Genomic DNA, 121,896 nt, shown 5'->3' with positions numbered 1-121,896 from the left:
TTCCATCATTCATCTTGCAATTATATTTTTTATTATTTTATTCAAGCATCACTTTTAGGATTGTGGGATTCTCGGCTTCCTTTAATTAAAATGAAGAGGTTTTCAGCAACTAACATTATAAACTGGAAAATCTCAAACCTCAAGCCTCAAAAATGAAAAACCAAACCAAAACATGGGATGAAACAAAAAGTCTTAGGATTAAAATCCTTATCACCATTTTCAGTTGACTCATGGGCATCGAACCTGTGAAACTGGCTTCACTGCACACTCTACTAGCAACTCAAGATGACATGACATATATCAGTTAGAAGTCATTTTTGGAATCTGAAGAGCCAGCAATTTAAAAGATAGTGCTGTGAACAAGCCACAGCAACTCCCATAAAGTAAAAAGAAAAAAGCACTGGAAGTTTGAAAAAAATGTTTGGAAAACATGATCGTGCCTGAAAATTCATGGGGTCTACATGAAAGATTTTTGCATCACTGTAATCTAATAAAGTGCTATCCTTGGATTTTTTGTACCAGAAGAAGTTATTCCTCTGTGCTGTGTTAGAATGAAGCCGAGCTTGCAGCAAGCCATAGTGTGGTTTAGTTTTACTTGTGCAGTGCATCAGCCCCAGGGCTGGCATCCTAATGAGGACAAGAACTATGCTTTCATACAAAGAGGACTAGTTCCCCCTCCAGTCTGTTCAAAAAATTGTTCCCTGCTACGCGCACACCATAGCTACAGACCCTACTTATTCCTCGCAGTAACCAGTACAAGTGATAGGAGGTGTAAGTCGGTATGCTCAACGTTCGGTGACTTGATTCCACATCACAGTAACTACTCTTGATTATTTACAAGAATCGCCACCTTTCAGTTTACTAGCGCTCCCTGCCTTCAGCCTGCCGTTGTCTTTGTGCTTTGGAGAACCGCTAACAAAAAGCCCAGCGACCTGCCCTGCATCTGCCCCGTGTCATTCCTCAGAGCTCGGCTCTGCTGTGGGGTACACCCGGGGCCTGTGTCTGCTTACAGCAGGCTGCCAGCAACGAGCCATACATCATTTCTTATATGTACAACATGACTGTCTCAGTGCACCCCAAAGCTTTTGTCTTCACAGTCTGCTTGTTCCAGCATTGGTGTCCGGGATTTTAAATCCCCAGGCCAGGGGCTAGCCTGGAGGGAAATTATTTCAAAGGACCCAAGTATAAGTGTTCGCCACTGAGACCCCAAGCATATCACAGCTAGGTATTGCCTTGACTAAAAATGCCCAGTAGTAGAAGGTTGACGTAGCAGCGGTTAGCGCGTTTCCGTACTGTAACAGGAGTTGTTCCATATAACAGCTATCTCGGCTCAAGGTAGAGCTAGACAAGAACTGTAAGAAAACAGATTCATCTGCATGAAAAGGGTTCCCAGGAATACGGCTCTCTCATGGGCACTGCTCGCAGGAAAAGCTCCTCAGCTTCAGGGTGGCAGTCCCTAGCAAGACAGATGACAAGCAGAGAAGAACCATGTGATTATGACGCACACCTGGAATACAAGAGCTCTTCTGGGCTGTGTTACGTGAAAAACTTCCAACAATCTACATTTTGGCAGGGCATGGGGAAAAAAATTGACATAACAAAAGCTTTTGTTTTGTTTTTTTCGGGAGAAAACTCACCCCATTTCTATACTAAAGCTTCCATTACAAACGGGGAGAGAGAATTGAAGTCATGGAGGAGAAGGGAGAAAAGGCAGGTGGCTTTTCCACAGGGAGAACAACAACGTATCAAACATTTGCCATACTGAGGGACCATCCCCTCTGCCTTGGGTTCTTGGCGTCTTCCTGGTCTCAACGGACCCGCTACTCATTTCTGCCAGCATGTTAATGACAAAACTGTGTGCATGACACTGGGAGTTTAGATGCAACAAAATAAGCTGGTCAGTGCCCCAGAGTTTATGAGAAGGGACAGAGCATCTTGACTGTACTACAGAGCAGTTAAATCACAAGGAAAACAAGATTATTATATGTTGTTTCTATTTCAGCCTGGGCAGGGCTAGATTACAGCAAGTCTTGACAACCCTCCTTGTTCAAACACAGGTCTATTTGCTTTAATTAAAACATAGGCTAGGGAAAGAGTTAAAACTATGAAATTGTTGGCTGAGGATGAATCTATGTCCTTGTTTCTCTCTTTACTGCTCTCCTATTACTCTCATCCTGGATAATTGTTCTATTAAATACTTTACATTTAGACTGAGGAGCGGGTACTGAGGGTCTTAGTCCCTTCTTCCCATTTGGGAGACTGCTGTGACAGAAAAAGGGATGTCCTACGCTAATACCTCACTACAGGAATTCAGCAGGCACCCTCTAAGCCGCTAATCTGAACATAATCCGGCTATACCTTGGAGCAGCACCACAAAGGCAAAGCAGGGGTATTCATCCTCACCAATACATGTGCATTTATTTGAGTATTAGCTGGGAAATTATATAGGTTCACAAAATCACTGTTTCCTGAATAGCAGCAAATCCACACATGCAAAGATCGGGAGACTGTTGTGCAATTTGATTTACTTTATTGAGTAATAGTCTGATAGCTACAATGGTGAATTAGAAGAAAAGGGAAAAAAAAAAGGAAAAAAGAAAAAAAGAGAAAAACCAAAACCAATCCCCTCCAAAAACAACCCCAAATCCGTATTTCCCCACATTTTGGGAAACAAGCTGAAGAAAACATTCTACACTGTAGAAGACAGCTGTAACTGCTGATATCCATGTTTTGGATTGGAACTCAGCAACTGCAAGTCTGCAGCATACAGTCCTAAAGCCTCAACCAAAAGAGGCTTAATAGTAATAACATGGATATATCACCACTGGGAAGATGTTAACATGTTAACAAACATTCTGGGATACCAATCTGGTATAATCAGCAACATACTGGGTTCCTATGAAAGATGCGGCATTTCTCCTTAAGGTCAGCTTTTAGAGAACTTTGAAAAACAATGTTTTAAACTGATTACTTACAGTACTCCTTTGCTTGCAGAAAAGCACAAGAATTATAGTTCAATAAAAACTGAATAGATGATCACTTTTTTGACTGGATTTGATTAGTTGCATAACTTTGGCAGATTATCACAGTGTGATCCAGTTAAACTTTCAGGATTATACGAACACCAGCACCAAATTAATCTTGGAATCAGACAACTGAGATACTTATGGACTCTCATACATCTGACCACTTCTGTAGTCTCTTCCAGTCTCACTGCTTCAGTTAGCATTTGATAGTGCAGTATTTTATGCCATTGACAAAGCAACACAATCTGGACAGATTCCTGGCTTCTCTCTCCTCGCAAGAATAGCGTGCCACCTTGTCGAACTCCCGAGGATGCAATCTGGGATCATTCCACATAAAGTCACCCTTTGTGGCATCTGAAATAAAAACCTTTCCCCCAGAACTGCCACTGTTTTGATAGGGAATTCCATGCCGAGTTGTACAACTGGTTACTCAGTTCTTTGGCTGATTTTAAGAATTGCATTTAAAAGTTACTCTACATTAGAGGCATTTAGAAGAGATATTTATACCTGGTATTGGTACTCTTTCAAGTACTCTTTTAGTCTTGTTGGTAAAGGCAGCTCCCAGATCTGATTTGTACATTTGTTTATAGTTATTCTGCAGCGGTGTTGCAGAGATGGAGCAGACATATAGAGAGGTTTGTTCAAGTAAAGATGAACAGTTCCGTTTGAAGGCGTTTCGGTTCTGTCCTTGCACATAAGAACATAGTACTCAATCAAATGCACAACACTGTTGAACTGTTTAAGTCTAGACCTGACACAAGTGATAGAGTCCAGTCTAAACTTGCCATCTTGGTATTCTATACGTAAATTGGTCGGTCCTGCTGATGTTTTTACCGAAATAGTCAGTAGATACTCTGAATGTGAACTATCCCTAACCAAGAAGGTCCCTTCGGGGGCATCCTGTAATCTCTCCTTGGCTTCAGCAACAGTCATGTTGCCCCAGTACCACCCTGTTAAAAGAGGAGACAAAGAAGGGTTTTGTTTATTCCTGTTTGCTTAAAAAGCTGTTCTTTGGCTGATACGCTTGTAATAACCCGTTTCCTTTATTGTTTGAAAGCTACAGTCCTGCAGGCATAGTAAGTTTTTATTTGCTATTTAAATTAATTTGCTTTACAATGCGTCTCGTTTTGACGGAGCCTTTCAGGTCACTGTTTATTTTCATATCTGCCCATACACACGCACAAACTTTCCTGCAGCTTCCTGCGAGGCTAATGCCGAAGCCGCCGACCCCACGGACCGCCCGTGAGGTAACGGGGACGCGCCCCGCGGCTCCGCGCTGCGCACACGCCGGGGCGAGCGCTGCGCCCGCATGGCACACGCCGGCAGCCCGCAAAAAGCCCGCTTTTGGTAACTCTAGGTAGGCTGTTGTTGAAATGAGCTTCGTTTAACATCGTAAGCAGAGAAGGGTAAGAAAACAACTTCGGCGGTGTGGATGCGGTCCTAGCGGGAAGACGATGAAGAAAAAAGCCCTTCCCTCCGCCCGCGGACAAGCCCCGCGTCCTGCGGGGCCGGGCGAGCCGCCGCCACGCCGGCGAGAGAAGCGCAGGTACGCAGGGCCGAGGGGATGCGGCGGCGGCGCCGCCCGCTCCCCGTGCCGCGGCCGCTCCAGCCGGCAGCAGCGCCCGGTCCTTGCCCGGCCGGCGATCCAGGGCTGCCGCCGGGGCGCGGCGCTGCCGCTGCGGGCGCTGCTTTCGCTTCGGCCGCCACAGCCCGCGGAAGGTCGGAGCCGCCGCTGCCCCTCGCCGCCGCGGGGCCGCGACCCCGCAGCGCCCGGCGGCGACGGCCAGCGTCACCCCGCCGCCTACTCCGCCCTCCCGGCCCGGCGGGGCTGCCCGCCGCCCCGCTCCGCCTCCCCCGGGACCGCGGCGCGGCGGCAAGCCGGACACTTCGGCGAGCGCCGCCGCCCTGGGCGCTCCCCCCTTCCCCACCGGCCGCCCGGGCTTACCTGCCCGCCGCAGCTCCTCCATAGCCGTGGCCAGCTGCGCCGCCTCACGGGACTCCTCGGCAACGGGCGCCGCCGCCGCGGGCTGCCCCCAGCGCGCCCGGGAGCCCTCGGCGCTCTCCAGGGACCCGGTGGAGCGCAGGGTCATGGGGGGCGGCGGCGGCGGCGGGCGCGGCCCCGCTCGCACGCAGGTCGGGGGCTGCCCGTGGGGAGAGGGCTCCGCTTGGCCGCCGCGGTCCTCAGCGCCGCGCCGGGTGCATGGCCCCGGTCCCCGGCCCGGGCGCCGCCTGCGAGCGGAGAGAGAGCGTGGTTAGCAGCGAGCCCCGCGAGAGGAGCTCCCGACGCAGCCCGTGCGTTTCTGGCGCTCCCGCTTCGGAACTTCCCAGCATCCAGAGGAGGGACCCGAGGCAAGAGATCACCTCCCGGCGGAGCGGGGGAGGGACATCTCCTCCCCACCCCCCGCCGCCCAGCCTGCCCCCGGCTCCCCTCCGCCGGGGACGAGGCGGAGGCAGCGGCCCGCGAAGGTGGGCTCGCTTTAACGCAAGGGCAAACCCGCTGATGCGCCGCTCCCTCGGACGCGGTAGGCGAGCCCGGCCGGCAGCGCTGGGGAAGGGGCGTCTGGGGAGGGACGAGGTCGCGGGGCAGAACCGAGCAAGTAAAGGTGCGAGTGGGGAGGGGTAACCGAGGAGCAGGGCAGGTCCCAGCGCCGGAGCGCAGGAACGGCACGGCACCGGGACGCCTTTCAGTAAGGTCATACGCTAAGTCGTACCTCTAGGAACGGGACCCCGGCGTCGGCCGCGCTCCCGGGGTGGGAGCGAGCCTCTCCCGGGCAGCGGCGGGCCCGGGGGCTGCAGGGCGGCTGCGCGGACAACGCCGGCTACCGGGGCTCGGTGGCCGGTTGGGCAAGGGAAGGGGTAGCGCAGCGGAGGCCGCGATATATTTAGCGCAGGGCAGGAAACGTGCTTTTCCCGTTCCATTAAATGCTGATACTATAAAAAAAATTACCTTTCCGCTCGGCTGGATAGGGACGGGAGGGACAAAAACAGCCTCTCGCTCTCCCACCGTCACGCGAAGCCGGGCAGCGCCAGCGAGGGGGAGCCGAGCCGGCTTGGCCGGGGCCGGGGAAGGGGCTCACGGGGAAGACCGGGACCCCCGCCGGTGCTTGCGAAGCGGGCAGAGTTTCTACCCCCAGGTAAGCAGCAGCCGCAGGTGAGGGGTTATGCCGAGGTGGCTCCTCCCGTCACAAGTTCCGCGGCGGCGCTCAGAAAACTTTTCCAAATTAAACTTTATTGGCAGCCGATAGGTTGCTCTGCCGGGTTTCTATCGCAACATATGCGAGCACACACACGGCAACCCCCCGACAAAGCCCATCCCAGTCCCCATCTCCCCCGCGCTGGACCTGCCGCCGCCGTCTCGGGGACCGGGCACAGGTGCGTCTGTCACCGGAGCGGCGGCGGGCGCGGGGCCGCCGGTCGCAAGAGCCCCGGCGCAGGTGGAAGCAGCCTTGCCGGGGATGCCCGGGCGCGACCCGTTGTGAAAGGAGCTTGGCGGGGACAGAGGGTTTGCGAGGCGGTGGCAGCTAGCTGCGGCGGGGCGTCCCCCAGAAGGGACGACGAGCGCCGGAGCAGCTTGCCTCCGGCGTCGGGGAAACCACCATCCCGCCTGCCGGCAGCTCCGTCCCGGAGGCAGGGCGGCGGGCTCCCCACTCTCGAGGAGCGGCGGGGCACCGGGCGCAAGGGGACGGCGACGACGGGACTCACCCGGGCTCGGCGGTACGGCGTTTGGGGCCGCCGCTGCCGCCGCCTGGAGGTGTGGGGGGAGTCAGGTTGTTCTCGCTCCCGGCGGCGTTAAGGGGTTGGGGGGGCGAAGCGGGGCGGGCGGGGAAGAAGCGTTGGGGCTGCGCTCGGGCAGACAGACAGGCTGCCGCTGCCCGAGGAGGATGGTGCTCCTGGGGAAACAACACCCTCCTCTCCCCCACTCCTCCTCTCCCCGGCGCGGGCGGTCTGTTCGCCTTTGATTGCGAGGCGAGGGCATCCTCCCCCCGCCGCTTCCCCCCCCCCCCCCGCCCCCCCCTTCCCCTCCGCCTTTCCCGGGATGGCTACATACAAAGGCTGCTTTCCAGGAACTTTCCAGGAACCGCATCATGTGACAGGACCCGCTTCGGCGCCTCCACCGCGATCGCGGCCAGCCCGCCGGCCGACGCACCGAGCCACCGCCCCTGTCACGCCGGGGCAGCGCTCGCCTAACCCTCCCCCCAACCCCGGAGCTTCCCCCCACCCCCTCCTTCCCTGCCGCCGCCGCGCCCCCCCCTCCTCCCCTTCACCTCCGCCCGCGGAGCCGCGGCAGCGAACAGGTCAGTGGCCGGGACCGCTGAGGTACCGGCGCGCGGGCGGCCGTTGGAGCCAGCCGGCGGGGCCGTGCCTCGCGGGGTGGCGCACGCCACCCCGCGAGGCACGGCCCCGCCGGCGGGCTCCAACGGCCGCTCGCGCGCGGGCCGCGCGGCACCTCCTGAGGTAACCGGGCGAGCGCGGGAACGCCATTCCCCCCCTCTGCGCCTCGGTCTATGGCGGGGTGAGGGCGAGAGGTTGCCGGCCGACGCTTTGTAGCCGCGGACTGAGGTCGAGGGGCTGGACGGCCTGCCCCGGTAGCGGCGGGCACCTGAGCACGGTGGTGGTGGTGGGGCCCGCCCTCAGGGCCGAGGAGCCCGTCAAGGGCCGGTGCCAGGAGCTGCGTGCCAGGGACTTGCGGCGGCCGAAGCTCCTGGGACACCCCACCCTGGTCTCCACCCCCCTTCACCCTCCGGCGCTAAATACCTCGTTGCTACAAACAGCCATTACCCGCCGATGCGCGCGCCGCTCCTTCCCCCCCCCCCACTTCCCCTCCGCGATTTTTTTTTTTAATTATTTTTATTTCTTTTTTTTTTTTTTTTTAATAAACCCGAAGCTGTGTTTCGGCGCAGAGATGATTGATTGCACCGCGGGTGCTGCTCGGTAAACCAGCCGCCTTCCGCCGCTGCCCGGGCGGCCTCGAGGAGCCGACTTTAGGAAGAGGGGGAGAACAAACAAAAAAAAAAAAAAAAAAAAGGGAAAAAAAAAAAGAGGGGAAACAAAGCAAGAGTAGCCGCATTAGTCTCACCTCTGCCCCTGGCAGCAGGTCAAGGCTCCCTGCAAATTGCACGGGGGCGTTTGGGAGGGAGTATTTTTCGGGTTTGACGAGAGAAGGATTAAGGAGTAGCTTTTTAAAGTCCTCGGGAAACAAAAAAGAATATAAAATGATACAAAAGAATCTCTGTAAAAATCCGGGGGGGTGGAGGGGAGCCTTTGTTATCATAGAGATAAATGAATATGTATTAGGCTGGACGGTCTGGCTGAGGAGCGGGGCAGCACCGGCACGCCGGCTCCCCTGCACCGCAGGGAGAGCTCCCAGAGGTACATCCCTGTCTGGGGTCGTAGTCCCCAGTAACTCCTGGAAATCAACGTTTCTTTCCCCCTCCCCAAAAAAAAAAAAAAAAAAAAGGACTGTGGAGGACAGTTCCTGAAGGCTTTTGTAATAGATATTATCTAGAATTTTCAAACATAAAGTAAAGAACATTTAGAGTTAATAGTTCTAAAAAATAAGTGCTGTATTTAGTAATTAAGCAGATTCATCTGAGGGGAAAAAAATAATCTACTTTGTTCAAAGTGAATTGGTCAGTATGGTTTCATCTGTTTGTAATGCCTGGGTGCTTTTGAATTTAATTTATTTGGTTTATGAAAAAAGGTGGTTTTAATCACTGACAGTATGGCAGATTTAAAATGAGGTTTGAGAAACAAACGTGGGCTTTCTTACTTAAGCATTCTCAGAAATGGTTTAAAACAATTTAGGTCTTGAAGGTCTTTCTTGTTCCTGTTTTCATCCGTGCAGTTTGGATAGCCTCAGATTCAGCCTCCAGTGACTTTTGTGGAATCCCCACAAACTTTTAATTGGATAGATGTGAAGATGGGAGAGAATAAGTCTGTGTCCTTTGAAATGTAGTTGACAGTTCTGCTACCTATGACATGAGAGATTGCATAAAATCTGATTTACTTTTTCAGAATTGCACTGGCTTCACTATGCTCAGAAGAGCAAAAAAAAAAGGAATACAGAGCTACTTTTATTACTAAAATAATTCCCTATATGTGTACACAGACAGAGCTTTTGCTCAAAAATATGTTATTTTGATAAATAGTGTTCAGATTAGGGCTGTCCCTTCAAAGTTCACTAATTCATCTTGGAGAAATGGAATGCATCTTGTCTAGATACAGAGCTGCTCTTTTACAGCTTTGCTGTAGTTCCTCTTCCCCTGTGTTATTTATTAATGGCATTTTTATGTGGATAGTATCTCAAGACTTCCTTTGCTTCTGCTGTTTATTCGTCACTTGAAGTCATAATAATTTGTTTCTAAAACCACAGCTGGCTGCTATAAAGGCAGAGAGAGGAAGACCATGATTTATGTGGTGAATGAGAAACAAGAACAGAAGAATGTAATAAATATTTGTTACTTAAAACTTCAGGTATTGTTATGAAAAAGGCAGAATAAAAATTAAATAGGCAGTATATCAGCAGGATCTTTCCTAAACAGAGTTCTGTCAATTTATTTTCATGAGAAGTTAATGTCTTTTAAAAATAGTACTAAAGATCTGATAAATTTACAAGAGTAATGAAATTCAAACTTAAAAACTGCGAATCGATTTGCAGTTTTTAAATGACACTTTTGGCACCTCATAAGAGTACTTTGGTTCACAGTTACCTTTATTCTGTGGTATGAGACTTCCCTAAGTACTATAGGCTCGGTGGAATAAGTATTTCACTATTTCTTTCAACAATGTTAGTTAGTTGGTTTTCTCCTCTGTCTGTGTGAGTCTCTCGCACAGTCACAGGGGAGAAAAAAAATAATTTTTAAGTGTAAGAAAAGGTGATTAAATTAAATTACTTTTGGGATTATGGGCCACATGTGGTGAATTAAACTACTTTAAGCTACTTTTTAGCTTCTTTGGCATTAGGATGTTTAATACATACTTGGTCTGCCTTAAGTGTTTTACTGTATAAAAAATTAGAATGGAGTAGGAGAAAGATGTGAAATGGAGAAAGAGAAAATAAGCATCACGGAGATGTCAGACTGTGAAAACTTAGCTCTCCATCATGTAAACAAAACAAGGTTTTTTCATTTGCCATATAACAAACAGTAATTCTTCTAAACAGAGTCACTGATATGAAGAGAAAATTAGTATATACAAATCAGGATGTAAAATTTCTAAGTACAGTTCAAGACAAGTTCTTTATTTATTTTTAGTCTGTATGTTTCGGGGTAGCAATTCTAGGACAAATAATGCCTGTATGTATACAGTTATGAATTTTTCTGAGCCAGTTTTAGAGGCGTATCATCCAACTGGAGATGAAAGGCACAAACTTAAGGAATCTCTGATTTCTTTTCCAGATACTTTCTACTGTGCCTGAATGTTTTGCTTTGGGCAGTATATCATCTATATATTAGATATTTTTAATCGAGATTTATACTAGTAGTGAAAACATGAACATTAAGAGTTCTTGAAAATGACAAGCAGAATTTATTATGTTTCTGACTTGTTTTCAAACGTGTGTGCTCAAAAAGAGAAGGGGAGGGACAAGTGGATTTATTTTTTATTTTTCTTTTAGGCAAAAATCCCTTTCATGACCAAGGAAGGAGGCAGCAACATTTTTACAATTGCCTGAAGTGCCTGTTGCTAGAAATGCTTTTCACTTTGTTCCTGAAAAGTATGCCAAATTTACTGGAGAGCTAGCACACTGATTTATTTATATAATATGCCGTGAGTGGAGGAGGGGGTAATGCATTTTTGCCTCAGCTGCTTTTGCTAAATTTGCTTTGATTTGCTGAAAAGGTTTACTGATTTATTTATCTAGATTTATCTAGCTACCTGAAGGAAAACAAGGGGCCTTTCCTTGCTCTCTGCATCCTCACTGATGCAGAGAGCAAGGAAATGCAAGATGCAGCACAGAGTATCCATTATCCATACCATTTGGTCAGATAAAATCCGCTTTAGTTAAAAGACCAGCTATTGCTTATCACATATGTCTATTTATTGACCATATTTTGACAACTGTTTACCTGAACTGATCTAAATAACAATGTATTACTGCCACGGTTCCTCCCTCTCCTGTGATTACAGTGGCCAGGCAGCATGTCTGGTTGTTGAGCAAAGAAATATGAATATTGAGTTTTTATCTCAAGCAAATTAGAACAAGTTAATTGTAGCTCTGCACCACAAACAAGGTCCACAGTGCGAGCCCTTAGAGATTTTTTCACTCAGCAGTCAGGAGGAAGGTTTGCTTATTTCACAGAGTTCCTAAAACATAATACAGCAGAGAGAAGACAAGTATTTTCGTAAATGGGATCACTTGGCTCTTTCCAGCTCCCCAAAGAACAGAATGTTTTGATTAAATAAATTATGATGTATACCAAACAATTTTACTCTTAACCAGCTGCCACCTTATTTCCTGCCATTTTTATCTATTCAGATGTGAATGCTTTGTCTTTCCTGAGAAAATACATTTGGTAAAAGAAAATAATCAAAAAATTCAGTGAATAATTTCTATGAATCAATGGTGTTCTAAAAGAAAACCAGCACTTGTAATTTAAAAGCAAACCATCAAGCGATAGCACTCTGAGAGCAGTACTTTGAAATAACATCCAGATTATTTTCTTTCAGGGACGGTCGAGAAAAAGAAGGACCATTTGGTTTAGTTCAATGGATAATGTAGATGGATAATCACTGGCAAGCATGCAACTCTGACCATAGAAAGGTGGCATTTAAGTCCCGCTCTCATCTCGTCATGTGCTTTATACTATTTAAAACTTACGGTAACATCTGAAGGCCTCAACCGCATTGAATACGAGGTTATCTAGCCACACTTAGCATCTTTAATTAAAAACATTAAATGTAGTGCTTTTATAATTTCCCTGATTATTTACAATTTAAAGAAAAAAAAATAATTTGGCTGGACTTGTTAAGGAAAGGTGGAATGTGGCAACACAGATTATGAAGTATAAAAAAGATAATTTACACAGCAGTTTTCACCTTATACTATGTTAGGCTTCTTTATAAACAGTGAGCAGAGTTCTGTTCTGTCACTGTTATTCTGTGAACTATGCAGTTTCACTCTGACTACAACTAGCTAAATATTGCTGAAAGTTACCCCAGGATCATTTGTAAACATACATGCTTTGACAGCATTTTCTTCCATATCATGCTTCCTTTTTATGAGCACGATAGAAAAAAAGACTACGTGCAAGAACCATTTTGATAGCAGTCATTTAAAAAAACTTCTAGGAGAATATTTGCTATGGATTTTAATATTCAGATTATAGTATAAGATGCCGTGACTGTAATATTTATTTACCTTGGTTTTTTGGCTGAGAAAGTGTCTATATGCCTGAGAAAGAGTGTATAGATGCATATATACACATATACCTATATGTACACATGTCCAAAACCACCCTCTTTGAAGTTCTGGATTTTTGGAGAAATGTACACTCTGGTCTTTGTTTTAGAAAAATCCTAGAGATAGCACAGCTGAAAGCACTCTGAAATCTTGCATTCTCGTCCTAGGTGCTGCCAGAAAAAACAAGCCTTTTATGCCTGAGGAGGCTTGAGATGTTTTCTTGCCAGTTGCGAGTCCTACTTCTCAAAGTCAAAGAGAGCGAGTAATGTCTGTGAAAAACGTTTTGCTGAGACGGCATGCAGGCAGCAATCCTGTGCTCTGCCAGTCCATAAGTAATTAAAGTTCCTTTGTTGCTGAAGAGTCAGTTCTGAAACTAACATGGAAAATTAAAACAGGTGATGCAGCGGCTATCTCCAAAGGAGAGTTTTGAGTGCAAAGTTAAATGAAGATGAAACTGTGTTATACGTCTCTGAATAAATAGTCTCTCATCAGAAAAAGATTAATTTTAAATCACTGTTCTAGTTCTATTATTAAAGATGGTTTAATTCACCCAGAGCTATTTGGCCTTGAGGATGAATTCCTACAATTAAGTGTTTATGATTGAAAGTGCTGCCATGGAAAGCAGACAGATGAATATCATTTCAGGAGTACTGTGAATCATTAAATGAGTTGTAGAACCTTTTCCTGGGCATGAGCCACTTTTAAATTTCAGACTAAGGCTATAATAGACTTGAGCATAAGGCCTGGCGTGTTGCTGTGTTTAGGAGTTTGAATAACAGGATAATCAACATGTACTAATGTGTTTATGTAATTTTAAACTTCTTATAGTTAATAGAAAATATGCTGCCCATGGTATGTCTATATGCTGCTCGGATCAAATAAATTTTTCAGATTAGCGCATTAAGTGTTAGTGTCAGGCAATGAACTTAACCTGACTCTGACGCGTTGGCTTCTTTTGGCTCAAGACAGGCATGGCTGCTTTCCCCGCTGCAGCATGAAGAGAGGCTGGACATGGAACGTCATACAAACCTGAACAGATGACAAGAAAACACTGCTAGCTGCCAACTACCTTCTCTCTCTTTATTTATCACGATTGGTGCTTGTTTCTTGTCAGGAAGGCTCAAGGCACCATCCTAGAACTGACTGGCATGTTGGGAGGACGTAAACTGAAATACAGGCCCGACAGACAGACTGGCATTTTTGGGGCTCAACAGAGGAAACAGACACAGAGCTACTCTTCCTGGTTAAGGAAAGAGCATTGGTCCACAGCCTGCCTTTTCTTGGCACTGCCTGCCCATTCCCAGGATTGCTCGCCCTTCCTGTAAGCAGTTTTGCCAGGTAAGTGCAAATTAAAGCTCAAAGAGTACTAGATAAAATTGAATAGACTGCTTGAGGCAGTAGTATCTCCCCTTATACTGTACCCGAACCATCCTTCCTGTGGCTCTGACAGAGTGCTGCCTGCAGCAGGGACGAGAAATTAACTCGCGCATCTCCTGCTAAACAACTCCAGCTTTCAGGCTGGCATGTTAAGATCAATCCCAGTTTCAGTGTAGCTCAGAACTGCAGTCATTCAGGAGCGGCTTCACGAGCTGTTTGGTCGTGAGGTGGCAAATTCTGTCACGGGGTGGGGTGAATGGTTGAGGATGAGAGTAGTAACTCCTTCAGCCATCTGATTTTAATCCCTTACCATATGTGACTTGAAGTCCTTAGATGCCCTCTACTGCCATATACCAGAATTAACAGATGGCTCTATGTAACCGAATTCAGATTTGCTGAAGTTTGTTATTATCTCTCTGTCTTCGTAAATGAATGGGGGAGGGGAAATAATAGCCCTAATTATTACAAAATACACAAAGCCTTTTTATAAAGTGTGAGTTTGGGCTAGACATCTTTTCTGACTTTCAGTGCCATTGCCCTGTATTTCAAAATTTTAACACTATTTTTAGCATTCTCATCAGAGCTCACTTCTCTGATAAATTATCCCTCAGGGAATAAATTTGATCCAGAAAGATGCCTGAGGCACAGCAGAATTTCCTCCCCGGCATTTCAGGCTGCATCATGCTAGACAGAAGGAAGCTGCAAAACCTGCTGCTGTAGATCAGTCTCTGTTCTGGGAAGGAACTAAAGGATGCAATTAGCCATTGGATGTGTCGTTTGCATAAGACAGAACAGCAGGCGGGAGTCTGTATCTAAAATGGAACAAAAATGAAATTCCTGTCCCGTGTTTGCCTGTGTTATGGACAGGTTTTGTGTGCTGGCAGACACAAAGCAATCCCAGGTCAAACAGAACTAATCCTGGAGGGAATCACTCTACAGGCTCTAAGAATCAAGTGTTTCTGTGGTGCTTGAACTTTAGCTGTGTTGATTGTATCAGCTCCTTTTCCCCTCTATAAGGAAACCCAGCAAAACAATCCCACCTTTAATTCCCCATCCCACATTCCTAGTGCTGATGTGACTGAATGGGTTTGGTCCAAATAAAATTAGCAGCTATGTTTTGTGTACATTTTTAAACACGCCTAACCTTTTCTGAGGACAGTCTATCGCTGTTCGTTTTACTCTAGGTGGTTGCCAGTGATGTTACAGATAGAAGCAGCCACGGCGGGAGGGAGCGTGAGCTTTCCAGGGGAACACGTGGCAGCGGGGATCTGCTGCAGGTAAGCGAAGGGGGACGTGTACAGGGGACATGCAGAAGGGCCTCTGCCAGGCGAATACAAAGATAAAGCCTGGGTTCATTGAAGGAGTGAGCTTTCACACTGTGCTTTCTTTTCCCTCCAGCACAGTCCTCCACTTTCAGGCACACTCATCTAGAATATGCTACTTACATTTTTCAGGAGCTTTTGTAATTTTTCCAGAACCTAATCTCCAACTAACGGAGGTCCATAGCAAAATCTTGTTGTGAAAGGGGGCTTTGTTCTGTGAGACTATTTCTGAAAACGCCTGACGCTCTGTGAACCATTGCATAAAAGGCTGAAGCATGAATTTGTTCATATGCTTTTGTTTTCAGCGTGTTCATTCCTTCAACTCCCCGCCTTTCTTCAAGAAACAACGTGAAGCTCTTCAAATCCTTCTGGCAGGTGGGCTATATATTGTTACGGTGGTAAATCTGTGAAGCTATACCGATTTATACCATTCGGCAATGTGGTCCATTGCATATATTTTTACTAGATCCATATTTTTCCAATTTCTTCATGTTCTTTCAGTGGCATTTATTTTTCTGTCCATCAGGGAGTGGAATCCTGTACCCAGAGAATGTAAATAACAGCTGTTTCCACTCAATTTACATTTAAATACTTAACACTTCAAAATAGATTATTTCTAGAAGCTTTCACAATCTAGTCAAAATTCCTACTTAGTCAGAGGTACTAGTGAGATGTTAATGAAATCCCTTTGGACTGGTTGATGGAAAAGATGCAGCAACAACAATGAAATTCCCCAAACGACTGATCAGTTATGCTTCTGACAGTTAATCTTCAACAATCAATTGAAGCTTGTCTTTTAATCTCCTTGGGTATTTTCAGGATCAGTTCCTTGGGCTGTTCTAAGGGGGCGAGAATATGCCAGGTAAGGAGATGAATTGTTAAAAAAACTATGCTGAACGGGTAGTGTATTTCTAGCAAAATTAATTTATCGTATGAGTACAGCTGAAAAGCAAAAAAACCCCCAACACCAGGCAAGCTATTTAAAGTGAACAGCTTATTTGCCAGTGTTAGAGATTTTTAAATAAATAAATCCCTCTGTCCTGAGAATAACAGAAAAACAGCTTTGGTTTTTATACCACTGTTTTCTTTTGTTGACATTTCACTAGCCCTGAAATGGAAACACAACATTTTTATTTAGTAATGCCTAAGTGAAGATTTTAAGAATTGTGTCCAATTACTGCTTTTTTTCCTCCAGAAAACTTTGAAAGCCTTTCACCTCATTATTTTGCCAAATGCCTCAACTTGAACTATTTCTTTAGATTTCTTTGATCCTCTGAAGGCTGAGAATTACAGAACATTGACATTTAGTGACCTTTGGTATGGTTCATTTACTCCAATGTGGACTGTTCAAGAAGATGCTTGCTCCTAAATCCAGATTTTGTTTGAAGTTATAGAAATGCATTTTCTTCTCTGCATGTTTAATTTTGTTTATTCAGAAGAAAAATCCTTTTGTTTTTACAGGAGTCTCAACTGGAGCACCTCTGAACTGGATTGGACAATCTTGATGACTCAAGTTGCTTAGAGAGAACAGTAATTATGTGTGTGTTGCTGGTTTTGCATATCTCGATAAGCCTGTACCAGACTCATTCAGATTTAGTAGCCTCAACAAGGACAATCTGAGCTCAGGTTATCTATAAAAATGATGTGGGTCCCAACTACCTGATTTCAGAGGGCATGCTTGTGTTTCTAAATAAAAAAAGTCCCCGAGGCCAAGGCTAGGCTTGTATTCACACTAACTGGAGCTAGTTCCCTCAGGAGCAGACTCCTGTATTTGGATCCCACAGTTCTCATTGGACTCTTCCCGCTGCCCAACATGTAATTCTAATTTTTTGTGTATCTTTTTCAGTTTGAAGTATCTGAAATTATGTGAAACTGCACTGCAGCCCGTGAGAACGGTGCTTTCCTAGCATGAGGGTGTGGGTATGTATTACATGTTTTGGAACGTGTTAATGTTTGAGGGCACACAGTCAGCTTGAGCAGTTTAGAAGAGCACATGGGGTAAAATCAAACAAGATGTGATCTTGGGAGCAGTGCTTGGTGTGAACTCTCCCTGCAGCACTGTGCAGCCATTGCTTTAAAGAGGGATAGGCGGAACAGAGGGAAGGAAGAGGTGTGGGGATCAGCAGCCGGAGCCTGAGGTTGCTCCCCAGCCTCCAGCAGTAGGGATGTACTCAGAGGGACCCCGAGTATCACTCTGCTGCTGGAGACCACCTGCCTGAGGTAAAGCGTAGACACAGGTATTTTGACTGCAGGATAAACGCTTCACTCTTACAGAAATTTAAGTCTTCTCATGTATCATCTCCACAAAGTCATGAGTTAAAATCTTGGTCATACCGAAGCAGAACACTCACCCAGTTCCAGCGATCCAAAGTTTTGCCCTCGGTCTGGACAAGGGCTGGCTAAGCACTGTGTAGGTACTAACCACAGCTGCTCTCCATCAGGACTGCCACTGCTCTTCTCTGCACAGACCATTGTGTCACCTTTCAGCCGTGCCAGTGGCCTCTTTGGGCTCATTTCAAGTATTTTTCTTCAACAAATATGGCCATATAAAGTCAATGAATTGTAACCCATGCAGCCAACATATGGCGTGTTTATTTTAGATTCGAACATACAAATACACGCTCCAGAAAGAGAATTTCTCTGCTATTTTTCTTATCTCTGCTTATGCTGCAGTTACCATGAATTTTGTTCGCACTGTGCCTTTACTCTGAATAGGAAATCCTTTTTCTTAATCCAATTCTAAAATTTGTAGAAGATGCTGCCACCCTCAGTTTCCTCATCACTAATGCCAGGATTTTAACTGTATGAAAAACAGCACAGGGGAAAGATATGAGGTGTCCTTGCAAAATAACAAGTGAACCCATATTTAAACCAGACAGGATTAAAAATTACAAAATAACAAAAAATACAAAGAGGGATGTGAAGCCTTATGCGACTGTATACCGACCGATTGTTAACTAATGAGGGAGGGGTCAAGGAAAATTTTTTCCTGGCATTAGTTTATTATTCAATTGAAATCCTCAGTGTGTCTTAACTAAAGCAGAAGGTGAAGAGGATGAAGCTCTGATCCAGTGTAACTCCTACAGATGTTGACTTCAGAAAAATGCTACTGGCTTATTATTTGTTTAAACAAACGCAACATAAATTTGAATAACGAGAAAGACTAGCGGTATTTAAGAAACACTAATCTTTACAGGAAATGTATTATGAATTTACATGAATTGTTAGCAACAACTCACTTATTAGCATCAGTGAGTACGAAAATATATGTTTGTACAGTAGGCTCATGCTTTAATAGCTTTATCTTTTGCTTGGGTTAATTTTTATTCTACACGATAATGGCTTAATGCAGTAGCCTAATTTAACAGTCACTTTTCACTGTTCATTTATGTTTTCTGTGATACATGGTTAAACTTTCATTAGCTTTGGCAGAAGAGATGTTAGAAAACAGCTCTTCCAGATTTTTTTATTTCTATGCTATCTCATATTTTGCTGGTAGGGAGATTCTTTTGATGAGGAATTGTAAACTTTGGTAGCAGTCAAAGCTGGTCTTAAAATGGTAAACTGCCTCTGACCCAAGACTGTTTTTCATCTTGACAAGCAGTAAAGCTGAATATAAGCACAACTGCCTTCTGTATTTAATACTTATTTAATATTTCAGAAAGACTAGTTGGCAACGTTTCTCGGTTTTATTGGCCATTCCAACCTCCTGTGGTGCCTCTAGGTGATGAGCAGCTGTGTGATACATTGATTATCATTTCTCACCTACATCATGACAGCGAATAAAGTGGTACTCCAGGCCATAAACTTCTACTTCTCCAGGAGCCATCCATTGCACCGTTGCTGACCAAACACCCTCTTTGGCTCATGCAGCTTCCATGCAGCTCCCGCCTTCTGACATGCAGTGTCCTAACTGCTGTAGTTAAATACAGTGGAGTTAAAGCTGTAGTTAAATGCAGTGGGACTAACACTCTGTGTAAGTTGTATTTAAATTTTCAAATAATTCTGTGCAGATTACCCAGTAAATTATCATTTATTGTGTTCATTTTTGTAGAAGTACGTAGAGGTAACAGTTGGGATCATGAGCTCATTAAGAGGTGCTACAAAGATACATAAAATAAGTAACTACCTTATTTCTCCTGTGACTACACAGTGAATGAAACAAAAAAAAGTCATGCTTGAGTATTATCTTTTAGCATTGGAGGGTTGATTACATAAAAGGTGAGATTAAAATCCTATACATGATTTATTCAAAATTACAAATTAAATGTGTGTGAATGAATCTCCACAGAAAACAAAGAGTTCCTATATATAGACTACCTCCTATTGCAGGCTAGCAGAAACAGCAACTATGTTTTTATCTTAAGTATTTTACATATATGCTTTCTTAAATTAAAAAAAAACCCACAAAACAAAAACCAAAAAACAAATTGTAAGACTGCTTTCATTTACTCTGATACAGGCATCTGAATCTCAACTAAACTTCATCCTCCCTTCATAAAAGGAAAGGGAAGGAAAGAGCACCTCCAGAGAACAATGTGCACAACACATTCTAGAAAATAAAATCTTAAAATAAAATCAACAGCCTTGTGTAGGTACTTTTTTGTGTCAGTTAACTGAAGGGAGCCTACGAAGACTAACGCAGCCTTAGCTGTCTCAATCTTATCAATGAATTCAACTTTTATGTATTGTAGGTACACAATTTGCCTGACGTTTATTCTAATGACTGGTGGGCTTTCAGTCAATTTTGTTATATTGTAGCATTAAAACAAAATATACATCCCCATTACAGCAGAGGAATGGCGTCTACATCTATTTGATGTCTTCATTATAGAACTTTGTACTCATTTTGAGGCTGGAATGAGCATGTGAGAAATTACAGCGGAGCAGCTGCTGAAATTCATAAAGATGGGAGTAACTGAGAAAAGCCGTGTTGGCTTTAAATAGCCATCATTACTGTGACTTAGAGTGGAGCTGCAGCAATGATTTCTTCTGGTACAGCAGAATTTAGATGCAGCAGCTGAAATTCAGACCTATTACAACAGTAAATGGACAAGGAGGGAACTTCCCGCAAAGGCTGGATAACTGGAGGGCCATGAAGGGATGGATGGATGGATAGTTGCTCCTTCCGTAACAGTCATGAGGAACTGAGGCATGAAGACATGGCGCTTGTCACCCAGGTGTATTTGGCAGTCATGTCCCATTACTGCTCCACTGCTGGCTCACTTTTTTCAAAACTGTGAGGATGAGGCTTTTTTTGTTTAAGCCAACATCCATCTGTGCTACACGTTACAAAAATCAGTCAGTTAAAGCAAACAGGCAAGTCCTGCGAAAGAACCTCTGACCCTTTGAATTCAACCAGTTCCAGACCTGCTAGGGAGTTCATTTTACAAATTTAATCAAAAAACAGCTAATGCATGTCTCTCGTAGCGTTAAATTTGATGAGATAGCGAAATCCTCTACAGTTTCAGCGAAATCCAGTTGAGTTATTGTGCAAGATTGCCTCCTGGTGGTAGCACCAAGAAGCCGCAGAACAACATAATTTGCACATAGAAAAGGCAAAAACCTGTTTTAAAAGCACAATTCCTTTTTAAATTCAGGTCTAACTAGGAGTGAAAGAACTTTCCTTTCGCTAGAACATCAAGATAAACTGAACTGCCATGAATTGACGACAAAGTTTTCTAATGGCACACTAGCAAACAAAGCCCAAGACGACTTTTAGCCAGACATTTAAAAAAAAAAAAAAATCAGTAAGATGCACCCAACTGTATATTATCCACAGTAATGAGCCTAATAAGGTCCAAAACACTTAACTACTGGACACAAAGCAAATGGCCAAGTGCCTAAAATTGGATACAAAGACACCAGAGCAGACCTAACGTTGTGAATTTTATGCAACTAAAGTTTTCAATTACAAAGAACAAGAGTGACAGGCAACAGAAATCCCCCAAATTCACTTTCCTGCATAAAAGCTGGACAAGAATCAAATCGATGGATTTCTAGTTCCAAGTTTTCAAGTGAAGAGAAACAGATAAAGGCAGCTTTATGTAGTTGTTCAAGACCTAGAAAATCAGGAGGGCAGCTTGGAATTACTGCGAGAGGAGGATTTTAATTAGGTCATGCTTCAGATGACCCAGGAGAAAGATTTAGTAGAACAGAACATTGAAAGATTGAGAGTGGCAGCACAATGCAGGGAAAGATTTTAAAATACCAGTTTTATGAATTAACGTAATAACAAAATGGCAGAGGGTACATGTAGTGAACATGTGTTTTAAGCTCAGTTTCCAGTGACTGGTCAGAAGAGGAAGTACTCTGAAGATAGCAGTCCAGCACATCATAGATTTTTAGCCCTCAAAATGCCTGAAAAGCATCCAAAAATGTTTGGGAAAACATTGAGAAATCCAATATTTCTACAGTGACTGTGGATGTTTGATCATAAACAGGGTCAGACAGGCAAGAACAGACAACTGTGATAACAGAAGGTTTCTGTAACGCAAAATGCCTTAATAGTATTAGGCAGAAATAAGTGAAAGCATCGGAGAGAAGGAGGGGGGAAAAGGAAATGAAAGTTTAAACTAATCCAAGGATACCTTTTCTTACACTGGAGTAAAGTCAAACAGTGACAAATTAGGTCTCAGCTTTCCAAAAATAAAAGGGGCTTGATTTTATGCAGTGGAACATAACAAAACACTGAACGTGAGCTGTAAGCTTCTCACTTACGGACCAGTGTCAGTACCAGGCACCATGAATTGATGAAAATACTAAAATTTGTTGTATTACAAATTACTAGAAACTATTTTAAAAGGCAGATTCTAGGCAGAAAAAAACCCAACAGTTATTTTCATGCAACTGAACTTGCAGCGTAAGCAGCGATCCTTTCCACAGACACAATAGACATTCCTTCCCGATGGCATGTTTGTTGTCACACAAGCAACACATCATATAATAAGGAGCCAAAAATCACTTGGCTGATGTGGGCTTAAATATGGACTGGACTGTCTTACAAGCAGAACAGAGAGAAAAAGCAAAACGATGTCATGCTCTGCCATGACAAACCGTTGTCAGCTAACTGGCATTCGGATTCAAAAATGCATTTTTCAAAATACTACCAACATAAATACTTAGACTAGCTTTATGTAAAATTTTCCAGAAATATTTAAAGGCAGTCTTTTTACATACATGCAATATTATTTTGTCACAATTGAAGGAAATTTGAGGAAAAAAGTTTATTTAGTAATAACTTTAGAAAAGTAAGTGTCCTTTATACTAACAATGACCAGGATTAGAGACTTTATATGGTACTCCACTTCTTGCAAAATGTGTGGATAACACATGCTGGCAAAATGACATTAGGCTAACACAAGAAACAAGAACCTGCCTGTCTTATCCAAGCTGCTTTGGAACGGAAATGCAATCAACATGTGTGACACATACAGGATAATTATTTTCTGATTATTTATTAGGATCTGTTAAGAAGGCTTAATGAAGTCACTGGGATCTCCGCAGAGGCACAGTGTTCCAAGCTAGCCCTTTCTATCAGATGGCTGATGCCTAAAGCTGTAGACTGGAGTAACGAATCTCCTTTTCCTGAGAAAAAATGCTAGATGACATCAAATATTTTAATAGCAGAAGCGTTTAAGCACTACAAAACGCTATAGCTATGAAGTAGAATCCAGCCACATTAATTTAAAGTATTTTATGTAATAAAGGGCAAATCCCTCCCCTTACGTAAGCTAGAAAGAGCTGGGAGTCTTCATGGATTACCGTGCTGAGGCCAAGAACTCTTCCTCCCCTGAGCTACAGCTATTCTGATTTATATATGAACATGCCATCCTCACTGAATGGTAGTTGGGGTGGGGTTAAAAAAAACAGAACAACAAAAAAACCAAACAAACCCACAAACCACAACTGCACACAGAAGTTATCTAAGATATTTGGGAATGCTGGGTGATTTAGAAGGGTGAGTTAATTATTATGCCTTGGAAGCTATAACTTAACCAAGTTGGCCAGTTTTCAGTACGTGACGATAGGCTTAAATACAATCACTCGGCTGATGTAGGCTTAAACATGGAATCAAATATTTCACAAGTGTAATAGAAGAAGCAAAACTATTTTGTTTTCATGAATACCTCATATTATTTTTCATAAATACTATTTCATTAATACCTCAGTATTCTAGCTCACCAGCATTTCAGTTACTACATTTCTAAAAAAAAAAATAATAAAAAATTACCCCCCAAAATAACACCAAACCCTAACGTGTCCAGTTCTTGACTTCCCATTTTGAAATAAGACTTCTATGCATTCACTCTACCAATGCCAAGTCTCTGACCGAGTTTAACCGGAGCAGGCCATCACCCAGTTCTAACACCAGCACCTTCCCTGACCGTGCATGTGCAACAGCCTTCACTGGATCCTTGTTTCATTAGTGCAGTTTTGTTGTTTTTCTGTTAACTAGTTGAAGTAGAAAATAACAGTGAAATTTACTCAAGCGTGTTATAGCACTCACACAGAATTGCCAAACATCTCACTTTCTGTAATTTTTATTTCCAATGAAGATTAATAGCAAAGTGATGATGAACAAGAAGTTATCTTAATTATCGGTCTTTAGGAGGATTAGGATTCTTGCGTCTTCTATGATACCTAGAATTAAAAAAGGCTGCAGTGAATGCAAGCTTTGGACAGTCTTTGACTCTCCTGACATTCCCCCCCCCGCCCCGCCCCGGTGAGAGGTCTGGAGGTTACACAAATAAGCAAAAGACAAGATGCACAAGCAGAACCCATCACCGCTCATTAGATGTCATCTCTGTTGTTCACAGAGTTACATAACGCTACTCATTTCTACCGCTACATCTGCTACAAGCACGCAATAATCCAATCCGTTCTACAGCTGAGTAGGTACAACGGCTGCTGTTTATTCTTAATCCTTTGTGTGAAGTTAATTTTATTACGTGGTCAGCTTTTCCTTCAGCTAAAATGATTGCTACAGAACAAAGAGGCTTGATGTTTAAAGGAGTTATGCCAGACTGTACGTTAAATAGTGTAATATTTTGCAGGCAAACTGAAAAACAAATTCTTCACACCAAAAGCGATCCCTACTTTCCTCTTAATTACCCACCCTGAAACAAGGAGGATCCTGTTTGATGCTCATTAGAACAACAGCTACCCTTTGGCCACAGAAAGTTCTACCATTTCACTCCTTTTATCTACTCCTAAAACACAGTAACTAAAATGTTGCCTGTGGACAGAAAAAAAATTAAATAATTCTGCCTGTATCAAGTCTCCATAGCTATAAATTAGCAGCTACCAAAAGGTGGAGTAACACAGATTGGAAAGGAGTAAGACAAATTTGAATGCCATGTGTTTCCAGTGGTGTATCTGAATGTATATAGTTCCTCTTCAAGCTCAGTCATGCACATTTGTATCTCTCCTTCTCGCTTTCAGAGTACAAGGTGCACCAAGGTGCACTTTTCACCATTTCAAATGAAAAACCTCTACTATTCTTAAGTCTGAGAATCATCCTCAAGTTTTTTTCTGAAAAGTTGTTCAGGAATAGACAATGCATGTTTCCAGGCTCTATTTGGTTATATCCGTTGAGGGTATTTTACATACTAGATTCTCTTATGCCGATTTATGTAACTTTAATAAATCACCTGAACCAGTAGCTAACTAGATGCTATGACAAATTTCTACTCTGTGACATATTTTACCAAAAAAAAAGTTGCAAAGTCTACCAAGGGGACAGTGTTAAAAAAAAAACCTTACGAAATACAGACGTCCATTTACACAACACTGCATTTAAGATTTTATTTAGTAGCCCATGGGCTAAGAGTATCTTGCGTCATGTGACTTCTCCTAGGTTGAATCTAGTCATTACATTATTCCTGTACCTCCTTTTACATCCCAAAGGAACAAACATTGAAAAGACAATACTTACTGTCCCACCGGATACCAGCGATGTTTTGTTGTGTAAAACATTTTGCTGAGCTCCTCAATTGTAGGACCTCTATTGTTCTTCAGCTCTTTTTCATTCAATCTGGATTTCAGAACTTGATCAAGGTTTTCTTCTTTATTATTCACTGGATCTGGCCGTGGTATGGGCTATAAAAACAATAGTGTATATATTTCCTTTTTCTCCCTTTTTTTTTTTATTTTGGAGAAAAATCAAGAAGCCAAGCTACATAGATAGCATTACAATTTACTCTTGACAGATAAAACTGAAAGCACACAGAAGAATGCCTGTTTAACACACACACCTCCCCAGCCCACCCTGAACAAAACCACAGCACTGTGCAGCACATGTCTGGAAACCTCTACCTACCTCAGGTACTACAGCTGATTACCCTACCCCTAAAATCAGCACTGCTGTCATCATTATTGCTGATCTCATCCTTACAATTCACTAGCTGAATCATAAGCTTCAATCCTACTCATACAAAAGTACTCATGCTATTCCTACTTAGAAATTTATTCATAGTGACGATCATCGTTGCTAAAAAAGCTTTTAGATAATTTGTACCCTGGAGAAGAATGTCACTTCCTAATTGTTTGTGCATCTGCTTAGATCAAGACGTTTGCACTAAACCTGAAACCTACTAGCACAGTTACAAATATTTTTCCTTGTTTTAGTCTTTTACACCTGTTTTTCCTGAGACACACAACTGAAAAATTTAAAAATATTGATACGTAGCTTGCAGACAAAGAGTGCTAAACCGTTTTCACTTTTCAACAGAGAATTTTCACATTGGGTTCTTCAGCAACCTAGCTACCATTTGCAGTATTTTACTAGCATGTGAGAACTGGAAATTGAAACAAAAAGTGTATGCTAGAAAAGTCTATCATCAGTGTACAGAACACACTGAAATTACTACTGATAGATAGAAATTCAATATTTAAATTTTTTTGTGGCGTTTATGAACCCAGAGTGCTGAATGGAATGTAAAGCTCCAGTTGAAAACTGCAGCACTTCTTTATATCCTCTTGCCCAAACTGCTGCATCTGTACGCAGTAGGACGTGTGAACTATAACCTGCATTTCAAACATCCTCTTTGCGAATAATGCTCATAGACAGACACTAATTTTATTTATAATGCACAAGTATTTGAGTGCCTCATTTAATTCTATTTGAGTTACTATATGCTGTGTTGTCTGGGTATTTCTTACTCTGCAACTTTCCCTGAATTCAGCTAAGAATAAAGTCCCTCTCATGGCAGCAGCTATATTCATCATTCACTCACTTCACAGATACGCTGATCACAGACTAAAAAGCACCTCGGTATTTCAAATTAAAAAAACATGCCCTAAAGACTCAAAATTACAAACTACTCATGCCTTTACAAGAGTAAGAAATATAAATGTGTACATTTGGACATACTTTTGTATGCTCGTATGGAATCTCAAGTGAAGGGTGGTAGCAGACGATGGTCTTCAAATCTGATGTCACTGCAAGTTCCACTTTGCTATAAAAATAAAAACTTACACTCTTAAATATATCCCTTACAATTTTCAGAAATGCTGAGCAACTGAGCAGCCCGAGTCCCAGAGAAAACTAGATTTGACCCTGCATTTATGAATCCTTAAGAATCTTCTATAAAATAAACCCTTGTAAAATAAAGGTCACAAATACTTGATCTGAACTAACTTCCTTCTCTTTTTTTTCCAGCCATCTTCATGTTTCTTTTTTGGATGGAGAGGAAAAAAGGGCTAAAATAAAGTATTGAAGATAGCTGGGAATATGGGTTGAAAAAAATTTTAACACTTTGAATAATTGTATATAAAACTGTAGCGACAGATGGGGATAATGATCTCTAGGACAACATGCCTTTAGAAGAAGTAAGCACGGCACCTACAAAAGAAAGAATAGGAAACAAACTCTGTTTGGGGTTCCAACTTTTATATTTGGTAAGAGACGATGATCACGACGAACAAGAAGTCCTATGGAAAAGTTTCTTGAGGGAATATGACTTTTCTCACCTTCATCCCCCTTCCCACAACACATAAGCTTCCTAAAACCTTGTATGACACGGATCCTGTGCTTCTCGGTATATTTGTATCGTCTTTTCTGGTTTCTACACAAGTTTCCCATGCAGCAGCACAAAAATCCCTGGACTTCGTCTTAACAACAAGCATCAGTGAAAATACTTGCTCTTAGCTACTTTTGCTGTTCCACAAACAAAACTGCAGGGGTACTGGGGTCATCACCATGTTTAGAATGAGTCCTGCGTGATTTTTCATTACGCTTGTTTTTCGAAACATTAACTTCACAATCATGATGACAGGAACCAGTACTTTAGTTAAAATTATTACATATATCCAAAACTGGGAGAAGATGTATTTGATACCATTATATGACAACTTCACAACAGAGAAAGCAGCCCTGGAATAAACATCACATGAAAAGGACACACGTCAAAGCATGTTTAAGTACCAATTGTAGTCTTCAGGGAGAACTGAGTACGTAGATTTATGGCAAGCAAGATACACAGCTCCATCTGCAAAAAAAAAAAGAAAAAAAACCAAAACCAAGAACACTTGTGAAAACAAGCAGAGCTGTGCCAAATTTAAGAATGTTTACATTTTCATTCTGTTTTAAGTCTTAATCGGAGATTGTGATCATACTCAGATTAACAAAACACAAACACTGTCTAAATGGAAGTTCACTTTACTACACAGATTTCTAGTGCAATCAAAAAATACAGTATCTAGGTAGCTATGGCCTACGTTTACCTTTCCAATTGTATTGTTTTCATAAGAGAAAAAAAAAGTCACAGTATTAACAAAATACCCACAGATTTCACCATTAGAGCACATTCTTTATATATGCAAAGAATATTACTTTATGACTTACAGGGAAGATCATAATTTCATCCGTAGCAATATTTATTATAAAAATCAAATTTGTACTTCGCTGGCAACTGCTATATATGCTATACAAAACACAAAACTATAATGTCCTGGCTGCTGTAACACTGGAGAACTTTACCCCTTTCCCCAGGTTCCTGTTGCTCCAAGGAAAGCAATCACAAGAATTACAAGTAGTAAAGAAGGCCTGCTGGCATCTGGGACTGTACTAAGTGGAGTGAGGAAAGGGTGTATCTCCCTCTACTCAACATCTGTTAGACCACATAGATATAGCCGTAGATACTATGGCGAATTTGGGGCCCTTTAATAAAAGATAAGCTTGAATGAGTTCAGCGAAGGCCCACCAAGACAGTCGGGGGCTGCAGAACCTGCCCTGTGGGGAGAGGCTGAGGGACAGGAGCTGGCTCAGCCCGGAGCAGAGAGAGTTTTGGGGAGACCTAACAGCAGCCACCAGTGATGACAATGTATGAGGATTCGGGTTATTGAGGAGAGGGATCCAGTCTTCACAGTGGTGCACAGTGGGAGGACATGAAACAACACCCATGAATTGAAACGAGAGGCTCTCACTGGAAATTCAAAGAAACGTTTTCCTCATGAGGACTGGCAACCAGTGGGACTGGGGCCCAGGCAGGCCTGCACAGTCCCTGTCCTTGGAGATTTCAAAGACCCAGCTGGACAAAGCCCTGAGCGAGCTGGCATGATTGCAAAGCAGAGCCTGCTCTGAGCAGGAGGTTGGACTACAGACCACCCGAAGGCCGTTCCAACCGAGTTTTCCCATGATCCCATTCCCATTTTTTCATAGAATCATTTAGGTTGGAAAAGACCTTTAAGATCATTGAGTCCAACCACAAACCTAACATAAGATGTTAAATAGTCACAGTCCCTTATACAGGAACCATTCTGTAGGCGTTTTGCCTTTCACAACCGTGTGGGTATGTTGCCTAAGATGGGCCTGGGAGGTGTCTGGACTTGACCTGTACTGGCAAACCCCTTCCTTTGCTGCCGGAACCTGACACAAATCCACATGTAAGCTTCCGAGTCCAGTGATGCTGCTTCTACCACTACGCTTTAAGAACTGAATTATAACCATAAGGACTAAGTCTTAACGTATTCTGAGCCTTCTGTTTTCAAATAAGTCATAAAAAGTTTTCAACTTTTTTCTGACATGTTATTTTATGTAGACCATCTTTAGCTTTAATACAAAGAGAATTCTTCTTGGCTGTTCATAATGGAGGGGGAAAGCATTCAGTGTGTCAAAACTGTGAAAGCTGAAACAACGAAGAAGAAACTTTAGTGTAACTATTTTCCTCTCAGAAATATTTTAAGTGTAAAATTAGTTTAAGGTATAGCTAATATATTTAAGTATATATTTTAGATATCAAATTCTTTAATTTAGAATTTCTGTTAGCACTTCCCATGCTTCACTTCTTCCCATTAAACCAGTCTTAGTTATTAAGAAGTTGAGTTCTGGTAAAATATTACTGCAAATAGTTCATATTTCTTCCTAAGATTTCCTTCCCTTCCTTGCCCACTAACCTCTAAAACGCAACATGTCCATTATATTTTTTGAATTCCTGTCTTTTCTACCACCTTTACTAGCTCCCCTACATCTTTCTATTGACATCTAAAACATGGACACAAATCTAAGAAATAATATTGTCTATTTTCACTTGTTCTCTGTTTATGTTACGTAATGAGATTTTCCTGTAGCCTTTTCTCACCACAGTTCATAAGCCTGAAAAAATAAATTTAAATATTCAAATATAATCAGTGGTAAGAGGGGTTGTATTTACAAGCTAACTGATAAATTAGAGAGGAGCGTCATATGCAGACGATGGAAACTTTAAAAGAAAAAAAGAAACAAATCAAGATATCCTTTAATTATTAGCAGAGAACACAGAATATCAGATTTGATTCTGTTCAAATAAAAATTCATTTCCGTGCTTCCATTACTTTAAGCAGTACAGGAAAGAGGCTCTCAAAGAACAAATTTTAATACAGGGCTTCTACAATTTCATCTCTACTTACTCTGCAGCGGAGCCTGCTTAAAGGATGCTACTGAACGCATCCGAAAGAAGCTGGAACACGCAGTTCTAAGAGATGTTGCCATGCTGACAGCAGAGAAGAAACCGGTCCTGGACAAGATGGAACTCAAACGGACACCATATCCTTTTTTGCTGCAGAACACCCTCTGAAAGAAACCGGTTTTGTAACTGTTCAAGGTACGAGAGACCAAGAATTTAATTTCTTGACTATCTTAAGGTAAAATAAAATTTGTGAAATACATTCTTCATTACCTGTCAGTTGTTTAGAAGTCCTTATTATTTGAGACACTGGCACCTGCCTCCTTAGTAATTAAATGTGGTACAAGACTTTACTGAGAGGTACTCTTTAAAGGTACGTCATTAACTTTAAAAAAAGTTTCCAAGCTTGGGTCTTCTCACAGTTTTTCTACTGGCACTCACTCACCTAAGTTTTGCATCCTTCCTTCTGCGAACTCCACAGAATTATTCCTGAAACATGCTTTTCTTCTTCATGATGTAAATATCTTTGCCCAGTATAAAAATGGAAGTACTTATAAATAGCACTTGCTGTGGTTAACAAACTGTCTAGACACAGTTGGTTTTATCCCTCTCAAAAGCAATACACCTAAAAGCTATGAAACACCGTATCTTAAATATTACCCCAAATTTCATAGTAGAAAGACAAATATAAACACCTTAAGTTTTTATTGTCTACAGGAAAAAAAACTGAAGAGAAACGTACAATAATGCTCAAAAAAGCATAATTAGAGACAGTTTAAAGACATACTCATAAAAAAAAATAAAATTAAAAAAACAAGACCTCTTTTCATATTTAGCGCTTCAGAACATCACCAGAAGTGTGCATTTACCAATTTTAACAAATAATTATTCATTATTTTCTCTAATTGTGACCAGTGCTGCTGAAGTCAGAGAACACTAACACAGCATCTACAGAGCTGCTCATAACCTGCCTCGGAAAGCTCATTAACAAAAAAGGCGTGAGGAACACGGCGGATCTGGACCGCCTTGTGGAAGGAGGGGGTTCGACCACCGGCCCATTCTCGGCCTCAGCTCAAGGACCACCACAGTTTAAACCGGCGCATCCCTGAGGCAGCACACAGGAAACTCTTAAAGGCCTGTCAGCTACAAGCAGGGATACGAAACCCCACGCATCTATTATTAAAGGAAAGGCGAAGCGCGAAGAGGCGCGGCCCGGCCCGGCCCGGCCCGGCCCGGCCCACGGACACGCAGAGCGCAACAGCCAGTCCCGACAACCACGGCCAGGCGGGAACTGACGCTGCCTGCCTGCCTGCCTGCCTGCCTGCCTGCCTGCCTGCCTGCCTGCCTGCCTGCCTGCCTGCCTGCCTGCCTGCCTGCCTCCGTCCGCGACATCACAGCGGTTACCTCTGTGGCCACCGCCGCGTCTCCTCAGGAGCCCGCCGACGGTCACAACACCGGAAGCGGCACCCAACACCCTTCCGCTTCCGGCGGCGTCTCGCCCCGCGGCACGCCGGGAAAGGTAGTGCGGGCGGGACGGCGGGTGGGGCTTACCCCGGGCGGAGTCGCCACCGCCTCTCTGCCTGCCCAGCGCCGCCCCGGGCCCGGCGGCAAACCCTGAGGCGCTTCGAAACGCGGTGTGCGGCCGTGGCGAGTCGCCCCGTTGGTCGGGGTGTGTGTGTGTGGACGAGCTCCTCGGTGCTCCCTGACCGTTCCTCTCCAGACTCCCGCTGTTCAGCCTGCCAAACCTTCGCAGAACCTGTAATACCTTTTCACAGGGAAGGCCTGGGTTTTATGTACGTGAAATAGCACATTTCGGATACTTACGGTGTGCAGAAAACTCTTCCGGACTCCCCAAGCTCGCTGCTGTTCTGGAACTACTTGCTTTGCTTCTTATGGAGACCGAGTCACAAAGCATTTCAAAGATAACATTATGTTTACACAACATTAATAAAAGACAAGCAGTAGAGACAAAAATCAATGATCCGACCTGCTGCTCTTGTGCCTGAAATGGCTCCAGCACCGTGAGCTTTCACGTGCCCATGAAGCATCCCTAAGTCATATCAGTCACTGCGGCTTGGTTCCTTTCACAGAACTACTCTTTCGGAGAGCCTTGGATAATGCCTCCTGAAAAGGCTGCAACCTCTTCCACATATGTCTTCAAACCATTGCATCTTTTCTGGTCATCGGCAGTGGTACAGCAATTTCATGCAGTTGTCGGTGGAAGCCTCACAATTTCAGCAATGTCAAACATTGTTCTGTAGCTGCAGAGTTGTAGTTACACTGATAACTTCCAGGAGTGTAGCAGAAGCGTAGGCAGAAATCATTAGTCAAGAGCTGATCAATCCCATTTGCGGTGGCAAAGGTTTCATTTTGAATGTTTTTCTTTACAGTGGAAGATGGCAGACATCCATTCTGGGCTTTCTTGCAATACTGAACTCAGTAAGTCATAGAGAGAGGGGGCAGAGATGGGCCAAAATATTTGACATACTACTTGGAGAGATACAACCAAGGCGGGGGACCACATCTCCACTACAAGACTCCTCCACGTTTGTGGAGATCAGCTCTCTCCATCATTCCCGTCAAGTTTCTACATGCAGCTACAGAGGGGTCTGATCTGGGGTCAGGCAACAAACAGAAGCAACACAGTTCTATGTATCTTCTGCTGCATGCCAGCTCATTATTCCCACAAGGAAATCCTTGTAGTAAGATGAGGGCAGCCCTTGGATGAAGAACGGACTTTTGAAGCTGAATACAAGCAAGATAGAGGTTATACTGATGAACAAAGAAAACATGTTGAGGATTTCAAGCTCAAGGAGAGCGCTGACAATAATAAATAAATGGTTATAAACGGTCTGAAACAAGTGCAGTCTGGAAATTAAAAGAAAGGCGTGAAACTGCATTTAAGGAGTGAGCTTCAAGAATATCTTGTCCATAGGCATAGTGGGGATAAACAGAGTTACTTCAAAGTTTATGGCCAGGAGCAGATCGTGACAATGGGAGAACTGCTGCTCAGGATTCTTGCCTTTCTCCTGGATGGCTGCAGTGTAACACACCTGTATGTCACGCACCTTGCTACGGTCCCTTAGCACAAAACGCTGTGATGTGCACTATGTGTGTGTGTTTGTGTGTGAACCTGTGACACAAGCAGATTTGGTCTTGTTCTAGTTTCCTAGGAAATATTAAGTAAAATTAAGGCTTCTCTGACATACCTTGAAGGTGCTGACGACTTAGTTGTCATAGCTTCTTTAAAAGATTGCCTAAACTCAGTGATGATGATAACTGTGGTTGGCACCTCTGATTCTTAGATGCCTTCTCAAAAGGATATCGTTCACCCACGCAGGAGACAAAAATCCTTTGCTGTCCAGTGGAAACCTTTAAATTAACTCCCTTCACGGCAGGAGACCACTGCAAATCGCACCTGCTTCTTGCTGGAGTGTAAGACACTTTTTTTTTTAACTTGTCTTCTCTATATTGAGCAGCATCTGTTGGAAAAATTAGTTTTTAAAAACCTCTCACTAGCCCCTTAGAACATTGCCCTCTCCAGAAAAAATACTAGATCTTGATATGCTCAGATATATTAGTCATCATTGTAATATAAGCCTTCTGTGGTGCTACTACATTATAATTTCCTATATCAATTCATTTGCTTTTATCAACACAATTTTTTTACTCTTCAGAGGAGAGCATACAGACATACACTCACAGGTATGTGCTCTCTCTCCCCTCAGACACAAGTTTGAGAAGGTAGGGTTTCTGATGTTACTGATGAATGTGAACAACAAGCCTTCTAACAGTGGGATTTTATAGGCTGGCGGTATTCAGTTCTTAACAGCTGAGGAGCTAATTCATCAACAAGATTGTAAAGAACAGCAAGAGATCTTGAATTTGAAGTTTCTTTTATTATCTTTTTTTTAAATAAATGTTGCACCACGTGCCAGTCTGTACTGTTTGCTTTCAATTATTGCATTTTATTTCCAGGTAGCAAATACTACGTAGTTCTCTGGGAGGAATTTCTGATTCCAGACAGGAGGGCAGCTACCAAGATGATTACTGGTATCTGTTGCCTAGTGATACCACATCTTCAGCCTTCTCTTTCACATCACCGCAATGGAATATCACTTGCAAGGTTCATCAGAAATTGTTAGCAATCTTCTGTCCCTTGTGTGAACTCATTGCGAACACTTGATAGCCCTCTGGAATCTTGATTCACGAAACAGCCTTTACTAGATTTTTCAGATTCCTTGCTTTTACAGCCTCATTACATAATTAGTTTTAAATTGGAGATAATCTGTGGGTATTTCTGTAATTATTGTATTCTGGAAATGTGTGCTTTAAAAACATCACTGTAATGGCAAATCTTGTAACTTAAATCCTGGTTCTAAAAGGTTACAACTGAAGATACTGCAGAACTTTATTTTTATTTTTTAAAAACTAAGCCACATTCCCTGTTAAGCTTCCAGGCTATTTTTAGATGGTTTCTATAAAAAGATTCTTTAGGAGACGGTAGATGAGGTCTACCCCCTCCCTGACACATAATGCTCTGCGAGTCTATTCTTAGAACCGTGTTCTGACGGATTACAACTTTCGTGTAGGGAGATGGGAATTGCTTAAGGACAGCTCAGAAGCGTGACTACACACTTCTCCGGCATGTCTGGAGATGGGGTTATTAATAACTGCCAACAGCCTTGCTTGCTTCCGCAGGTTGTAGACAGCGAAGAGGGGAGCTGCTCACTCTGTATTGGCTCAACAGAAAGGAGATCGTTCTCTCCGTTAACTGCGGGGATGCTGTGGAGGCACTAATGGTGATGAGTTGCAGACCTCTGGGACATCATGCCTTTGAAGACCTGGAAAGTTTTGTTTCTAGGTTGCTCTCTCACTGAAGAAAAAAATCATCATCTGTTCCTACTCAGTCAGTCAGTTACAAACTTCTCCAGGAAATATTCTAACTGATAAATCGGTTGCCCTATAGTTAGGCAACAAATGCTGTGTAGTAATGAGGGCAGGACTATGTTGGTTGGCTCTGCTTTAGAAGAACAAATTTGTAAATCAGAGCTGGTATCTGGATTGGTGTGGGTTTTGTGTAAGCAGTAGCACATCCACTGCCCACCCCCCCCCCCCGCCCCCTTGTGGGAAATGGAAAATGGGGATTTGGCTGTTCTAGCTCTTTTGCTGCAGCGGCATATTTAGGAAATTGTTTCTTAATAAAATCATTCAGGCTGCTCATTAGCAAACTGAACATAATAAATATTTATTTTTTCATAGAAACCAATGTTTCAAAATCTTCCAGGAATAAGTATTTGGTTTCCATTTTTTCCTTTATATCTGGAGTTGAAAAGATACTATACAAACGTACCTAGAAGTAGAACTGAATTTGTGAATGGATGGGTTTGTTTTATTGCAAAGGTGGTGTCTTAACAATGGAGGTGGACGATTCCTCACTCCTGAAATAATGTATCTTAATCTTTCTGAGGTTATTCTATAGATTTAGAATAGCAATTTCTAATGAGACATGGTAGTTTAGTTATGGTCTTAATTCTCAAATTTTCCACCAATTATGCTGTAGCCAGACAGATTTCTATTTTTTAAGTCAATCTGTAAACACCAAGAGTAGAGGCCAACACTTATGTCAATAGGCCATCTTCAGTCTTTAGCAGATCTCACGCCATCTCATCACTGGTCCATCCGTCACTTACCATCCTGGTAAGGAGTCAAGCCATGACTGTAAATAACAGATGACAAAACTAAAGTGCCTGTAGTGGTCATATGCAGCCTAAATAATTCATGTTCATCTTGATTACTGTAGTTCAAGTAAGCAATATTATGCCTCTGGTCAAGCAGCCACTTAATGGAAAAAAATCAAAAGTTGTTTGCTACAGTGAAGGCTCCTACTCACAGCATGCCATTCTGATGTCCTAAGTTGGTAACACATGCAATGGGTGGGTTTTTTCCTTCTCTCGGTACAGTTTCACCCAGTGCTGCCAGTTAAGATCATTCAGAAATTGTCCCGTGACTCTTACAATTAGTGCTAAGTGAAAAACACTGCACTTTCATGCCTCAGTTTCTCCATTTGTACATAAGGATCATAATAACTCTTGCAAAATACTCTGTGATTTACTGAAGAACCTTTTTAATACGAAATCTAGATATTACTCTGATAATTCTGTGTGTGTACATCCATCTGTTTTTTGCTGTTGAACAGACTTCCTACAATATTTGAGAAAAATATAAAAATGCTTTTATGCAAAATAAAGAATCTGGGCTTTGAGATAGAGTTGTAATTGCAGTATGACTTCTATAAGATTGCAAAGAGAGGGTAGGAGGAAGAAGTAAGATTAGTCAGCCACAGGCTCAGCTGGCCTGGATGCACCCACTCAGTGAGTAACTCGATGACAGCAAAAGCTGTCATAGGAAGATGGTCAGCAGCTGTGTTGAATTGTTCTGGGAGTATTAATTGCATAGTTGCAATTACTTGTTTACCTTTTCTGCCTACAGTGACATTATAGAGTGCTTTGTTGGTGAATAAGGTGGTTGCCTAACTTTTTTTCTCAGAACTGCTGTAATCCCAGTGATAATCACAGATTTGTGGGAGGAGGATCGTGCTCTCCATCCTGGCCTTCGCATCGGTGTGGTGGGATGAGATTGGCTCAGCCAGTAGAACAGGTCACTGCTGCAGGAAGGGGGAAATCCTACATCTGCCACATCTCACTCTGTTTCCTGCTGCTTCTCTTGTGACGGCTCTGATGCCTCAGTGACCTGGTCAGAAAGGTAACTCAGCCAAAAAAAAAATAATTCCTGCACCCCAATAGATAAGACCCAAAGGAAGGAGGGGATCAGGGATACAGGGCAGAGCACAGGGAAAGGGAGCAGGACCTCGGTGTTGCCTCCAGCTTCTCCAGAAGGATAAGAGGCATCCAAAATTGGGTTAGTAACTCCTGGATACTACAAGGGACAACTTCACTCTCACTTGTGTTACTTACCTTTTGTTGTCTCTGGTGCTTGCTAGACCCCACTGTAAGCCAGATCAATTCACCGATTTACCAGTCCAGCAGAAGACCAGACTAAATGGCTGGTTTTCTGCCAAGTTAGTGCATTGAATCTGCTCAGCAGAATCTGACAAACCCCAGGAGTGAAGGGTGGGGGGAAACACTTTGCGTGAGGAAGGAGGGTAGAAGGAGTGAGATGGGAAGGGGAAGTGAGAAGTCCTCTTTTTGACAGATTGACTCAGCTGCCTGGTATAACTTGACCCCAAATATGTGGTTTCACACTATCCCTAATGCAGTGAACTACAGACAGTCCCCTTCTCACGCCCTCAAGTATGGATGGGTTCCTGTCCCCTTTCTCATGCCAGGCCTACACAGCTGCGTGACTGCCTGTGGTTCACAACAGCTCACTGCTCACCCAGGAACTAGTCACACTTTTGATCAGCTCGTCTTCCATGAGACCATGATGTGAGCTGAGGGAGCAGCGGTGCGTGGCAGAGGAGGAAGGCAGGAGCCCTCTTTAGCAGCGATGCAAATACAAAGTGGCGTAACCCTGACATGAAACTACACCCTAAGTAACTGCTGTGGAGGCAGGTCTTGGTGTAGCTGGGCTGTAAGAATGGACTCTGGTTTAAATGGGGACTGCAGGTGTCACCAGTCTTACTGAATACTGTACCTAAATTTCCTCTGAAATGCAAATATAAATGTTGCTTTATAAAAGCCAACCAAACATACATTTTCAGGCGCTCTGAACTCAGAAGCAAAGCATGAGGGTGCAGCAAGGGTGGCACAGCCCCCCCAAGGTGGGGGAGCCAAGTGATGACCCCACCACTGAGGTGCAGCCCCACCACGCCAGAGGCAGGTGAGCAGAGCAGGGTGGCTACTGCAACAGCGCCTGTTAGTGGCCTAGGGGTCATCAGGTGGGACACGATAACAGGCCAGATCCAAGGATGGTCCAGGAGGCCCCGACACCCAGGTGGGCGCAGTTGAGGTGCAGGTCAGGCAGAAATGAACACCCAAGCCTATCAGAGGGTGAGGGTGGAGGCCCCCACTGAGGCCATCACAGCAATTAAGCTCTATTTGTGCACTCATCTCCCTGACACAAAGCTGTGGAGTCAAAATAGCATCTAATAAATCCTTTACCGATCTAAGAGTGGTACAACCATCCAGAGTCCTGTCTGATATATCCTTGAACTGTTTATCAGCATATATCTCACAAAATATAGGCATATAATATGCCCAGATTTCCTCACGTTCTGCCTGAGGTGCAGGGTTTATTTCAGGATATTAAGGGAGCAAACAGTTAGCAATTGACAGTGCTAAGAGAGCATCAGACAGAACTCCAGGCAATGAGTCTAATAAAAAATTCAATTTAATTTAAACAAAAATATAAATCTAAATGACTTCCAAACACATAGCATGTAATCTTTCAGCCTAGCAAAAGAAAAATACCAGGTTGAGTCAGGGAGGGCAGCTGTCTAAATGAGGATGCATGACTTCACTAATTACAATTCTTGGGATGAAAGCAGATTTTTTTTTCCATCAAACCTTGATTTAAAAAAAAAAAAAAAAAGATTGCTGAAACACTCTGCGAGTTTTGACAAACTACACGTGTAGCACCGTGGAAAGCTAGTTTTTCAGATCTATTTTTTTTTCTCTCCTTTTCTCCTCTCTGTCCACCCTCCCATGCCCTCCAAGAAACTTTTACATTTTTTTAGGTGGTTTTAATGGCATTGTCATATGTTTTATGGTATACGTGGCACTAAAAAACTGTATGGATAAAGAATCCCTGTGACATACTGCTCAAAATAAATAATCTGTCAGAGAAGAATAAATATATTTTAGCAAGAACCTTGAACGCCAGAGCAGGAGTGCTAGAAGTACTATTCTATCCAGGGAAGCGGAAAGCAGAAGCATGCTAGGCTGGATCACCTGTGCTGCTTCTCCAAGGATAAGGATATCTTCCAAGACACATGCCAAATGGAGGATATGCACACAGTGTGGTGCAGGCTGTGGTCCAGAACCCAGTTACGGTAGCAATAATGGCTGAATGGAAAGTCCTGAAGGACAGGGGTGGACACTGGAAGGTCATTGGGTTGGGACAGCAAAAGGAAGATGCAAGAACTTCTATGGGGTGTGGCCGGCTTGAGGAGACAAATCTCCCCTGGCACTTATGTGGCTTGTTCCAGCTCTGATTCAGAGGATTAAGTTGCTTCCTTTGGAAATTTGAGAATGGTATAAAAGAAGGACAATTTTTACTATACCTTCTCCTGGATGATATCCCTTGGCACAGAAGGAGTGCAAAGAAGCAAAATCTAAAGCCAGATTTCTGGAGTAGCCAGATTGGATGGCTTTTCCAGCACCTGTATGGACACTCTGGGATCTCTTCAGCAGTCCTTGTAGGAGTTAGAATGACTTAACAGAACAACCTAAATCTTTGTAGATATGACAACAGAAAGCAATGGGTTTTGTTCACTGCCATCTCCTGAGCAAGTGGACTTCAAAAGCCCCTTCCTAAGAGTAGCCAGAAAGAGAGGTGTCATGAAAACTGCAGCTTTCTCAGGATGTGGCAGGGCACTTGTCGAGCGATGAAAACTATCAAAACATAATAGCATGCCAGATTGACTTGCTGCAACTCCAGACTGAAGCAAGATCCCTGCACTGAATGCAACATTCATGAGCGCATGTTTGAGCGAACTATGCTCCACTTTGTTGTTGCATCTCGCAGACATAGGGCAAGGTTCACAGAGCAAAAGTTCCAGCACTTTCAAGAAACTGAGTGGCATTTTACTCATATTTAGAGCCTAAAAGCATCTTTGGCCCATGTTTTCTTCCACTTATGCTAGTCCTTTAATGGTGAGTATTCTGGGAGAAGGGTAAAAGGGGAAAGAAAAAAAAAAGAGTGGAGAAGGCAGAAATGAAGGAAATGAAGTAATTCTGCAAGCAGTGTAACAAAGTACATTGGCTTGCAATTACTTTAGTCTTGAGGATATGGCCCAGTGAAGATTCTTTGATGTCTAATAAAGTGTTGGAGCCACGGATTCTTTCTCCTAGTGAGATTACCAGCAACATTTTTGTTTTCTTGTGTCTTCCTACTTTCATAAACTTCACAAGGAATTGCTGTCTTTCACAAGGAATTGCTTCACCTCTCCAGCTGTATCTTCATGCTTGTTTGATGCTGGCAAGTGTAAACAAGGGTTACTAGCATAGGACAGAAGGGTGAAAAGGAATCATTTGTTTTAAGTACCATTTCTGGTCTTCGTCCCTAAGCTGCCTATTGTATTATGTGAAAATGACACAACACGGAGAGAACAATTTTAAAAATAACCTAAATATTTGCATTCTTTCTACATATGTCAGTACGCCCGCTAACTCAAAATGAAGGCTCCTAGTTATAGCTGGGTGTCATAGCAACATGATTACAAACATTTTCAGTTATTCACAAAGTTTCAAGATTATATGAATGTTGATTTCCTCTTTTCACTAACCTTCTGTCCTCATTTTTTTCTCCTGACTCCCTCAGCAAAGTTCATTGTATTTCCATTCCTCAAAAGCGATTCTCTACCCCATGCGCATGCTGCTCAGTGGTAAACAGTTATATGCAGGTCAGCACTGTATTGGGGTCGTCACTAGATGTTTTTAATTCATTTACACCAACCTCACAGCTCTCCCAAGTGACAGACAATTTGAGAAGGCATTACTGTATTTACGCCTTGTAAAATTTACTGCAAAGTAAGCCTTCATTTGTGGAGATCGGATTTCTAGAAACAGGCACTAAATAAAGCCTCAAAATTCTTCCAATCGAACAAGGTTTGCTCAAGAGGCATTCCTCAGGGGTCGGTACTGGGACTAGCGCTGTTTAACATCTTTGTTGGCGACATGGATGGTGGGATCAAGTGCACCCTCAGCGAGTTTGCCAATGACACCAAGCTGTGTGCCATGTGGCACTGTCAACACACTGGAGAGAAGGGATGCCATCCAGAGGGATCTGGACAGGCTTGAGAGGTGGGCCCATGCAAACTTCATGAACTTCCACAAGGCCAAGTGCAAGGTCCTGCATCTGGGCTGGGGCAATCCCAAGCACAAATATAGGCTGGGTGGAGAATGGATTGAGAGCAGCCCTGAGGAGAAGGACTTGGGAGTGTTGGTTGTTGAGAAGCTCAACATGGGCTAGCAATGTGCGCTCACAGCCCAGAAAGCCAACCGCATCCTGGGCTGCATCAAAAGAAGCGTCGCCAGCAGGTCAAGGAGCTAATTCTGCCCCTCTACTCTGCTCTCATGAGACCCCACCTGGAGTACTGCATCGAGCTCTGGAGCCCCCAAAATAAGGACATGGACCTGTTGGGGTGAGTCCAGAGGAGGGCCATGAAGATAATCAGAGAGCTGGAGCACCTCTCCTATGAGGACAGGCTGAGAGTTTTGGGGTTGTTCAGCCTGGAGAAGAGAAGGCTCCAGGGAGACCTTATAGCAGATTTCCAGTACCTAAAGGGGGCCTACAGGAGAGATGGGGAGGGACTCTTTATCAGGGAGTGGAGCGATAGGACAAGTGGTAACGGTTTTAAACTGAAAGAGGGGAGATTTAGATTAGATATTAGGAAGAAATTCTTGACTGTGAGGGTGGTGAGGCACTGGAACAGGCTGCCCAGAGAAGCTGTGGATGCCCCATCCCTGGAAGTGTTCAAGGCCAGGCTGGATGGGGCTTTGAGCAACCTGGTCTAGTGGGAGGTGTCCCTGCCCATGGCAGGGGGGTTGGAACTAGTTAATCTTTAAGGTCCCTTCCAACTCTAACCATTCTGTGATTCTGTGAGAGCAATTTTAGTACCACACAGGTTCTGAACCACTCCCCACCCCTCCACCTCCTCCCCCGGTATGATCCCAGGCCTGAGGTTTACTTTTGCCCATAAAAAGAACATCTTGAATACCATACTTTCCATATAGGCTATTTGTTTCTGCGAAGGGCTAGGAAGTTGTGCTATAGTCATTTGGAAGAGGTTTCACATCTCTGTGTGTGATCTCACCTATCTGAAAAAAAAAACGCCCAAAACCCAAACCCAAAAGCAACCAAGTAGAAAAATCACCAAGGCTGGTGCCACCAAAATCAAACAATGTGCATCCTCAGGAGGAGAACTGTGTCAGTCCAGATTATAACTGTTTATTCTAAGGCACCAGATGTGCTATAGATACTTCAGTATCTGTGAAGCTAGGAAAAAAAACATGCTAACATCCAGCTGATAAAACACATTATCTTTACGAGTTTTTTTCTCTTCCTTACAGTTCTTTTTTTCTAGAGAACAGCATTTCACCTTTTTAGGCTAGATGGTAAGTCCTGTGAAGGTGCTGAGTATACAAAAGTATCTATTCGGTCTAGTTTAGTAGTAGCAACAAGTTGTAATAATTAAGTAAAAAGAAAAATCTACAATTAAAGAATAGTTCCATGTGTAAGTAGAAAGCCCAGATTTTGCTGAAGGACCACACCTAAACACGTCCGTTTCACGTGCTAATGTATTCAAATGAACTGACCTGGGTCCACTGTAGAATGAGGGAGTGTTACTGATGAATGCTTTGTGCCCCAATTCCCCAAGCGTGTTCTCATGCGCTTCTCTTGCTGCATGTCACTTCATTGTTGATTTGACTGTAGAGGAAGTTACATCCAGAAAGTTAGGAGAGCAACTAAGTGCTTGAAGGGCTGAGGATGTGCACAAAAGTTCACATGGATTTACATGAAGTTTGGAATTACTGGTGTATTCAACAGCTGAGGGTATCAAATAGTGTAGAACAACTCTGACAACTCTGTACTTGTTAGTTGCCTTCTATAGTGCCAATGGCTTAGTGAGGAGGATAGAGAAGGAAAAATAGGTAAGTTTTTGGGAAGTGTTGTGGGGAAGGTGAAGGAAGGAAGCATACCACTCTTCTGACACATACTTTGTGTTATTGTAACCATCGTGTAATAATACAATAATGATACGGTGCAGATTTTCAGATGTAGAACATGTTTGTAGGATCTGTGATAGAAGCGTTTCAGCAATTACACAGTCCAGGTTTGCCACTGTTGGAGAACTTTCCATTCTACCAAAGTGTAAAGAAATGATGTAGATCATCTAGATGTTCTGTTTTTAAACCAGAGGAAAACACTTGGCAGGGAATCACATCCACAAGGTCCTATTCCTGGCTGCACCGCCAGCCTGCTTGGTAACCTGTTGCAAATTGCTTCATCTTTCTGTGCTTTTATTTCCCATCTCTACAGCAACAATAATGACTCACAGTCCTAGATCTTACTATTACTCTGTAGCTGTAGTAGGGTCATAGGATGCTCGTGTGGTAATTACACTCTTAACTTCTACAACATTCTTCTGCTAAAAAAGAAGGAGGTTCACTAATGAGATGTTACTAAGATGAAGATGTTCTAAGATGTCTTTGTGACAAGTTCAGTGACACTCACACTGAATAAAATCAGGAAACAATACACCATTACAGTGCACAGGACACGCTGATGAAACCTTAATTCTGTCAGATGGCCCCACACGCTTATTGCGAACGGGTTTCTCCCGCCGTGGCAGATGGCCGGTGTGCACCGGGGAGGGGGTCAGTCACGGGGACCATAAGCCGCTCTGGCAGCGGGGCTCTGCCGGCTCGTATCGGGGTGCCCGAGGAGGCCGCTGCCCCCCGGGCGTTACCTGCTTCTCCTGCAGGTCCTGGAGAAGCGAAGGCCCCTCCCGGGCCCAACATATTTGAGCATGGGGCAGCCCGTCAGCCTGTGAGGAGAGGCAGCGGGCCCGTCCCGCCATCCACGGCCGGGGCGGCGCGGCCTGAGGCGGAGGGCGGTGCGGGCGGCGCGGGCGGCGGCACGCCCCGGCCCTCCCACCGCCTCACGGCCCCTTACCCCGGCTCCTCCCCAACAGCGCTGTGCCTCATCCTACGGGCAGTGAAATCTCAGGGATCCCCTTTCAGCCCAGGGGTCCGCCGGGTCCCCGGGGCTGCCGAACCGGCGGCGGAAGGAGAGGCCGCGGCCTACATTGCCCGGCGTGCCGCGCCGAGGGGCGGTGCCACCGGAAGCGCGGCGCGGGCTACTTCCGGCTGTGCGCGAGCCGCGAGCGGAGGCGAGCCCGCGAGCCTGCACCCCGACGAGACAAGATGGCCGGGCTGCCCCGCAGGATCATCAAGGTACCCCCCGCCTTACCCTCACCGTCCGCCGCCGCGCCGTGCTCCGCGGGGGGTTCAGGGGGTGGCCGGGCCGGGTCCCGCCTGCCCGGCGGGTAGGGCTGGGCTGGGCCGGGCCGGGCGCCGCTTCCGGTGCCCGGGAGCAGGGCCGCTCCCAGGCCTCCGCCTTCCTCCGCCGAGCGGGGGGCGACCCACCGAAGCGCCCGGCCGCCGCGGGAGCGAGCGGGGATGAGGGACTGCGCTAGGCATGGCCCGCCTCTGCCGTTTCCCGCCGCCGTTTGCGGGAGCTCCTGGGCCCAGCGGCGGCGTGCGCGGTCGGTCGGGAGCGGCCGGGCCCTTCTGGCGGGCTGGGGGCGGCGGGCGAGAGCGGGCCCGCGCCCATCTCGGTAACCACCTAGGTGACGGTGGCGGCGCCTCACGGCCCTCAGTGCTGCCGTCCGTCGGGTGCCTGGGCGCTCTTTCCCAGGCCCGGAGCTTGAGAGGCAGCGGGCGCGCCCCCCATCCCCTTCCGCCGGCGATGCGGATCCTCGCCGGGGCGGCCCGCAGGCGGGCAGCGCTGGGCCCCGGCTCCCCGGAGTAGCTCTCGCCGTGTTTGGGCCGGGGGAGCGCAGCCGAGGCGCGGTGCTCGGGTTCCTTCACGTGTGCGAGGAGGCACAGAACACAGCGAGTAGTTACCCCGGGGCTTGAGCTGTAGATCGGGGGCATCCGTGCCGGTACAGGCTAGGCCAGCCTGGTTGCTGCTATGTGCGCTCCCAGCTGTCGACCCGTATGATATTTGTGTGTTTCTGCTGGCTGTTCAGTGTTTTGCTTCAACTTCCATTTACCAAGCTCTGTAAGGGCTCTCAACTTTGAGGTACTTTCAACTGACCCTCCGAGTGCCCTTTCAGCTTAAGGCTTGAATGGTTTAGAGTCACTCAGCAGAGATACAGGTAGCTGTGTTGTGGTACCCGTCTCTTTGATAGCTTGGTCCTGTAGCAGTCCAGCACAAACATCCACACTAGCCATCTCCCACTTGATTTGCAGTGATGTGAATTGAAGCCCTCAAATTGGCGATTGCTCCCTTTGCAGAAGTTACTAAGTGATTCCAGTAAGGTTTGTTAGCCCTCATGGGAAATAAGAGCACCCTTGCTACCTGTTGAAGTGGATGAATGTCACAAATAATTTATAACACTCTGAAGCTCTCTTGGTTGAGCATGCGGTGTTGGCAACCATTGTAAAACACCCGAGTGTAGAATATGTTAAACAGTGGATGAAAAAATAAAACTGGATTTTCTCTAAAAAGTCAAGTTATCTTAATAGGTGATAAAGGAGATGAGGTGAAAATGAGGCAGGAGTAGCATTTATCTTGTGTGAAACAGACTAAACCGCGATTGTTGCTCAGAATTTTAAGCAGTAAAAATAACGAAGGCAAATCTTACAGAATGTGTTTGATACTGATCCAGCTGCTTTAGTGGACAGCATGCAAAGCTGCATATATTTCAGGTGTGAGAGGGAACACTGATTTGTAATACAGTGGAACTGGTATTCATCACAGAGGTGTGGTGGGAGCTTAGTCTTGAGGCTGATGTCCATGCTAAATATTTTTAATAGCTCTTGACAATTCCCCTGAAAACAGCCAAGAAGCACGGTTACTTGTAAGCTGATACATAAATTTCCTTCTTGGCGCTTTTGGCTTTTTTCATGCTTTTCTAGATAAAACCTGGAGCGCCTCACAGGACTCACTTCAAAGATGTGTGATGGCATAGGAATGTTTCTTCTCCTCCTGGAGAGGGGAGGTGGAAGGCAGCAGAAGAGAGACCTAGAAACTCCAGATTTCTTCTGGAGGATCCCCTTTAGAGTTTTCAGGATTATTATCCATTATAGCCATGTATGTGTTATAAGTTGTCTGCAGCCAATCTAGAGCATTTAAATCCTGAATTGGTTGTGTTAGATGACCAATTCTTTAGCTCCCATGCTGTGCATGTGTTAGGTTGCCAGATGTCTGTACGGTCCAGGGCTTGAATCTTGACTACAGCTTCAAAAACGTGCAAAGTCATATTTTGCAATATTGCAGCTGCAGAGGTGCAGACCTAGAGATATGTCTGCTTGAGTCTTTAGGAGTCTTGAGTGAGACTTATTTTGACCTTTTCTAACCTGCCAATCTTGATGTTAAATTTCCTGTTGCTAGTTCCCTTAGATGGAGGGGAGTAAGCGGACTCTGCTGGTAGTGAGAGTTTGGAAGATCAAAAATGGAAATGTAAGAGAAAGAGAGATATTAGGAAAGAGCTGTAGAAAGGTGAAATAACTCCAGTAACGAGGTGATCTGACTTTCTTTATGCATGGTAGTAAATTTGATGATAAATAAATGGCTTAGGTTGCTGTTAGGAAAAGACCTTCTCCCTTTGATCCATGTGTACCCTTTGTGTTGCCATTGGAGGGAGGCTGTTGGTGGCTGATTTGGGATAGGAGTACATATTTGGACTGTAATGAAGTACAGAATCTAGCTAACTGCTCGAAATGCAGTTGGCGTTCCTCGTCTTGACCAACTGCTGGCAGATGGCCTGGCTCTCAGGTTGACTAGCAGCCCTGTACTCCTCAGCCTGCTGCTTTGCTATGTGCAGGCTGTCATCTAGCCCAGTAGGAGAGCAGTAGCTTTCCTTCTCTCAGCAGAGAGCTCCATCTATATTTCCAATACTTCCCCCAAATTCAATTAAAAGGTGACAGTATAGATGTTGCAAAGCAGTTGGTACAGAAGATACAGAATGTCTCCTGGTTTGCTGTCCTCAAATTACTTAGAAACACAAACTTTAAACAACTGGGGGAAGAATGACATGTTAGCTCAAGAGTTTACTTGCTTGAGAGTTATTACTTAAGTGTTAGCACATCACAAATGATGAGTAGAAAATGATATCTTTTTGAATCTTTAAAGATATAATCTGAATTGGAAAACCTTCTGTCTTGTGAATAGAGAAGTATTTTTATTTTCTTCAATAGTTCAAAACCAGGGGTCCTCTGAGAATCACCTTGACAAAAAAAATCTGTTAATGTAAGAAAAAATAAAAATGTGGCACAGCACATTTACATAGATGTGTGTCTTTGAGGCTGTACAGTTCTTTTGCCTATTGCACAGTATTCAAAAGTGAGCCTTTGCAATATATATGAGAAATAAAGCCCAGCAATTTTTACTTTCAAGCACTTATTACACTGGTTCTCTCCAATGTTGCAAAGTCACGTAGTTCCAGTCGAGTAAGGAGTTGAATTGCATCTGATTTTTTTTTTTTTTTTGGCTGACATTCAAACCACCTCATTGCAGTGTCAAGTGCAGTCGGTATATCTGAATGGGATGGGCAATGCTGCCTCCTGTCATCTTTTCAGATGTTTTTTCTGCTGTTTTCACTGCTGCAGTGATCTCGTCATTCATAATTTGATGTCCAGGTCTATGCGTTAACTGTGTAGCCAGTTGTTAGTAGTGCTTCTGTTACAATCACTGCAGCTGCTCCTATCATGAAGTAAACCATCTGAAGCAGCATCTGACACTCCTCCAATTTTTTTTTATTAACGTATTTATCAGGGTTAAATTGCTGAGGCTTTGATTTCCTCCCCTGCATGATACCGTGTTATTGTCTGAGATATTCCTTTCTTGCTGTTTTCTGTGAGAAGCTATTTCTGCATCGCTGCCAGTGAGCTCCTGTTTGTAGTATTTTTTCAGAATCTGGGTAACGTTTTATCTTCTGAGTTATAAAATGCTGCCTCAAATTGTAAAAATTCTGGGAGGTTTTATGGAGATTCTCATGGTGTGTGTGGTGATAGGCACCTACAGTGTTCTGTATTAGAGGTCACTATAGTCAGCTTTATATGTTTGGTTTTTTTTAAATATCAATCGGGTATTTAGTCTGTAACTTATGAAACTTTCTAGAAGTTCTTATTGTATTGCTGACAGCCAACTTGAAGTTTCTCACTTTGCCTTGGAAGCTATGGGCTTCTGGGGTATGGACATCTGTCTCCACGTGAAAATTTAAGTCGCCATTACTTTTTGATTTCTCTGTTTCCAGATGTTTCTTAATAAATAAAATTTTATTTAATAAATTAAAAAAAAAAAGACCGGAGGTAAACTTAATACCTTTGCGTGGTATTTTGCGTTTGTTTGGGTGATGGTTAGGCATAGAAAATATTACTTCTGGGCAGTGCTGTTCCTTGGTGTTTGTCAGAGAAGCTGTATATTTGGTCTTTGTAATGTCTTTTTGCCCGTTGTATGCTGTTTGAATCTTGTGGATAACTTAATTGACAGAAGGGTGAAAACTTACGGAATATTCAGAGGTTTTTTTGTACTGTTCTTCTTAAGACCATTTTCCCCGCACCTCCCCAACAAATGTAGGAAGACAATACATGTCCTACTTTGAGACCTTCTTTGAGTCTTCTTGCCGGGCGACTAGTACAACATAGGCTGGCTGTGGTAGTGGGAGGGGTGTACAAGCACGTACTGGAAGCCTGAAGTTTGGCAGAACAGATCTTTTGTGGAGGTCCTTAGGCCCAGAAGGGCACTCAGACCCAGAGGATAAGAAAACTTTCAAGTTAGACCAAGGTACCAACTTTAAAAGGAAAACATGTAGTCGTAATAAAAGGTCTTAAAGACGACACTAGTAACTTTTCCATAGCCTTTTCCTTAAAGCTTTCAGTAGACACCAGAGAATAAAAACTGAGGAAAAAAAAACAGCAAATAATCCAACTAGAGGCAAAAATCTTGTTTGGACCACCTTCTTGTATAACATCTGAGAAACTTTAGGTACAAGTCTATAGTACCTCAAGCTTTTTAAGTACTGATGCTAATGGGTTTTTATCGCTTTGCATGGAGTTGTTTTATACTGGACTTGTCTCTTATGTTTGGCTTTCAGTGTATCATCAACATTTGTTTTGTGCAATAGTACAAACACATTTTCATAGTTACATGTGACTGATGGGTTAATAGTGAGAAGCAAGTGGCACATTTTGCCATATATGTCATTTGGACAACAGCTCTGTATGAATTATTGTTTGCTTTAATCACACTTTGATAGTTGACTCCACACTGTATATTAATGCAATGGTCTAATGCAAATGTGCTCCATCAGTATAATCGCAGGAATGGTTTACACTATTAGCTTAGTGAATTTAGTCATGCCTCACTTTACTATAGCTGGAGATGGACCATGAAAAGCTTGATCTGTGCTGGTACATAGATAATCCTCTAGGAATTTGCATAGGATCTCAGCTTCATAGTTCCAAAATCCTGTAATGTACTGTGGAAGATTCGAGAACAAGGTCGTACTCAGGGGAGAGCGATGCTGACCTTAAAAATGCCCCTCTTCATGTCACTGTTGTTTGGCAACAACGTTGTCTTCCATGAGTGGAAGATGGGTGTTTTTTCTTTTTGTGTTTTTTTCTTTTTTTTTTTCTGGGAAGGTGTAGTTACCTGATGTATATTTGTCTTCATCTCACTGTGAGTGACTTTGCAGTGGTTAAAATTGTTTGTGTAATGATGGGAACTGGAGAACCAGAAGTGTGTGAGGGAAGATTGTGAGTGATCCAGAGTTCATGGTGCTTCCTTAGCAGAGTTGTAGTTTCAAATTGATGGACAATTCTCCATAGACTGAGCACTAGTTAAATCTACTGTACCACTGTTCTAGTCTTTCTTTTTCACAGCAGATGCATTTGACATTTTGACATTAGAATGTTTTTTTGTTTTTTTTATTTGAGGGCGGGGTAGATACAGTCGGGGCTGGTGATGGGGTCTAGGAACCTGCAGGGTGGTGGAAGCGTTAGTGTACAGAGACGTTATCCTAGTAATGAGTCCAGGAAGTGGAGTCATGTGGGACACTGACGCTCGGGGATTATATGGCAAGGAAGAGAAGAATTCGTGTGGAGGCCAGCTACTGGAAGCCACAAGTGCAGCCTTCTATTTATGATGTTTGACCTTAGGTTTACAGTTTAGTGGGCTTTATTGCTAATTCTTTTTTTCCTAAGACACAGACATTATTTTCAGAAGACTTTCTCCAATGTAGTTGTTTTACAGTGGTATAATTTTAATCTAAACATTCTGAAATCTCTCTGACAATATGACATCTGCTTAGGTAACCAATTTATTTTCAGTAATGCTGGTTATAGCCAGTTCTTTAGATAATTGTAGCTAACAAATTGATAGACCCTGTAAGAATTTGTGCCAAAATGTAATGTACTGTTATAAAAAAAATCTTTTAATTAAGTCTTTGTGGTTTTCTGAGGTAGCTTTATCCTTATATGTAGAAGACAGTTTTGACTGATATGTTTCACTTTCTCCTACTGCCTCCCCCTCAAAAATCAAAGCAAAAACATGCATGAGGTTTATCTTCTTGTGTGCAATTTATCAGTTCTTGGTGAAGGAGATCAGTATGATCTTCCCCCTTATCCCACTCTGACAGAATAGGAAAGAATTGCCATTTGGCAAGTAATTATAATTTGTCCATATGCCAATATGCTGCTTTAAGTTTCACCCTATGCAGCTAAAACCTTTAGTTTCCATTTCATACCCCAAATTAATCCAAACTATTAGATGTAGTTGGAAGATAACGGCACTGGCAGCTGGCGAGGGTTTCCTCCAATCAGAATAAAAATATTAAACAAATTTTTTGTTTGTCTGAATTGAAATGCTAAAATTGGTGGTGTACTGCTGTGGTTTTTGCAGAGAGCCAGCACAAGGTGGAAAAGTTACCACCTAGTTAAGTTAGATTAACCAGAAGTTCTCAAGGTGATTACCCTGTGGTTCATGTTGAGCAGCCTCGCTGCATAAACAGATTTAGCCTGGGCTGTGCTGGCACAGAAGTTTTTGTGCTGCTGCAGTAAACTTGAACTGAGGGACAGATTTGGCTCGGAACTCCGCAGTAAAGGTTATTTCTTAAGCCAAATCAGTTCTGTGATCTCATTTGTTGTTTGACTTTGTAAACGCTTGGGCTGATGAAAAGGGTGCATGGAACGGTGACTGTACGCTTTAGTGCTGCTGCTGAGAAGTTAGGGCTTCCTGCTCAGGCAAACCCAGGCATTTTGTGAGGAAAGGAAAAGGTGGAGTTAGTTACAGATGTGAGTGAAGTTGATCAGGAAGAACTGAGCACCAGGCTGAAATGGTGGGGAGAAAAGCAATTTGACTTGATTATAAACTCAACAGATGAAGCCAATGAAGAATGAGATAAAGCACTTGCACTAATTTTTAGTCATTGACGGTGGAATCTAGGTGTAACTTATTTTTTTTTATATCTCTCTGCTTTTAGCTATTGGTAGTGACTTTTTATCTGCTTTAGATATCTTCCTGGAGGACTTGGCAGCAAATGTCTGATCTCCCCCAGGAAGCAAATATTGAAGAGACTGCTGAGCAATCAGTTAAACTGAAAGACATCTCTCTTTCCTCATCACATACTCTCCCACATAAATTGGTATGTGTGGTACCCTCCAAGTGATAAGTGTTATCATTTCAACTATAGCAGAAAATGGAGCTAGTGGCTTTCATTTTAAGTCTGTCATCTCTTTTTGAAAAACTAATTTGCAATATCATCTGCAGAGTCTGAAACTGTCTACCACATCCTCTCTAAAAGTGTTTCTGGATACAACAGTTCAAACACATTTTGGTTTAAAAGTTAGTTTGTGATTTATGCTGTAGGAGGTTGGCCTTGACCAGCTGCCCACCCAGCCACTCTCACTGTCCCCACCTCAACCAGGCAGGGGGAGAAAATAAGATGGAAAAGCTCATGAATCAAGACAAAGACAGGGAGATCATTTATTGAATGCCATCACAGGCAAAACAGACTCGACGTGGGGAAAATTAATTAATTTATTTCCAAGTAAAATATAGTTGGATGGTGAGAAACAAAGACGAAATCAGAGCCTTTTGCCTCCCTTTACCTCCCCTGTCCCTGGTGGATGCAGGGGGATGGGGAGTGGGGTCTCCCTTCTGCTGGTCTTTCCTCATGCCTTTCGCCTGCTCCATTGTGGTTGTCTCCGTAGGCTGCAGTGCGGATGTTTGGCCCTCTGTGGGCTACAGAGAATCTCTGCTCCAGTGCCTGGAGCACCTCCTCACCCTCCTTCTCTGACCTTGATGTTCACACTAGTTTTCCTCACACTTCCCCCCCCCCCCGCCCCCCCCCCCCCCCACTGTTTTCTCTGTGTGACGTTTTCTGTCCTTTCTTAAATACATTTTCCCAGATGTGCCACCAGCTTGGCTGACAGCCTCAGCCGTGCCCTGCAGCAGGTCTGTTGGAGCTGGCTGTGTCTGGCACGGGGCTGCCCCTGGCCTCTTCCCACAGAGGTCACCCCTGGAGCCCCCCTGCTGCCAACACCTTGATGCCTACAACCTGTACATATGCCTAGGTGGTTATGCAGTTAAATTAGGCAATACCAAATACAAGTTTTGTGTCCTGAAGAAGTGAAGCAAGCTGATGTGTATTTTTTTTTTTTTTCAATCATGAGTGCCTCTTTCATTTTACCAGTAATTTTAGTTTTTTAGGCCATCTTGGGACTATTCATGCAGTGTTGCATCTTACTGTTCCTTCTATAAACGGCCAAGGCTACCAAAGAAGTTTGTGTTGTAGCCAGCTGTTTGGAGACTCTTGCTTGTAGCACCTATGGAAGAAGTATATCGAGATGCCCAGATTTCATTCATCTGTACTGGTAGAAGATGTTTTACCTACAGCCAATGCCAACTGTTCATCAGTTTCTGTTGGAAGTTACTGTCCTCTGCTAGATGGCAGCAGAGTTTGTATGCTGTCAGTCAACATTTTTTGGGTTAAAGATCTAGTTAATAGAGCCCAGCTCACTCTTCCTGAGTTGAATTGGGAATGTTGGCAGGCTTTACTTTCTCAGTAGATTTGCAGGATGGTGATTTCTGGCAAGGGGGCAGCAATAAGCACTGGGAGTTGAGCTGTAATTCCTATTGCAGATTAAGTTTTATTAAGACAAAGATACTAATTCATCATTGGTCTTCACTGATCTGTTCAGAATAAAGCCACCTAGGGTTAGTTGAACCTACAGGTAAAGGTGGATGGTACCTAAATTTTTTACTGTCTGAACTAGATTAGAGAGGGCTTGTACCTTGCCTTGGCCTGACAAAGTAGTAGGGGTGTAACTTCCATCTTAGTAGGTGATGCTGAAGGTAAATTACTTGAATATTGCATAGAGAATTGAGCTAGTAAATGTGCTGCTGAAAATACAAGGAAAGAATCATTCTCCTGAGACTTTGCATAAGGATGTGGTATTGTGCAATTTTAAATATTTAACAGCTCTGAGACCTGTGATATTTTCTCTCTGTGTAAGAGGCCTTATTAGTATTTTCTGTTTTGAAGTTTCAGAGTAATTTTATCACAGCTATGTTGACCTCTGAAAGTCTTAATGATGTTCTCTCCTTTTTTAAGGTACTAGCATAAAGCTGCTAGTCGTAAGGATGCTTTTCTGTAGTCTCAACACTATAGAAGGTTGCTAGATAACTGTTTATAACAAGTAAAAAGATATACAGAGTCTTGGTGTTTAAGACTTTTATAGATGGGTGAAGACTTTAATTTAGCAGTTTACCATCTGTTACTGAAATTAGCCCTGTTGGTGGTTAAGCCTCTTCCTTTGGAATGAGGAGGTAGCCTCTGCATTTCCTTTTAAGGTTGGTTACAGAATAGTAATGTTACGCTAGTATCGTGCTGTGATTAACACTGCAGCCTCAACTCTTTAAACCAGCCCTTTCAGCAAAAGGAGCAGTCTGTTCTCCCATCCTTCTGGCAGCATATGTTTGCACCCACCGTTTGGTTGGCACAGCTGTTTGTGTGGACATGTGGTGAACTGCATCAGGAACCTCTCTCTTGCATGATTTTTTTATTTATTTATTTATTTTCTTCCGTATCAGCTACATGCTATGTTTCACCATGAGGTCAAGAGAGAGCTATACAGGAAAAAGTGAAGGTGCATAATAAGCTGAAGTGGAAAGGCGGCACAGCTCTTTTTCTTCCTTTCCCCTGTGGCTGCTCATTTATCAGCTTAAAATGTTCAGGCTTTAATCTTTTGATAGCAAATGAGACTTCTGAAGTAGCTTTTTGTTTTTCAAAAATGTAGTGCACAGAAATCTTTTTTTGGTTGTTTTGACTGAGGCCTTGGCAACTTGAGGCTTTTATAAACACTTCTGTAAGACTGGAAGTGATAAAAATAGTGGTATTTTTCTAATGGATTCTTTCTTTGTATGCTTGTTCATATCTCCATGTGCGCTAACAATTGATTTTCATGCATGTCTGTATGGAAGCATCTTCTGGGTTGTTCAGTTCGCTTCTTTAAAGAAGGGCTCTGTCTTGGTCTAGGTGCGTGAACCAGGAGAATCGTGGTGATTATGTCTGCTTTTCAGTAACTTTTTCCTTCCACTGAAGGCAGGATAACTAAGCAAAAGCTCAAAGAACGAAACGCATCCCCCCCCCGCGCAAATCAATCTCTCATTTTTGCGTGGCTTCTCTCAGTCTTGGCAACCTGAAAAACCCTCACCCCCACCTCTTGCTCTGCTGGTCTCTTCTAAAGGTCACAGCTTTCTCCCTTCCTGAGGCTTCTTGTCCTCACAGGTTACTGTAAAAACAGGTTGAGGGTTTCTCCCCCTTGGGTACAATTAGTCTTCAATTTAATGTCTTCATAGAAGAATAGCTGTGGAGAATGTCAGCTACACCATCTGTCCCATCCGTATCATCTGTCACTCCACTTCAGGCCACCTGTGTTAGTAAGAAAAGCTTTGCTTTTGCTTGTCAAAACACCTTCAACACTTCTGTGTTTTTTAACCACTTAATTAAAAATAAGAAAGATAAAATTGTGGGTGACATAACCAGTTGTGAATGACAGTGTTGTGGCTTGCGGCCTTCTTTTTTTTTAAGTACTGACTGGCAGGTGTCTTCATTTTGTGTTTATTAATTTTCTTCAGTCAATGGAAATTATGACATTAGCTTGGAATTGGTAAAAGCAGGAGTGAGAAGACATCTCAATCCAAAAACATTGCAGAGTATGACAAATAAAAATAACTGCCTATAGCAGCATGGAATACTTCATTAAGTGCTTTAGAGCTCAAAATATGTCCTGAAATCTCTTCTGTGGAACTTGCGCATGCTAGAGGAGACTTAATAAGAAACACTATGAAGTGCTGTTCTGGAACACTTACTTGACGGAAATTTGTATGAAGACAAAATTAACTGCTGTATTGTAAAGACATTTATTGTGAGCAGCAGAACTGCAAAACCTAGTTTTCTATGAATTTGTCCTTTTTCCTCTTTAGCATGTTAACATTTGGGTGTCCAGCTCTTTATATCGTTATTGGCAGGTCTTTTTCTTATGCTAGGCAGGCATAGTACATACTTGGTTCGAATGAACTGGCCAAACAACATGTAGTCAGAGTTCTTCATGTCTTTTTCTTTGATAGCACTGAGCTTGGCTTTTGTCTTAGCCACTGAAAGCTTACAAAATGTACAGAGATGCTGAAATTGGACAAAGGGTTCAAAGGCAGTTTTGGGGAGAAATAGGGAAGTAACATATTGCACAAAACTCACTTCCTCAGCTAAGAAAGTGTTAGAAAGATTTTGCCTAAAAAGATACTGGAAAGCATTGCATATGCTTGATCTTACTGATTAGTTAAAAAAAGTGGGAAGGTAAACGTTTAATTAGAAGTGATTTATTTATTCATTTAACATGTTTGAGAGGCTGTTTTTCATTGGGTAACCATCCTCTGGGGAAGGTAATATAAAATTACAAAATAATATCAGCATATAGTTAAACAGTTCCTTGTTCGTAGATTGAGTCCACATCTTGTGACTCTCTTGTGGGTGACTGACAGGTTTGGTTTTTTTTTTTTTGTTTTTTTGAGCTAATGTATACTTAAGAAGAAAATAATCTCTAAGCAGTTCAGTTTCCTGACCTGGTGCATAGTGTTGCCCTGTATACTGACAACTGTTTATCTCAAATCTGTCTTTTTACTCCAAGTCTTGTGGCAAATCAAATTGATTTTATTATCAGCATGTCTTTAACTGGCCATCTTACTGTAAAATGTGGAAGACCAGTCCCTGATACCACCTTAGAACTGGACCTACTTGCGTGTTTAAGCATTTTATACGCTTAGATGTTAAATGTAACTTTGATTAATTTCTCCCTTTCTGTTCCTTTTCCATGGTTTCCCCCCCAAATATAGTGAAGATATTATAAATTTCTTCATAATTGAAGATCAAAAGCCTTATTTACTGTCAGAACTTAGCAGGTGGTGTTGATGTATTAAAGTAGAAACATTTCATGCTCTCTTAATAAATGGCATCTTCCTTGTGTTTTTCACAGTCTAACAAGCTTGACTGTGTGACTCTTTTAAAAAGATGCCTTTTCTCAATCGAAGATGCTTCTTGGCTTTTGCATAAAAACGGTAGTGATGTACGTTCACAGGAGTCAGGACCTATCGTTTTGTGTGTCAGACAAGTTTAGCCTGGTGCTTGCTCTCTCAGCATGATGGCTGCAGCGGAGCCTGGCGGGTATGAGAGATGAATGTCAACCCATTCCCTCACAGATTTCTTGCAAGTATTTCTTCTCGTCTCTGTTTGAAAACAGCTTCAATTATGCTGATAGTAGTGGAGCTCTGTGCGCAGCGCAGGAAGCCAGGCGTGCTTGCTTAAAGCATTTTTCATCTAATATTAATGTTCCACAGGGGAGGGGGCCTGAATGGTTTCTGAGTAGCCTCAGCACTAGCGTAGCTGTACGCAGCATAAACACTTTTCTTTGCGCTCCCCTTTTCTGTGGTGGTTTATAGCAAGATAATCGCATAAGAGGCAAAAAGGGCTGTCTGAATGTGATGACATACTAGCAGCGGTATAAACCCTTCAGTATAATGTGATACCTCGATTAAAAGAATTGTTCTACATGATGACATACTAGCAGTGGTATAGCCCCTTCAGTATAATGTGGTACCTCCATTAAAAGAATTGTTTTTCTCATATGTGGGCTCTCTTATTGTTTGTTGACAAATGGGTTTTAGTGGCAGAATGTGCAGCTCTCAGCCAGGCGTTGCTCCCTCAGTGAGGCTGGCAGGTAGAAGTGCTGATGCTGCTGCCAGAGAACTGCTGATTCTGGGTTATTTTAAACCAGGATTGGCTGCCCAGTATGGTCACTGTCAGCGTACTGGCATAACTAGGGAAGCAGTCTGGGGACCAGAGTGACTGATGGGGGGCTAGGGACTGCCGAGATCAGCCCAGATATTAAAATGTGTTACCCTTAATATTTAAAATAATAACAAAAAAAGTCTTAAATTTGGGCATGCCCACAAGAACCAAACCCACGATTTGCCTTCTTGTGTGTGTCTGGCAAAGTCCAGGTGGTAGCAGCTGTGAAGAAGTTTAAAAATTGGGTCTTTCCGTTTTCTTTGTTTTTAAATTTCAAGTTGGCTTGCTGTATTAGTTTGTGTTTGGTGTAAGATGCTGTTCCCTCTGCCAAACCTGTCAAACTATAATAAGTATATGATCCTTTACAGGTGGAAATCCAAATTGTCCCATTTACCTGTGGCAGCACTCATACTGAAAACTTGCTGAAAGAAATGGAGAACGTTTTATGCATTTACAGGAATAATCTGTAGTTTCTTACTCACTGACTTTTATACCACTCAACTAAAGCTTTAAGCATTTGTTTTTAACTGCTGTTCTACAGAATCACTGTACACGTAAATAGCCAGCAGAATATGAATTCTGAGTATGTGTATCATTTAAAATAAAATACACTTGCAGAAGTGAATGTAGATAGCTCTAAAAGGCTTGGAGGGCCTTCCAGTAAGTTGTATACGTGTTGTTGGCAGCTAATACCTATGCAGATAAGTATGCAATATGTAGTCACAACATGGAATTAGACCAGATAAACTTATTTTTATGTTTGTGTATGTACACAGTAATAACTTCAGTATTATGATTTGTAGGACCTTGACAATTTTGAGATGAATAACTGGATTTTGGCATTAATTACTGTGACTTCACCTCTTTATGTTCTATATTTTATTGTTTTTTGCTGAAGTGAGGTGTTATTTACCTGCATCAAGGTGGCCATTATCACTTAAATGCTGCATGAATTTATTTCTACAAAATGCCAGTATCGTAGCAGTGCAGTTAGATTTGAAGAATGTATTTAGCCAAGTAGAGGCAATCTGTCTATTTTGTACTTGTATTAGTGCTGTTGTAGACACGCAGAATAAATATGCTATAAAACTAGAAAAATAAATTAGTATTACATCTGCAAGTTACCATTTTTCTTCAGTAGAAATGGGATGATTTTTCTTTGTGAAAGCCAACACAGGTGGTGAAAAAATTAACTGTACCTAGTAAAAACAAGCCAGAGGAAAAGCAGGAAATGGGGCTAAAATTACCTGAGGAAATGAGGCTTCGGCAGGACTTCTTGTCCCTGCCTCATGTCCGGTTGCCCATATTGGCCTTGGGTTTCTTTTTTGTAAGAACGAGCAGAATGGTGCCTGTGCCAAGCAGAGGAGAGGGAAAGGTGCTGAGGACTTGGTTGGTCTGTCCACTCTGCGTTGGCGGGATGGATGGTCAGGACGTGGGCAGCTATTAGCTATGGCCACAGTGCCTGGGGCTGTGGGCAGAAGAATTGAGCAACAAAGAACACAAATCTCTGTAGGAAACCAGGCTTCCCTAATTTTGCCACTTACTGAACAACTTGCCTGTCTCCTGCTGTTTGTTAGGTGACTTTAAATGTGGTTATATGGAGGCTGTAAGTGATCACACAAAGCTATTTATGCATATATATGTGTAAGTATATAAAACATCCTTAAAAACACCTTCAGTGTTGCAGCAGAGTACTTTAGGTCTTCAAAGTTGGATCTGATTCCAGTACAAATGTTCATCTTAATAAACCCCTCTACTCCCGTTAGAGTAAACCTTGAACAACTCTCTAAGTGATTAACCCCTTTGGCTTTTCACTTATGGGATTTTCTATTTAAGGTAGAATGGGAAGTGCTTTTGGTCTTTTCATTGTGGTGTTCTTTAAAGTGCTTTTAAGTATATTCGGAAAAAAAACCCAACCAACCAGCTTGGCAGTAGTTTAATCAAAAGTTAAGAAATGTGATGACAGCTTAATTGTTATCTATTACCTTGCGCCATAGAAGGCACACACTATTACAGCAGTGGAGGGATCCGAAAGGAGATGCGTACCGGTTTACCACATCCTCATCTTCTTTCTGCAGATGTTCTTTGACTTTAAGGTATTTGTGTAACATTATTTCTGTGGATGTAGGCAATAGCAAATACCTTTTGTTTTTAAAATACAGGTCGTGTTTGTTTTAAATGGGTTGTATTTGTTACATTGCTGCTTCTTCTTCTTCTAGGAAACCCAGCGCTTGCTGGCAGAGCCAGTCCCTGGGATAAAAGCGGAGCCAGATGAAAGCAACGCACGTTATTTTCACGTGGTCATTGCAGGTCCACAGGATTCCCCCTTTGAGGGTGGGACATTTAAACTTGAACTATTCCTTCCAGAAGAATATCCAATGGCAGCTCCTAAAGTACGTTTCATGACCAAAATTTATCATCCTAATGTAGACAAGCTGGGAAGAATATGTTTAGATATTTTGAAAGGTAAGTGCTACCTTATTTTCTTTCTCTTGATCTTAATAAGCACAGAAACTTGTGAATTGACCCTCAAAAGAGATTTTATTTGTTTAAAAAATACCTTGCTTATTCTTTAATCTGTGAGAGGAAAATTTACTATTTCTGTAGCCTATAGTAAATGTGGTGTTTCTTACTGCTATAAATGTCTCTTCAGATAAATGGTCCCCAGCTTTGCAGATTCGTACAGTTCTGCTATCAATCCAGGCTTTGTTAAGCGCTCCCAATCCAGATGATCCACTAGCAAATGATGTAGCTGAGCAATGGAAGACCAATGAAGCCCAAGCCATAGAAACAGGTGATGTATCTTACACTTCTTTTCTTCCTAGCTTTAGGAAGCAGCTGATTACTAATTGGTTGGGGGATATAAATCCTGACCTCTTGTTTTATGTCTGCAACTTGCAAAATTAATTATTGCATGCAGTCGTAGTCTGATTACCCTGAATGTGCCTGCTGTGGTCTGTTTTCATGTCTGTGAGGCCTGCTGGAAGAAAAGCACTCTCGATCCGTTTTATCTTGAGTTTTCAAGTTCCTAAGTTGCAAGCACGTTTAATTTGGACTCCTGGTAAAATAAGAATACACACCACTGCTTTTTCTGTAAAGCTGAGGGAACAGATTACCTAGTTTCAGAAAGTACATCCCTTCCATACCTGCTTCTGTTGGAATGGGAAGAATGATTATGTTACCCCTCTTCACTTTGGGATTCCCTGCAGTCAGGCCATTTCAGCAGCTGTCAGCTTTTTTTATAGGAGTTCAAAATTGCCCTTCATCTCAGAATGGATACATTTTGTATACTTGCAGCAGTGGTATAAAAGTGATCTTTAAAAATAAGTATTTAAAATGACTTTAATAAAGCCCAAAAAAGATAGAATTTCTTAAATCTGTTTCTTTTTCTTTACAGCCAGAGCATGGACTAGGCTATATGCCATGAATAATATTTAAATGCGCTTTGAACATCAAGTGTGCATCACTTCTCCTGTTCTGCCAAGACCTCTTCCTTTTTTGTTTGCATTTAATGGACACAGTCTTAGAAACATTACAGAATAAAAGCCCAGACATCTTCAGTCCTTTGGTGATTAAATGCACATTAGCAAATCTGTGTCTTGTCCTAATTCACTGTTGTACCGCATGAGCAGAGGCTAGAAGTATCATCTGGATCGTTGTGAAATTGTTTAAAAGCAGCAGCACATCTCTGCTTTTAATCATTTTTCCCATCATGGTTTAAGTATAAGCACTGTGAATGAAGGTAGGCAGGGTTAGCTGTGGGGCTTTTTGTTTTAATTTTGTGGGCTCCTTCTCCCTTTTTATGGTGATGCTAATTGCATTGGTAAAAGCAGCTAACCAGTTATACTTTAGAATATACCCTCTAGCCCAGTCTAACTTAGACGCTGTAGATGGACAAGCTTCATTGTTTGAACAAAAAATGGGAACATTAAACATCCATCACCTTCACTAATAATATTGTGATTCTGCTGTCAAGTGTAGAAAAAAAAATCCCTCCAAGAAAAAGCTTGTGACCATTTTGTATGGCTTGTCTGGAAAATCTCCTGTAAATCTTATGTTTTAGTAAAATATTTTTTGTTATTCTACTTTGCCTTTGTACAGTTTATTTTGCTGTGTTTTCATTTCTCTAATGTGACAATCGTATTTAAAAAAAAAAAATTGAAACCAGAATTGACGGTTTGTCTTCACCAGTCTGACAGATTAAACAGTAAAGAGGTGGAATTCACAAATCTTTTTTTTTGCTTCTGTTTGCTGACTTTTTTTAATTAGCTTGTGTTATGTGGGTGACCTTACCTGGCCAATTTAATATGAAATCGCATTTGGAGTAACTTTTAGAAACAAGTCTCTGATGTAACCATTGTAACCGTAATTTTTGTAATGCATTGGTATGCGTTTTCCTGGAAAATAACCATACTCGAGTAGGAGGTTGAGAGCAAATGACAGCACTAATTGTGAGTATCTGCATAACTTCTCTTTGCTGATTATCATCAGATGTTAGGCTACACAGTTTTCTACTTTCTTCTTTAATTCCTGCCCTCTATTAACACAAAATCCCAGTGCGCAGAACCACTGTTACAGCCAGCTTGTGTATTGACTGATGTTCGCTTAACCACTTAGAGCTAGCACCTCATACCACTGGTTTTCTCTACAAGCCTTATTAAGCTACTTGCTTGAGCAACTGGTCTGCTTAAATAGCAGCAAAGCTTCTTTATTGGAGGGAAGGAAAGCGATTTAAAAGCTTCCTTCCTATCCTTGTTTTTTGGGTATGCATCTTGTCTGGGAGTCCAGCATCTTTTCTGGGAACCCATTTTACTGCTTAACTACTTGTATCCCTGTTCTCTTCCTTTCCCCAAGCCCTCTCCCTGACCAAAAAAAAAAAAAAAAGAAAAAAAGCGCAAGCTTAAAAGCTTTTGGCAAGGCCAGCCTGAAGTGTGTAAGCGACAGCTTGCAGTGGTTGCAGTAGGGAGTGTTTTGTCATGCAGTTGAGGGGTATGGTTATGTAGTCCATTGGTATTCTCCCTCTTTCACCTCTTCTTACTCTGGTGTCATCTGAAATTTCTATAGAATGTGGTGTATTTATTGTGCTCTTATGTAAGATGAAGAATATCTATTAAAACTACGTTTTCCAACAGACAGCGCTTTCAGTGGTTGGTAACCGGCATTGTCCCTCAAAGTACTCCTTGGAACATGGTTGAAGCTTGGTTCAGAATTCAACTTTTTCACTGTTTGAGCTGTAAACCCCCCCATTTTAAAAGTAATTTCTGTGTTGAATGTAAGCCAAAGTTGCATTTGGGGCTTGTAACAAATTGTTTGTTTGTTGGAGTGGGTAAGCACCATTAACCCTGCCTTCTCGTTGGAAAGGGGGGTGTGCCTGGGTTTAGCTGGGGGACATCCCCTACGGGCCAGTAACAGGGGCAGCTCTCGCAGCAGGCAGCTGAGAATACGTGAGGCAGACTCTGGATTCACTTCACCTACCTCTTAAAGCTTTACCTTACACTACGTATACGGCTCTCCTGGCCTCTTTCTCTGGGCCAAGGACGTGTGTCACCCCCAGAGGACAGTCAGACCCTCCCCAAGCCCCCGCTTTGAAAGTGGCTCTCCCTCCCTTCCCTAGAGAAACAGGACCCGAACTGGCACTAAGACAATTTAACCCCAAACTAGGTGGGGACGAATCCAGACCCAAGGTCGTTTTGCAGCTGGCTAGGTGCTTGTATGTTCAGGGTTTAAAATTCGGCTGGAGTTGGCAGCTAATCGGAGGATGTAATTGAAACGAAGTTCTTAATGGAATATTGTTAATGTCTTAACAGGAAAAAAAAAAAAAATCCTCTGCCTCCATTTGCTAGTGACTGACTAAGGTGGATTATAGAACCGTTTGAGTACACAGCAGCCAGTGTGTCCCTGGGTTCTTTTTTTTAACTATCTCAACAAACTTGAGATTTTATTAAAGAAGTCCATGCTGTCTTAAGTGTGAATGTGTGAGTCCATAGTGATGGTATGTTTGAAATTAATGGTGTAAAACAATAGGTAAAATACTGCATTTTAAAACACTTTAGAGGATTTTCAAATGATGGTTGTAATGAGAAAAAAATTAAATGGGCTTCCTAAAAACTAAAATGTGTTTGTTCTGGGGTCTGTTCAAGCATATTTTAATCATTTTACCATTGATTATATATATTAAATAATGCGTATTTAACTTTAAACCTGATCTAAGAGCCCTGTATAAAGCCAAGCTGGGAATTTCATTCTGTCTTATGTTGGGGAATGTGTGAAAAATTTAGTCCAAAATTCTTTGAAGCCGGTTAGGTAGAACTTTTTCCTGAGTTAAGCGGGTGTTTATTCACAGCTGTTACCTGAAACTCAAACTTACTGTTGTCACATCTGCCGTTCCAGCTGGGTAGCAAATGCAGCCATCTTTTAGGGAGCGTTAGTTTTACCTCCATTTTTAGTGGCTGGCCATTGGATAAATTTACAGTAAATTTATAATAAATGGGGTTTCCTCCAGCCGTGCTGGTGCTCTGTGTCAAAAGTCCCGAAGTCCTGAGCAAGGGTGGTGACATCTCCGTTTTGTATGTCAGTGTCTGGGTAGTGACGGTGTAGCTGGTTGTCACGTGGACTCTAAAACTACGCGTGCAAAATCCTTTTGCAGTAGTTTCCTTTAGAGGAAGAAGAGGATGCGGAAGGCTTTTATTTTTGCAGAACCATTCAATGGCGGTCTCTTAATGTCGTAGCCATGTTCTGTCACGGGTGTGAAGTGTATCATCCCGGGGAACTGATGGAACCGGTCTTTGGTACCTTAGCTGACTTGAGTCTGAACCACGTGAAACGTTGCTTCTGTAGCTTTCCAGAAGGTGTAATTCCAACACATTGAGATTATTGTGAAACATCTTAATGGACTAGTAACATCAAAAATTGTGACGTCTCGGATTTATGTACATTCCTTCTTGGGATTTTTTTTTTCTTTTTTGAGGGTTACTCTTAAAATGTCTGGTAGGTTTTGTCAATAACATGTCTTGACTGTGATGTAATATGACACTGAAATAAAAGGAAGAGTGATTATTCATTACGTAGACACGGAGCTTCATTTAACTGTAGTGGGCTGCCATCGCTGTGCAATACAGTTTCCTAATGTTCTTAACATCTGTTAAAATAAGGGAGGTAAACTGATAACTTGTCTCAAAATTCACTTTCCAATTGCTGTACTTTTGTGTCCGTCCCCCGCCCTGCCCTTGTATGGGGAAAAAAGAGCGACACCTCTGTCCTAAAGCCATCAGAGGGGACTGCTCTGATGCACAAGCTCAGAGGGTATTTGTTTTGTTTTGGGTTTTTTTTTTGCCTGCCTGTGTTTAAATCTACCTGTTTCAGTACCAGACTTCCCTACTTCAGCGTCGAGTTTGGACAATTTCTAATGCGATCAAATTGATAGATGTATTAAGCTATGCTGAACCACGATACGTTATGAGCGTGGCACGAAGTTAATAACTACGTGTCTGCTATGATGGATTTTGTACTGTGCATTGCAGCCTCTCCTCCCAAAGCGTGGAGGAAGATTTTAAAGCAATTCTCTAATTGTTATGTTGCACTGAAGCACATTAGAAGAGTGGCATCAAACAGCGTTAACTGCTTTTATCTGTGGTGTTTGCTTTCATAAACTCCCCTCACTCGAAGAGGGTAGGTGTGAGCAAGGAGCCTATTCTGTATTTGTCCGCAGAGCAGAATATTAAGGCTAAAATCTTTCTTTTGAAGGGTGGTGGTGGTGGGAGCTGTCAGCTGAACGCTACCCCCTGGATGACCTGTGTTAGGAAAGGGAATTATCCCCTACGATGCCTAATCGGTATAGCTCGGTTTGTTGCCAGGGAGTTGTCACCTTTGATCAGCCCATCACCGAGGCGCTGAATGCTCACGAATCCCCCTCGGGTTGGGGAGCACGGGGAGGTACGGTCCCTGCCGCTTCTGTGTGTCACACCGCGTGAGCCTTCGCGGGTAAAGACATCGATGCAAGTGTGGCATGTCACAGATTTTTATTATAAGGAGAATATAAATTATTTCACATGGGAAGCTCATCTCCATCTGGGGTACTTGTTGCAGGATGGTGTTTGATATTCCGGCGTAGGCTGGGCTTTGCCTCCAGAGCTGCTGTGAAGGAGTGTTTCTGGTTCAGGGCTGATGTGCGCCTCCCTGCCCGACGGGTACCCAAGTTGAGATGTCCATGGTTTCTGTAGCCAGGCTTGCAAGCTCAGTTGCACATCTGAAAGATTTCACGTGCGACGTCCAGCTGTTGGTTGCTGTAGCGGGTGTGCTCATCTCAGCCCCGATCCCTGCTGTGCCTTCACAAGTACTGACCGCTGTGGTTTCCCCGTCAGCTACTCATCACTATTACAGGTAACACGGAAGGCTGAGGATGGTGCTGATAAATTTATGGAGGGGTGTCTATGGTCTTACGCCCCATGCACAGTTATTCAGGGCAGGCTAATCTCAGAGGAACACAACACAGTAAGGTGATCCTAATGGTATTTTTCCTTTCCTCAGTTGCTGTGGATGTTTGCCTGCCTTATTCAAAGCCAGGTTGTGCTAGCAGTGTCCTCAGAAAGCAGAAAAGAAGGAAGTGTTTAGGAGAATTAAGGCGAGTGGCAGCAAAAATTCCCTTAGGACAAGGGCCTTGTCACAAAGTCCATCTGGATGTACCAGGCGCCAGGCCACAGGTGAGCCACCACCAGGTTAAGTGCACAAGGATGGTCTTTGGCAGCAGCGTGCATTGCTGCGTGTGCTTCTTCATACCCTCCATCCATCGGAGGTGGTGGTAACAAATAATGAGGGAAAGCTACTGGGAACCAGTGCTACCACCGAGAGCTGCTCAAAGTTCTGTGCGGGCCATCAGGCAAATAGCAGCTGATCATCCAGAGGGCTCGTTCAGTGGTCTCCAGCCTTCTCAAACCACCTGTTTGAACTGCATTTCCCGCTTATTTAGGGACAGCAAATTGAGAGCAGTGCTCTGGTTGGTACATGGCCCATTGCACTCAGATTGCCACAAGCAGGGACGTGCCTGCAGGCACTGAGTTTGCAGGTTACAACGTGATGCCATGCCTTGTGTGGAGCACTGTCCTCCTAATGTGGACGCAGCGCTGGCTTCATCACCTCTCTCTCTCTCTCTCTCTCCCTACTTATGCTTGCAACTTCACATGATGCATGGGAGATACTCTGGTAAGGAACCAGACACAACTATGGTAAAACTCCCTTAAATGTCCACTTGTCAGAAGCCAAACAGAGCATCCGCTCACTGTCAGAGGAATGGAGAAGGATGCAGGTTGAAAAAAACGAGGCACGAGGAGGTGGGTCTGCAGCAGCAGGCTGGGCTCTGGCTGTGCTCTCCAAACTGGGGTGGGCACTAGAGATGTGTATGTTCTAAAAGGGGGTGCCTGGCATCATGTTCAAGGAAAAGAAATCCATTCCTCCTACCAGCACAAAGAAACTGTCTGGTGGGGAAGATCCTGAGCCACAGCTGGTGCTAGACGGGGTGCACTCGAGGCAAATACTGTCCTGTTGTTACTAATGCCTCCAGGCACTGTTGAATGGGAGACACTGGACTAGACGGACCTTTGGTCTGACGCGATGCAGCTGCTCTCGCTGTTACTGTACAGATAGTACATGCAGTTCTGCACTGCAAGTGGCAGGTTATGATGACAGCAAAAGGAGGGAGAGAGTTAGAAATCTCCTTGGTGTGGGTAACAGTTCCATGGGAGAGCACTAGGACAGTCATGATGGAATGAGCTCTTCAGAGGGCTCTTCCAAGGGGCTGGATGACGCTAGAGTGCAAGGATGAGGCAAGAAGTAGGAAATGTGAAACGTAACTAACTCTATTTTAGATGAGACTGAAGATTCCTGCAAACACACCACTTCTGCAGTATTTGCAATGGAATGACTGCATCATCCACAGGACTAATTTAGATTTTATTCTGGTATTTCTCAAATATAAAAAGTCAAAATTCTTACATCAATCTTTAAAGAAAATCCATGCAAGCAGGTCAAAATGTTTACAACTTAATTTGCACCGCGCCCCCCCCCCCCCAACCCCTTCCCTTCAGTTTTCACTTCACAAACCCTGTTGGTAAGTAAACCAAGTGTTTGCCTTGGGTTTTTTTTCACAGCACATTGTTAACAGACCAATGCTAGGCTAAAGTCAGGGGTGCAGTAAGCACCAAAATAAGATTTTCCACTTTAACAGCCTCTCTGCAATACCTCAGCATTTCTTGTGGTGTTGAAAAGCACATCCCATTTAACTTAATACGGGCTCCACATGACTTTAAACTTTAAGGCTATTTCTGTTTGATACCATCATAATCTTGCTCACGATCATCTCAAAACCTAGCAGCTGGGAATAGCAGCAGTACAACAAACAGGACTTTTTGAAGAGACAACATGTTCTCTGGAGGAGAAAGGGAAGAGACCAAATCTGGATGTTTTGTACAGAATTTATGACATGAGATAAAGTCCAAATCTGCTCTGTAGGAAATAGGTTTGGCCCATCTAAATAGAGATGCATGTAAAACCAAAAAAATGCTTCTGCATTTAAATTGATAGGTAGTAGAAAAAAAACTTTATAGCCTTCCTATTCTGTTTTTTACACAGATCCTTTAGTTTACTGTCAGGCTTCATTAGGACTGAAGCCATACTGCTGCCTGTTTACGACAGTTGTTCCCTGTACTGTAACTGCAGTATTTTCAATTTACCTTTACAATTCACAGAAAGTTTCTCTTTGAAAGGAGTAGAGTCAAACTAAGCAACAGAGCTTCATTCTGAAGGTTGCATAGAGACTGAGAGATTTATACAACAAATGCTGTTTAAAAACAAAATAATAAAATCTGTCTGGCACTACAGAACAGCTCAAACGTGTGTGACCAAAAAATAACCAAAATATTTATAGGCAATCAACTCTGAGTTTGTTAGCAACAGCAATACTGTACATTTTTACATTATTATCAAATACATAATTCAAGAGTTACAAAATAAGATCATGCATTACCACTAAATCTCATATAAGCTTGGATTGGTTTCATTCCAAGAGTCTGAAACTGAGACAGAAGCGTTTTTATGAATAAGAACTCAAACTCTGGATTCTTGTTTTAGCTTTCACAGATTCTATATGATCTTGTTACAAGAAAGCCTGGACAAGTTTGCTCAATTTAAAGTGTTAAAATGACTACTGAACAAAAAAGTGAGCATCGAAGTGATCAAAAAAAGGGAGCTAAACTATTCACTCTTTTAAAAGGCAGCTGTTGAGCCAGAGGTACCCTTACACACTGCGGATACGATTTTAACAAAGGTTAGACGTTCTTCATGCGTGCTCAACTCCACCTTCTTCTGGTTTGCCTGGCAAAACAGTGCTTTTGATAGACCATTCAATTTTAAGAAGTGAGCTGAGCAAATGGCGTCCCGGATCTGGATGAGGTGCAGTGTAGAGTACACTACCACTGCTCCTTCCCCAGCTTCGCCCCCCCATGACTGGCAGGCAGGACAAGCTGTTGGCAATACTCCCACCTCTGGGTGCCCCTGAACAGAGCTCTGCCTTCCTTCCAGTTCCGGAAGGGACCCGCAACAGGAGACAGAGGGCTGGAAAAGCAGCATCCTACCCAACATTTCAGAAGTCTTCAGCTTTGTGGCTCATGCCTCTTGTCAGTAGCATTTATGCCTCTTCAAAGAGAGCAGCAGTACGAGATCAGCTCATCTGTCTCCCTAGTTTCAATGCATTTACATATGGCACAAGATCGGTATTCTAAGGAGTAACTTGTGGCAACAACATTTTTTTTTCCTAAAAAAGTGTAACAGCACAAAAAAGTTTAATTTATAGCAGCATTTTACACAATTTGTGTTAAAAAAGTAGAAGTTAACCATTTGTGTATTGAGTAACAAAAGGTTTAAATTACATTTATTTTCCATTTTACACTCACTATTTACTAGTTGGACTATTTACAAAGGTTCAAACGCTGTGTAAGAGAATGAGCTTTACCCAGAATAAACTTCACATGTGAGGTAATGGTCTACCTCAACCTCTGTTTTGGCTGACTATAGAGGAGGTACAGTTGGGTTTAGATCCTAGAAAAAAATTCAGAATTAGGATGTTCATATGAATTAGACTGTGTTCTCGTAGAAGAGACCATACATACACACATACACAGGAGAGGGTAATCCCATGGTAAAAACATTAAGACCAACAGTGGATTTAGTTTTCATCTTTTTTGGCTGAAAAGAGGAGAAAATAATTAAGAACAAGGAAGTTGTCAGCTGTACCTCATTTATTCCAACTAAGTTTTATCAAGAGGACAGCTTGTAATTCAAGAAGCTTAATCAATTGATATTAAAACAGTAGAACTGAAGCATTTAAGAATTAACTTAAAGCTAGGGCTTTCCGCACACCTTCTGACAAAGAATATTATTTCTCCGTTTGTCTAAGTAAGTATCAACCCACCTGCCTCCAAGCCCAGGAGGTACCACCACCAGCTCCTGCGGGCAAGACACCTCAACCCACGCTTGCTAACAGGCACCGCAATGTTAAGGGTGTCCCTTGGGTAAGTCTTACTTTCCTCTATACATTTTTAAATTACTACAGACTGTGGGAACACTAGAGTAAAGATGCTTCCCACTGAGGATTAGAAGTTTTTGGAACCTGCAGTGTAATTACACCATGAACAAAATGTATCAAAATGCTAAAAGAAAAAAAAAAAGTGGGGGAAGACAGATCTACAATGCTTTTCATGTTAAGTCTTCTGACAGTTCATCAGTTGGCCAAGTAACAAAGCAGCAGTATAGTGGGTAATTTTGGTAGCTGCAAGACAGAGTGATTGTTCTTGCTCTAGTTATACATTACACGAAGATTGCATAGGACAAGGCAACCTTTTGGGTGACTGAGGCAAGCAGTGCTTAGTGTCCTTTCTCTCATCCTTTGCTCTCGACGGACTGAAGGTGGTTTAATGCTTTATCGTAGTCACACTTAACGCATGTCTGCCTTCAACACGCCCATTTACCCAAACAGTGCCATCTTAAGATCTTAGCGCTTCATCTGCGGATACCAAATAAGTTTAGTAGAAGACTATTTGCTCAAGCTTTCTTCTAAGCAAGTACTCTTGCGGAACTACTGACTAAAACTGACAAGTCTTAAATAAGCTGAACACCACTGAGACGCATATTTTATTTTAGCAGATATGGAAATTTATATACTCAGTTTTCTTTTTTTTTATTGTTTAAAAAAAATGGCCTATTAAGGCATCTTAAAAAAATCCATATATGGCTTTGGTTTGCTGAAATACTATTTTACACTGTTAAAAAGGAAAAACATGTTAAAATAAATTTGACATTATGACACATTCACATATTTCACTTAGAATTGACAGTTATACAGATGCCTACATGTGATCACAGATGTCTCCCCTTGCGATGACACGAATAAAAAGGTAATCCAAATGTTTATCTCACAGTAGAGGGCAACCCAGAAGTCTGTGCAGAAGTGACATATAAGGAGTTATTATCTGGAAGAGGGGGAACCACAGAGTTTCCATTAGTGGGTGAACAGCTCAGTTTCAGTTTTTCCAAGTACTCTGCATGAACAGGCTTGTGACACTGAAGGACCTTGATTGCGTCTTCTACTTTAAACCATTCTCTTTTCCTTCCTGAATGAGTATAATCCACAAAGAAAGAGAGAGTTACAAATTTGTAACAGCACCATTTGTTGCTACCTGATCATGCACTTTTTCTTTCTTTTACTTCAGAAGTTCAAGTTGTCAGGCAAAAGACGCAGAGTGAAGAGACACTGAAAGAGCTGATGAAGGCAGGAGATCACTCAAGCTTACTGAAATGAATTCATAATAAAGCTTTTCAGATTTCTCTCAGAAGATAACTCTCTTGAAGCAGATACTGGGCAGATCATATGACTGTTCATATGCTCCAAAAGTCCTTACAGAAAAGGATATTATAATTTAAATTACTTAACACTGCCTTTCTACATTGTCATGCCTAGCACAAAACCAATCTGAAGAAAGAAGATGCATGCAGTTACAGAAGAATGGTTTGGCCTGACTTAGAAAGCAGCGTTCCATACTCAAAACATCCATGTACGGAGTTACTCAGGTTAGCGTTAAGTTTTCAAAAATAATATACCTTATACCAGAGATATTTTTAAGTTCCAAGACTTGTCTTAGTAAGATAGTCCCAAGACCATCTTTGTTAGGCAAGTAAGTCCTTGTAGACTTGGTCAACAAGGTCAACAATAGTATTGTTAAAAGTAGGTGAAATTAAAAGGGTGTACTCCCCACAACTTGATACTTTTACAAACAAAACATGCTCCATCCACCTGAAAAATTGAGCACAGTTTTGAGAAAACCCTTTACAATCACATGACATTTGTTGAGAGATTAATAGTGCGAAGTTTGTGAATGTTAGAACTCCTAAAGCACCACCTCCTGAAAGAGGCAAAGCATAACTAAAGTAGGATATAATTTTTTATACCAATTCTTAGTTAACTCAGATTTCAGCTGGACAAATGCACTAAGTTTTGTTTGTTTGGTGTTTTTCTTTTTTTTTTTTTTTCTTCCTTTAATTAAGGACAAAACCCAGTTAATATGTTTACTTAATTAAATTCAAAGTGTAAGACCCATACAACATCATGAAGTATTTTAGTCTAATTAAACTGCATGACATCAGCATCTGTATGACACAAATGTATATATAGGAAACTCTTAAGGTCAGCCCTGTCTGTACTGAAAAATAAGCCTAAGGTGAAAGTAAATACTAGTCTTTTCTTTTTTTTTCCTCCAGGAGAATCAAGGGAAACTTTCCAAAGTTTTTTTCCAAAGACACTTTCAAAAACACCCCAGAGTATTAGACAGCAAAACATTCTACTTTTAAAGCAAAAAATAATTCATCGGTACAATATTTGGCCTAAAACCAAGATTAAGAGCTGCACCAGCAACTAATAATGAAGTTTATTCCATATTAATACTTAGAATACCCTAATTAATATAATGTAAGAGTAACACAGTGTGTTGGAAACAACCCTAATTATGTGTACAAAAGCATCGAAGAACAGCGTCACTATTTCCAGTAACTTCAGTTTATAGAACTGAATTAGTATTTCCCCTAGAGTTATATGAATTGCTTCAGAAAATGAAAAAACGTTTGCTTAATAACATTTCAAGTTTAGCACATGAAGACAGAGAATAGGTTTACCTATATTAACTGAATCCTCCCAGTCTTCCAGTATTTCCGTCACAGTAAGAACATAAACATATGTCCTATGCTTCCGATCCTGGTTCTGCTTGAATAGAAGTAGACATTTTAATTCTCAGCAAAAAGTAGCTTGCAGACTTACCACAACTATAAGATTAGAAATTACTTAACTCTGAAGGACACTTGCCAGCAAAACCTGGCTTTGATTTTCACTAAATAAAATCTGTACTGAGTAGGCCCAAAAGGATGGGAAAACTGAAGTTTTATTTGAGACAACAGCTGTTTTATTTTACAAGGCTAAAAAAACCCCGATCAAACAATCCACACAAATTTGAAGATTGTGAAGTCGGGACCAAACTATGTTCTTGGTCATCCAGTTAAATATTAGCAGCTGTCTACTAGTACTGCCCATTACTTATCTTTTACGTATGTCGTAAGTTACCACAGTAGAGGGCATTTGCTAAAACTGTTTCTGCAACTCATGTTCCTAGATGAAAGGTTATTAAAAAAAACTTTGTAAGATGGAACCACTGTATCATGTGGCCAGATCATCTACGCAATGCTGGCTATAAGGTTTCACTCAGTAAGTGAGGCAAATTAAATAACCTGTGTTTGCAATCATGACAAATGTGAAAATCGTTGCCATCTGTTCACTCGCCAGGTTAGCCACGTTAACAGCGCTAACCACCTAGTTAGAAAGCACACACTTTTCGGATGAGGCAAGTCAAATTCAGAGACTGACAGAGGTAGCCTGCTTAGGGGAAGGTGCATGTGCCGCAGCCAGGCCACACCAGGTCTGTGCAGACATTACTCCCTGCTGCCTCCACAGCACACTCTTAGAGGTGCTGCCCCACTAACCATACCATACCGCACCACACCGCACCGCCCCTTGGAAAAGAACTGGGCTCCTAGAAAACCTAGGACCATCTATAATTACAACTGTATTAAGAACCAAGAGATGTCATGCCCAAGCTCCCCTTACAGATGGTTTTATCCTCATGCCAATGAACATTCCTACTTCACTCTGTTTCACTACAAACATAGTATAGTTTTAAACTGTTGTGCTTTACTAGGAAATAAAACTAGACCAAGAGAGTTGTTTGTCAATATCACTATTAAAGGAAGTAAATACATCTGTTAAAAAACCCCAGTATTTCTGGCTGTAGTTCCCAAACACAAGGACTCAGCAGCAGTATTAGTTCCATTTTCTCTTTACTTCCATCTCCAGTTTGCACCATGTGCCCCCCTGCAATGGTACTAACAACTGTTTGTGGGACCATATTGTGAAACTGAGTCAGGGCCTCAATTTCAGTTAGCAGTAACCTAGAGAAGTGCCACTCTGAACACTTATCTCCCCTGGTCTAGACAGTTGGTGGTAGATGGCTTCAGAAGAACAGACAGGTACATTACCAAAGAATCATCATCCCTTGCAGCCCCAGTTTTAAGGCAACAAGATGACACGTATCTTTTTTTTTTTTTGATCTGAGCTAGAAAATATGGAATACTTCTGCAGCCTAACCAGCAGAGTTAAAAACAGACAAATTTCTATTGCATAGGACCATCCAGGTATATTCATGAATCCAAAACAAATCAGAAAAAGGGAACAGGTAGAGTGAATGCTACTAATTACAAACATAAACTTCTCTTAATTTTGTCACGGTTTCCATACTTCACAATGGGAACACCTTTAGCGTTGTATTGAGTAGTCATACGTTACCAAGTAATACTTCACACAGGAAATCCCTATCAGGAATACATTGCCTCCGAAAGTCGCTTTTATATAAACTGTGGAGATTCATACCTAACTACTAGACTAAGGGACTTCCACTCTCACCCGTCATACAGCACAACATAATAATGTTGGATGTATTATGATCTGAAGGCTCACACATACGTTTCTACAGTCTACTCCTATCCAGAAGCTGAGCAGAAGCGGGCAATGCCAGCACCAAAATAGAGTTATATCTAGTACGCATCCCTGTGCTGTCAGTAGCTCAGAATCTGATGTTTATTATGAAATACAAGTTTTGAACTACATAGCATTGCAAAAAGGTTAGATTTACCTGTAATCCAAAGCATTAGCTTTTTTAGGGAATCAAAGCCATAATGAGATATCTCAGCAAAATCTAACCACAGAGGAAAAGTCAAAATATCGCCCCCAAAAAGGCACGTGTGACATTTCAGAAATCCTACATCTATCAATGTTCTTTTCATTTTTTTTTTTAACCTTCTAGATGTTGTCCAAGTACTAACATCATCTTCCCAGGAAAGTTCAAAGTACATTGAAATCCGCCTATTCAAACCTTCCCATATCATGTAACGACTAAAGGAAAACACCTGTCTAACACAGCATTTCCAGTAGCATTGCAAAATTAAAGGCAGATAATCCTTAAGAACTTAAGTCTGATTCTGCTGTGCAGATGTTGAATTTCTGTACTTTATCAGCTCTCAGAAAAAAAGAACATTGTTTTTAAAAGGTAAAAGAAATAGCTCACCTCAAATATCCCAAGCAGTCTCCCTAGCTTTCCCTTTACTCCAGCCTACAAAACAAACAGGAAAAAGTGTTAACGTGCTTTTTAATTTAAAAAAACCTAAAATATCAGTACCAGCCTCTTACGTCAGCATAAGTGAATTACTCCTCCTTGTGAGTGTTATTTAAGCAAGTGTTTTAACTTAAGTTTTAATTAGACAATGCTGCATCGCTTCTGGAGTTTTAGTTTTAGAGTATTTAGAGCATCAGAACACAAAAGCCCGTCCTAATGAAGTGGATCAAAGAATGCATAAATCTTTCAAGTTTTCAGAACAAAATAGTGTTTTACTTACCATCATCTTTGTGTACTGTATTTTATTAGAGAGATAAATGACATTCAATACTGAAGTAATCCAGGGAAGTAGACAGGACAAGAGAGAATTTTAAGTAGTGTAGTAATAAATCTAGAGAAGGAATCATTAAAATCCCATTTCTATTTTACACAGAAACTTAAGTCCAAGTCTTCAAAATACAGCAACAAATTAAACTGAAGGTTATTGGGTGGATCTTAATGACTTAATGTATGCGAGTTTTCATATGGAAGTGTAGCTTTTGGCATGTAAGCTTAAAATCAAATTTATAACCCCAATTCTCTACAAACAGTTTTGAATTCTTCTAGTTAGTAACATTAGAAAAGGCTTTACATTTAGAGTTTTACTACAACTTTTTTTAACGACCCCTGCGTGTATCAGCCTGCGCTCAGTAATTTTTATCAATACAGTTAAGGTGGTCGTTATGTTCTAAGACTCTAGGGTTTGTTTTCCAGAAGTAATATATAATGCCTCTTCCAAAAGAAGTAGTTTGTGATAATCCATTTATTCTAAACAACTCTGAGTCCATACGCCTGAGACATAAAAGCATATGTAGTCTACTGGTAGACAAGGCCATATTTAGAATTTTTTGTCCTGTTGTATAACCGATATTTAAAATAGGGCTTCCTAGCGCTAAGATGACATTTTCCAGCCTTCAGTCTTTGTTTTCCAGCTTTAACCAAAGAAAGTTACTGATGTCTTATGTCTTTATATAAAGGACCATATGGATCTTAATTACATTTTAATGAGTAACTCTTGACAGTCAACTGGGCAGGCTTTAGCAGTAAGCCTAATCAAGATCTTGCAAGTGAATGTTTTCTGCGTCTTTCTTTTTAAAGAAAGCAGATGGCTGGTGTTATTTATTAAGCAGTTTTGATGAGGGAAGTCTGATCACAGCCCCTGCAACTCAACAAGCATTTTGCTCATCTAGAGCAAGAGCCAGCCTAAAGTTAGTGCAAAACTACATACAGTATTCTTCTGGCTGTCTGCTGTGATGACAGAGGTATCTGTTAGAGCTCATGAAGCCGAAATATATAACTGGACCTGCCAGATAAGTGATTAGGCAGCGCATTAATTATGAAAGTGACAGACCTTTACTTTGGTTGAAAGCGTCAGCTATGCCACAACAGGCGCTGAAGACTCCTTGTGCTTTACACTGGGCAATGAAAAAGCAATCATTAGCCTAAAGGAACACAGGCTGAAGAAATGTTTTACTGATCAGTCCTAATTTCCTCAACATTACAGTATCTTTTAAAAAGAAGAGACACAGAACCTAGAAGGCTACAAGCTTACGCTTCTGTCCCTGATTTTTGCCTTTTTTCTCAAGGAGCAATATCGAGGAATCACTATATCCTTTAAGATTTCTACTTTGTGTCAAACTAAATAACTAAAAAAACAATTATCCATCATCCTATTCCATCAAAAGTAACAACATGAATCTGCGGGATTAGTCTTTTTGCAATACTTGAGTGTCCAAGTGTGCAGTTTTATCTGTGCAAGTTTTGTAATTTCTTCATTTTTTTTTTCCCTAAAGTTGCAGCAAAAACCCAAGATTGTTTAATATCTTTATAGATATGGCAAGATACGGTTTAACAGCATGACTCTGTGTAGCCCAGTATAGACTCTGCAGGTTTCTCAAACATTACGAAAAGCTTTTCCAAGTGCCAAGGAACTGCTCTGAAGGGGACTATGCTCTACCAGAGAGAGGGAAAAAATTACTTCCCCTCCCCTAAACCCAAAGCTTTTGTGCAACCAGATGTTGCTACGTAAATGTGATTGCTGTCACTGATGCCTAGTTACTCTCTAGGCAGAGATATGTGCTTCTAAAACATCATTCCTGCAGACAGCAGTATCTTTTGAAACCTCTATACTCAAAAGTATAAGAAGGTGGTAACTAGAGTCCCATGATTTTTCTCTGAAAGTAATTATTCAGCTCATCTTCCTTAGTTTAATAAACTCATCTTCATAGTTCAAGAAGTCCCATTAAACTGACTGTGAATTTATTATTTTTTTAAGTGCTTTTGCTAACAAAAGTATTTCCTTCAAAACATGTCAAAATTAAGTGCTAGGGGACCAAGAAATGCTGCAGCTTTTCCCCTGGAAAGTCAAATAAAGTTCCCACTTTCCTAATCGTAAGCTTCTAATCCAATACACTGGTTAATTTCTTAGACTTTGAACCATTTTGTCTCTAATAAAAATATCTTTCTTCCTTTGGCCATGATGTGCCTGTAGCTGTTAAAACACAGTTCTTTAAGTAAACAAAATCTGATAGGCTACAATAAGCAACTGAGACAGGCTAAACTTTGGGAGAAAAGCCTGAAAAAACAGCATTTCTTTTGGCAGACAAGCAGCTGAATTAAGCACTACACCTCCCCAGAAGGACTCCCTAAGGAAGTCTATTAGTACTACCTCAATAAGGTCTCAAATCTGAATTCATGCACATATTTTAGTATTAGTCGAAATCCAACGCCAAGAGGAAAAAGTGGCCACTTCATCTCATAATCTTTCTGGCCTGGAGGCCCTTCACTGTTGGCAGCTTTAGCCATGCCGCAGTCACAGATGTGCAGTCAGACTTGCCTTTTGTTTCCTGTAGATGGAGCAAGAGTCATGCTGCCGTTTAATTTTTAGGCTGACAGTCTACCAGACTGAAAGCAGAAAGTTGCTTAAAATCTGAAAGATTTAAGAGTTATTTTTATCTGTGGGATCTGTTGGATAGTACTTTAACAGCTAGGCTCCTGAAGGCACAGTGCAAGACTATTCCTGCCCTTTCTTGAGTACTCTTATAAAACCCAAAGGGTTTCGTTGTACCTGCCACAATCTTTCAGCTGAAAGAAGGTTTTATTTGTTTATTTTTTAAATTATCTACCTAGTCCTAGCCTGTAACACCCAATGCTTTTTCAAATATTAGACACTCACTGGAGCAGATTCCTCTATTTCCTGCAAGAGGTCGTAGATAACATTACTGCCATTTTCACTGTTGGCAGCAGATTCACCTCCAGAATCAGAAACCATGTTCACACAGGTCTGAGAGGACGGCGTGTTTTTTGGTAGGCCTTTCAATATACTACTAACTACAAACAAAGCAGGAGTCTCATTTTTTTTTGGTGAGAGGGAGGAAGAAAAGGGGGGGTGCTCCTTCCATTTAAGAGGCTGGACATGATCTGCTTGCCACCCTTATTATTTGTGTCGTATTTCTCTTCGAACACCACATGTGCAAACAGCTCTTATTTCCATCTTTCATGCTACCGATTAAAGACTAAGCTCCAAATTCATTAACAGAGTAGCTCCTCATTTAGATGAGGTTTAATATCTTTCTGGGATTCTTTATAGTTTAACTTCATTTTGGTATTTTACTTTCAGGTTTGTAAAAACTTACTGCACCTAAGGAACTTGACAGGTTATCTTAATTACTGTAACTCGTGAAGCGGCAGACAAACATACATGAAATTCATACTAAATATTTAGTAGAAGTAAAAACCTAAGTCACTAACATGAACAGAATTTAAGGATAAAAAAAATTCTAGGGGCAGACAGACTATGGGACAACTGCAGTGCATACAGATTTGACTACAAAGATCTTTGCTTGGGTTTTAAACAAGAATTTTAAACATGCAACTACTGCTGGGAAAGTGAGGGATATTTAGAGCCAGTGGGCTCTCTTGTGAAGTATCAGCACTCCTACCACTAAGAAATGCCATTACAACTCTCACTATCAATTTCTCCATTTTAATAAATTAATGGAAACCAATGCTTAGTTTGTGCATGACCCAATACTGAAGAAATTCAGTTGAAACTAGTGGCACAGCATGCCTCCTTTGAAGTTTATTCATTCACAAAACTCGTAACAGTTCAGTTCACTGTGCTGTAACCAGCCTGCCAGGTGACATTGACCTTAGTATAAAAATAGAAAGGACAGGCATCTCTAGAAAGGTTAGTATGAATTTCCATGGCTCAAGTCAAAACCCTGAATACCATTCTGGCTTTTCTTTAAAAATGGCACTTTGCAGTCTCGTGGCAGCACACAAGATTCATCCTGTAGCTTAAGAATATTTTACTTTAAGGTATGAGCTTTTAATGCTCATCAGCTACACAAGCCATCAAACCCCAGAAACTCTGAAGCTGTAGAACAAGTGCCACCAAATGATTTTTGCTTATTAAAATCCCTAGCCTTGAAAAAAGTCTTTACATATTTGCAATCACAGTTCAGAGGTGAACATGGCTGGCAGTTTGTGCCTTACTTGAGAACATTAAAAAAAAAAAGCATAGCTGCTGGAGTAAAAGTGAATAAAAATTGGTTTAACTTTCGAGCAAAATGCCCCTGTGCTAGCACCACTCAAGAGCTTCGCATTTGCTGGGTTCTCTTCTTTACCTTTAGAAAGAGTTTCTCTTGTGGTGTACAAACACTGACAATGCTGGCATTTTTTGAGTCATTTACAACATGCAGCTTTTCTATCATAAAGCCTCTTACTGAAATTTTGATGACAACACGTATTTTCTAAGCAGCTACAGAGCAGCTTAACATACTGGCACGGTTTCAGCTGGGATGGAGTTAACTTTCTTCCTAGCAGCTGGTATAGTGCTACGTTTTGGATCTGGGATGAGAAAGTGTTGATGGCACACTGGTGTTTTTGGTTGTTGCTAAGTGCTCAAGGCCTTTTCTGCTCCCCACACCACCCTGCCAGCGAGCAGGCTGGGAGTACACAAAAAGTTGGGAGGGGACACAGCCGGGACAGCTGACCCCAACTGATCAAAGGGATATTCCATGCCACATGACATCATGCTCTGCATATAAAGCTGGGAGAAGAAGAAAGTGGGGGGGATGTTCAGAATTATGGCATTTGCCTTCCCAAGTAACTGTTGCACGTGATGGAGCCCTGCTTTCCTGGGGATGGCCAAACACCTGCCTGCCGATGGGAAGCAGTGAATGAATGAATCCCTTGTTTTGCTTTGCTTGTGTGCACAGCTTTTGCTCTACCTATTAAACTGTCTTTATCTCAACCCACAAATTTTTTCTCACTTTCACTCTTCTGATTCTCCCCCCATTGCAACTGGGGGCAGCGAGCAAGCGGCTGTGTAATCCCCGCTGCCAGCTGGGGTTAAACCACAGCACATACAGTACACTGAAAGGTGATCAAAGCACCTGCCTAAGCCACATGTTTACATGTAGTTGGTTTTAAGACTTGCTATGTGCGATAGCACTTGAACAAAACACAGTCAATAAAAGAGCTCTGTGTATGAGTGAAGGAGGCTTACTCTGTCTTCAGGATTCAAAACAGCCTAGGGTTTCTGAGTACTGCAATTCTTGACCAGAACCACCATGATGTATGGGAAAGTCTTTTGCTTTGCCCTCAGGAAGAAATGAGGGCAAGAACAAAACTGAGCTATGGAAGGACTGCTTCACATCATAACAGCAGGTACTCCTATTTTTCCACTTTCTGATTTGTGCTCTCTTTTTTTTTTTTGGCCTGCTGGTGTGAAAGCACATGCAAAGGGAAAAATGTAATTCAGAAGTATCTAACACTTTGGTGTCTGTATGAACCAGAGAAGTTCACAGTGTCTGGGCAGCGTGCACACTCTTGGGCTTTTACATTGAGAAATTTGTACAAGTTTACACTATATGATGTATCATCCAGTAATATTCTATACCCATTCCTTAGCTATCCCAGCTTAACTCTCTCCAACACTCATGGGCCATCCACTGCACCACTGCAGAAATTTGCAAGCAGAGTGCCAGCAAAGCCAGGACTTGGAAGCGTTCCTCAGAATAGTCTCAGGACAGACCCAAGTGTAGCAGTTATCAGCCCCCAGGTCACAACTCTCACTGCTATACTACTTTGCTATGAAGTCAGGCTGAGAGCTTTGTGTGCAGCACTGCATTCCCTGCAAGCTGAGAGGGCAGACCATGCAGGCAGCTTTCAATAGTTGGTCAAACCCCCACAGCAACTTTGATGACATACTAACTGCAGACAGGTCTCTTCAAGGTGATCCATTCTTCACCACCAAAGAAAAAAAAGCAAACATGAGTACAGGTCAGTCAGCTCTAGTTTGACATGGAGATGAGACTTTACTGTCCCTCATCTTGGACTGTGCCTTACGTCAGATCAGTGATTAAAACTACCAGCGTTCACAAGAAGCCACGATCCTGTGTCTTTTAATCCTACCCATCAACTTGCGACGGGGGAAGTGCCAGGCCTTTTCCCCAGAAGTGCTACTATTGCCTAGAAGCCTAAGTCTTTGCTGACTCACTCCTAGAATTCTAAATCTTTGCTCCTTTCAAATCAACTGCCTTGTGGCTATCTCCTTTACTTTCACAAATACACACGCACTTACCTGAGTATGTCTTGCACAGCTCAAAGTTAGCTCCCCTAGCAAAACTGGACACAAAGTCTGGAATAACTTTGTACCGTGGAGACATATTTATGCTTGAACCTTGCTGCATTAAGGCTAAGAGCGCTGAATACTGAACTAGTCTGTTGCCCATGTAAGAGGGGAGGAGGGTTGCTGAATCAGGGTTACTAAACCACAGTTCACAAAAGATCTCATTTTGACGCTCAATAGCAGACAGAATTTGGTGCAAGTTGCACCTACATCAAGTTCACAAGGCTCTACAACCCAACAGAACCAGTCTTAAGGGTAAGCAAGCTAAACCACTAGATAGCATAGCTAATAAAAAAATCATTATACATACTAATTAGCAACAATATTGGTGTGTTTTGTGAATAGTAGTCAAACCAGCAGAAGTCCTGTAGTTCACTCACTTGCCAGGATACATCCACTTTCTGCAAAACTTTATGCCTTTTATTTAAGAAGTATGACATAAAGAATTAAGAGTTGATATGTGGTCGCACTTCTGTGTTGCATAATTTCTAGCTAAATCAAGTGACTCTGATTTTTCTTGAAGTTTTATTTGGCTTATAGTCCTGGCTGTTAGATATTCAAGTAACATTTAACATTTTTAAATAGTTTGCCTAGGAAAAATAGAGAGCAAGTTAAAGAGCAGAATTTTGAATTTGCAATTTAATTACTGTACTAGAGTAGGGAAATGGCATTCATTCATCAGGACTTAAAGCTCTGTTTTGCCTAGAGATAGGGGCAGAGAAAGAAAGGAGGACTATACCTGTGGTGCTTTTTTATAGACAAGCAGCCTTAAATGTACTTAACAAGGCCTTTTTATTGTTGAATTCTCAACTGCTCAGATATATCAGTTTCTAATCCGTTTAGTTTGGAATCTCCTCAACGGTCTGTTTATTTCTCTTTCTTTTGTGGCTACACATTAATGGTTAGTTCACCTTCAGTCTGTTCTAGAAGAGGTTCGAGTCAAACATTTTCTGCACAAACACAGAAATGCTACACTACTATAATATGTCATTTGGCATAAAGTCACAGTTTCCCTTCCATTAAGTATTTATAAAGGCAGACAGAAATTTAGCTATGAAATGAAAGCGTGCTGGGATGCAAGCTAGTTAGTTTACCTCACCACTGTATACCCCAGTTCTAACACACAGAACTGCAGTTCTTTTGAATTTCACAACCACGGAAGTCTCAGTCAAATCCCAGACAAAGGAAGTAGAGTTCCCTCTTTCTTCTTGATTCCCATATTCCCATCTGAAGATAGCAGCAGCAGAAAGAAGCTGGATTTTTTTTTTTTTTTGCTTTGTTTTTGTTACCTCTTCATACACCTCTCTGACGGCTGCTCCCCCTGGCTCTTCTTCTGGTTCCATTCCTCCACCCGGTACAATCCACTGATCTGGGTATCGGCTACTGCTTACCAACAGCACCTATAAATAATTGCAAATGACTGTTAAATATAGCTCACAAATCAGGAATCTTGGTACTATCTACTTTTTCAGCAATGTACTCATCACCTAGCCAGATGGATTATAGACTTTAGAAGTGAAGCATAATAGGCAACCAGGATTTGTAAGAAGTAAAAAAAAAAAAAAAGTGAAGTTATTGACATCCAGTCTTCTTAATACAACTAAGTCAAGACAATGTCACTGTAACCTCCTTGCACAAACACTTTCATACGATGCTTAGGCACAATGTGAAAAATACATAATTCAATTTGCACAAGAATGAAGATATACAACAAAATAATAACAACTCTCCAATACTGAGTAATCTTAGGGTCCTATAGACAGCAAAGCATGAAAATTAAGACATTTCCATCACACAAGTTAAAACTAATTCTTCTGAAATGGCATCTTTGGGCTAAAAAAAATGGGCTTTTGAAAAATTTTCTTGTTTTCAGTCTTAGACAAGCTTCTTAGAAGAAGCGTTATGCTAGCATGACATGCTTACAATGTTGCGTAACTAAATTATCAGGAGAGTACTTCACTGGCTCTTGTCCAATTTGGTTTCTTCTAACATTTCTTTAACAGGAAAAACTGCAATATATTGATTTTAAAATGTTTTCTAAGTTTAATAACAATTTTTTTCCGAGACACTTTAATTTCACTTAATTTGACTCTGTTACCTGGTCATGTCATTGATAAATAATATTCAAAGCTGAGAAGATTTTAGCCACCTGTCTAAAAAACTAGGATACCTCATATCTAGAGTAATTTGCAGTAGAAGACAATGAAAATAAGACCTTCAATTCAGGACCACACAGAAATAAACAGTTTAACTTGTATTCAAGTCATGTCCTGATTAGTAAGACATTATCACCTGTGTAGTAACACACTTCATATGCTAGGCAAAACTTACATAAGCCCTACCCTGAAGTCAAAGGACAGCTCTGGGGAGCAAAGGGACAGGGTCAGTGCTCAAATCTTTAAAAGCAATTAAAAGACTAGCTGCGAGAACCTCAGTCTAAAGGTTAAAGTATTGACTGGGACCAACGACAGAAGTGACAGTCCGGTCCTCACCAATTACCTTTATGGTCTTTAAACTCACCTCCTGTTGGATTAAACAGGGAAACAATTCCCTGATGAGGGCAACAGGGAAGTGCTTATCACTTATACTATGTCCCTGTGGTGCAGTGTAGGTTCACCTACAGAAACTGTAATTGGAGTGCAATTAAGGTGGCTGCATACCTTCATGAATGCAACAATGCGTGTGCATACCGAGGTGCACCTAGGAGAACATTATCTGACAGGTATTTTCTTGTTGTAGTGTTTATTTTATTTGCAGTCAAGATTTGTCCTACTCTGAAGAATTCTCCACTGTACTGATTTCCTCCAAATTCTTCCTATGCTAAATAAGGAACACAGCAAAGACCTCATTTAGTACAGAATCATTCTTAGCAACTGATCTAAATGTTCACATTTTCAGTCAACTCAAATATTTTATTCAGCTATCTAAAATCCTAGAAATAGTCAGGAAAGGCAACAAGGTTAGACACAAACGTGTCTCAACTCAATCCTTACAAGCAAAGGTTTTAGCTTCCTAGGATCTTTTGATATTAACAAAAAATTCCCAGAGGGTACACAGCTCTAATAAACGTAGTTTTAGAAAAAGTTTTTGAACATGTAGGTGGAGCATCTGTATCACTACAAAGAACCACCACGTCGGCAATGCTTAAAGAGAAGTTTTAAAAATCAAGTTATGAATTCACTTGTGTGATCCCAGACATAAGCATTACACATTACTTTCCGCTGATGAAACTAGCACTCACTGCAGTCATGTGGAAGCTAGCAACAATGATGAACAAAAGGACGATTATATCGCATTAAATCATTCCCGGTTTGGTAGAATGGTTTTAATCAGCATTCATTTTTTAGTTAAGGCTAAACATAAAATTCTTAATTACTACTAAGAGGTAAGTCAGGTTGCTGGTTTTGGCAGTGTAGCATAAAGCCAGGAATTTTTTATGCCTTTATATATAATAGTTGACTACCGCTAACCTGATCAATAGTCTGTTGAGCTGGATTTGTGTATCTATTAATTTTAAATTACCCTTTTAAAAAGCAGAAACATACATCTAGCAAGCAATCAACATTAAAATATATAAACTCGGGTAGATTGGCTTTACAGCTATACATACAATAAACTCCTAAGCGTTACAGCTTGGGAGTTCATTTTGGCAACTACCCAAGTCTCCACTAACCTGGGAACTGAAGCATTTTCTCAAGCATCTTTCCCTCTATGCTTTATTCTCCTGTGATCCCACCGCCTTTACAGTCTGAATCCAGGGGACCACACTAAGGTATATTCCCGAGACTTTCAGATGCTCAATTTTTTCCTTCCAGTAACATTAACATTTGAAGCCACTAGGGCATTAGGAATCCATCCATCCCGGGGTACGCTAGCAAAAATGTATTCAGTGGCGATCAATTTCTACAAAAGCCAAGAGCTGACAGCTAGCAATTACAAGATTTTGTGCTAAGGCTGAAAAGCACTCCACGCAGATTCTCTCTGTTAGGGTAGCAAGCAATCTTGCACTCACTTGCATGGTTTTGGTGTGTTTTTTTTATTTCATGTAGTAGATACAGTTTTCAGGTGTTTCCATCTGTAAATGGCCAGGAGACACATCCCACAGTACCTGAATGACTAGGCTATAAATGTACAGATCACTTAAAAATGAAGACACCAAAAAGCTGTGGTCGGTTTGACACAATGCACTTGTGTCAAAAGAGGTGCAAAATCAGCAGGGAAACGCCAGCAATTCATCTTCCCATAATGTACGATAGGCAAACCAGGAGAATAAGTGATCTAGGTTGCCTGGACATACAGTCTTTTTTGGGGAAGTTCATGTTCACACAGATTACAATCGTCTACCAAAAAATCAAGACTACAGAGTCTCACACACCTAAGTTTTCTTCCTGGCCTATGCACACCAAATTTTACATGATAACCTCATTAGGCTCAGAAGAAAACAATGGAACTATGCAGGGAAATCTGTATCACGTATCTCTGAATGCGGAGAAAGGAGTGAGATTTCTTGTATTGTATTACCTGCAAGTGATCACTGCCCTCCCCATGTCTCTGCAAAAGCCTTGCTACTGATGACTGACTCACTTCTTCAAAAGATTTCCAGAGTAATGGCATCAGATCTGTTTGACTAGTTATAATGTTAAGTTTATCCTATTCCGAAGACTAAGGTAAAGCTATTATTTTCCATAATACTGATGACTGAAGGAACAGATCTGCAGAATTCAGCTGAGAGGAGGAAAAATAAAATTCCTCCACTAAGTCTTACTAGCCAAGCTTTTACCTTGTTTTCAAAACCAAGAATAGCAATGACCTTTGAGTGCAGTGAGGAAGAGAAACTGCTAACCAGCCTACTTGTAATAAGCACCTATTGATATGCTTAACCAAGATATGGTTAACCAAAAACCCAAAGGTAATTACAGGGCATGCGGCATCATGGGACTTGCTCACTATAAATGCTAAGCCTGCAGACAAACAACCGAAAATTTCTACAGAAAGATGCCAAAGTTTTGGCCCGTTTACTGTTCTGAAGTCAAAAGCAACTTACGCAACAGTTCGCAGCCATGTATTCCAAAAGACTAAAATGGCAACAGCTCAGAGTAATACAAATTACAACAAAAAACTACTCCTCATTTTTTTTTTTGTTTTCATATCAGGCACTCAAAGAGGTAGAAAATGACTTAAGATTATACAAAATACTATTGCTTTCTATCTTCCTTAACTGTGGGGCATTATAGCTTACAAAAATAATTGTATTACAATCAGTTACATTAAAAAAATAATCATGGTTAAAGTTGAAACTTGCTAGACAGAGCAACCCCCCACGGTTGGATTCTTTAACTTCAGAACAGAGTCATCCACAACTTGAAGTAATGAAGCAACAGCAGCAGAAGCCACCATAAACCAACTGTAGGATGGGTATTTTTCCATAGAGGATGTATTCCTTGCAAGGATAAACATATTTACAGTTGAACAGGTTCCACAGAAATTATTGATTTGGCATTAGATATCTTTGCAAGCTCTCTCCTCTCAGCCTGATCACATCTATTACTCTCTTACCCACTGCACACCCTATTTTCTACCTCTCATCACCCCCACTAATCCACTAGCTATGTTCAACTTGCTGTTTGAATTACCTGATGGAGATAGCTACGTTTGCCTTTTTTTTCTAGTAAAACTGGCAGTTAAAAGGAACTACTTTCAAGAGGAAGGGAATCCACTCCTTGCCCCCAAAAGACCACTGAGCACTTGCGGCTCAGCTGCAAAGAACGCCACGTTGCTCAGTGTACGACTAAACACTGTGCAGAGAAGGAAAAGAGAAGGCAGCTGCATGGAAGGTAAAGCATTTAGCTCCCAAGCCCTGTGAAACTGAGCACGTGTGAACAATCTCAGAATCTTTAAACTGGTCGAAGTACAGGAAAAATCTTAAGGGCAGCAGGAAGTACCTCTCAGGTACAAAAAGTGCCAAAATGCTACTACAGAACAGATGAACTGTATGCTCTCACAGGTGTCAGAAACATTAAGAGGCAAAAAAATACAAAAATACACCCTATTCTGAGAAAAACAGGACCCGCTTTGATGGAAGTTAATATAATCTACCCTCGCTCACTCAACATGGAGAACTTCAATCTACATGGTTGGTCTGCCACCATTACAAGCACCTGAAAGAGTCATAAAGATAGTTTAACCCAAATACAACCAAAATGGTCAATCAAGCCCTACAGTTTGTTTGGAAACTGCCATAAGCAGATGTTCAGGGAAGAATATGAACAGGAAATATTTCACCGTTCCCTAACGCTTCCAACTTCCAGTTGTTTTCAGCTCAGGATCTTCCTTAAAAGTACTGGGAAACTACTTTCAATGCTACAGCACAGAAACATTACTAAGGAGCACAGAAAAGCACCTCTTACAAACCCTGGATCATATTTGCAGGATTCACCATATGAATTTTTAGGCAAAAGCACACATCTCAAGTTAGAAAGCACACATCAACCTGATACTGTAGTTAAGAGATTTCCTTTATTGAAGACTTTTTGCTATTTTAAGAATCCCTGCCTCATTTCAGTAGTTCTGAAACAGTTTCTCAGTTCCCTTATAGGTTACCGTGATATCCTTGCCCTAGAATGCCATCATCTCTTTTTGGACTCCAGAAAGTTGAAAAACGCAAAGGAGTCTTACAACTTGCCTTAGCAATGCCACACAGATAGCGTTTAATAAGGAACATACTTCTGCCTTCCTGAAAATATTTGCAGTAGAGTGATTGCTTATAGTCCTCATCCTTTACTGCAATCATTTTCAGAATGACTTTTCTTGAACTGGAGATGTAATGTGCACAAAGTTTTGTAGAGTAGTAAAAAACCTTGGGCTCAGACTTGACAGCACTTTAAAAGCTAATTAAATCAAGGCTGCAACATCTTTACTTTCTCCTTTACACTGGCACAATGAGTTCAGGAAGCTGATCTAGCTGAAAACTAGCTGGTACCATTAAAGCTTCGTTTTCAGCCTGCAGACACTCAGCACTGTCAGTACACAGCCATACAAGGGTCATCACCACACAAACTGGGGCAGAAAGGCATGACTGCAGCTACCCAATTTCAGATCAGCCTAAGTCAGTTCAAGAGCCTCTAGCAAAGTACTTCACAGACAATAGACTCAAAAGCAGTCCCCAGCTATGACAGAAGCTAAAAAGAAGATTTAGTCTCAATGAACAAGGAACTAGCAGAGCAGCAGCGTAATGGCATAACAACTAGCAGTACATTAATCCTAACACTCATTAACTTGAGCACAGCATCTTGAAAGCAACCCAGAAAACTGGGTTCTGTCTATAAAACATATTAAATAAAGTGTGAAATATCCCCCAAACTTTAAGTAAAGATCACTTTTGGAAGCCACAGCATGATGCTTGGACATCAGTCAGTGCAACTTTATTGTTAATCTTCAGAATGTCAGTAAAGAAATATATGCATATATTTTTATAGTACTTCAAAAACAGATCTGCAAATGATTTTTCCTTGGAAATCTTGTGATTTTAAGGTTATATGGCAATAGGGAGAAAAACATCAGCCACCTTCAGAAGCAGTTTTGCTTTCATTTTCAATTAAAATTCTATTCTAAAATTTTTATTTCGCATGAAATTCACATTTTCGTCTAACATGTTTTTATAGTGATTCAGAATTTGAGTACATTTCTCCACCTATTTAAAGTACTTTGTTTTGTTCTTTGGCTAAAGTGTTCATATCAGGAACAGACAGCACTATACTACTATGGTACATCGGTCAGAACACATTTCCTCACGTCAACAAGCACTCAAGTCACCTGTAACATTAGATCTCCCCCTAAGCTTTGGTATGCTTCGGAGAATCAGATGTGACAGGTCTCATGGTGCGATGAAGGGTGCGGATCTTGCACCCAGCCATATGACAGAAGGAGACTCCTGGCTGCAAAGAAAACCTGCAAACCAACAAAAAACCCACCACAGGTGCCTATAACAGAAGTTTTACTTCTCACACTGGGTCAGCTCCCCAATCCACTTTATGGTATGTCCTTCTTCCCTTATGCTTGCCAATACAGTCCAAGGGAGAAAATACATAAGGTAGTAGGGGAACAGCTAAAACTCACGTTGCTGCCCACTTCTTTGTAACTTGAAACCATGGCCTAATCTTGAGCAGGGGAACAGGGCTTTACCGGTTACTCAGCAACATAATCTGTTTGACTAAGGGATCAGCCTCCAAGCACTCGTCAGAAACAAGAGCTCCAAGTCTTTGAGAACCATTCAGCTGCAGGTAAAGACATGACAAGGTTACTTGACAAATACCAGTTAACCTTTTAGCCTTTTTTTGGTCTTTGAGAGACTTGGAAAAAAACCATACCTCTTTGAAGACAAAATTTGTTTTAAAATATTTACATTTATAGGACTGGTTCCACTGAAGTGCTTAAGCACTAAGTCAGATTGTAGTGTTTCATGAAATCAGTGGCTGGCCAAAGCCAAACACATCTTTCTTCAAGTTGAAATAACTGGTGAAAGCCATCTAATCAAAATAAGCTTTTTAAGCATTCTACAAACAAGACTGGAAAAAGAATACGCATCAACCTGTGGTCTGCAAACTTGCATATCTACAAAAGATGTTTTCTTACACATGGCTACAAATCCTAGCTAGAGATATATGCATATATACACACACGTATATATTTCTGAAAAAGTCTGCTACTTTGCTATTTTACAGAAACTGGTAACTTGGAAGTTTTGAGCACCACTAAGTTAACTGGGGCAATTCAAACAGAAACTTAGCCACCAGTTTAACTTCTCAAAGTAAACTTAGGATGGTGCAAGTAAACTATAAAGGATATTTTCTCAAGTATGCAAACAAAATATTACTAGTTCAAAAAGCACCTTCGAAACAGGGCAAAACACAAAACACATTTTGTTGCAGGACACCTTAGCCTAATGTTAGACAGGTACAGCCGTGTTCCCTTCTCCCATCCACCCATTTTTAGCGATTATCCAATCCGTTAAAAACACCTTCATATGGCATAGACAAGTAATACCATAGGTACTGGAAAACAATAATCAAGATTTCTCGATTATTTTGAGCTGCAACAAAAAGCAGCTCATAGTTGACTGATTTCACTACCTGAAGAGGCATGAGTAAAGACTGACGCTTCCTGACGTGGTGGACAGCTGAATTCCTACAGCTCCACTGAACTTTCAGGCTTCCACTGCTAGCATGCAGCTACAGTTTGTCAAAAAAGATTCCAACATATAGTCAAGGTGGATATGCAGTGCCTGCAGAAAGCTGTTTTTCTCTGGGAGGAGGGATAACAAGTGTTTTATAAATTGGTTACCTGATATAAATCCTGCCACAGCAACCTAGGATTCCATTATTTTTATTAACACAAGCTTAAACCACTGCGGAACCCCATGCAAACCTGTGGGGATACACCATAAGCACACGCTGCCTCTGTAGACACATAAAGAGCCATTTTGGAAGCTATTTATAGATCTTGATTCTCTTCTACACCCCTTCCTACACCACACAGATGATGTCTGAACATCAAGAAAATGCTGAGGAAAAACTAAGGCAGCAATCCTCCTATGTCAATGATTCCTTCTGTATGTTAGCAGGGCAGGGACATGAAACAGAAATGTAAAAACCACCGTGTGCCTGAAATGCATATTGAAATGTGTTATTCTCTGGTATTATAAAATATGCTTGATATTCTATTAGGCAATCATGGAGTAAGCTAGGCAACCTGTAGCAGTCCATACGTTGCTTTGGAAAACACGCCAGACTTAAATATGGTGCCATGGTCATAGTCATACTCCAAGTTATATTTCAAAGCACACATTATCTGTATGTTTGCATCTGAGAGCTTACACTGAAGGATAAAGAAACCAAATGACAAACTCTGAGTCCAGTATGGAAGATCTTTCATCACTGTGCAAGTTTATTTACAGTAATTCCTAGAACATCCCATTTTGCCAGGGTAGTCAGGTGACACTTCTGGGCCCTAGTTTTATAAATCAGGTTACATTATAACATGTCTTTCTGGTTTTCATATGATTTAGACCAATGCAAATAAAAATAACATTTTTACCTTTCCCTTTATTATCCTTTAATAAAACCATTGCTAATACGAAGCAACAGCTGTAGAAAACTGAAGAACACTATCTTTAAAAATAATAAAACAGCGTCCACCAGAACAAGGTGGATTAAACAAGGATTTCTTAAATCTCTACATTCTACAGCCGAAGAAATAAAATTCTCTAAATCAGACCAAAAAGGAGATACAGTGTTAGGAACCTATCATTTTTAACTCAAAATTAAGAGGCAATAATTGACATTCAAGTGTATGCTCTGCTACAGGAAAAAAAAAAAGATAATATACATTTCCCGTAAGTGTGTGACAATACAGTTATCCTCACTACTGCCTCAACAGTAACAGGAAACCCTTCCCATCTATTTTCATCCCTTGTACAAGGCTAAACAACAAAAATGGCAAAATTAAAAACTAAAAAGCTTGAAGACTTTTTTTTTGTATATGAAAGTATTTTTTATATCTGCCACTAGCAACCACTGGCTAAACACTAGTGCTTTCAATACTATATTCAATTACATAAAGCCACTTTACAGACACCAAAATAATTAGAACGCACTCAAGTTTTATATTCAAGGTATTTAAAAATAACTGCTCATTTATTTGTATATGTAGTTGATGGGAGAAAAATTAAATTAGCTTTTAAAATCGTTTTAAGTCATCAAAATTACTAGGAAAAATATGTTTATTACTATTTGTTCTTGCTGCTTTAAAGGCCTGCGTCGTTCTCTGCTTTTAGAGGTAAGAATTTTCTTGCCTACCCTCCGCCCAGACCCTAAAACAGCAGCATTTTATGTAAAAACAGTGTTTGCGGAGTACTGAATGCATAAGCAATTTCAGCCCGTGGAAGCGGTCGCTCCTCACAGTACTGAGAGGTTCTCCTGCGGGTTTATCCTAAAGCTGCCATCCACATCTCCTAGTTGCTCAAGAGACTGGCATTTCCACATACACAAATCTGCCAGCCCATCCCAGTCTGCTGAATTTTCGCACACACCTAACAGCTTCTTGCTTGTTCAAAGCAAAAAGCCTGCAGCCCCCACGCATTTCATGCCCACATAGCCTTCTTTCATTTTTCATGGGATTTCTCCTGCTTCATTTCCAGCGATTTTTTTCGTTCAAAGGGCAGACAGTGCCTGCCTGCTTTATTTCCATTAAGAACGATAGAAGGAGCCAGCACGTAAGCTCATATCTAGCCGTCTTGCTCTCTCTTCAGCCAAAACGACAGCATTGAGAGACCAAAACAGGCAACACTTTAATAACAGTAGTCTAAGAGATCTTCTTCTAAAACACTCAAAAAAATTCCAAAGCTATTGGCCACATTACTTGGCTATTTGGGCTTCCTCCAGGATTTTTTTTTTCCCCCTATCATACAATATCACAGCATGAAGGCTACAAAATCTAAACCAAGACGGGCTATATAGTCGTAAATTGGCATATGTTGGATCACTTGAAGATGAAGAAAGAAAGAGGAAGGGAGGATTTTTACAGTGGTGCATCTGGACAACCATCAGTCATCTCACAAGTACATGCTTTCAGCTGCAATGCCAGCTCTCCAGACAAAGCAGAGGAGTTTGACAGGTTGCAAGACTGGGGGCAAGTCCAGTTTCCAGCTCGTAACACCCAAGAAAACCAACTCAACCATTTTAAGTCTGGCAGACTGTTAGTAAGTGTAACTGGACAGGATGCTGTAAGCTGGAGGAGTTCAGCAGCTGTATTCCAAACTGCCTGCAGACTAAATTTTGCCTCAGAGGTAATCTAGCGCCCACCTATGTTTCAAATTAAGAAATAAAGAAGTGAACAGAAAATTAATGGAAATACAGTAGGTTTTTATCAAAAACATCCTTTGTTAACACAGTCTTTTTCAATTGACACGTTGCTTCATCATCCATAAAACTCAGCTGTAACACGGGCTTCACCAAGGCTACCAAGGTCGAATAAGTATAATACAGATATGGCTGCCTGGTCTTTTTCCTAATAAGCAAGTTTTGCTAGATGACGATTAACAACAGAGATATTAAATGGCCTAATTTTCATTAGTGATGATCACAAAAAGCTGTTACTGAAATTCATAAGCCTCCAAATAGAAAGGCAGTGTCCATAAGTCATGGTATCAACAGAGGATCTCACGCTGAAGTTGTCAGAGGGATCACATTTGTTAAGAACAATATATTGTGAATCTAAGACACAGGACACTACAATTTTCTGGCACAAGTTGAGAGTTCACAAGATGGGAACAAGTTAGAGACAGATACCACCACTAATCACAAGATGACTACAGGATAGCTTTACAATCATGACAAAGATGGGTCCTATCAGAATGCTTTTTTCTGGTGTAGCTAGAAAAGTATTAGTAACCTTTTACACAACACAGTGAGATTCCATCTAAAGCAACCACAACTGTCGCCCGCATTCAAAAAATATGGCTGTCAAACTGAGGGAGATGAAAAAGTTACCATGATGACTAGAAAAAGTGAAAAATGGTTTAGGAGACAAGGCTGTAAGACTTCAAGTCCATCAAAAAGGTCCTAAGAAAGGAATGAACTGCTGACTGCAGATACGTCAGAAAGCTAAGTGCAAGAAAGAAGGAAAAAAGCTAAAGCACAGGCACAACTGGATATGGACTGGACTTTCTCAGAGAGTCAGAATGGAAGTAGGAAGACAAGTTAATTCTAAGATTTGTATCAGAGGATGCAGATACTCCTTCCTCCAGATGAACGCAGATTTCCTCCAGCTGAGAAGTGGAATGTGATGCGTTGACAGAGTCTTGCAGATGTTATCTCCAGTAAAAAAAAAAAAACAAACAAGTTAAGATTTTGATTTCTTGCTTTAAGACTCCTAAAAATAGAAGTATCACTTAAGATCGCCTTCAGTTGTCTGTTCTATTGTCTTTCCTCCAATGTCTAGCAACTCTTTGCTTATGGGGTAGTAACCCTGCAGTTTAAAACAACTACAAAAACTAGTTGCTTTTTTTCCCCCCAATAGCTTCTACAGAAGTCTGCCGCTGTTCTCTTCTCCCTCCAGTCACCCCCGGTACTGCCACTGTGCTCCTTCAAAGAAGAAGTTACCCTGAACTTAAAGATGCAGGTCAGCTGAAAATCGATGGTATGATCTCCAGAGAATTGGAAAGGAAACACTGAAGACATTTAGGTGGAGTCTGAAGTAGACCTACACAGATACAAATTAAGACAACTGTGTTCAGCAGCAGCGGAGGCAAGTCTCATCCAGCCAATCTGGGGAACGTGCCTGGTGATACAAGTTACACACTTAGTAGTCAGGCATCAAACTTCCAAGGAATGGTTTCTGTATTGATACAGATAGAGCTGGCACTTGGGAAATGGCTAAGCAAGTTCAAGATGTTGCCATTGCTTTTCTGGAAGTGACTTACCAGGAAATAATTTGAACTGTTTCCACACGCTTAATCTGTGCCTCAAATCTGACTTGGGTGTTATCCTATTCATTTTGTCCTCAAGTCGTGTCTACTTACACAATGCCAAATCCCAGCCTCGTGCCAGCCGTACAGGTGCTCCACCTGCAACACCCCAAAGCGCTCCAGTGCAACAAGTGTCAGCATCCACCCTTCTCACACAGTCTAGCAAAGCTGCTGCTACTGTCCTTAGCCTTGGACAGTGTTCTTACACACAAATAATTTTTGAAGCAGACAGTGGTCTCATTTGGATAGAAGATTGAAAGAAAATATAAACTGAAGCAGAAAGTTAAGAATGGAAGTTACTGACAAAGGTGACCCCAACCAGGCATTTCCAACTCCAGTTGGTGCAGGCAAGCTGTAAGAGGGACTCAAGCGTTTGGACTCCAAATGAGCCTGAGCTGGAGTAGCATCCAACAAAATTTCTGCTAGGCATCTTTGTCCTTTGTGATATGAGGAAAAACTGATCAGCGTGATCCCAAAGCTGTATTTACACCATGTAGGGAATGGCATATACCAGAACTCCATATAAATTTTTTCCTTAAATTCCAGGGTCAGTATTTTGAGATCACGTCTCTCCCTACTGCATTATATCCCTTATTAGATGTTTAAAAATAAGAAAGAAGTTTGCCATATTGACAGTTTACGTAGGACACCAGCTTCTTCCAGCATATAGATAAAGGCGGGGGGGGAACCACACCCAAGCCCTAACCTTTGTAGTTATTTTATAGCTATTAACCAACAAAATGAAAAGGAAAATCAGGGAAGGGTACGTTTCCAGCCACAGACAGCCTATAAACGCATTGTGCAACGAAACCATCAGCAAAGTTTCCAGATAACGGCCGGTGCAATTGACCTTGGCCAGGGATATAGGACAACTTTTGTTGCCACCTCCCGATTCTGCTGCAACATAAAACCCCGGCTGAGCGCGACCCGCTACATCCAACACCGCAGCACGCCCCCCTCCCGCCGGCAAAATATTTTTAAGCAGCATTTTACTCTCTTTGGGGGAAAGGGGGGGGGGGAGGCAATCCCCCAAGTTTTTCAAATGTAAGTTTTTGTGTGGTGTTTTGTTTTTTTTTTTTTTTAATCCCACCAGGCATGGCAGGGGGCTCGTCCTAAAGGCCACACCAGCCCTGCCCTCAATGCGCCATTACGCGTTAACCGGTTTTCCGCGCGCCGCGGGCACACAAAGGATAACCCAGCAGTGGCGCCCGGGGTTCGATCCCGAATCCCGGACCCTTCCCCGGGCGCTGCCTTCCACCCCCCCCCCGACTCCGTCCCGCCGAGGGGCGCCGCCCGCGGCCGCGCACAAAGGCGCCGCGCACGTGGGCCCGCGCCCCGCCGCACCGCCCCAAGATGGTGGGCGAGAGGCGCGCCCCGCCGCGGAGCCTCCGCGCCCGCCGCCGACGCCCCCGCTCCCGGCGCAGGATCCGCACGGCTCCGCGCCCGTCGCTCCTTCCCTCTGGTTAGGGTGCCCGGGTACGACTCTGTGTGGTCCCCCGGGACGGGCCCACCCCCCCACCCCGGCCAGACAAAGGGACGCGGCACCGGCGGCTAAGGGAACCCCGCCCGGGCCCGGCGCCCACCCCCGGCCCATGTGCGCGGCGGGCTCACCTCGTCCTCCCGCTCGCTGCGGAAGCAGAGGCACGCCGCCCGCTTCTTGTAGCCCTCCCGGTCGTACGTCCGCGTCTGGTTCGGCTTAAATTTCATCATAGAGGCGGTGACACGCCGGCTGCCCCCGGCCGCCGCCGCTGCTGCTGCCACGGCTCCGCTCTCCGAGCGCCGCCGCGCCCCCCGGGACGCCGGCGCGGGGCCTCCCCCCGGGCTGGGGAGCGGGGTAGGAGGAAAGGCCAGTCCAGCTGCCAAGCTCCTGTCACAGCAGCGCCACGCCGCTGCCACCGCCCCAGCAGCCGCGCCGCGCCATGGAGGCTCCCTCGCCGCCCCGCTCGGCTCGACCCGGCTTGGCCCGGTTCAGCCCTTGAGGAGACACCGACACCGCCGCCGGCCCCGAACCGCCACGGCGGCCGCCCCTGCGCCCACTATTTAACTGTAACGCACATTCCTGCGCCCGCGCGCGCCGCGCCGCACCGCGCACGCGCCGGGAGCGGCAACGGGCGGGCGGGGTGTGTGTGTGGGGAGGGGAGGGGAGGAGAGGCGGGGCCGCGGCGGCGGGAGGGGACAAGAGGTAAAGGGCCGGTCACGGCGCGGCGGCGGGTGTGCTTAGTCACCGGCGGGCCCCCCCCGGTCGTGGGGGCTGCCCCTTCCCCTGAGGGGAACCGCGCTCCGTGTGAGACGGGGCCAGGCTGGTCTCGTCCCCTGCCCGCCCCTAACAGCGCCGCTGGCTGACAGGAACCGGGCCGCGGCTCGGGGTCTGCCGTCCCCCACAGTGTCCCACCGGCCGCCGTTGCCCCGGGGGTGGGGGCAGGGCTGCCCCACCAGCTTGTGCCACCTCCATCGGGAGGGAGGGGACCCTCTGGGCCACCGTTGGCGCCGCTCCAGCGGCGATGGGCCTCCGTCCAGCCTGGCTCGCCGGGCGGGGAAGGGACGCGGTCTCTGCCGGCAGCATCCGTGGCAGGGAGCCCGGCCTCGGTGTGCCAGGCGGGGCCGCTTCCCCGGCTGCGGGGCTCGGTAGGTGGAGGAGGCACATGGCTCAAGAACCGTCGTGAGAATGTAGATTTGCCCAACGTGAGTTGTTCCCGTTTTGGAATATCTTGTTTTTAGAAGATGCTGGTGTATGCAGGCTGGGAAAGCAGGCAGCTCACGCTATTTTTTTTGTTTTGCTTATGTAATAACATTATTTAGGAGGTAAAGATGGACAAACAGCCTTCCCAATACTGACGAGAGGCCAGAAAAAGCTGTTACCTGCATACCTTTGTTACGATCTGGTAGGGTGAAAGCCCTGCTGTTTTCATTATCATACAAAAAATCCCACAAAACCCAACCCAAAAGCAAAACAAGGAAGCGCTACTCTCTTCAATGCCCCTGGGTTGCTCTCGATAGCAAGTAGCCATCAAAGCACTCGCTGCTTGTGCATGAAAGGTTGCTTAGCCATGTTGGCAGATGAAAGGTAGTGTGCACGTACATACTTGTACTCATAGAAATCACCCTTCCAAACCTTTTCATATGCTTTTTCCTTCATCTGAATCTTTCAGATGTTCAGTAGGCTTCTTTGTGCTTTTACAGTGGACCAACGTATTTTTAATGTCTATCCTACTTGTTTCTTGTTGTTGCAGAACACCTACTTTTTTCACACTAAGGTTTTTTTTTTAACAATTTTGTTAATCTGTAACAAATCAGACTCTTTATATGTTTTTTGTGGCATGCATTGAAAGGAGATTGGTTCAATCATCACTGGTTACTCTGGTTCTTACTGAAATTTGGACCTTATGTTCTTCAGAGTGTGAACCGAGTGCAATGAGTCAGTGCAATATCACACTTGAAAACCATGGAAGCTAAAGGAGGGAAAGCACAGTTGTATTGAATTACATTATTTTGTTAAAGTTATAACAAGCTGTAGAGTCAAACACCCAAAGATTAAGAAACTCCAAATTTAATTTGCTTTTACACATTGATTACTCGCATAAGCATACTTTTCTTAAGAAGGCCCCTGCCACTTTTGCCACTTTTGCCACTTAGCAAATGGACCAGCAGATTAGATTTCTTCTTTTTCTCCTCATTCAGTGCAGATCCAGGTCTCATTTTAATTACTGTCACCAGTCAGGCCTCAGGCTACATGCAATTTTAGTAGGTATTTAATAGATACTTAGTCAGAATAAATTCTTTTTTTTTGTGAGGGAAAGACCAATACCCAATTAGTATCTGAAGTTTTTAGTTCAAAGGGTTGAGATCTGAAACCTTTGAGAGTGCTGAGGAATAAAAACATGCTTTTGGTGCTTGTATTCATAAACTTGTCCATGAGACAGAAAAGGCAGTGTGGTAATGAAACTTGAGGGCTACAAATTAAGATTGCACACTTAGTCATTGCACCAACACTTCTTGGTTTTCACATGTTTGACCTTGCCACCTTTGCTGTATTCCTGTGTAGTTTTAAATGTAAATCACAGCATAGATGTGCATTTATGTAATGCATATAGCGAAAAAAATCTTGCCATTGCTCTGCTTTTTATAATAGACCATTATGATAGAACTCATTTTGCTCTGGAGTGTTCCTTGAGCAGCTGTTTCAGGGTTTATCTTTTAAGACAAACGTGTTTTAAATCTTCAATATGGCTCTTCCTGAATTATCTTTTTTTTTGTTTCATTTTTTTGTTTGGGAGGCTTCACCTCTCACGCAATTGGAGGAAGTTCAAAAGTAGGATTTATACTTAACGAGAACAGTGTCCAAAGATCAGATGAGCTTAGGCCAGCTTTTCCACTTTTGTACTACTCACCCCTCCCACCCCCCAAAACCAAACAAAACATTTGACTGCCAAATCAGAACATAACGCACAAATCCTATCTCTGTTGTGAAACTCGATGGTTTCTTTGTCACGTATCACAGAGGTAAGAGCCGGAAGAGAGAGCTCCGCAAATCAAGCCAGTCAGTAGGCTGGCTATAGTTATGTTTTCTAGTCCACGTATCCTCAAACACAGTAACAGCTCCAACGATTTGTAAATTCATTGGGGCTGTCTTTGTTTTTGTGAAGGCCCCAGCTTCTGCCTGTATGTAATTAGGCTTTTATTTTACAAACTAGAAGGAACCCGACTTTGTGAATGTGGAAAAAATATTAAAAAATAATGACAGATGAATCCTAAAAAGTGGAGGCACGTTTTGGTTTTTTTGACTTTTACCTTGAGGGATTTTCTTTTGAGAGGTGCTGGGTTTTTTGTTTTGGTTTGGTTTGGTTTTGGTTTTTTTTAGAAAGTTTGAGATTCATTGTGCTAGGAATTAATCTTAAATGCCTGAAATGATATTTTTTGTTTGGAGATGTGATTCTTAAATGGCCCTTGGTTTTTAGACTCATCAAGAGGCTTGAATCTTCAAAGTTTTTGTACTTTTTATTTAAGAAGTTTTTGATCTTGTAAGTCTGAGTTATGTGGTCTGTCTGTACACAGAAGTCAGCAACGACTGTATGTGAAACAGTCAAATATCATCAGTAAATAATTAACACTTACAATGCTACCCCATATTCACATTCACAGTAGTTCTGTAATGATGCATTGCTTCGTATTCTGTTAATGCAGTGTATGAATGCCGGATGTCAAATTATGGTTGCATGGGATATAGTACTGAAAAGAACGGCTACAATATGGTACCAAAGTTCTGTTTTATTCAGAGGTAGGGTTTTTATTTGCTTTTGTGAAGAGCATCTCTGGTTTTTGCACTACAGCAATAGTAATTGTGATTAACTGACGATACCTTGAGTACAAGTGTGAACCAGAGCTGTGTAAACAGTGCAGGATGCAAAGACACTTTAAAGGAAGTTCAAAAACCTCTACATTCAGACAAAAATAACTTTCCACCTAGCTGTAGTTACACTTTGAGTGAAGTCAAGTCTGCTTAAATGCAAGGGAACAATTTTCTTCTCCTTGAGAAGAAAGAAACAGGTTTAAAAATTTACAGAGTAATTAGATTTTCCAGTTCCCTTGACCTACATTTATTGTCAAGATTAGAAACTGCAGTGTTCAATAACTATGTTCTGGCAAGTTTTATGTAACTTTCTTTTCCACTCTTAGTTTATTATGGTTAATAAAAGTGAAATATTTGCTTTGGAGGTACTTTCAGTCCTCTACGTAACAATTTTCTGAAGAGTAACAGATACTTAGATTTTGTTATCACCTCTGCAAATAGCACAACAAATGAATTGCTTTGTATTAGGGGAACTAGTGTTTTTAGTTATCATCATTCTAGATGGTCATTTGTTCTCTCATGGTTATAACATTTCTTTAGTATTCAACAATTAAACTAGCACAAAAATCCAAAAGTTCAGGAGCAAACAGTGTATTGAGAATGCATCCCTCCAGTGCTGCATTGTGTCGGCTTTTGGAACAGTAAATCCTCCTTCAGCTGCACTGTAGCCCCGTGAAAGGCCGCCTGCAGCTCAAGGCCCAGTCATCATTTTAGCAGAACTTAACGGTAACTGTACCGTTGAGGTTGGCAAGGTGAACCTGACAACCAAACTGGTTAGCACCTTTCCCAAGCCTAGAAAAAAAATCTTAAAATAATTTGTATATAAGAAGCTTTGGTGTATGGAAAGGGGAAGCATTCATCAAGTTAGTTCCTTTTTAAGGTGATTTACTCCCCCAAGATACAATAGGAGGGAGCAGTGATTCTTCTGAGATTTTCTACTACTTTGTGGTTAGCTATAAGGAAGCAAATGAGAACAGTGCCAAGTTAACTCCCTGCAAACTTAAAATTTCATCTTTCTAATGATTTAGCAGTTATGAAAATGCCAGCATTAGTCTTAAAATACTTTTAAGTGACAAAAAATATGCAAAAAGCTTGCCAAAGCATACACACACTCTCTTCTGGTAAACACTGAACAGAGAGAACTTTAAAAAATGGAACACTTATTTATTTCTAAATCATGCTGCTGCATAAAGCAGCTTTTATATTATAAGTCCCACATTGTCTTCTCCCTTAGAGCCAGATCTTCATCTGAATCTGTTGTAAAATGCACTTGAAAGAGAATACACGTACACGCTCTCTATGATAAGGGTTGCATTCCCCATCCACAGGGCTCCCTTATTTTCAGATGAATCTAGAGCACTGCTACAGCTGCCAATCAATATCTTTTCCTTCGTTTTTTTCACAACTTATGTGAACTGTATGCAATACACAATTACTGTCTGCCAATCCAGCTTTATAATCCTGCCTTTTATGAAGAAGTAGAGTTAGTGTTGCTTTGATGTCTGGTAAAAGTGTCCCTCCAAGTAAAGGCAGGGTTTTGCATTAAATGCTTCCAAATGGGCATAAATAATACTCACCAGTGAATGAAAAGGGGGAGAGCAATTAAATACAGCTATGTTTATTTGAATGTAGACATCTGAGTGTGTTTATTTTTATGTATTAAGAGTATTATATACTTTTGTGTGCTTTTATGGATTCAGTGAATCATGATTGGTTTGGAATTGCTTAAAATCGAACTTTTAGCAAAATAGAAAAAATAGTATTTTATAGAACTGCTTAGCATATTTTATTGGGCTTCTACAATAAAGCTAGATTGACAATACTCAATTTTGCTAAAAGTACCTGAAGAAGATTTTAACTGATGCAAAATTCCTTTGTTTTTATCATAGAGACAACATAAACCCCCAAGGATTTGGCCAGACTTCATGAAATAAGTAAGTATGAATTAAGATCATTGTTGTGTATTTCATATTCTCTGTGAGATTATGTAATCTTAAACTTTGGTATAAGCTCCTTAGCCTGTAGGGCTTTGTTAGTGGGATATCCTATTGTTTAGTTTTATGTTCATAAATATTCTTTCCATGAATAATGCATTTCACAATTGGGTCCTTAGTATTTTCTCCTCCTTAGTTATGAATTCATTGTCTTAATACTCTTGTTTTTCAAGTTTTGAGTTAATTCTGGTAGAAGACTATTTTTGGTGTAAGTGAATGTAATTTGGAGAGACTGTATGAGTTACTAGACTTGTTCAGTAACAAAGTTATGCCTTCCAGTGATTGCAGTGAAATCCTGCTTTACCCGTAAACATTTAAAATCATGTGCAGTGCCATGAAGACTGTTGTAGTATGAGTAGGCTCTTCATTGGTCCTCGCTCAGTTTCCTGAATAAAATAGGATAAAATATGTCTAGGTTTCGAGGAGTTTGGCTTCTTGGGAAAATAGGACTTCACTGACTCAAAGCTGAGAAAATACCTGAATTGTTTTGGAAGTCTACCTGTGGTTAACATGTTATCCCTCCCATAGCAGCAGCAGCAAGCCTGTACCAAATATCAACTGCCCCAGAGTCCTATTTTAATGTACAGAGGAAATGGGACTGTGAACTTGGTTGCCAAGAGACGGGCACATGTTCTGTTTGGCTAAATCTACTCTGCTTTTCAGCAATGGGGTGAGGTAAAGGGTTGGTAGTGGGATTACGTCAAAACCATGCAGTTCTTTCTGGCAGAGCCTGTCTCTTGGATGTAGGTAGTTGCATTGTATTATTAACAGATGCATCAAAATGGAAGCATAGATGGCCATTTAAGCAATCTTCTTTCCTAATCTAACGGAAGTCTGCTTGGCTACACTTGGCACTCAAGTCCCACAGAACAGGTCACTTATTTATTATGTTTATTTTGGTATGTTTGTGTAGCCAGGTTACTGACTATTTGAGCCTGTCTATTTCTGATATGACACTATATAAATCCAGTAGAAGAGCTTGTCTGATAATGCACATCTTTTTTTATTGTGTAGAAAAGCATAGTAATTTGTGGCAGAAAAAAAACGAAGGCTTAGCCAAACTGTGCTTTCTGAGGAACTGGGCTACATAGGAGTGGAAGCTATTCTGTGTAGCTCTGAGTTCAAGAAATACTTGAGATAATTCCATGTGAGAAGTAAACAGTGATGAAATTTTACTCTTATATCTGGTTCAATGTCAAAGGTAAATCTTGGTAGTAGAGCGTAGCAATTTCTTAAATATCTGAACAATATTTTGAGTGCTGTTCTGTTGCAGGCTTCAATCAACTTACTGGAAAAAGTGATTACTGCAAAGGTGTGGTGGCAGAGAAAGCAATAAAAAGCCCTGTATGTTCCTCTCCTCTGTTTTCATCTGAAGGCTTCATTCCAAAATGTTGGCTTTTGACCCTTATGTGTTTAGTCAGGTTTAACCTTCCTTATATGAAGCAACCTTTAAAAAAAGATCAGATCTACAGGTCAATATGGGTGGAGTAGACTCATAATAGGTACCCCACCAATTTTTAATCGTAGTTAGTCATTATCATCTTTATGGGCTACTTGAAAACACCTAGACATGCAAGCTGATCATTGCTGTGTTTTTAAGGAGGGTATATGATGACTGAATGTGTTACCAGCTTTGGAGCCAAATTACAATGGGGCCTGGTATTATGACTTTTATTTCAGTGCTTTTGTTTCAGACCGTGGTCTAGCTACTGTTGCTAAATATATGCATCAGAGCTGTTTGCAATTTAACAGTTGAACCTCTTAGTGTTAGGAGGGCCAGCAGAAGGTAGCATTTTAAGCTGTGCATAAGGGCTTTGCTGGGGTCAAAGGCACAGCTGTGTACCTGTTTTGTTTTTGCATGTCGAGAATTGTGGGCAATCAGAAGATTTGCACGTAAATTTACATGTTGGTAGCAGTAGGAAGTCACTATGGTGAAAATGGCTCTGGATTTTAGCCTAGCAATTTCCATATGCGTGGCGTTCTGTTGCTCAGCTTCTGAGCAGGTGGAGTATGTTTTCTGTGTATGGTTACAATAAAATGGCATTGATACGGAGGATGGAGTCAAAAAAAAATACGTTATTAGAGCTATCTAGGACTTCTTTTTTCCCTAGAAAAGAAAGTTTTACTGAGGAATTGTATTTATTTTGACAAACTGTCTCTGGAAAATTTTCCAGAAACAGAATTTGTACTTGAGAAAGATCATCAGAATGGAAAGGTGGTTGGAGCGTTGAGACCCAGTAAGCTTCAAATTAGGAACAGCCAAGAAGGGGACTTCTAGTTGTTTCTCTGACTGTTTTTCTTTATGGCACCATCCATATTTATTATTTATATTTAAATTATTTAAATTGCATGTTTTGATAAGTATCTGTTGAAACTTATTTGTTTATCATTTTGTACGGATTTGTTTTTTTTCCCTCATACAACTAGTATGAGGGGAGTGCAGTATATGGATGCAGGTAGTCTTGAGAATGCATTCACTAGCGCTATACATTTTCTTTATATATCTTAAAACATCTAATTTAAAACATTTAAAACATCCCAAGCTTTAGGAAGATAAATGGGAATTGAAGTTATACAGAATAAAACCAAGTTTTCCTCCTGGAGTTCCTCCCAAAGTTAGTAAATCGGATGTTAGTTACCACATTATCATAACTACTGCTCATTCCCAATAGAAGCTGAGTAAATGGTTACTGAACAATGTCCAGAGAGACAACAAATGCAGGCAGTTTGAAATCAAAGCCTGGGGGTGTTTGATTCTGAAGCGCAACTCCTTATTGAGATGTGTGTTAACATCTTTCAGTGTAATGAGGCTCTGGTTTTACTGTTTCTTGATGACAACTGGTAAAATGTTGATGGGAGTGATGTTTCGTGTAAGTATGCTGTAAATTAATACCTTTTGCATTGTTACTGCTTGTAAAGTTGAATCACAGTAAGAGTTAGTTTGTCCATTGTTTTATTAAAGTTTGCTATTTCCTGAATTTGGGAACACATCCAGCTCTTTCAAACTCCTCCACAGAAAAAAATGTTCTTTAGTGTGGTGATTAAGCCTTTTTCAGGAAGAAGAGGAAAATCTTGTTATCATTTTAGGATTTTTCTGGTCTGTCTGTTGCTAGTATTGATTGACTATGTCTCTTCAGCTTGTTGCTATTGTATTGTAATTGTCTTTTCGCTCATCTGATGGCTGCTTTTTTTTCATTTATTTACTTTTGCTATATTACTTAATTTGTTATCTCATAAATTAAATAATTAATGCAACGAATTCCAAACCTCCACTGTGCTTGTGCAAGTTATATAACTTTACCTCACTGACCAAATTAGATACAACTGTTCATGTAATCTTAGTTGACTTATGTTATGACATTGTAGCTCTGTATTTATCATAAGTTTTCCTAAAATGTTGTTTTCAGCTTTATCTCAAGGCTTCCTTATTTGTGTGAGCATGTGTGTGAATTTTCAGGGATGCTGCTGAGTCCACCTGATTCTCAACAAATCAAGTGGGAGCGTAGAGAACTTACAAAGTTTCAAGTGTTATGCATGTATATCAGTACTAAAATCATACTTTAAAAGCTTCATTTTCCATTTAATATAGATTTTAGTATTGCTTTTACTGGGATAAATGAGCAATAAATGAGTAACATTTCTTATTAAATGAAAATTGATTCTTCTGAATGAGTGCATAATATTTTCACTCTGGGCAAAGTGTAGGTGAAAAAAAAACCTGTAAAATTTCTTAAAAGACAGTGTATCTTAGTCCATAAGCTACATTTATGTAGATTATATACCAAAGTACAACTCTGGCATAAGAATTTAGAACACACCTTATTTCTTATGTTATTTTTGTAGCCAGTTTTAATATTTCTCACAGGACATAGGAGGCCAAAATTGTAAAAGGATGAGGCGGCTTCTGATTTTTATATTATCTCCTGAGCCTTACTATTACCATTTTTAGAGTTTAGATAAAGCATCTTTATATGTATATAAGAAAGACAATTCTGACAATAGCAATGCATCACCAGAAAGATAAAATGTGACACAAACAGCCTCTTTTTTTCTAATGGCAATTATGGACCTGATTTCTGTGATGCACTGTTTATCATGCCTCTCTTCTGCCTTAGCAGAGACTAATCCCATGGATTGCTAGAATTAGCAGGAAACCTACAAGACCAACCCACCTAGGGCAGTGCTTTACTACAGATGTTGTCATTTTGAGTTTTAAAGAGATGAGGTTATTATGGTCTGAATTAAGTTTGGAATAGGGTTTAGAATTTGAGTGTGGATCTATCAAGTTTAGATGGTTAGAAGGCATAAGCTTCACAATTCATATCCTGATTATGTAGATGCTAAAAGATCAGTTGTATTTGCAACTGCAAATTTGTTGCTATTCAAAGTGGTGATGTCTTTTGAAATCATCTATTAGAGTCAAGATTCTTGCCTTGGAATGTGGTTGGAACCAGATTTTGCAACTGGATACTTGGACTCTGCAATCGGGTACTAGTTTTCCCCGGATAGTAGGACCAAAATTGTTGACATAAGTGCAGATAATTCCTAGAGAAGAATCGTAAGTGGCACCAAACAGAGTTCAATAAAATAAATGAAAACTAACCAAATGAATTAAAATACTGTAATATAAATGCTAAGCATGTGCTTTTTAGCCTTTACCTCTCCTTCCTTTTATGATTTTCTCCAATTTTACCAATGATGTTCAATGATGTTTCCTTTTGTCTTTTATCTTTTTTTTTTTTTTCCCCCTTGGGAAGTGTCATCCCCTCTGTATCAGTTTTGTGTCATTCATATCTAGGCTGCTGCCCGATGGACTTTCACAAAGGTCTGTTAAAGTCTTTTGGGACTTCATGTATGTGAAAGTGACCTGAAAAAATTCAATGTAGAATTGGGATTATGCTTTGTAATAGTGCTGTGAGTTTGATCTGTAAGCATTACCCCAGTATTAGAGACGATAAGGCCATTTCATTCTGGAACACTGCAAAATGGCATACTAATTGTATTATGTGGACTCCAGTTGTACGCTTTCCTGGTTCAACAACAGCGGAGCGGTCCCATTTAACTATGAAGTAATGTCTGCTGCTCGATTTGTCCTCAGCTGAACTCAATGTACAGGCATCTTATGTAATAAGGTCTAAAATACAAAGAATGAACATGTAGTAAAAGTACTTTACTACACAAATTTAAAATTCATGCTGACACTACCCATCCTAAAGAGTTTTTAAATATAATGTGCATGCATTATACAGAAAAGTTTGTTTGAGGTAGGATTAGTTATTTTACTAAGTTCCCTGTTACGATGATTTTGATTCATGCAGAGAAAGTGCTTCAGTAGACTCATTTCTAAAGGTATTGTAAAATTCGTGCTTATGTTAGGGACTATACTTCTACAGATGAAACCATAATATTGCTCTCTTGGCAGACGCTTTAAGAGATCTTTCATGTCTATAGCTATTTGACACCTTAGGCCTTAGGAGCTTTAACTTGATGCGCAGTGTGTTACCTCATTGTATTTCTGAATGAATGGACTTAAAATACTAAAGGCAATTTCAAATGTAAAATGATATAAAGAAACTGGCCTTTCAGGTATTTTCTTTTTGAGTAATGCTTTATGAAATAAGTATTTAGGAGAAAAGTGAATGGAAAGATATGATCCACAGCTGAAGTTCAGCATAAACTGACAATAGAAGTAAGATTTTGGTGTATATCAAGACAACTCACTAAGCTGGGAGCAAAATTTGCATTATGATCAGCAGTCTTCCCCTGCTGTACAGCCAGTGTGCTGTAAACTAAATTTGCAGTGCATCCTGAAAAAAAAAATAAGCCTGACATATCTACAAGTTCTCTTTTACATAACTAGGAAATAAACTAAACTCATTTCACTCGAAGATACAAACTGGATGGGAATCCAACTCCTTAGATAATGTTATTTCCTTGTAAGAACACTGTGGAGCACCTGTTAAATGTGGATATAATATAAACTCAAAGAGGATGTTCTTCCATGTTCACTTTTCAAGTGAACCATTGGATGATTCTACTTCATAGACTGCTCACTAACGCACGCTTCACTTTACCTTTTCTTTCTGTGGCTGCAAGATAGCTTCTTAACACATTGAACTTCCGCATTTTTACTAGGTAACATTCATATCTAACAAAACTTTGAAACTCCAGCCTTGAGAGTAGCATATTTCTGCTTTTAAAAATTGAACAGTGCTATAGGAAGAAAAGGGTGTGATTGAGTGAATGTGGGGAAAAGAATGTGCTCAGAAACAGCACATGTAAGGCAATGTGGGTGTTAACCTGGGCGTGTAGGTATGTAGGGTTGTGCCAGGGAATGAGTGAGTCTTCCTGAGTATGCAAAAGTGGCAATAAATATTTGTTAGGGGCAAAGAGAGAGACACAGTTTAATGTTACTGCATAGGAATAACTAGCATTTGTGTGAATGAATTGTCACTGTGTAAGAGCACAAAAATAAGTTAAAAACTTAATTTGAGAAGGAGTAGTAGGTAGCTGGATTACCCTACAGAGTGCTAACAAAGAACAGGTCCTGACTGAGGCTCTAAGAATGAGAGAGAACTGCAGCTGGTAAAGAAAAGACTCATCCAAGGGCCAGAATCAAAGCAAAGAGTGCAATGAAGGTAATGACTGCTGAGGTGGATGGTTAACCCCTCAAAAGCTAAAATGAAGCACAACAGCTAGACAGAAAAGAGTAGTCAAGAATGGAGCAGACCTGTAGCAAGGTCTGCAAGCAAGAAGGGACTCCTGGGGAGCTGGGTGTTGTGGTGGCCTGATTCCTGTTGAAGTTTGGAACTTTATTTCTTAAAAGGAAGAAAAATTGCTACTTAATACAGAACATAAATATGTAAAAAGTTTGAGACTGGGAGAAAACATATAGAATATACATCAAATCACCTTGCTTTTAAAAAATTCTGTGTTCTCAATTTCCTTTCTGCTTTTCCTTTCTTCCCTTTATGCCTGCTTCTTTCTGTAGTGATCAGATTATCCTGGCAGTAAGGAAGTTATGAGCCATAACCATTCCTAATAGAAGGATAATGATCCCTGTTTCACCGTGTGGAAGGGCTGGTCTGTTCAAAGATTACTTTAACTTTTATCATAGTTGATTGTACTCCAACAGACAACAGTAACAAAAAAAAACAACCCAGGAAGCTGCTAATTAATGTATATTTTTAATGTTTCATTTGCATTTTATTTACATTTAATGTATTTAATGCTTCATTGCTCTTCTTCCAGTTCCAGACAGCTTCTCTGAATAGCCTGAATCAGTATTTATCCTTATGGTATACATCAAATACATGCACCTTTGAACACTTCCTATAAAAATGCATAGCTTGGAAAAGACACACAAGCTTTTTTTCCTTCACAGAGGCTCGAAGTCTTCAAACATGTTCATCAACTCTCTTGAAATATGATATGTCTCAGTTACTCTACTGTAGAAAAGCATACAGAATGGTACAGTGTCATCTATGAAAGTCACATCAATCCTACACTAATAACTACAGCTCATCCCCAGGGTGGGTGATCAGTGTTAATGCTGTCCATTCCCCATCAGGAGATCTTTCAGGACATATGTTTTTAGTCAATGGTATAAAGATGTTGCAGAGCTTGGGAGGGAAAATTGGAGGCTGAATTCTAGATGGAAAAAAGCAGAAGTGGTCAGATGATTATTTTTTTTTCTTCTGTGGCTCATTTTGATGAGCTGTATAGCTTAGTCTGTTGCCTTAATCCTTCCTACTAAAAATTTTACCCAGGCTAATTATTGATTGTGCATGCCATTTAGAGATTGGAAGTAGGATCTACTTTCTGCCTTCATCTCTTATTATATGTATTGATGACCTTTATAATTTGATGACCATGCTGTACTTGTCCCTTATTAGTGCTGGATAAAATATTTATTTGATAGGTTTGTGCTAATATGTGCATTAGTGTTTTCTGTATACATTTTTAAGGGAATAGAAGACTTCAAAATACAAAATTAAATGGATGTAGGTGGAAATGTTGTGTAAGCATAATTTGTGTCTTGCTGCACCTAAAAGTGTTCAATATGTGGTAACACTTTTCCCCTACCCACCTTCTGCTACAAAATAAATCAGTCCTGTTTCTGTATTTTTCATTGTCATCATTGAAAACCTGGAGAATTAGGCCCATGGTGATTTTCTCACATTTTGTACTGTTTTATATTACCCAAATTGTTTTTGTATCTGTATTTTGGAAGAGCTTTTACTTAACAAAGTAAATATGGGTATCTTATAAAAGTTCAAATAAAATTAAGTTTTCCATTCTCAACATTCTCTCATCTATCTTTGATAATATGTCTTGCTACATGGATATAGATGAAGAAACCAGGAATAACTGAAGTCAAGTCTGAGAATTCAATGTAAAAATAAAATCATTCCCTGTAACTAAAAAGAGAATTCCCATACAGACAGACGGTTATAGAACTTGTCATAGAATCATTGAATGGTTTAGGTTGGAAGGGACCTTAAGGATCATCATGTTCCAACCCCCCTGCCATGGGCAGGGACACCTTGCACTAGACCAGGTTGCTCAAAGCCCCATCCAGCCTGGCCTTGAACACTTCCAGGGATGAGGCATCCACAACTTCTTTGGGCAACCTGTTCCAGTGCCTCACCACCCTCACAGTAAAGAATTTCTTCCTAGTATCGAATCTAAATCTCCCCTCTTTCAGCTTAAAACCTTTACCGCTCGTCCTATCGCTACACTCCCTCGTAAAGAGTCCCTTCCCATCTTTCCTGTAGGCTCCTTTAGGTACTGGAAGGACGCTATAAGGTCTCCTTGGAGCCTTCTCTTCTCCAGGCTGAACAACCTCAGCCTGTCTTCATAGGAGAGGTGCTCCAGCCTTCTGATCATTTTCGTGGCCCTCCTCTGGACTCATTCCAACAGGTCCATGTCCTTTCTGTGTTGAGGACTGCAGAGCTGGACGCAGTACTCCAGGTGGGGTCTCATGAGAGCAGAACAGAGGGGCAGAATCACCTCCTTGACCTGCTGTCCACAGTTCTTTTGATGCAGCCCAGGATGTTGTTGGCTTTCTGGGCTGTGAGCGCACCTTGCTGGCTCATCATCCAACAACCATCCACCAACACAGCTTCTCATCAACCAACACCCCCAAATCCTTCTCCTCAGGGTTGTTCTCAATCCATTCTCTGCCCAGCCTGTATTTGTGCTTGAGATTGCCTTGACCCAGGTGCAGGACCTTGCACTTGTCCTTGTTGAACTTCATGAGATTTGCATGGGCCCACCTCTCAAGCCCATCCAGATCCCTTTGGATGGCATCCCTTTCCTGCTACATGTTGACTGCACCACAGCTTGGTGTTATCAGCAAACTTGCTGAGGGTGCACTCATTCCCACTGTCCATGTTGCCAACAAAGATATGAAGCAGTGCTGGTCCCTGAGGAATGCCACTCGTCACTGTTCGCCACTTGGACAAAGAGTTGAGCAGAACTCTTTGAGTGCAACCATCCAGCCAATTCATTAGCCACTGAGTGGTCCATCCATCAAATCCATATCTCTCCAATTTAGAGAGAAGATGTCATGCAGGACAGGACAGGGCTGTCACTTCAGGGCTTCTTATAACCTCCTTTGAAGGATTTTTTTACAAGTGCTCATGGAAACAACAGGATCACTGACTTATCTGTTAGCATTATTGCTATGACTTTAATGATAATCTTGTGCAGGAATGAGCTACAAAATGACTTAAGTAGATCATGTAGACTCACATTAGCCATGACACTGATTTTACCAGTAAGGAATATTTTCAAATAGTAATCCAGGCCAGACTGGCCTGTGTAAATCCTAAACGATTATTTTGCAATGGTAAAGTGAAATTAACCATTTTTACTGTGTTTTGAAATCGTATACAAAATTTTTCAACTTTCTTTTTAAAAGTGCCCCCCCTGCCCCAGCTCTTCCAGCAGTGGAAACATCTCAAATTGCCTGCTGCTGTGCAAAAGAGGACTGGAATAGTGGCAAGTTAACTCCCTCTCTCTTTTTTTTAATTTATTTTATTTTTTTAGCTGTTGCTCCTCAGCTGTTTTCTGGAACAAAATGGTTGTCATTTGAGAATAAGTAGGCAGCGAGTTCACTGTTGATCTGAAAGTAAGGTGAAGTGTAAGTACAGAAAGAATTTCTGAAAACTAAAGTAACAAGAGTGAGCATCAAGAAAAAGAATGGAACAGAAAGAAAAGGCAGATATGAATGGCAAAAAAAAAAAAAGAGAACAAAGATGCTTTATGGTGCATACTAGCTACAGCTAGTAAAAATGTTATTTCATTGGTCCATCTGAATTAAGATTTTGGTCAATGAAAGCATGTTTTCTGCTGCTGCCAGCTACCATTTTGGGAACCTCGTTGCATATGGTATTTGTGAGATTTCCTCCTTAACAAAGAGCCAACATTTTGTTCCTAGTGATGACTAAACAGGAGAATGTCTCTGAAAATGTGCTTAAGTTTAATTTTTTTACACTCTGGGGTTTTTGTTACGTAGAAGTAATCCGTAGAATTGCAGTAAGAAAATACAAATATCTTCAGAAGGGAAACAAGTTCATTCCACACACTGTACATAAACATGCTTAAAATCACATTGTCTTCAGGAGGAACACAAAGCATCCAATTACTTAAATGGCACTTCTGTCACCTGGTAGATTAAACAACATTGATTCCTGTTGTTCATTGGTGAGAAAGGAATATTTGTTTACCTGCGAGCTGGACACATTGACTTATATGTCTAATGATACCTGTACTTTGGTACAACATTTGTAATAGATGCAGAAAATAAAGCAGGTATTTTTCTGTATTTTTTTATCAGACAATTGTTGTTAGCTGTTCTGATGTGCTGACAGCATACCAAATTTTTGAAAGCCAGTGTAAAAGCCTGCAGACCTAGGCATTCCTGTATTCAGGAATTTTCATACTAAAAGCATCACTTTCAAGGCACAACACTACAGCTTACAATAACCTCCCACAGATCAAACCATGTAATTCAAGTGCAACTCCTAGAGTATCACTCTTCATATTTTTTCCATAATTAGTTTGCAGGGTGGAAACCTTGTCTGGGATCGGGGAGGTTTGGTTTCACTTGTATCTTCTAGTCATCAGATACAGGCTATTCTAGATACAGACTCAAAAATGCCAAAATATAATTTAAACCCTAACAGTTCTGCCTTGAAGTAGAGGAAGAGGAATGGACCAGATGACATTTCAAGTCCTACTTTTTCAAGTCCTTGTTCTAGAAAGAAAGATTTTTTTCTGATTCTTTGCCCTTGGGAGCAGGCTAATCCAACCAGTACCTATGTCTCATTTATACAAAAGGAGATAAATTGTCAGTCAGCTGTCACTGCTGAAGATCTGTGATGACACTGTGGCATGCAAAAATAAGCGATGTCTATGGTGGTATGTCGATAAACCATTTAAGACTTTAAGCATTAAAAGTAACATAAGTACTGGTTATCATTTTGCATATTTCTCTCTGTTTCCGCATCAAGAAGAATTTCTACTTCAAATCAGGGTTTCTTAGGATAAAACCTGTTTTTGGAATGTATTTTCTGCTAATACGCTGGAGAGCAAGACTCAGCATGTGCCTGCATTCTCAATTTTCTTTGACATTCATGATTTCTAGCACAGTTGCTTTTTTTCTTTTCTTTTTCTTAATGGATATCAGATCTTCATAATGCCAGCAAGGATGTCCTGTTGCCAGGCAAAAAAAAAAATAAAAAAAAAATCTTGTGTGTCAGTAAATGGAATTGATGTATTTTTTTTTTAACTCTTCTTACTCTTAAAGTAACTTGAGTAGCATGCAAGATTTCAGAACAAGATGCAGTATGTGTTTATTTTGGTAATAGCTGCCATGTGCTATTTTTCTTTTTTCTTCGATCATCTCCTCTCATAAGGGGGGTTGAACACTAACAGAACATAATTCTAAAGAGAGTCACCTTAAATACATTCCATTGTGTTATTATAAACTGATGCATTCAAACTGCTTGACAGCCAGGGTAACTATACCCAAATACATTTTGCGTATAAAATAGCTGTTAAACATAACACAAATGCAGGGCCTTACAGCTAGCTTTCAAAGATATCTGAAAGAAAGAGAAGGAGAATAGGGATTTCCTTAATATTGGTCTGTGCTGTCAGAGTTTCTGAAAGAGATAATATAGTAGCAACCAGACAGTGCTGTCACTTACTATTAAAAGCCATACATAATGATATACCTCGTGATATATCTTTTTGTCGTGGCTATGTGGTTATCTCCTTGCAAAACAAACATGAATCATGCCTAAGACATGCATGTATTTTTCTCCTTTTTTCCTCAAAAGGTATTGAGGCAGAAACAGTGTAGGACAAAAGCTTCTCTGCTGCTGGAGTGCAAAGGCAGTAAAGCTGAGACTGATTCCCATTGAAATCAATAGGAATTGGATGCTTAAGGGCACTTGGAAATGTGAGTCTGACTTCTGGCAAGGCTGCATAACAATGTTATTGGGAGGAACCACGGATGGGATGGGATCAACCAGCACGTTTTGGGTTCCACTTCCATTCTCATGTTGGTCTCTCCCATTGTTTGAACAGTGCTAGTCAGCCCTTGGACCACCATCAGCGATGAAATTGCTGACAGCTTGTTCTTTGTGACAGTCAAGTTGAGCTTTCCATTGACAGTAGCCCACAGCAGAGACTCCTTAGTTTCTGTGTGTCATCTTTCCTTATTTTGCTTCCTGCATCAGCCACGGATGTCTCAGTGCATGATGTATGTTGTGTCTCACTTTTTAGCTTTAAAAGATAGCCCTTTCTGCAACCAGTAGCATGCATTTTGCATTTGTATTTAAGAAAGGGAAAGGTTTCATACTTTGGAAAGCTGTTTGTTTCTTGGGTTGTTTTGTTTATTCTCTATTTGTGTGCAATTAAATCTAAATGTCCCCTCCTCCCCTATTTAAAAAAAAAAAAAAAGAAGAAGAAAAGATTTTAATCCTGAATTTGTGTGGTAGCATGATTTGTAGCTATGTCATGAGAGGCTTTTTTATTCTTTTTAATGAGCTGTAACAAAGGTACTCGACCATTTTTATCCACTGATTTTTCCAGATACGGCACAGTCACCTTGCTTGTAAAGGGGAATACAGTGTTACTATAACAATGTTTATTAGTCTTGTACCAGAGATGGGTGATGTTGGTCTAATCATTTAATCTTAGTTAGCATTAGCTTTACTAGTGATATGCTTGGGGGTTTTGTGATGTAAAAATTCCTACCAGTTTTATTGCAGGGCTACTGAGAACCACAGTGGTTGCAAAAGTGGGGTGACAGCACTGACTCTGGGTCTTCCACTCTGATATTTGTGTCCCATTTCCTGGATGCCCACAGTTCACATGCTCTGAAATTAAATTTAAACTGTGCTCAAATAGTGTTTATATCTACTGTCACTACATTGTGCAAACATAGCCATCAATGTCTTCTGAGCTGCAATGTGCCTTGAAGAATTTCTTGTGATGCTGCCCACACAAGAGGTTTTGCAGATGGAAGTTGTAGCACAAGCTCCTAGCCTTTGCCTTCTATCCTGAGGTTGAAACTGAAGATAGAATTTGCTTATTGGCAGATAAAAGAACCATAATCATTTGGAACAGCCTGGATATATATAAAACAAATTTGTATTATAACAGATGTGGATGTGTGCAAGGTGATATGGAGGCAGTAGCTCTTCCAGCAGCGCCATTCTGCATGGGATGTGTGCTTGGGCTTAGGCAATAGGAAGGTGGCTGTGCTATTTTGTAGCCTGTTCCATCTCCATGTGCAACATGGCCTCTTGATTGTTGCTTATAAAAGCATCAGAGCTGAAACTGAGTAGAGGATGAAAATCCCAGAAATTATAAGGCATTTTTAAGTTTTAGCATTTTGTTAGCCTTGGTTCTCTCCTGGACGCTTGGATCACCAAAGTATTTTTTTGCAAACAATTTCTCAGTGGGGCTGCATGTGTGTAAATATGTTCTAGTCTATCTTAAATATATACCTGCACTGCAAAGTAAAATTACACGTTGCTATGATGTAATACATTGCTTTCAGAAAAAGGGCAAGACTGTTGTGTGCATCAAAAGGGAAAATTTATCTTGGCAGACTAATAGAAGCTTCTCATGGCTTAACTGCTTCCCCTCAAATTTCAGTACAACTTGAGCTCATGAGAGCATTAGGTTAGACAATCAAAATGTGGTACAGAGAATGTCTAGCATCTCCTCATTTTGAAATAGCAGTCTTTAGTATGTCTTGAAAGTCTGGCAGTTTTCACTGAGATAGATTTAATTCCCAGTCTGCTTCTCTGCTTTGTCATGTCATTTACCCCATTGCAACGTCCTTCCAGCTGTGATCCGTAGTTTTGGATAAAACCTATCCTAGTCACAAAAATTTAGTGTCTCAAATAGTTGAGAAGGCAAATTGCCAATTTTGGTCTCTATGTGAGTTCAGAGCACTAATGAGCACTACCTGTGACTGTATCTACATTGCAGGTAAAGGTGTGACAGCGATGCATATAGATATTGCTTTGCACATACTGATCTAGCTAGCCTAGGCAACACCGCTGAAGTTACAAGAGCCTTGAATTTGGCTTCAGCTGTACAAACCTGGGCAGTATCCTGGTACTATGTTGTAACTGAAGCCTCTGCAGTCCTATTTCGCTTGTAGCTGATGAGTTTTCCTGTAAGTCAGCTTCGGTCCTACCTTTGACTGCAACTTACAAGAAGCCTGAAACTCATTCTGAAGAAAGAGGAGATAGTAACAGTACTGAAAAGGATTAATTTGAAGAAAAAACCAGTCAAGATGGAAGAGGTGATGTTGCATCTTTTGACTACTTGCTTGATTTTACGACTGCTTTCTTGATAGGGAAGCACTAATGTTGCAGCATCAGCAGCCAGACTATGTCTGTCTGGCTTTTGGTCTCAGCTTGACCAAGAAGCTGTGTTTATATGCAGTTCATATAGACCATCCAACTATATTCTTAGTCTTTTTCATCTCCAGACTAAACTAATTTCAGCATGCTTTATGTCAGTTGTTATTATTGCCATTATTGCACTTATTATTGTCATTAATGCCACATATGTGAATCAGATTCCAGGAGCTCATGCAATTTAGAAAAAATCCATGCACACGTGACTTCTGTTTGCTTCCCAAGGTTTTGACTCACTGGATGTTCACATTTTTAAACTTTTCTTTAGAAGCATGAACTCCATTATAAATCCCTTTTAAAAAGCCCAATGCCCTTGTGCTTCCAAGAACAATGTAACAATCTGGGTTTGAATCCCCTCAGCTGAGTAGTCTCTTACCTCCCTGAGTATGCCAGCCTTTAGACAACCACGTAAAAGGTGGGGGATGCCACCTTCTGCTTTGGTAGCGTTTCTAAGTGAAAGCGTGTGTTATACCCAGTGTTATCATCTGGTCTTGGTGTGGCACTTGTACTACAAGCCTGTCTATTGGGTTGGTCAGCAGCTAAAGCACAGGCCTGACAGCTTGCAATCAGTAGGCATGAGATGGGCCCTTGAAATGCTCAGCTAAACCAAGATCTTGACATGCAGAGTAGTAGAACGTCCGGCACTCAGCTAACTTCACTGGGTGAGAGTTAAAGCACCAATGACTTCTCAGGTGCTAGAGCTTTGAAAGCAGATTTATATTTATAAATACGAATGTTACTCAGAGCAGAGCCATTTGGTATAAGGTAACAAGTTACTGTGCCTCAATAGGTCTGTATGCTCTGTGCTCTTGATATGTGGCAGGCACAAGTGATTTCCGTGAGCGTACTCCATAGCGTAGGGAGCTGAGCTGCTGTGAGTTACACTGCACTTTTTTTGTTGACTTGCACAGCCAGTTACTGTAGGTCAGGTGAGGTGTGATACTTGATTGATTTCCAGTAATTAATTTGAACCTTTGAGCCTTCAGACAGCTAAAAATCTCTGTGGATGAGGCACTAATGATGTAGAAGCAACTTATCTGAAAGTTCTTTCATCTGCTAGTTGATCAGGGAAGACACTTAAGCTTACATTTGTATGAAAGGGGAGCAGCTGGCAGGGCATTTTTCCACACTGCTTTGGAACTCGCACTTCCCCCAATACCAAAATAGTTCTGGGACATGCTGCAGTGGCCCACTTGTTTTTCTTAGCAGTAAGGGCTTGGGAGGATTCTGGTGGAAGATTGTAAATATATCTTTTCAGCTGTTGAGCTATGTTTATTATCAAGTAAAAGGGAGGTACTGCTTTAGTATATCTTTATAACTGACACTCTAAAAATATAATCTCAAGCAAAGGGTAAGCGTCCCTTTCTTCAGAGTGACTGAATTTTTATGGAGTACCAATGAAAAATCATACATCAGAAAGGAGGCAAATCCATTTTGCTGAGAACTGGCAGAATGTGTAGCAGTATATATATATCAAGATAGTGAGGATAAGATTTGCTAATGAATTGAGGGTAAGTTCTCAGTGAACCGATATTTACTCTGTAATTTTAGCTACAGTAAATCAACCTAATATTGGATTGCCGTTTGCTTCCTTCCTATGAACATACATAATCACTGTAAGTAGTGAAATATTTGAGGGTGGAATTGTGGTTACAAAAGACAGAAAATGGGTATTATTTTTTCAGCTTATTTTAGTTCTGTAGACTTTATTACTTTCAGACAAAAAATATCACCTCCCACCACTCTGCACATCATATATTCGCTCCAATAAATGGAAGATAGGAGAAATGATAGTGATTTGAAAATAGGCATTCACATATTAATGTCTGTAATGGCACAATAAATGTCAGGACTGAAACAGTGTCTTACTGAAAACAATGTAACTGCAAATAGTAGTAAAGAGCACAAAACTGCCAGTGGATTGCTCAGTATATGAGAGTAATTTCTCCCACTTTGATTTACAACTCTCTTACCTCACTCTCCTTCAAAATTTTAGGGAGGGTGGGCAGAAAAATGTAATATTACAAGGCTGTCCTAACTCTATATAGAAGATGATGAGCTTGTATCTCATGAACAAATATATCCCAAGCTTCAAGATGCCACAGGATCATATTTCATTTACATCATAAGTTATAAGTGATCTCTGCATTAGCTTTCCCCCTCCTTCCATCACCTTCTACCTTCCATAGTTCTTCTAAATAGATTACATCTCTTTAGAGTTATATTTGCTTTGCTAATGGTTATTTTTGGCTTATCAAATGGCCTGCTCTACTGCTGAAGCTCTGTTTCAGTGTCTTCTGTAATTTAGGAACTTACTTAGAATGCAAATATCAAAGCCCTGGTGTTCCATTTTCATAAGTGACTGATGAGCCTAAGTCACTTCTGCTACTTTTGAAAATTCTAACCCAGACTTTTTTTTTTATTTACAGTGAACTAGGTACAAGCAGAGAACAAGTCTGAAAAAAATTTCTCATAGGCATGGTTTAAAATGCAGGTTTATGGTTTGTTTAGAGAAAGCCAAACTTACCTACTCTCTGGTGAGTAGTTTTGTATGTGCTGGACTTGAATTAGATCCTCTAACGCCTAAGATCTTTCTACTTCTTAGGGCATCTTACAGAGGCTGCTGAAGATTTCCTGAGATAAGCAGTCTGCAGCATCAAAGAATGCGCATGGGTGGAAATACAGTCATAATAAAAAGACTTCAATTGATTTTTGCCTGGAAGCAAAATCTTAATGAAATGGCTGTAGCCAGCATGACATAACCCTATTATTGTGATGAGGATGCACAAAGGTGCCTCACATCTGTTACCCACAATAGTATGGACTATAAGCATAGTGCAGGTTAAACACAAGTCTCCTATTGTATTACTTTCTCCCATTTAGTCTGGCAGGAGTAATCAAGTGATCTGTTACCTACAAAGAATGAAGAAAATGTTTACAATAGACAGAAAAGAGAGGAAGGCATTAATATCATATTTTTTTTGGAGGAATAATGTGTACCATTCTGCTCTTCCATGTTCATGAAGGATGAATTAAAACTGGAAAAGGTGCAGGGAAAGTCTATGAGAGTGATCACAGGCATGGACAGCATATTATAAGAGCCCATAAAAGCTTTGTTTTCATGCGCTAAATAAGCCAACATCTCTATAAATATATGAGAGGGGAAAATATACTTAGAATGAAAAACAATGTGGGGATAAGAACATGTGGGTGTGAACTAGGCTAAAATAAATTCGAGTAAGGTTTTTAAAACCACCTAACCTTCAAGTAGGAGGTGTGAGAATGGGAGCCCTAACTTCATTTAGGACTGATTAGTTTAAGAAAGCAACACTTTAACATTGAGAATATGACAGCCTGGAGATTGGGGTGATTCTTTTCCACCCCATTCCCAGGTAGCTTTTACAAGGAGAAACGGTAGCAAAAATGTTAGCAGTATCTCTGTTTTAGAATTCACAGAATGGTTGAAGTTGAAAGGAACCTCTGGGGATCACATAGTCCAACCCCTCCTCAAGCAGGGTCATCCAGAGCAGGTTGCTTAGGGCCGTGTCCAGATGTGTTTTGAATATGTCCAAGGATGGAGGCTCCACAACCTCTCTTGGCAATCTGGTCCATGGTTTGATCACCCTCACAGAGCAAAAAAAAATGGTTTTGTGTTCAGATGGAATTTCATGTATTTTAATTTGTCCACATTGACCCTGTCACTGGGCACTACTGAGAAGAGTCTGGCTCCCTCTTCTTTGTTCCCTCCTATCCACTGTTTACACAGATGGATAGGATCCCCCTGAACCTTTTCTTCTCTGGGCTGAACACTTACGTCTCTCAGCCTCTCATGTCAGGTGTTCCAGCGCCTTAATCATCTAAGTTGCCCTTTGCTGGACTCAATCCAGTAAGTCTCTGTCTTGCACTGGGGAGCCTAGCAGTGGACCCAGGACTCCAGCTGTGTATCACCAGGGCTGAATAGGAGGGAAGGATCACTTACCTTGACCTGTTGGCAATGCTATTCCTAATGCAGCCCAGGAGGCTCTTGGCATTCCTTGCTGCAAGGGCACATTGCTGTCTCATGGTCAACACACTGGTTGGAAAGAACCCAAGGTCCTTCTCTGCAGAGCTGCTTTCCAGATAGTCGTTTCCCAGCTTGTATTTGAGCCTGGGGTTATTCATGCCGAGGTGCAGGAGTTCGCATTTCGCTTTATTGAACTTCATGAGGTTTCTCTCTGCCCGTTTCTCCTTCCTGTTGAGGTCCCTCTTGGAAGCAGAGCACCCATCTGGTGTATTAGCCACTCCATCCATTTTTGTATGTTGTATCCATCTGTGAACTTGCTGAGGGTGCATTCTGTCCCTTCATACAAGTCATTAATGAGAGTGTTAGACAGTACTG

The 121,896-nt window shown here is 41.6% G+C and overlaps 4 protein-coding genes and 1 long non-coding RNA gene across 15 annotated transcripts; 2 read left to right on the top strand and 3 right to left on the bottom strand.

Moving 5' to 3' along the window:
- Positions 1-2,518: 2,518 nt before the first annotated feature.
- Positions 2,519-6,867, bottom strand: SOCS2 (suppressor of cytokine signaling 2). The gene is made up of 3 exons (XM_074574976.1): positions 6,729-6,867; positions 4,972-5,255; positions 2,519-3,976 (listed from the first exon to the last, which is right to left on the bottom strand). The coding sequence occupies exons 2-3, from the start codon at positions 5,114-5,116 to the stop codon at positions 3,528-3,530; spliced, it is 594 nt and encodes a 197-aa protein (XP_074431077.1). The 5' UTR covers positions 5,117-5,255; positions 6,729-6,867; the 3' UTR covers positions 2,519-3,527.
- Positions 5,414-27,620, top strand: LOC141738889 (uncharacterized). 10 transcript variants are annotated; one of them, XR_012585526.1, is made up of 9 exons: positions 5,414-5,548; positions 13,541-13,764; positions 14,988-15,080; positions 15,431-15,500; positions 15,945-15,987; positions 16,587-16,665; positions 16,972-17,045; positions 18,787-19,101; positions 19,588-19,694. It is a non-coding gene; the product is annotated as an uncharacterized LOC141738889 (long non-coding RNA). The 10 variants fall into 10 exon arrangements; XR_012585524.1 differs by lacking the exons at positions 18,787-19,101; positions 19,588-19,694 and adding an exon at positions 26,788-27,620; XR_012585525.1 differs by lacking the exon at positions 18,787-19,101 and having other exon boundaries at positions 19,588-19,707.
- Positions 23,651-30,483, bottom strand: MRPL42 (mitochondrial ribosomal protein L42). Its single transcript, XM_074574961.1, is given in 7 exon segments — positions 23,651-23,768; positions 25,063-25,226; positions 26,500-26,584; positions 27,553-27,616; positions 30,015-30,117; positions 30,119-30,177; positions 30,456-30,483. Coding segments are annotated over 7 exon segments (534 nt in total). The 5' UTR covers positions 30,469-30,483; the 3' UTR covers positions 23,651-23,722.
- Positions 30,484-43,716: 13,233 nt separating this feature from the next.
- UBE2N (ubiquitin conjugating enzyme E2 N) lies at positions 43,717-61,354 on the top strand. Its single transcript, XM_074574947.1, has 4 exons — positions 43,717-44,151; positions 59,489-59,735; positions 59,923-60,063; positions 60,667-61,354. The coding sequence occupies exons 1-4, from the start codon at positions 44,122-44,124 to the stop codon at positions 60,705-60,707; spliced, it is 459 nt and encodes a 152-aa protein (XP_074431048.1). The 5' UTR covers positions 43,717-44,121; the 3' UTR covers positions 60,708-61,354.
- A 5,841-nt stretch (positions 61,355-67,195) lies between these two features.
- Positions 67,196-97,329, bottom strand: NUDT4 (nudix hydrolase 4). Of its 2 annotated transcripts, none has more exons than XM_074574924.1 (5): positions 96,835-97,329; positions 82,991-83,101; positions 74,978-75,022; positions 72,483-72,567; positions 67,196-70,927 (listed from the first exon to the last, which is right to left on the bottom strand). In XM_074574924.1, exons 1-5 carry the CDS (start codon positions 96,931-96,933, stop codon positions 70,725-70,727), a joined length of 543 nt encoding a protein of 180 aa, XP_074431025.1. In that variant the 5' UTR covers positions 96,934-97,329; the 3' UTR covers positions 67,196-70,724. The 2 variants fall into 2 exon arrangements, with proteins under 2 accessions (XP_074431025.1, XP_074431034.1); XM_074574933.1 differs by having other exon boundaries at positions 72,483-72,570; positions 96,835-97,189.
- Between the last annotated feature and the right edge of the window lie 24,567 nt (positions 97,330-121,896).

Source organism: Larus michahellis, chromosome 1 (assembly GCF_964199755.1).
Source record: "Larus michahellis chromosome 1, bLarMic1.1, whole genome shotgun sequence".
NCBI classification, from domain to species: domain Eukaryota; kingdom Metazoa; phylum Chordata; class Aves; order Charadriiformes; family Laridae; genus Larus; species Larus michahellis.
This window is presented reverse-complemented; position numbering and strand designations above follow the sequence as displayed.

What these genes read in the sequence shown, in the direction of transcription:
- NUDT4 (XM_074574933.1), bottom strand. Translation starts at nt 96,933, where the DNA reads ATGATGAAATTTAAGCCGAACCAGACGCGGACGTACGACCGGGAGGGC. An exon ending in GCAGCGAGCGGGAGGACGAG is followed by an intron (nt 83,102 to 96,834) that starts GTGAGCCCGCCG and finishes AATTATTTATAG; the next exon opens with GTGCTGTTGGTAAGCAGTAG. An exon ending in GGAGGATTCAGTTAATATAG is followed by an intron (nt 70,928 to 72,482) that starts GTAAACCTATTC and finishes ATACTCATTCAG; the next exon opens with GAAGGAAAAGAGAATGGTTT.
- SOCS2 (XM_074574976.1), bottom strand. Translation starts at nt 5,116, where the DNA reads ATGACCCTGCGCTCCACCGGGTCCCTGGAGAGCGCCGAGGGCTCCCGG. An exon ending in GGAGGAGCTGCGGCGGGCAG is followed by an intron (nt 3,977 to 4,971) that starts GTAAGCCCGGGC and finishes CTCTTTTAACAG; the next exon opens with GGTGGTACTGGGGCAACATG.
- UBE2N (XM_074574947.1), top strand. Translation starts at nt 44,122, where the DNA reads ATGGCCGGGCTGCCCCGCAGGATCATCAAG. An exon ending in TGCCCCGCAGGATCATCAAG is followed by an intron (nt 44,152 to 59,488) that starts GTACCCCCCGCC and finishes TTCTTCTTCTAG; the next exon opens with GAAACCCAGCGCTTGCTGGC. An exon ending in ATGTTTAGATATTTTGAAAG is followed by an intron (nt 59,736 to 59,922) that starts GTAAGTGCTACC and finishes ATGTCTCTTCAG; the next exon opens with ATAAATGGTCCCCAGCTTTG.